General features: G+C 44.7%; 1 protein-coding gene across 1 annotated transcript; it reads left to right on the top strand.

Moving 5' to 3' along the window:
* Positions 1-42609: 42609 nt before the first annotated feature.
* On the top strand, positions 42610-98869 carry LOC141084014 (uncharacterized). The gene is made up of 6 exons (XM_073568392.1): positions 42610-42617; positions 43402-43540; positions 97081-97164; positions 97249-97459; positions 97536-97692; positions 97815-98869. The coding sequence occupies exons 1-6, from the start codon at positions 42610-42612 to the stop codon at positions 98809-98811; spliced, it is 1596 nt and encodes a 531-aa protein (XP_073424493.1). The 3' UTR covers positions 98812-98869.
* The last annotated feature ends 45310 nt before the right edge of the window (positions 98870-144179 follow it).

The raw sequence follows: 144179 nt of genomic DNA, 5'->3' as shown, positions 1-144179 counted from the left end.
TGTGCATAAAAAGCATTTTTTGTTTGTCACCTCCTCGTATAGGACTTAATGAGAAGGTGACAAACAAAAAATGCTTTTTATGCGTGAAGCATTCTGGATTCTTAAATTAAATTCCCCCTGGGCATGAACTCTAAAAATGATCTGTTCTATATTTACTGGCTATTAAAATGGGGGACCATAAAAAAATGACGTAGGGTTTTCCTATAACTAATAACCAGTGAAGGCTATGCAGACAGCTGTGGGCTGATATTAATAGAATAGGAAGGGACCATGGATACTGCCCCCCAGTCTAAAAACATCAGCTCTCAGACGCCCCATAAAAGGTGCATCTCTAAGATGTGCCAATTCTGGCACTTAGCCTTGCTCTTCCCTCTTGCCCTGTAGCAGTGGCAAGTGGGGTCTTAGTTGGGGGGTTGATGTCACCTTTGTATTATCAGGTGACATCAAGCCCCGAGGTTAGTAATGGGGAGGCGTCAATAAGATGCCCCCATTACTAACCCAATAGTCTTATCTTATAAAAACACACAGAGAAAAAAAGTCCTTTAATTGAAAGAATGACACAGACTCCTTTAATAAATCTTAATTAAACTATACCTACGACCTCACCCATTCAACCGATGCCATTGTCTGTTGCAAAAGATTTAAATAAAAACAACAATATTCTTCACCTTTCCACAGAGAAGATGATAATCCATTTGTCCCACGATGGGTCTAGCTCTGCTACATCTAGATGACAGGCTGCATGGTTGCATGATGTGACCATACAGCTTGTCATCCAGCAGAGACACTGAGCAGCATGTGCACAGTGTCACCCTGTGAATTTTTATCCCCTGTCTGAGAGCACCGCGAGCGTGAGAACGTTCTCCTGCTCGCGGTGCCATCAGACAGGTCCTGGGAGTATACAGCCAATGCACCCACTTCACCTATCTGACATCAGCACACTCCTATGTGATGTATATACTGCAATTTTAGTATCTCCTATGTGATATATACTCAGCAGAGTCTCACATGTCTCCTATGTGATGTATAGACAGCAGAGATTTGGTGTATCTTATGTTTCCCTTTGACCAGACATGTATTGAAATATGCATCTGTGGTCAGAATTCAGAACAACTTACTGCTATGATCAGTTGTTTTCAACATCGCAGAGTCAACTGTGCTCCACACTGACCAATGCAAATATGGAAAGGTAGTTCAAGTATCAACATCATCAATGTCACCTAACATGACATGCCTCACCAAGGAGAAACAGTTCACAGTAGGGATGACTTAAGTGTGCAAATGATTTTATAAATATTCAAACAGCCCTTGGTAGAAAAAGGTTCCCCAGTCCCCACCCCTTGCATCCTCTCCTTGCATGATTACCTTTGCATAGATCACGGAGAATGCTCAAAAATACTCTCCAACAGCTCAGTATAAAGCATATCTCTGAACTCTTATTTATAAAACTGAGCAGTTGCTTAAGTAAAATGGCCTTCCTTATAATTATGTATATAAAGGATAATTAAAAAATAATTACAGATAAAACAAAAACAAGAGAGAATATGTTTTACTATATGATTTTACTTAATTGGAAAATACATGGTGATTCAAAAAGGATAATGCACAATTATAGCCACAGTATTCATAACTGAGGGAACATAACCCAAATGTATTAACATAAAAAGTCAGTGTCTATCCAAGCTATACCGATACACTAGAAATGTTCAAAGTTAATTCCATCGATGTCTAGGCGATGGTCCAATTCTGGTCAGAAATGTGCAAGCATATCATTGCATATGGACTCTATTTTTTCATTGATGCGTTGTCTCAGGCCATTCAGATCCTGAGAGGATGAGGAGACAGATATCATGAGTTTTTGATGTAGCCCCACAGAACAAAATTACAGGGTGTTAGATCTGGCAATCATAGAGGCCTGCAGAGCATTGCTGATTAAACCTGGGGTAACACATAGTTAGCAAGGCCGAAAAAAGACATTTGTCCATCCAGTTCAGCCTATATTCTGTCAGAATAAATCCCCAGATCTACATCCTTCTAAAGAACCTATCAACTGTAAGATACAATATTGTTACGCTCCAGTAAGACATCCAGGCCTCTCTTGAACCCCTCAACTAAGTTCGCCATCACCACCTCCTCAGGCAAGGAAATCCAGATTCTCACTGCCCTAACAGTAAAGAATCCTCTTCTATGTTGATGGAAAAACCTTCTCTCCTCCAGACGCAGAGAATGCCCCCTTCTGAATATCACTTTCCTTGGTATAAACAGATCATCAGAGAGATATTTGTATTGTCCCCTTATATAATTATACATGGTTATTAGGTCGCCTCTCAGTCATCTTTTTTCAAGACTAAATAATCCTAATTTTGCTAATCTCTCAGGGTATTGTAGTTCCCCCATCCCCTTTATTAATTTTGTTGCCCTTCTTTGTACTCGCTCTAGTTCCATTATATCCTTCCTGAGCACTGGTGCCCAAAAATGTACACAGTACTCCATGTGCGGTCCAACCAGGGATTTGTACAGAGGCAGTATAATGCTCTCATCATGTGTGTCCAGACCTCTTTTAATGCAACCCATGATCCTGTTTGCTTTGGTAGCCGCTGCCTGGCACTGGCTGCTCCAGGTAAGTTTATCATTAATTGGGATCCCCAAGTCCTTCTCCATGTCAGATTTACGCAGTGGTTTCCCATTCAGTGTGTAATGGTGATACTGATTCCTTCTTCCCATGTGTATAACCTTACATTTATCATTGTTAAACCGCATCTGCCACCTTTCGACCCAAGTTTCAAACTTATCCAGATCCATCTGTAGCAGAATACTATCTTCTCTTGTATTGACTGCTTTACATAGCTTTGTATCATCTGCAAATATCGATATTTTACTGTGCAAACCTTCTACCAGATCATTAATAAATATGTTGAAGAGAATAGGTCCCAACATCAACCCCTGCGGCACCCCTATGGTCACAGTGACCCATGTAGAGGATTACTGGCCTATAATTTCCAGGTTCACTTTTAGAGCCCTTTTTGAATATTGGTACCACAATTATTATGCACCACTCCTGTGGAACAGACCCTGTCGCTAGAGAGTCCCTAAATATAAGAAATAATGGCTTGTCTATTACATTACTTAGTTCTCTTAGTACTCATGGGTGTATGCCATCCGGACCCGGAGATTTATCTATTTTAATCTTATTTAGCTGGTTTCGCACCTCCTCTTGGGTTAGATGGGTGACCGTTAATATAGGGTTTTCTTTGTCTCTCTGTATTTCACCTAGCATTTTATTTTCCACCGTGAATACCGTGGAGAAGAATGTGTTTAATAAATTAGCTTTTTCCTTGTCATCTACAACCATTCTTTCCTCACAATTTTTTAAGGGGTCTACACTTTCACTTTTGATTCTTTTACTGTTGATATAGTTTCCTTTTTGGCAGCTTTAATAGTTTTTTTGATAAATTATTTTTCTCCCTATAATTTTTTACAGTTTCAACGGTGCCATCCTGCTTTAGTAGATTAAATTATTTCTTTTTACTGTTAATTGCCCCTTCTTACTTCTTTGTTTAGCCACATTGGATTTTTCCTATTTCTTGACCTTTTATTCCCACAAGGTATAAACCGCTTACAGTGCCTATTTAGGATGTTCTTAAACATTTTCCATTTATTTTCTGTATTCTTATTTCTGAGGACATTGTCCCAGTCAACCAGATTAAGGGCATCTCTTAACTGGTCAAACTTTGCCTTCCTAAAGTTCAGTGTTTTTGTGACTCCCTGACAAGTCCCCCTAGCGAAAGACAAGTGAAACTGTACAATATTGTTGTTGCTTTTTTGAAGATACCTGACGACCTGCAGATTTGTTATTTTGTCAGGTCTACTAGATAGTATTAGGTCTAAAAGTGCTGCTCCTCTGGTTGGATTCTGCACCAATTGTGAAAGTTAATTTTTCTTAGTTATTAGCAGAAACCTGTTGCCTTTATGGGTTTCATAGGTCTCTGCTTCCCAGTTAATATTCGGGTATTTAAAGTCGCCAATAACAAGGACTTTATTATGGGTTGCAGCTTCATCTATCTGCCTTTAGTAGTAGACATTATATGATTTCTGTTATATTTGGGGGTTTGTAACAGACCCCAATGAGAAGTTTGTTACAATTTTTTCCTCCATGTTTTTCGACCCATATGGACTCAACATCCTCATTACCTTCACTAATATCCTCCCTTAAAGTGGAATTTAGACAAGACTTTAATGGAGACCCCTCGTCTTCTCTGATTTTTACGATCCTTTCTAAACAGACTGTAACCCTGTAAGTTAACCGCCCAGCCATAGATTTCATCTAATCATGTCTCGGTTATTCCCACTATGTCATAGTTACCTGTAGATATTTCTACTTCTAGCTCTTCCATCTTGTTTGTCATGCTTCTGGCATTTGTGAGCATGCAGTTTAGAGGATTTTGTTTTGTTCCAATCTCCTTCCTGTGGATTATTTTAGAAATTTTCTTACCTCCCTTTTAAGTATTTTGTCTTGGGTCTTTGTCGCACCTCATAGCCTGCATCAGTATATTTTCTGGCTTCATGTTCGTATCTAACATTTTTCTTTGTGTCCTGTTGTCAATTTGCTTTCTGGCCTACCTCTGGTTACTAGTGAAGGTAGTGGAGCTGGTTGTATTGACAGAGGGGTCGCGAGTGCTCTTTCCGGGCTCCCTCTGGTGGTTACTGGAGGTAATGGAGCTGATCTAATTAACAGAGGCCTGCCACCTGATAATGAGGAGGATGACTGGAGATCTGGAGTTTCTGACTGGATTTAAGACAGCCGACTCCCTCTATCCCTGCTGGTGATTTTTTCCTGCCTCCTGAGGTCTTAGTTTCCAGCTCAGTCCCTGCATGCTCAGCTAAGTGTTCTTTTGCTATTGTTCACATTTGATCTGGTTTTGTCAATTTCAGTTTTGTGTGTTCAGCCAGCTCCGACTGGGGCTGTGCTGAATTTCCATCCTTATGTTACTGCTTGTACCAGTTTGTTTTTGTCCCTTATTAGATTGGCCTCTTTTTGCTCTGCTTTCAGAATATACCAGAGTGCTAATATAGTGAGCGAAGTCTAGTGACTTCAGTATTTTTCTATCAGGCTTGTTGGGCATTTTTTGCAGGGTTTTTTGCGTGATTGCAGACAGAGTCTTTCCTTTCCTGTCTAGTTAGTGTGGGCCCCATCGTTTGCTCAGTCTATTTTCCTACCTGCGTTTGTGTTTTCATCTTGTCTCACCGACAATATATGTTTGGGGGCTATCTATTCCTTTGGGGTCTGCTCTGGGGCAGTTTAGATTTCCCCTTTCTTGCTTTAGGCTTATTTAGTTCTCCAGCTGTGTCAAGGCATCTAGGATCATTATAGGTACGCTCCACGGCTACTGCTAGTTGTGTGGATAGGATCAGGGGTCTGCAATCCACTTAGTTACCAACCTCTCTGGTTTTCTGTGGCTTAGCTTGGTCTTGCTTTGCTCCTCGGTGACCCAATCATAACAGCGTCCCCTCTAATCCTAGTTTAATGCCCTCCTGATGAGTGTAGTGAGTCTTCTGGCGAATGTGTGTTTCCCAGGTTTGTTGAGGTGTAATCCGTCTCTGGCGAGGAGTCCGTCGTACAGGCAATTCACACCATGGTCCAGGAATCCGAATCCTTGTTGTCTGCACAATCATCTTTGCTAGTTATTTGCATCAAGGATCCTGTTCCATCTCCTGGTGCCATGCCCATCTACTGGAAGGATAAAAGAAAAAAAACTACCTGTGCATCCAGTTCTTTTACTTTCTTCCCCAACTCTTCAGAGTCCTTGCAGATTGTCGGTAGGTCCTTCCTTGCCGTGTCATTGATGCCAAATTGTATCAGAAGAAATGGGTGGACGTTCTTGGAACTGATGAGCTTTGGTATCCTATCGGTCACATCCTTGATCGTCGCCCCTGGGAAGCAGCATACTTCTCTTGCGGTTATGTCCGGTCTGCAGATGGCTGTTTCTGTCCCTCTCAGTAGTGAGTCTCCCACCACCACCACTCTTCTTCGCTTTTTGGCTATACTTTTTGTTGTCACTTCTGGGTGTTGACTGTGTGCCCTTTTCTTCTTTTCTTGCTGGTAGTGCCTCATCCTTAGGTGTGCCATCTTTGTCCTCCACAAGGCCTTGGTATCGACTTCTCAGTTGTGTGGTTGGTGATGTCTCCATGGTCTTCTTGCTTCTTTTGGTCACATGCTTCCACTCGTCTGCTTTTGGAGGTTATCTGACACTTTCTTCATCTTCTGTGACCAGTAGAAATGCTTCTGTTATGTCTAGGAAGTCTTCAATTTCTTTGAGTTTCAAAGTTGCAATTCTTTTTTCCAGATCCTGCACCTTTTCATCTAACAGGGCCAGTAGTCTACACTTCTGGCAGGTGAAGTTGGATTCTTCTTCTGGTCAATTTTTGAACATGTTGCACATGTTGCAGCTCACCATGTAGGTTGTCATATTGTCACGATCCATTTTTGGATCTGTGTCAGAGTCGGGATTCTCTTTTATAAACCTTTTTCCTTTCAAGCCCTCAGGGGTTAATATGGGGTTTTGCCCCCGGTGGCCGCTGGTGTTACTACAATGCTGTGAGTTCATTTTCCCCTTCACTACTGAGGCCCGAGGAACTCCCTCTTCTGGTGAAGAAAGGTAGTGAGCCTGATTGTCAAACACCTGGGGCTGATGATGATGACTGGCTGAGTGGAGTTAATGACTGGATACAAGGCTGCCGACGCCCTTCTGGCCTGCAGGTGATTTCTCTGTGGACTTCTAGGAAACCAGTCTGATTCCTGCTCATCTAAAGCTAAGATTTCTGCTTTGCCTTTTTGCATTAGTGCTTTGTTTTCCTTGCTTTTCTGGATTCTGCCATTCCCTGCTGGGGTTAGCTGAATCTCCTTTTGCCTGTTGCTCTGTCTTCAGAATATTCCTGAGTGCTGACATAGCTTTTTGAAGCCTAGCGTCTTCAGGGCCTTTTTTACTGTCAGTTTGTTGGCTCTTATTTTCATAAGGTTTTTCACAGATTGCAGACAGCAGCCTTCCTGTCCTTTCCTATCTAAGCTAGCGTGGGCCCCATCTTTGCTCAGTCTATCTTTCTGTCTGTGTTTTGTTCTTTCTTCTTGCTTCACCATCATTATATGTGGGGGGCTGCCTTTTGCTTTGGGGTCTGCTCTGGGGCAGTTTAGATTTCCCTTTCTGTCTTTAGGCTATGTAGTCCTCCGGCTGTGATCGAGGGGCCTAGGGCATCGTAGGAGCCCCCCACGGCTACTGCTAGTTGTGTTGATAGGTTCAGGGGTCTGCAATCCGATAGCTGCCAACTTCTCTGGTTTTCTGGACTTAGCTAGCATTTCTATTTTTGCCTCCTACGGTGACTCAATCATAACAGAATCACCCGCCATACCGCAGATTCTAGGGTACTCAATAGCAGGAAAGAATTGTATAAAAAAAAGTGTGTATATTTTTTCCTCTATATCTCTGAGGCCGTAGGGGGAATTTTTTTTTCTCTCAATGGAGATAAAGCAATTGTCTGATCGTGTGGAGCAGCTCGCTGCGGAAGTGCGGGGAATTTCCGCCTACCTTGCTCATTCACATGCTGCTGAACCAAAGATCCCTACACCTGATGTATTTTTTGGGGATCGGTCTAAATTTTTGAATTTCAAAAATAATTGTAAATTATTTTTTGCCTTGAAGCCTAACTCGTCAGGGAGCTCCGCGCAGCAGGTTAAAATTGTCATCTCTTTGCTGCGTGGCGATCCCCAGGATTGGGCGTTTTCTTTGAAACCAGATGATCCTATTCTGACTAATGTGAACGCATTTTTTCAGGCCTTGGGGTTGTTGTATGACGAACCTAATGCCATTGATCAGGCTGAAAAGACCCTGCTGGCATTGAACCAGGGTCGTGATTCTGCAGAATTGTACTGTCAAAAATTCCGAAAGTGGGCAGTACTTACTACCTGGAATGATAATGCCTTGGCTGCTCTCTTTCGGAAGGGGTTGTCAGAAGCCATAAAAGATACTATGGTGGGATTTCCTGTTCCCTCTGGTCTTGACGATTCTATGTCTTTAGCCATTCAGGTTGATCGGCGTTTACGCGAACGCAGAGCTGCACGAGAGGTGTTGCCACCTGTTGAACAGATGTCTGAACCTATGCAATGTGATAGAGTTTTTTCCAGAGAGCAGCGTCAGGAGTTCAGAAGGCGTAATAAGTTGTGTTTTTTCTGTGGAGATGCCTTGCATATTATTTCTGTCTGTCCTAAACGCGAGAAACGCTTTGCACACACATTTTCTGTTGGTGGTGTTCAACCTAAGTTTCTTCTGGCTATTACTCTGATCTGCTCCCTGTCCACATTTTCCGCCAAGGCTTTTGTGGATTCGGGAGCAGCTCTAAACCTAATGGACTTGGATTTTGCTAAACGTTGTGGATTTCCGATGACACCTCTGCAGACGCCTATCCCTTTGAGGGGGATTGATGCTACTCCTTTGGCTAAAAATAAACCTCAGTTTTGGACCCAGGTGGTAATGCGGGTCGCCCCAGACCATCAAGAAAATTGCAGGTTTTTGGTGTTACATAATCTGCATTATACTATTGTTCTGGGGTTTCCCTGGTTACAAATTCATAATCCAGTTTTGGATTGGAAATCTGTGTCTGTGGTGAGTTGGGGTTGTCGGTGTGCCTTTAGTGAGGCTCCGGTGTTTTCCACCTCTCCTCAGTCGCATGATGTTCCTGATTATTTGGCGGACTTTTATGATGTATTTAGTGAGAATGAGTCTGCGTCTCTGCCTCCTCATAGGAGTTATGACTGTGCTATTGAACTGAGCCCGGGGTGTAAATTTCCCAAGGGTCGGCTCTTCAATTTATCTATACCCGAGCACGAGGCTATGCGATCCTATATTAAGGAGGCGTTGGAGAAGGGTCATATTAGACCATCCTCGTCACCCTTAGGTGCTGGTTTTTTTTTTGTAGCCAAAAAGGATGGATCATTAAGACCTTGTATTGATTATCGTGCTCTCAACAAAATTACTGTTAAATATCAGTATCCGTTACCCCTGATTTCTGATCTATTCTCCAGAGTTAAAGGTGCTTGCTGGTTTACCAAGCTTGACCTTAGGGGGGCAAATAATCTTATTCGCATTAAGCATGGGGATGAATGGAAGACGGTGTTTAATACTCCGGAGGGACATTTTGAGTACCTGGTGATGCCTTTTGGGCTCACTAATGCCCCTTCTGTCTTCCAGTGCTTCATGAACGATATTTTCCGAGATTTTGTCGATAAATTTTTGATTATCTATCTGGATGATATTTTGATCTTCTCCAAGGATTGGGATTCTCATGTGGAACATATTCGGACTGTGTTCCGGATCTTGAGGGAGAATTCCCTGTATGTCAAAGGATCTAAATGCCTTTTTGGAGTACAGAGGATTTCTTTTTTGGGATTTATTTTGTCCCGTCAACTATTGAAATGGACCTGGCCAAGGTACAGGCCATTTACGATTGGGTTCAGCCCACTTCTTTGAAGGCCCTCCAGAAGTTTTTGGGTTTTGCTAATTTTTATCGGAAATTTATAGCAAAATTTTCTAGTATTGCCAAGCCATTGACTGATTTGACTAAGAAGGGTGCTGATGTGTTAAATTGGTCTCCGGAGGCTGTTTCTTCCTTTCAGGAGCTGAAGCGAAGATTCACCTCCGCCCCGGTTTTGCGGCAACCTGATGTCTCACTTCCATTCCAGGTAGAGGTGGATGCTTCTGAGATTGGTGCAGGAGCTGTTTTGTCCCAAAAGGATCCTGTAACATCTAAAATGAATCCCTGTGCTTTCTTTTCCCGAAAGTTCTCTCCATCTGAACGTAACTATGATGTGGGGAATAGGGAACTGTTAGCCATGAAATGGGCATTTGAGGAGTGGAGACATTGGTTGGAGGGAGCTAAGCATCAAGTCGTGGTCCTCACTGACCACAAGAATTTGATTTACCTTGAGTCGGCTAAGCGCTTGAACCCTAGACAGGCTAGGTGGGCCTTGTTCTTTACACGTTTTGATTTTGTGGTTTCTTTTCTTCCTGGAACTAAGAATGTCAAGGCTGACGCCCTCTCTAGGAGCTTCTTTGCTGATTCTCCTGTGGTGACCAAGCCTACTACCATCTTAGGCGAAGGGGTAGTTCTTTCTGCCATCTCGCCCGATTTGAGACGTGCTCTGGAAGAGTTCCAGGAGGACAAACCTGAGCATTGTCCCAGTGGAAAGTTGTATGTTCCTGACCAGTGGAAGAAGAGAGTGATGTCTGAAGTTCATTGCTCTGCTTTGGCTGGTCATCCAGGTATTTTTGGTACTAGAGATCTGGTGAGTCGGTCTTTTTGGTGGCCCTCCTTGTCTCGTGATGTCAGGAATTTTGTGCAGTCCTGTGGGACGTGCTCCCGGTCTAAATCGTGTTCTCGCTCTAGTGGGTTGTTGATGCCTTTGCCTGTCCCCAAGAGGCCATGGACCCATATTTCAATGGATTTCATCTCTGATATGCCTGTCTCACAAATGATGACTGTTATTTGGGTGATTTGTGATAGGTTCTCTAAGATGGTTCATCTTCTACCACTCCCTAAGTTGCCGTCTTCCTCTGAATTGGTGCCCCTGTTTTTACAACAGGTGGTTCGCTTGCATGGGATTCCTGAGAACATTGTATCTGACAGAGGAGTCCAGTTTGTGTCTAGATTTTGGAGAACTTTCTGTTCCAAGCTGGGAATTCAGTTGTCCTTCTCCTCTGCTTTTCACCCTCAGACCAATGGACAGACAGAGAGAACAAACCAGACCTTGGAGTCATATTTGAGATGTTTTATTTCTGCTGATCAGGATGATTGGGTTTCATTTTTGCCCTTGGCCGAATTTGCTTTAAATAATAGAGCTAGTTCTGCCACTTTGATGTCTCCTTTTTTTTGTAACTTTGGGTTTCATCCTCGATTTTCTTCAGGGCAGGTGGAGCCCTCTGCCTGCCCAGGGGTTGACACTGTGGTGGAGAGAATGCACCAGATCTGGGACCAAGTGGTGGATAAGTTATCTCTCTCCCAGAAAAAGGCCCAGCGGTTTTCCAACCGACATAAGACCATTGGTCCCCAATTTAAGGTTGGTGATATGGTGTGGTTATCATCAAAAAATATTGCTATGAAGGTGGCTTCTCCTAAGTTTAAGCCTAGATTTATTGGACCTTACAAGATTTTGGAGATTATTAATCCGGTCTCTTTTCGTTTGGCTCTTCCTGTCACATTTAAAATCCATAATGTGTTCCATAAATCTTTGTTGAAGAGGTTTGTTGAACCTGTTGTTCTGGGGGTTGCACCTCCAGACCCTGTATTGGTTGAAGGTAACATGGAATATGAGGTAGAGAAAGTACTGGATTCCCGTCTGGCTAGACGGAGACTCCAGTATTTGGTTAAGTGGAAGGGTTATGGTCAGGAGGATAATTCCTGGGTCTCTGCCTCTGATATTCATGCCAAAAGATTGGTGCGTGCCTTTCATCGGGCTCACCCTGATCGCCCTGGTGGCGTGGTTGAGGGTTCGGTGACCCATCCTCAAGGGGGAGGTACTGTTGTGAGTTCATTTTCCCCTTCACTACTGAGGCCCGAGGAACTCCCTCTTCTGGTGAAGAAAGGTAGTGAGCCTGATTGTCAAACACCTGGGGCTGATGATGATGACTGGCTGAGTGGAGTTAATGACTGGATATAAGGCTGCCGACGCCCTTCTGGCCTGCGGGTGATTTCTCTGTGGACTTCTAGGAAACCAGTCTGATTCCTGCTCATCTAAAGCTAAGATTTCTGCTTTGCCTTTTTGCATTAGTGTTTTGTTTTCCTTGCTTTTCTGGATTCTGCCATTCCCTGCTGGGGTTAGCAGAATCTCCTTTTGCCTGTTGCGCTGTCTTCAGAATATTCCTGAGTGCTGACATAGCTTTTTTGAAGCCTAGCATCTTCAGGGCCTTTTTTACTGTCAGTTGGTTGGCTCTTATTTTCATAGGGTTTTTCACGGATTGCAGACAGCAGCCTTCCTGTCCTTTCCTATCTAAGCTAGCGTGGGCCCCATCTTTGCTCAGTCTATCTTTCTGTCTGTGTTTTGTTCTTTCTTCTTGCTTCACCATCATTATATGTGGGGGGCTGCCTTTTGCTTTGGGGTCTGCTCTGGGGCAGTTTAGATTTCCCTTTCTGTCTTTAGGCTATGTAGTCCTCCGGCTGTGATCGAGGGGCCTAGGGCATCGTAGGAGCCCCCCACGGCTACTGCTAGTTGTGTTGATAGGTTCAGGGGTCTGCAATCCGATAGCTGCCAACTTCTCTGGTTTTCTGGACTTAGCTAGCATTTCTATTTTTGCCTCCTACGGTGACTCAATCATAACACTACAAGTTTAATTAGTCAGCAGGTGGTGACCCCCCACTCCTTCCTATAAAAGGTCATCAGGTGCTGTAGCTCACTGTTGGTAATACTGGTCATTTGCTAACCAACCTTGGTGAAGACTGGACCTACCTACCTACCTACCTGGTGCAGAGGGGGTTCAGCTTATCTGGAGCAGTGGAGTTGCTGCTGGATGCTGATTGGGTACCTTATTCTGCTGCTTGGAGCATTGGCAGCAGATAAAGCTAAGTTTTGGATTTTAGTTGCTTTAACCCGTGGTGTCTGTTTTATCTTTTCCTTTCTTGTTATTGGTGCTGATATAGAAGAATTAATGGTTTGCTTTTATATCCCTTTAAATGCCTTTAAGACTTCAATTGTCTTTTGCCTTATTATTGCTAGAATTATTCTTATGTAGACTAGTAGTCTCTGTCTTCAAGGAAACTATACTTGTTATCATATTTGTTCTCAACAACGTGTTCTGGGTATATTGTAAACAAGGTACGACCCTGAGGTGATGGTGGGGGCCAAATGAGCTCCATAGAGTCACATATTGTTGTAAATGGTATAAAAACATGTCTTATATTTCATTACGTCAGATAAAGTGATTTGACCACGGCTTGTGTGTTGAAGTCTCTTTGTCTCCAAGCGCTTGCAACAGAAATGGCGAAAAACCTCACAATTCGGACTCACTGGTGATCTGGACAGCTGACGCTTGGTCAGAACAAAAGCAGATACGACAGTTTTGGCACCCAACGTGGGGCCATGGAAACAAGTCTATTCGGAATCCGTATGTGGGAGCTTCCTGGAGGGTTGAAAATGCAGAATCCAGGCTGCAGCAGGTGAGAACATTTATTCTTACATTGATTCTGCATCTGCAACCTTTCTAAGGATGTCTACATATCTCTGGGTAAGACTGTAACAGCACGGTTCAAAAGAACCCACATCACCAGTGAGTGGTGAGTATGTCTGTATGAGAGTTGAATAATAGAGTAATAAGATAATAATTGTCATCTGTATTATCTGTTAAACTGTTCTGGCAATATACTAATTTACTAACTGGTTGTGTATTGGTGTACTGTGTAGCACAAAGTCTGGGATAGACTCTGTGCAGTGGTTATTTTGGAATGTCAGTAAATTTGTATGAGGCTGTGGTTTTTGGTTGCTCTGGTTTTCAATGTTTCTTGTGTAAGAAGTGGGCTATGGTGTTCTCGGAGTGTCAGTGGACACTGCTGTTGGTTAAAGTGTCAATCAAATCCAAAGTGCAAGATAGTCAGGCTGTGTGAATCCTTGTATATATGTCTATGAGAACCTCTGAATAAGATGAGAGATGAGTAATTTAGTATAAAAAAATCCGTGAATGAGCACGTATAAATGAATCATCACACATCATTTTTGTGTCAAGAGATTTGTTACCTTTCTAGTTGTGGTGGAATCCCGGACAGATGCGTTATAGATATTTCAAATCTACATCTGAGACTGAATGAATTGAGTAATGATATAGCTCGTGTTATATGTGGCATTACATTGTAAAGTTTCCTGAATGCATTTGGCCAGAAAAAGGGCAAGGCATGCTTAATCTCATTATACAGTTATCTGCTCTTACAGTGAAATCCCGTGATTTTGAGGTTTTTTTTGTAGAAATTGATTTTGATAAGTCTAAAGAACTACGGAATGCTGATGGGAGGGGGGAAGGATGGCGCTGCGCAGTTTTTCTTCTCCCTTCGCTCTTATCTCTGCTGAGTGTGAGCTGTGCTCAAAATTCTCTGTAATTCTATCCGTAAGGTACGCGCTGAAAGATTTGTGCATTTTAAAGCAACAGTACTTAATTGAAGTTGGAAGTTAAAAGTAAAATATGGTGCCTAACTTAGAAGGGAATTGTAAGTGATTGTTTGGTCATTAATGTGTTTGAACCTGCTTCTAGTTGTATGATTGATTTGTATAGCAAATTGTGTATCAACAGAGGAGGTAGCCGACTGTACGGCTGATAAAGTAGGTCAGAGGCCTATCACACCTGGGCCTTCTTACTTTAGTCAGCGGGTTTTTTGTTGTGGGTGAGAGGCGAGGGTGAGGAGCCCTCTGGATATACCTGGGCAGGCTCACTCTGACTTGCTATGTGTGGGCTGTAAGACAGAGGTCCAGACACACAGAAGGGCATTTCAGAAGAAAGGTGAGCTGTCTAAGTTGAAGTAGCCTTCCCACAATCCATGGAGCTGGGCTAGAAGGAAAAAGGCCTATTCCTATCTAGTCAGCTGATCTAGCGGGTGAGAGGCAGAGAGCCTTCCCGTTACATCCTGTAGGTCTACCGGGTGAGAGGCAAGGAGCCTTCCCGCTACACCTTGGCAGGCTCTCTCTGACTTGCTAAGTGTGGCCTGTAAGATAGAGGTCCAGGCACACTGGGAGGGCATTTCAGAAGAAAGGTGAGCTGTCTGCAGAAAAAGGTTGAAGCCATGGCAACTTTTTCTGTGTACAGTCAGTGCCCCCAATGAGATCCAAGACAGCTATGCAAATCGTAAAAGACAGAGAAGAAAGGAAGCAGTAAAACAGGTTGGACCAATATTTAAAAAAAGGCAAAAATACCAGAGTGTGAATGTTTGGATGAACAAAAAGGCACAGACAAGGGAAGAAAATAGCAAGTGAATAAATGATGCTTGAGAATGAATGTGCAGCAGTGTGGAAGGTGTATTATGAATGTTTTGATTGACAAAGTGTAACCAGAGACCCAGACAAAACAGATGGACTTGTAAACACTGTGATCAGACTCAGACAAACCCAGACTGAATAGCTACTTGTGTGACCTGTGCTACTGACCTAAGCGAGTTGCACTAGATCCTGTCCAGACAAGATTATAAGAAGCTGACATAATAGTGTGGATAGAGGGTAGTGGGGACATTGACCTTTGAGGAGTAAGCTGACAGTAGACATCAGACGACCAACCCCATCAGGACCTAGAAGTGCGACTAGAATAAGAAAGATGCAGGTGTATTATCCCTGGAGCCCCTCTGACCAGCTAGCTTTGCTGAAGCAGCTGCCTGACCCTGAAGACCAACCATTCCCGTTTTACAGACACATAAAGGAAGTATCGCAGACATATAAGTGTACCTGGGCAGACCTAGAGAGGTTGGTGAGTTTAAAGGCAGGTGACGCACTAGGACATATAATTAAGACACACACAGATGTGACAAAGAATCAGGCTTGGGGCATGGATGATAAATCTGCACGGTCTGGGGAGACGTACTGTGAGTCACTAAGACAATGGGCTACAGTGGAACAATCAGAGCAGTCCGTATTCCTGACTAATGTGACACAGCAAAAAGGAGTGAGGGTAGAGATGTACTTTGGACAGTTACAGCTGAAATGGGCAGACATGGGGTGCATTTGCATAAACCCACTTGATGTTAGAATACTGGTGAATGCATTCATTGACGGTATGAACAAAGACTTACGAGACGCAGTACAGACAGCCAGACCTGAATGGAGATATGTAGATCCGAAAAGACCTCCTTAAGGTAGCTAAAGAAGTGGAGACGTAATAAGGGACCTAAGGACCTAGAAACAGTGAGGTGCTGGAATTGCGGTACTTACAAAACTTATTGTTAGTGACAATACCCCTATGAATTTACTGGGAACAGATGTGCTGAGTGCGATCCCGGCCACCATACAGTACTCTCCTGAGGGTATTACAGTCACAAGTCCCCTCTCAGATAAACATTTGTGTAAGATTGCGGCAATGGTGTATATGACAAAAGCGATGAAACTAACACCTGACACCAAAATGCCTGAGGATGAAGAAATGGGACAGGTGCCAGACACTGTTTGGGCAAGGGGAAAAACTGATGTGGGTCGGCTGCCCATTCCCCCTGTCATGATTGCCATTAAAGAAGGAAAGAAAAAAAGGAACCACTCCTCCTTGTTTAAAGCAATACCCCTTGACCCTAGCCAAATCAATTGCCCCGAGCAGAGATATTAGAGAGTATGTTAAGGCAGGGGTTCTGGTGCAAAGAAACCCCCCCTGGACTGCAAAGATCTTCCCCCTGCGACACCACTTTGTATCCCATTAGGAAAAAAAAGGACTCAAGGGTTTGCTGACACTTACAGAAAGGTTCATGACTTAAGGGCTATTAATGATGATACAGTGAGTGTGACCTCAATCGTCCCTAACACACACACAATACTGTCACAGATCCCAGTAATGTCAAAATGTTTCACAGTCATTGATTTAGCAGGTGCATTCTTCTCTGTACCCCTGCACCCTGACTGTCAGTATCTTTCTCCTTTACCCATAAAGGTGAACAATATTGTTTTACAGTCCTCCCACAAAGGGGGAAAGAAATCCCCTGCCATCTATTCAGCAGCAATGGCAGGGATCCTTGAGTAGTGGCAATCATCTCATCCGCTGATTGTATTATTACAGTACGTGGATGACCCTAAGGGTTGCAAGGTCTCACGTGACAAATTACAGTATTACAAACAAAAGGTGACATTTGTTGGGACATTATATTGCCGAAGGTACCAGACACCTGACAGGAAACAGGCAATTCAAGATCTCCCTCTACCCAGGTCACATCAGCATCTATGCACTTTCCTAGGCTTTGTGACCAACAGTAGGCCTTGGTTAAGGTCCGCTTCACAAATATTCCAACCACTTTATGGCTGCTTGTCATCAGACCCGGGACCTCACACAAAATTGATTGTGTCTGTGCGGTAGGAGCAGTTGCACTCTTCTCATGCTCTTCTTATAAAGGACATGGAAGGACAGAAACCGAAGGACTGTTGGATCTGTACACACAGCCCAGTATCTGCGAGGACTATGCCGTACTTAGCCTTACCTCTGGAGCCATGGGAGGTATTAACTCCACACTGCATACACAATGAGACTTGGACTCAATCTAGGTGTGCCCTGTGATATATCTGCCTCATTAGCTATAGTCGAATGGGCCGCTAACCCCTGGTTTCAGTTTAATATAACGTGGCCTAAAGGTACAAATGTGGTGGCGGGAATATGACTCAGATGTCGGTAATATGGTTGCCAGGAGGAGGACTGAAATCCCTCACTCAGACCCTATTCCCAATGATGGACTGTAGTTCAGTCTTCAACACACTGGAGCAAATACCTGTGGTGAGGACAATAATTGCTTCCGCATATACACTCATGATCAAACACAGGTTAATGATACGGTGTACCAAGATGGTGTTGAAGGCTGTAAATCATCTACGGGTAAAATAATAAGGAAAGAAAGGGGCAAATGTACATCTGGTGTAAGTGGAAAACAAATGAATAATACTTGGTGTGCCCATAAGCCTACAGTATGTCAGGACTTTTGAGTTTATACCAATGTATACAGACCCCTGGTCACGTTTGTGTTCTCCCTGACGGAGTATTCTTGGTTTGCAGACATCGTGCCTACAGGTGAGTGAGCCCGGACATAAGAGGGGTCTGCACTCTTGCTAAACTGACACCAGCCACTTTCATAGTTCCTCATAGTAAAATAGACACTGCAACAGTCCCAATTCACACCTCGTATAGAAGGGCTGCAGACAATAAGCCAAATGGTAGGCCGCATCTAGTAGAAATGGGGATAACACATAAAATATTCAGTAGTATGCTAATATTCCCCTTCATAACACAACTGTGGGATAAATTAGTGGAAGCTACCGACTACCTGGACAATCAGATTTTCCAGATTCTTGAAGTTCTTAAGGAAACTAATACAATACAGAGACAATTAATCGTAGTTACTAACCAACATACTATAGTACTAGTTTACCTGACCGCAAAAGAAGGAGGAATGTGTCAGATAATTGGTCCCACCTGTTGTAATTATATCGACCCTGCTGGCAATCTCCAGATCAGGGCCAGTATAGACAAAATAGGTGAACTCAGAGACCAATGGTTAAAACAACACAGTGCAAACAGAGACTCCTGGTGGGGTAAGGCCTCTTTCACACTTCAGTTTTTTTGCATCAGTTCAAATCCGCCAAAAAGGCAGACAAGCAGATCCGTTCTCAACTGATGTGAACGGATGGCACAGGATCCGTTTTCAGACGGATCCTGAAAATGAGGAAATGTAAAGGAAATGCTGGCCGGAAAAGGAGAGAGAGAGAGAGAGAGAGAGAGAGATTGATTTTTTTTGGTCCGGCACCCAGAAAGAATTTCGGGTTAAATTAGTGTCTGGAGGATCCGCCAGAAAAAAAAAACGTTGCAAGCTCCGTTTTCAAATCTTTGAGGATGGTGACGGACAGGAACTTTTGGCGGATCCTCAAAAAAACGGATGCAACGGACAGCAATCCGTCACAATCCACCAGTAATGGAAGTCAATGGGGAAAAAAACAGATCCTCAAAAGAAAATTGAGGATCGATTTTTTTCAAAACTTGGCGGATTGTGACTGATTGTAAAAAACTTAAGTGTGAAAGAGGCCTAACACATTCTCTTTCCTAAATCAAATTAGGTTAATGGCATTGCAGGATGGATTTTTTTTGGCATTATATAGACTTGTATGCAAATTTTGTTGTTTTGCTTATTATTTTATATAGCCGTAAAAGCGCTAATATATGTATTACTTAAGCTACTGAATAATGTATGTGTGAAAAAAGAATCTAAGGCTGAACCTTCTGTAGTGTATCATAGACCCCAGGTAGCCATTGCTGATGGGGAAAGTGAGTGTCCACACTGAGGGTGGATGGGCGAAGCAGGTAGGAAGCCCCCTTATGGGTACTAGACCCATGAGACAGTAGCTCCTTTGTGGACATCAGCTGACCCTGTGGCAAAGGTTATACCATTTACAAAAGGGGGAAATTGATATAGAAGAATTAATGGTTTGCTTTTATATCCCTTTAAATGCCTTTAAGACTTCAATTGCCTTTTGCCTTATTATTGCTAGAATTATTCTTATGTAGACTAGTAGTCTCTGTCTTCAAGGAAACTATACTTGTTATCATATTTGTTCTCAACAACGTGTTCTGGGTATATTGTAAACAAGGTACGACCCTGAGGTGATGGGGGGGCCAAATGAGCTCCATAGAGTCACATATTGTTGTAAATGGTATAAAAACATGTCTTATATTTCATTACGTCAGATAAAGTGATTTGACCACGGCTTGTGTGTTGAAGTCTCTTTGTCTCCAACCGCTTGCAACAGAAAGGGCGAAAAACCTCACAATTCGGACTCACTGGTGATCTGGACAGCTGACGCTTGGTCAGAAGAAAAGCAGCTTCGACAGTGCAGTTCACTTTATTCCCTGTCTGACCTCCTGGGGAGGGGGTTGGGGGTTTGGCTCAGGGCTAAACAGGAGACAGGGACAGGTCGGGAACTTGGGCCTCACTACCATCAAGTGTACCCCCAAGTTAAGGAGAGTCAGGGCACCCCCTTAGCCTGAGGGGCAGTTCAGGGGCCCAGGTTCCACGTCTCCTGTTTCCCCACTACTGCCCCGTAACACATATCTGCCATGTTGCTCCTAGATCCTACTGACTTGCTTTTTGTCTTCCTTCTTGTGTAATCTACTCAATCAGCCAAGCTTTCTGGCAAAAATGTCCTAGACACATCACTGAAACAGTGGAGTCTATAATCGAGGATATGCTGGCACGTGTCTGTACAGAACTGCGCTTCTGCTTAGGACATCTGCCATGTCACCAAAGGAAAAAAAAATTGAAAATTCGGAGTGTGTAGATAAAACGTGGATAGATACTGTATTGTGTATTTCATGTTAATAGATTTGTGCTATGTTCTCTGGGTTTAGGAATACTGATGCAAAATTTTAGCAGGATCCTTTTTGAATCACCTTTTGTGCAGGTAATTCATTTTCGTCAGAGCTGAATTCATTATATAATAGAGTTTTCCAAATGTGTGAAGTTTTTACTGTGGATTTGCCATGGATTTTACTTTGCAAGAGATTATGAAATAAATTGCCCCATCATTGACTTAGTACATATCCACTTGGGTTTAGACGGCCATCGATGTACCGCCTTTGTTCATTGCAGTCTATGGAGTTAATTCTGCATCACCTCTACATTTTAATTGCCAATATGCCGCCTTTATTTTATCAGGGACCAGCCAATTCTGTTCACAAAATGAGTGTAAATCCTAGAAGTTAATCTGCAGATATAGCATTTAAGGCAGTAATGGGAAATAAGTGACTGTCTGGGTATTAATGTATAGTATATCACATAATATCTAAAACCTGCTTCAACCAGTTGGGATTACAAATAATGGGATCTAATACAATCTTCCTCTCTCCCCAGCCATTTGTCTTTAATAGCTCCTGAAGTCATGTCCACATGGAAATATCACCGCAGCTTGTGTTGCATCAATCCCCTAACTCTTATATATGCCGTAATGATGGCGCTGGTATATTTGTGGCATCAGAAATTAAATGTACACACACATATATTTATTATGAAGTGTCACTTCCACTTAATCATAGTTCAAAAGAACCTAAAGAGCAGAAAGATGACTGACATTGGCATTATGAAGTTGAACTCTCAATATCTTTTAGGTAAATATTTTAAAATATAAGTAGGGATGGGCGAATCTACTCGTTAGGACTCGTTACTCTGCGAGTAGTAGGGGACTCGCAGGAGTCGGTACTCTGCGAGTTTCCAAGCGATTACTCGCACAGTAACGAGTCCAATGCAAATCAATGGCAATCCTAGTTTTTTCAGAGTTTAATACAAGCAATCCTAGTTTCTTAGCGATTTTGTGTCCCCCTGCTGACACAAAATCGCTAAGAAACTAGAATTGCTTGTATTAAACTCTGAAAAAAAAAAAATAGGAGTCTTAGCGATTTTGTGTCCCCCTGCTGACTAGTGTTGAGCTTTCCGATTGGCTGCCGAAATGACGTCATCATGATGCGCTGTCTGTGCGCATCATGATGCGCCGTCAGTTCGGGCCTTCGGGGGGGCTGTGCCGACTGTCCGGGGGTCTGTACCGGCCTGCCGGTGGTCTGTGCCGGCCTGCCGGTGGTCTGTGCAGGCTCCGGTGGTCTGTGCCGGCCTGCCGGGGGGCTGTGCCGGCCTGCCGGTGGTCTATGCAGGCTCCGGTGGTCTGTGCCGGCCTGCCGGTGGTCTGTGCCGGCCTGCCGGTGGTCTGTGCAGGCTCCGGGGGGCTGTGCCGGCCTGCCGGGGGGCTGTGCAGGCTCCGGTGGTCTGTGCAGGCATCGTCCGATGGGACTACAAGTCCCATCGGGCGATGCCTGCTACCATGACAGTGATTGACACATTAGCCAATGATGGGACAGTAGTAGTCCCATCATCCGGTTAATGTGTTGAATGTAAAAAAAAAAAAAAAAAAAAAAAAAATTACATGCTACATACATGCTACATACATACAACATGCATACTACATATATACTACATGCAACATACATACTACATACTACATGCATACTACATACATACTACATACATACAACATATACTACATGTAACATACATACTACATATATACTACATGCTACATACATGCAACATACATGCTACATACTACATGCATACTACATACATACTACATACATACAACATATATACTACATATATACTATATATACTACATGTAACATACATACTACATATATACTACATGCAACATACATACTACATACATGCTACATGCATACTACATACATGCACTACATGCATGCAACATGCATACTACATATATACTGCATATATACTACATGCATGCAACATACATATATACTACATACAATACATACATATAGACATACAGTACATATAACATAGAGTACATACTTACCGTCACTTGTCACTTTGATCCCCGAAGCCATTGTCACCTGAGGGTTAAATATCAAAATAAAAAAACACCAATATACTTACCCCGATCCGCAGAAGTCCACGAGGGTCCCACGTCCATCTTGCGTGGAGAACAGCAGCATCAGCTGATGCTACCGTTCTCTACCAGCTCCAGGAATACAATGACGGAAGGTAGGTATCCTTCCGCACTGTATTCCTCCACCACTGTAAAAAAAAAAAAAAAGTCCCTAGTCTCACTTTATGCCATTGCTGCGTGGGAAATTCCCACGCAGCAATGGCATAAAGTGAGACTAGGGACTTTTTTTTTTTACAGTGGTGGAGGAATACAGTGCGGAAGGATACCTACCTTCCGTCATTGTATTCCTGGAGCTGGTAGAGAACGGTAGCATCAGCTGATGCTGCTGTTCTCCACGCAAGATGGACGTGGGACCCTCGTGGACTTCTGCGGATCGGGGTAAGTATATTGGTGTTTTTTATTTTGATATTTAACCCTCAGGTGACAATGGCTTCGGGGATCAAAGTGACAAGTGACGGTAAGTATGTACTCTATGTTATATGTACTGTATGTCTATATGTATGTATTGTATGTAGTATATATGTATGTTGTATGCATGTAGTATATATGCAGTATATATGTAGTATGCATCTTGCATGCATGTGGTATGTATGTAGCATGTATGTAGTATGTATGTAGCATGTATGTAGTATGTATGTTACATGTAGTATATATGTTGTATGTATGTAGTATGTATGTAGTATGCATGTAGTATGTAGCATGTATGTTGCATGTATGTAGCATGTAGTATATATGTAGTATGTATGTTACATGTAGTATATATAGTATATATGTAGTATATATGTTGTATGTATGTAGTATGTATGTAGTATGCATATAGTATGTAGTATGTATGTAGTATGTATGTTGCATGTATGTAGTATGTATGTTGCATGTATGTAGTATGTATGTTGCATGTATGTAGTATGTATGTTGCATGTATGTAGTATATATAGTATATATGTAGTATACACTCACTGGCCACTTTATTAGGTACACCTGTCCAACTGTGTGTTAAGACTTAATTTCTAATCAGCCAATCACATGGCGGCAACTCAGTGCATTTAGGCATGTAGACATGGTCAAGACAATCTCCTGCAGTTCAAACCGAGCATCAGTATGGGGAAGAAAGGTGATTTGAGTGCCTTTGAACGTGGCATGATTGTTGGTGCCAGAAGGGCTGGTCTGAGAATTTCAGAAACTGCTGATCTACTGGGATTTTCACGCACAACCATCTCTAGGGTTTACAGAGAATGGTCCGAAAAAGAAAAAAAATCCAGTGAGCGGCAGTTCTGTGGCCGGAAATGCCATGTTGATGCCAGAGGTCAGAGGAGAATGGGCAGACTGGTTCGAGCTGATAGAAAGGCAACAGTGACTCAAATTGCCACCCGTTACAACCAAGGTAGGCAGAAGAGCATCTCTGAACGCACAGTGCGTCGAACTTTGAGGCAGATGGGCTACAGCAGCAGAAGACCACACTGGGTACCACTCCTCTCAGCTAAGAACAGGAAACTGAGGCTACAATTTGCACAAGCTCATCGAAATTGGACAGTAGAAGATTGGAAAAACGTTGCCTGGTCTGATGAGTCTCGATTTCTGCTGCGACATTCGGATGGTAGGGTCAGAATTTGGCGTAAACAACATGAAAGCATGGATCCATCCTGCCTTGTATCAACGGTTCAGGCTGGTGGTGGTGGTGTCATGGTGTGGGGAATTTTTTCTGGGCACTCTTTGGGCCCCTTGGTACCAATTGAGCATCGTTGCAACGCCACAGCCTACCTGAGTATTGTTGCTGACCATGTCCATCCCTTTATGACCACAATGTACCCAACATCTGATGGCTACTTTCAGCAGGATAATGCGCCATGTCATAAAGCTCGAATCATCTCAGATTGGTTTCTTGAACATGACAATGAGTTTACTGTACTCAAATGGCCTCCTCAGTCACCAGATCTCAATCCAATAGAGCATCTTTGGGATGTGGTGGAACGGGAGATTCGCATCAGGGATGTGCAGCCGACAAATCTGCGCCAACTGTGTGATGCCATCATGTCAATATGGTCCAAAATCTCTGAGGAATGCTTCCAGCACCTTGTTGAATCTCTGCCACGAAGAATTGAGGCAGTTCTGAAGGCAAAAGGGGGTCCAACCCCTTACTAGCATGGTGTACCTAATAAAGTGGCCAGTGAGTGTATATGTTGTATGTATGTAGCATGTATGTAGCATGTATGTAGCATGTATGTAGCATGTATGTAGTATGTATGTTGCATGTATGTAGCATGTATGTAGCATGTTGCATGTATGTAGCATGTAGAGTGTATGTATGTTACATGTAGTATATGTAGTATATATGTTGTATGTAGTATGTATGTAGTATGCATGTAGTATGCAGCATGTATGTAGTATGTATGTTGCATGTATGTAGCATGTAGTATATATGTAGTATGTATGTTACATGTAGTATATATAGTATATATGTAGTATGCATGTTGCATGCATGTAGTATATATGTTGTATGTTGCATGCATGTAGTATGTATGTAGTATGTATGTAGCATGTATGTAGTATGTAGCATGTATGTAGTATGCATGTAGTATGTAGCATGTATGTAGTATGTATGTTGCATGTAGTATATATGTAGTATGTATGTTGCATGTAGTATATATGTAGTATGCATGTTGTATGTATGTAGCATGTATGTAGCATGTAATTTTTTTATTTTTTTATTTTTTTTACATTCAACACATTAGCCAGATGATGGGACTACTACTGTCCCATCATTGGCTAATGTGTCAATCACTGTCATGGTAGCAGGCATAGCCCGATGGGACTTGTAGTCCCATCGGACGATGCCTGCACAGACCACCGGAGCCTGCACAGACCACCGGCAGGCCGGCACAGCCCCCGGCAGGCCGGCACAGCCCACCGGCAGGCCAGCACAGACCACCGGCAGGCCGGTACAGACCACCGGCAGGCCGGTACAGACCCCCGGACAGTCGGCACAGCCCCCCCGAAGGCCCGAACTGACGGCGCATCATGATGCGCACAGACAGCGCATCATGATGACGTCATTTCGGCAGCCAATCGGAAAGCTCAACACTAGTCAGCAGGGGGACACAAAATCGCTAAGAAACTAGAATTGCTTGTAGTAATATCTCTCTCTCTCTCTCTCCCCAGCACAGGAATCGCTGCAATACTCGCATCCCCATTCATTAACATTGGACTCGCTAGACTTGCAACGAATAGCGAGTTTCCGACTCGGACTCGTTACAGTCTAGCGATTCCGAGTATTTCAGGATTCGCCCATCCCTAAATATAAGTAAAATAATTACTATTTTTTTTCAACAGATTGTACCAGTAGTTAAAGGGAATCTGTCACCCCATTTTAGCCCTATCACCTGCCGGCACCGCCATCAGGGGCTTTTCTACAGCATTCTGTAATGCTGTAGCTAAGCCCGTGATGTAACCTGAAAGATAAGAAAAAAGAGTTAGATTATACTCACCCCGGCATTCGGACCGGTCCGATGGGTGTCGCCGTCCGATCCGACGCCTCCCATCTTCATATGATGATGTCCTCCTCCTTCTCCCTCGGTTCCTGCGCAGGCATACTTACTCTGCCCTATTGTGGGCAGCGCAGAGTACTGCAATGCGCAGGTGGCGGAGCTCTCTGACCTTTCCCGATGCCTGCGCACTGCAGTAAGTTACTCTGCCCTCAACAGGACAGAGAAAGTACACGAACGCAAGAACTGAGGGAGAAGCAAGGAGGAGGACTGCATCATATGAAGATGGGAGGCGCCGGACCGGACCGCGAGACCCACCGCACCCGCCCCCTGGTGAGTATAATCTAACTTGTTTTTCTTATTTTTCAGGTTTCATCGGGGGCTTTTCTACAGCATTACAGAATGCTGTAGACAAGCCCCTGATGGCTGTGGCCGCAGCTGATAGGCCGAAAATTAGGTGACAGATTCCCTTTAAATAATAGTTAGCGATTTGGCTCATTTTATACTCAGCCGTTAACTCCTAATTAAACACTCACGCTTTGTCTTAGACTTTAGTTTTTTACTTTTTTTTACATAACATGTGACCTTTTGATTATTTTTTCCTTTTTAAGAGGTCATAAACAAAATTTAGCAATTCTGGCAATGTTTTCAATATTTGTTATGGTGTTTACTGTGTCACACAGGTAGCATGATAGTTTCTGTAACAGTAACACCAAGTATTTTTACCCTACTATTTTTTACATTTTGGTTAGGAAAAAGGTGCTTTTCCTTTTTAAAAATTAGTGATCTTATTTTACTGTTCCCTTTTAGTTCCATTATGGGATTTGACCACGTGTTACCAGTATTTGACTGCTCCAACAACACAAAACATCCAGCCTGTCTTGGATAGTGTTGCAGTGATGCTGATGGGTGACAGAGGAAGCCTTCTCCCTCTTATTAACTGCTTGAATGCTGCAGTAACAATTAACAACAGCATCTAAGGTAATTAATCGGCCTCTGTTGCAGCAGAGTGTCAGTTGTGTGTTACAAATGAGACTTGCATTTGAACTTTGCACTAATGCTATCAATGCACTGTACATGTAAGGTGCTTCACGTACAGGCCCACCCACCAGCACCCTAAATATGGCACAGAGAGGTAACTATTAAGCAGAATTTAAAAGAGGTTTAAGGTTTATTGCATAGATGATGTGTCAATGAACAGAGTCAAACAGCATTGCTCCGTTCACTGCATAGTGGCCATTCCCGGGTACTGCAGCCCAGCTATTAACTTCATTAGGAGCTGCAATATCCGTGAATGACCATTTGACCATTACACATTGGACAGGGGTGTGATGTTCAGCTTTGTTCACTGTTTATATACTGATGTAAAAGCAGAAAACAGCTGATCAGTAAGAGACCCCCGCCAATTTGACACAGAAGACCTGTCCTAAAGGTAGCTCATCAATACCATCAATATCATAAGCCTGCAAAATCCTGTTTGTGCTGGTATTCCCTTTAGACACTTGCACATTTAAATACATTCCACGAAGTATTTAAAGTTTAAGTTACATTTTAAGTAGTTTTCATGGTTTGTACTGTCTCTGTAACATCTTGCATTACTGTAGACAGCTAATCTTATTCATTATGAATAGAAATTGATCAAACAGAATTCTTATCAAATCCCACGCAGGCGTCATACAGATTAGTAGCATCAGACTCTGGGGCTTTATTTCTTTTCTTGTTTTAAGATAATAATGATGCTTGCTTAGAAAAGCAAATCAGTATTTATCTCAAGTGGACGCCATTCACAAACTCAAGTACACAAGTTTTTAGAAGCGTGCACATGCAGAGGATGATTATAGGGGATTCTGGCTTTTTGGGGATGTGAGCATCAGCCAGGGCCATATTCATGGCCCGCATAGATGTCTGCTCCAGCGTTCCCTGGCCACCCACATCACATACACACAGCTCCACTGACTCACTTGCCTGGTTCTCAGGGTCCTCTCTGAGCCACAGGATAACTTGTTCTTTTGACTTGGCATTTAAAGAGACTTGGTTAACCTATTTTTTCTCTCTACAGGGTTAATCTCTTATTTTACTATCTGTGTTTTTAAGGGTTAAATATATTGCATTTAAATCTTGAGGTGTAACTATATTCACAAGGGGTTAATTAAGGGTCGGAGTTCATACAGTAATTAAGGGTTTATAAGCGGCAGCTGGTTGGGGTTCAACTCCTTTTGGAAGTGCATTGAGCAGCAGGGTGGTGTGCTGGTAAAAGTGGAAAAAAAAAAAACTCTTTTAAATCTTCTGCCTGAGCGAGTGTGAACGAGCTGAGTGTGACCTGAGCGTAAGTGCGAACTGTGTTAAGTGTGTGACTTGAGATTCACTGACTTTGGATTCAGGGAGTTTCCAACGGAGGTGTTACTGAATTGCTGTTATATTTTATTAATACTTTTTATTTATTTTTGCTTATCTTATTGTCTGGTGCAATCTCCATTAGGATGCTATTGCCAATGCCATCCAGTGCACGTCTTGCCGCATGTATGAAATCCTTGAACAGCCGGTCGAGGGTGCATAATGCTGTGCGAGATGTGAGCACGTTGTGCATTTGGAAGCCCAGATACTGGATCTAAATGTGCAGCTGCAACACTGAGATCCATAGACAATATGGAAAGGAGTCTTCTGCTCACTGAGCAGACGCTCAATGGGATAGATGAAGGGGGATGCTAGGTTGGAGCTGCAGGACAATGAAGCAGCTAGCTGGGTGACAGTTAGAAGGCGGGGTAGAGGGAAGAGCACCAGGGAGGCTAGTCCTGATCTGGCACACCCCAATAAGTTTGCTAAGTTGGCAGATGAGGGGAGTGTTAGTGCAGGAGTAGCACTGCTGCAGCAAGGCATGTCCTCTGAAAGCTGGAGGAGTGTCTGCTTCAGTAAGGGGGGAAATAGGAGAGCAGGGCAGGCCAGACAGGTTCTGGTAGTGGAAGACTCAATTAGGGGAACAGATAGGGCAATCTGTCACAAAGACAGGGATCGTCGAACGGTGTGCTGCCTACCTGGCGCTCGAGTCCGACATATTGCTGATCGGGTTGACAGATTACTGGGAGGGGCTGGTGAGGATCCAGCGGTCATGGTGCACATTGGCACAAATGACAAAGTTAGAGGTAGGTGGAAGGTCCTTAAAGATGATTTCAGGGAATTAGGCTGTAAGCTTGAAGCAAGGACCTCCAAGGTGGTATTTTCGGAAATACTTCCTGTACCACGTGCCATGCCAGAGAGGCAACGGGAGATTAGGGAGGTTAATAAGTGGCTCAGGAATTGGTGTAGGAAGGAGGGGTTTGGGTTCCTGCAGAACTGGGCCGACTTCTCAGTTGGCTACAGGTTCTACGCTAGGGACGGGCTGCACGTCAATGGGGAGGGTGCAGCTGTGCTGGGGGAGAAAATGGCTAGAAGATTGGAGGAGTGTTTAAACTAGGGACGGGGGGGAGGGTATTCCTTTTATAGGAGGGGAAGACAGTGCAGATAGAGACCTGGGCACAAATAATGAAATTGGGGGTGGGGTGGCATGGGGGGTGGGGTTAGAACAGTTTATAATTTAAGAAAGAATAGAGGTACAGAGAGATACATAAAGTGCATGTATAATAATGCCAGAAGACTCGCCAACAAAATGGAGAAATTGTAGTTAATGTTGTTGGAACATAATTATGACATGGTGGGGATATCTGAGACATGGCTGGACGAGAGCCATGACTGGGCGGTTAATTTACAGGGCTATAGTCTGTTCAGAAATGACCGTACAATTAAGCGAGGGGGAGGAGTATGTTTAAATGTAAATTCATCCTTAAAACCCATCCTGCGTGATAATATATATGAATCTAATGAAAATGTAGATTCCCTGTGGGTAGAAATAAGGGGAGGGGGAAAAAATAATAAATTACTGATAGGGGTTTGTTATAAGTCTCCAAAAATAATGGAAGCAACAGAGAATATCCTCATAAAGCAAATAGATGAAGCTGCGACTCAAGGAGAAGTCATTATTATGGGGGACTTCAACTACCCTGAAATACATTGGGGAACCGAAACCTGCAGTTCCAGCAAAGGTAATAGGTTTTTGACAACTATGAGAGACAATTACCTTTCACAACTGGTTCAGGACCCAACAAGAGGGGGGGCACTGCTAGACCTAATATTAACCAACAGGCCAGACCGCATATCAAATGTAAGGGTTGAGGGTCACTTGGGTAATAGTGATCACAAATTAATAAGTTTTCATGTATCCTTTAATAAACTGTGTAGTAGAGGGGTTACAAGGACACTAAACTTCAGGAAGGCAAATTTCCAATGGATGAGAGATGATCTTGGTGCAATTAATTGGGACGATATCCTGAGACATAAAAATACACAAAGGAAATGGAAGACGTTTATTAGCATCCTGAATAGGACCTGTGCACAATATATACCGTATGGGAATAAACATGCTAGAAATAGGAGGAAACCACTATGCCTAAATAGAGCTGTAAGGGGCGCAATAAGAGATAAAAATAAAGCATTTAGAGAATTAAAGCAAGTAGGTAGTGATGAGGCATTAAATAAATACAGAAAATTAAATAAATTCTGTAAAAAGCAAATCAAAACAGCAAAGATTGAGACAGAGAGACTCATTGCCAGAGGAAGTAAAAATAATCCCAAAATATTATTTAACTACATAAATAGTAAGAAACTAAAAAATGATAGTGTTGGCCCCCTTAAAAATAGTCTGGGTGAAATGGTGGATGAGGATGAGGAAAAATCCAATATGCTAAATGACTTTTTTTTAACAGTATTTACACAAGAAAATCCCATGACAGATAACATGATCAGGGATAAAAATTCTCCATTAAATGTCACCTGCTTAACCCAGCAGGAAGTACGGCGGCATCTAAAAATCACTAAAATTGACAAATCCCCGGGCCCGGATGGGATTGACCCCCTAGTACTGCAGGAATTAAGCACAGTCATAGATAGACCATTATTTTTAATCTTTAAAGATTCCATAATAACAGGGTCTGTACCACAGGACTGGCGTATGGCAAATGTGGTGCCAATATTCAAAAAGGGGACAAAAACTGAACTTGGAAATTATAGGCCAGTAAGTTTAACCTCAACTGTGGGTAAAATCCTGGAGGGTTTTCTAAGAGATACTATACTGGAGTATCTGGAGAAGAATGACCTTATGACCCAATATCAACATGGGTTTACAAGGGACCGTTCCTGTCAGACTAATCTGATAAGCTTTTATGAAGAGGTAAGTTCCGGACTGGACCAAGGGAATGCAGTAGACGTGGTGAACATGGATTTTTCAAAAGCTTTTGATACGGTGCCACACAAAAGGTTGATACATAAAATGAGAACAATGGGGATAGGCGAAAATATGTGTAGGTGGGTTAAGAGCTGGCTCAGGGATAGGAAACAAAGGGTGGTTATTAATGGAGCACACTCGGACTGGGTCACGGTTAGCAGTGGGGTACCACTGGGGTCAGTTTTGGGCCCGCTTCTTTTTAACATATTTATTAATGACCTTGTAGGGGGCATAGACAGTAGAATTTCAGTATTTGCAAATGACACTAAACTCTGCAGGGTAATCAATACAGAGGAGGACAATTTTATATTACAGCAGGATTTATGTAAACTAGAAGCTTGGGCTGATAAATGGCCAATGAGCTTTAATGGGGATAAATGTAAGGTCATGCACTTGGGTAGAACGAACAAGATGTATAATTATGTGCTTAATTGTAAATCACTGGGCAAAACAGTCACTGAAAAAGACCTGGGTGTATGGGTGGACGACAAACTCACATTTAGTGGCCAGTGTCAGGCAGCTGCTGCAAGGGCAAATAAAATAATGGGATGCATTAAAAGAGGCATAGATGCTCATGAGGAGAACATAATTTTACCTCTATATAATTCACTAGTGCAACCACACTTTGAATACTGTGTACAGTTCTGGTCTCTGGTGTATAAGAAAGACATAGCTGAACTGGAGCGGGTGCTGAGAAGAGCGACCAAGGTTATTAGGGAACTAGGGGGTCTGCAATACCAAGACAGGTTATTACACTAGGGGTTATTTAGTTTGGAGAATCGAAGGCTTAGGGGTGATCTTATTACAATGTATAAATATATGCGGAGACAATACCAAGACCTTTCTAATGATCTTTTTACTCTTAGACCTGTGACGGGGACAAGGGGGCATCCTCTACGTCTGGAGGAAAGAAGGTTTAAGCATACTCACAGACGCGGATTCTTTACTGTAAGAGCAGTGAGACTATGGAACTCTCTGTCATATGATGTTGTAATGAGTGATTCCCTACTAAAATTTAAGAAGGGACTGGATGCCTTTCTTGAAAAGTATAATATTACAGGGTATATACACTAGTTTCCTTAATATTGCGTTGATCCAGGGAGCTAGTCTGATTGCCGTATGTGGAGTCGGGAAGGAATTTTTTTCCCCAATGTGAAGTTTACTGTTTGCCACATGGGTTTTTTTTGCCTTCCTCTGCATCAACATGTTAGGGCAAGTTAGGATAGGATATGGGTTGAACTAGATGGACTTAAAGTCTCCCTTCAACCTTAATAACTATGTTACAATGTTACTATGTTACTAGAGTCCAATTTCAACTTTAAACGCAGAACTTTACTTGTTTTCATTCGCAGCATGTCTATATCAGTTACAGCATTTGCATAGGGCTCTACACATTTCACATCCTTCACTTTCACTGTACTCTTTCCTAGGTCCTCCAGTACATTACGGGGTCGTACCGTCTCATACGGTAACGCAGCATCCTCCCTGTTCAGTTTCACTACGTTCAGGAGTTCCCTTGTCCGTTTCACACCAGATATGAGGGAATCTGCCCAAGTAGTAAGCTGCCACATCCTAGAAAGACCTGCGTCCCTGTACTGCTGTGACATAGGGTCTGTCCTGGGTTCTAAAGCATGACCGGACCCTATGGGCTCCCTGTACCTACCCCGTATATTCAGGAAATGCTCCTGGCTTAACCACAGTGGATCCTCCTATGTTAACTATTTACAATGCTACATCCCTATCCTAATCCTACTAAAACTATAAGGCCCCCCTCTAGTGGCCCAATAAGAACACTGCACTTTCCCTACATAAATACTATAAACGTCTTTACAGTGCTAAAGGACATAACATTATTTACACATAACGAGTCGTGCAGTATATCAGATAGACAAATGTACATCTATACAGTAAGTGGAAATAAATAATGAACAACCTTAGTAACCCTTTACAGGGACATGAAGCATGGCACATCTTTGTCCATTAGCACAAAATCTTCCATTTTTGCCTGAACTTACATTTCAAAGAAATGTAATGTACATATTTTAATGGAGTTATTCATTATGGGTATATCTGATAGCATAAATATTAGTGACCCAAAAATGTTGAGACTTCTGCCATTCTCCAAATAAACTTATTTTGGAAGAAATAAATAATTTGAGATATTTCTTGTAAATAAACGAGCCACCATACTGCCTCCTGTGAATCATCTCCTACTCACAGACTTGGAAATGTCTCTATCTATGTGGTAAGTCTTATCTATCTTATCTTATCAGCATATTCAGCAAACTATCATTCTGGGTGCACACATTTATTTGATTACGGACAGTGTTTTAAGTGACTCTAATATGTTATACATGAATTGAAGACCGCTTTATTTGCTCTGGGTCCATTTTGGGCCATAAAATTGCTAAATTGGTCTGTCAACATACCTTTCATGTGCCTCTTGTATATGTATTGTAAGGTAGCGCTTGTTATTCAAGTAGGGGATACTCACTAGGCAGCCGATAAATCAGGTCTGGTACAGGTTTCTCAACATAACGCAGTCCATTCGGTTTATTATGCAGCATAAACCAGCAACAGAAAGTCCATATCGCAACAGCATAATGTCCATGCCAGAGCTCTGCTCTGTTAATCCTGTGGTCAGACAGGCTTAGTTATGTCTGGTACGCAGGCTCTCCAGCCTCACAGTTATTTCCTGTGTCCGGGTTACCTCACAGCTGCTTCTCAGTCCTGACGTTCATTCCCTCTCCTGGGAAATCTGACACATGCAGCCATGATACACACGTGCACTCAAGAAGGCATACACATCTTCCTGCAGTTGGTCTGATGAGACCTTCCATATGGACCAACCGGGTCTAAGCATTCACTCATGTGACCTACCCTGGTCACCTTATATGGTCTGTAGCCACATCCACCGGATCACATGGCTATGACCTCATCACAGGTCCTACAACCAGTCATACACATGCTTTACTATGGACGTTTTAGACACACGCCCCTGGGTGGATTTGTAGGTGATTGGTCCCACCTGTCTCACCAATCACCTGAAGGCTTCTCCCTAACACATTGGAACAGAACATCAGCAGTAGCACTGCTGATCAGCACATAATAAAGCCTTCATCCCAAGGCCACCCACCTTGGGATACATAACGGTCCTTTAGCACCCTACTCCTGCTACCACACTGGATATGGCTATACACCCCCGTCCTGGGACACCCACACAGCGCCCCTTAGCGGACACAGTGGTCACTACACCACAGTATTATGACACTTCCTATGAATGTTAACCGGGCTTTTGATACCTGCATTTATGTATCTATTGACCTTCACATAATTGTCAGCTTGGTGTAATTGTGTTCACAAGGGTCCTTATATTGACCTCTGGTGGTTTCATATGGGCCTTTTTTAGGCTTTTTTAATTGTTTTTATGCTGTTTGTCTATTTAGTGTTTTTTTCATATTAAAATTTATACCTGACATTATTTGTCTTGATTGACAGCTATTGTGGGTGATCATGACTTTTATACACACTGCTTTCTCTTTGACACTTCTGTATTCATCACCCACTCATGGTTTTGGCTTACAGATACTGAGGTAAAATACTGACCAAATACTGACCATGTGAACACAGATGCACTGCAGGCTCCTGTACAGCTGACAAGGACATCACTCGCGCACACACACACTTCTACGGCCGAGATCACACATGCGAGAAACTTGGAGGAGTCACGCATGTTAATATCCGGCACTGCCGCCGGCACTCGGATCGGAGCATGCGGCTTCATGTATTGCTATGCGGCCGCACGCTCCGATCCGAGTTTCGGCAGCAGTGCCGGTTATTAACATGCGTGACTCCTCCAAGTTTCTCGCATGTGTGATCTCGGCCTATGGCCGGATTCACACTAGCAAGGAATACAGACCGCTGTTAATCTATGAGGCAGCTTCCGTCACCATTTTTTTATTATACGTGCGAGTGAAATCACAGCATGCTGCAATTTGCTGCGTGTATCGGCCGAGACTCGCCAATGCAAGTCTATGGGTGCGAAAAAAAACAGATATCACATGGATGCACCGGTGTCCATTGAAAAGTCAGCATTTCATGTGCGGTGTACAGTAAAATCCCACTGACAGGTTAGAAAAGAATAGATATATTTTTATATAGCGCTAACATATTCCGCAGCGCTTTACAGTTAACACACATTATCATCACTGTCCCCGATGGGGCTCACAATCTAAAATCCCTATCAGTATGTCTTTGGAATGTGGGAGGAAACCGGATAACCCGGAGGAAACCCACGCAATCACGGGAAGAACATGCACACGAGGTAAAAATTGTTGGTACCCCTCGTTTAACCCCTTTCTGCCATCTGACGTACTATCCCATCCATGTGACCTGGGACTACCCATGGACGGGATAATACGTCATAGCGATCAGAGGAACTCCAGGGGGGCTCCCTGCGTGCTTCCCAGAGACCCCCGAAGCAGCGCAATGTGCTGCGCTGCTCTGAGGGTCTCTTCCCTGCAGGCCCCCGGATCCAATAAGGCCGTGGAGGCCTTCGGGGCCTGCTGGGAGGAGGCTTCGTCGGCCTGCTGGGAGGCGGCTGAGCAGTGCCTGCTCAGAGCAGGCACTGAGAAAGCCTGCAGTACTACCTGTCAGATCGCTGATCTGATAGAGCGCTGTGCAAACTGTCAGATCAGCGATGTGACACAGTACAGTAATGTCCCCACCTGCTGGGAGGCGGCTGAGCAGTGCCTGCTCAGAGCAGGCACTGAGAAAGCCTGCAGCACTACCTGTCAGATCGCTGATCTGATAGAGCGCTGTGCAAACTGTCAGATCAGCGATGTGACACAGTACAGTAATGTCCCCACCTGGGACAATAAAATAAAGTGAAAAAAAAAGTGTAAAAATGAGTTGTAAAAAAATCCTAACTAAGGCTAGTTTCACACTAGCGTATTTTCCATGCAGCGCACGGCACCGCTAAGCCTCGCCCCCTGCCGGCTCCCTGCCAGCCCCATCCGGTCATCGCCGCCTACTATCGCACACGGCCGCATGCGATCTGCGCACCGTATCTCTAGCATAGGGTGCGCAGACCGTGCGCTAGTAGGATTTTAGCATGTGCTGTGCACTTTTGAAGATGCGCCCGTGTGCGCCGAACGCACCATGTTGCATTTTGGCGCACTCGGCACACCTTCAAAAGTCCTACTAGCGCATGGCCAGCGCACGGTCTGCGCACCCTTTGCTAAAGATAGGGTGCGCAGATCACATGCGGCCGTGTGCGATACTAGGCGGCGTTGACCGGATCGGGTGGGCAGGGAGCCGGCAGGGGGCGGGGCTTAGCGGCGCCGTGCGCTGCATGGAAAATACGCTAGTGTGAAACTAGCCTAAATAATAAAAAAAATCCCTAATAAATTATTTTTTTTTTTAAATAAAAAGAAAACGAAAACAATAAAAATACACATATTTAGCATCGCCATGTCCGTAACAACCCGCCCTATCAAACTGTCCCACTAGTTAACCCCTTTAAAAAAATTAAAAAGTTATAGCTCGCAGAATAAAGCGATGCAAAAATAATTGTTTTTTATTCAAAATTGTTTTTATTGCATAAAAGCGCCAAAACACAAAAAACGACAAATGAGGTATCGCCGTAATTGTACTGACCCGAAGAATAAAACCGCTTTATCAATTTTTTGCCACATGCGGAACGGTGTAAACACACCCCAAAAAGAAATTCATGAAATACTGGTTTTTGTTCATTCTGCATCCCAAAAATCAGAATAAAAAGCGATCAAAAAATGTCACGTGCCTGAATATGGTACCAATAAATACGTCAACTCATCCCACAAAAAATAAGACCTCACATGACTTGGTGGGCCAAAATATGGAAAAATTATAGCTCTCAAAATGTGGTGATGCAAAAACTATTTTTACAATAAAAAGCGTCTTTTAGCGTGTGACAGCTGCCAAACATAAACACCCGCCATAAATAGTAAATCAAAGCCCCCGTTATCTCCCCCTTAGTTAGGGAAAAATAATAAAATAAAAAAATGTATTTATTTCCATTTTTCCATTAGGGTTGGGGTTAGGGTTAGGGCTGAGATTAGGGTTAGGGGTGTGTTGGGGTTAGGGTTGGAGTTAGAATTTGGGGGTTTCCACTGTTTAGGCACATCAGGAGCTCTCCAAATGCAACATGGTGTCTGATCTCAATTCCAGCCAATTCTGCATTGAAAAAGTGAAACGGTGCTCCTTCCCTTCCAAGCTCTGCCATGCGCCCAAACAGTGGTTTACCCCCACATATGAGGTATCAGCCTACTCAGGACAAATTGCACAACAACTTTTGGGTCCAATTTCTCCTGTTGCCCTTGGGAAAATAAAAAATTGGGGGCAAAAATATCATTTTTGTGGGAAAAAAATATGATTTTTTTTATGGCTCTACGTTATAAACTTCTGTGAAGCACTTGGGGGTTCAAAGCGCTCACCACACATCTAGATAAGTTTCTTGGGGGTCTAGTCTCCAAAATGGGGTCACTTGTGGGGGGTTTCAACAGTTTAGGCACATCAGGGGCTCTCCAAACGCAACATGACACCCACAGACCATTCCATCAAAGTCTGCATTCCAAAACGTCACTACTTCCCTTCCCAGCCCCGACGTGTGCAAATATAGTAGTTTTCTCCCACATATGGGGCATCATCGTACTCAGGACAATATTTGTTGTGCAATTTCTCCTGAGTACACTGATACACCATGTCTGGAGGAAGACTAATCCTTAGGTGCACGGCAGTGCTCAGAAGAGAAGGAGTATCATTTGAGATTTTGAATGTCAAATTGTCTGGAATTGAGATCGGATGCCATGTCGCATTTGCAAAGCCCCTAATGTACCTACAGTGGAAACCCCCCACTAGTGACACCATTTTGGAAACTAAACCCCCCCAAGGAGCTTATCTAGATGTGTGGTGAGCACTTTGAACCCCCAAGTGCTTCACAGAAGTTTATAATGTAGCCATGAAAATAAAAAAAATCATATTTTTTTCCACAAAAATGTTCTTTTTGCCCCCAAATTTTTATTTTCACAAGGGTAACAGGAGAAATAGGACCCCAAAAGTTGTTGTGCAATTTGTGCTGAGTACGCTGATACCCGATATGTGGGGTGGAACTCCGTGGCCCTGGGCGCCCATGTAAAACGGGTTGAGTTGGGAATAAAGTTTATAGATGCGTGATTTGTGACGCCACCTGTGGTGTTCGGCAAGGGAGGTGTTAAGCCAACGCTGCATGCAGAGCCTCTGGGACTGATGATGTAGTGCAGCTATGATATTGTAGCCCTCCACGGGCAGGGCTGTAGTCCCAGGGCAGTGTAGATAAAGGGTTAGGAAGAAGGTGCAGTGTTTGGCACAGAGATGTAGCAGTGCGGAGGATGTTGCAGGAAGGAGGCAACAACACAACAGGGTGCAGTTTCTTTACCTTTACTTGGCAAACGCAGTCCAGGGTCCTGATTACAGATGGCACAGGAGCAGGCTAGCCTGGAAGCAACTCAGGGATCTCTCTATCAGATGGATTGTGTAGTCTCCTTCCGAGCGCTGGCTTGAGGTATATCCAGTACTATGTTACACTGAAGTTCCTCCTTCTTATCTTCTCTCAGAACTACCTTGTATGGCAGACAGCTGTAGCCCTCTATCTCTCTTGGCTCACCAGTCGCTGTTGTGCCTCCGAGTCTTAGGTGGGAATAGAGCATTTACAGCTTCCTATTCCTCTGGTTTCTGTTGCAGGACCTTCAGTATCCATACAACCGTGGAGACCAGGCTCCAGATCATGCGTTCTCACCGGGAGGGAGCCCTCTATCCTCAGCTCAACCTCCAGCTTCTCTCCACGTGTCTACACTCGTTGCCCTCCTCACACTAACTGACTATTTCCCTTCCTGGCCCTCAGAGCACGCTCCTCCCCCAATCCTGGTTCAGAGCTACCTCTGCTGGCCTGAAGTGGGAACGTGTTGCATGTAAATGATTAACTGCTAGAGAGACCCTTCCTTGTTTCCAAGCATGACATCACCCTCCCCGGAGGAAGGCAATGCCATTGTGGCGGCCATACTCCAGGGGGCGCCACAGAACCACTGTTTGGGCACATGGCAGTGACAGTTCAAATGAATGACGTGCACAGTCCGTCATGGTGCAGGAAGTTATACCCGGCCATGACTCACTGTGCACGTAAAGGGGAAAAGATTAATTTACGGGGGAAAAATGGCATGGGTTCCCCCTATAATTAATAGCCAGTGACTTTACAGAAGCTGACAAATTAATTACCGGCTATTCTTCTATCTCTCTATGAGATATAAAGATTATATATATAATATGTGTGTGTGTGTCACTGACATAAATACATCTATTCTATGTGTATATACCTATCCTATCTATTCTATTCTAACCTGTCACTGTGATTATACTGTATGCGGCAGATCATTTGTCGACTTTTAATTTTATTTATCTATATCTATATATCTAGCAATCTAATATATATATATATATATATAATTATTTTTTTTTTTAGAATATTTAGTTTTAAAATGATGTGTCAATGACAGAGAACTACTGTATGTAAAAGCTCATGTTAAAATCGTATTGCATAGGGATTGCATACGAATGTCATATGGATACTACCATTGCAAACGGATTACATACGGATCACCATATGAAGAATACTCCTGCGATTCTCGGCCAAGAAAATCAGACTGATTTTTCATACGGCAAGTGTGACGCCAGCCTAAGAAAGACAAAACCTCACTTTTATATGCCTAAATATGGTAGTCAGGGCTGAGGTTTATTAACCTTTTGGGTCGATTGACAGCACTGTAATTTTTCAGAAATAAAACAAGTAATCAAAAATACAAATTGTGCATATATATATATATATATATATATATATAAATATATATACACACACACATACTCCTCAGGAAAAGTTTAGTTCACCGTCCTTCAAATTTGCTATCTACGTATCTATCTATCTACAGTATTATCTATCATCTATCTATCATCTATCTACCTATCTATCTATAGCATTATCTATCTATCATCTATTTCTCTTTCTATCGTCTATCTATTTATCAATCATCTATCATCTATCTATTATCTATTATATATGATCTATGTATCTGTCTATTATCTATCTATTATCTATCTCTATCATCTCTCTCACGGTGACATCACAGTAAAACCGATGTCACAAGTGATGTGATAACATCATCACATTCTATATTCCATTGTTGCGGCCTAAGGGAAATCACTGCCTTACAGACTCCCAAGGGTGAGGCAGCCCCTTTTGTTTTTCGTGACAAACGAAACAAAAATTTATTCGAAAATGGATAAAGACAGAAGAAGAGCCCAAAGAGATCAGGTTCTGCGAAAGAGAGGAATAAATGAAGAGCAGGTACCATTGTTCGCTTTAGGGCGAAAAGACTCTATATTACAGGACATGGAGACTGACGCCTCAGAAATGGCGTCCAAATGACATGAGATCCTTACAGAGAAAAGGAATATGGAGACCCTCATGGAGTCTCACTCTGCAGCCTCCGCTGAGCTTCAGAGGGCCATTCTTATCTCCTTGAAAAAAATCGGAGATCTGGTCCCTGAAATACAGAAGAGGAACAAAGATGCCATTCTCAATAAGCGGAGAAACATCAGCACAGAGTTAGAGCTGGAAGAGGTTCTCCCAGAAACACTGAGACATGTCACATACTCCAGATCTGAAAGTCTGGAGGCACCGAACCTACAAAGAGCGACAGCCCAGAAGCGGATCAGGAACAGCAGAGACTGGGTTGTCAATGTAGGAGATGTCTCATCTATGCCAAAACCATTATAAATGGAAATGGTGCATTACGGAGGTCCAGGACATCATCTGAGAACATCTCCATCCCAGAGAACAAACAGCTGAGTGATTCTCCACCAAACACCTCACCAGATAAAGAGGAACCAGGTAAGATGGAAATTGCTCTGTATAAATAAGACTGGGGTGATGGGAATTATACTCCTAATATTATGTACAGGCCTCACTTATCAAAAGTGCAGAAAAACTGTCCTTGTTGTCCATAGCAACCAATCACAATGCGGCTTCATTGTTCTATAGAATGTTAAGAAATGGAATCTATTCTGTGATTCATTGCTATCGGCAACAGGATCGCTTTTGATAAATGAGAGGCCAAATATTAGACATTTCCGGCTCATTTACATAAAGCTGTATAAAATTCTAATATTTGCTCTGGAGCTATATTTGTTAAGCCCTTCTTGACAGGGTAACCCTTGATTGTGTTTCCTCCCTCCTTTGAAAACCCATAACTATTTATTGCTTAACTTTTCTGCATTTAGCCATATGTGGACTTGTGTTTTTTAGTGGACAGAGCTGTAGTTTTGTACACTATTCAATGTTCTGGAAAATGGGGAAAATGATTCAAAATGTGGTAAAATTATGGAAAAAAGTTATTTAGTCACTGATTTTTTTTTTTTTTACTGTGTTAATGGAGTGGTAAAAATGACCTTCCAAAATGTTTCCAATGTCAGTTACAACTAGGGCAATAATGAACATATATCTGTTTTTTTTTTCAATTAAGTGGTGAAAGGAATTAAGGAATTTTATAAAAAAAAAAGTGTAGTGTCCCCATATTGTGAAACATTGTATCTTTTTGATTTTGATAGCTCGATGGAGCTGTGTGAGGACTTGTTTTCTGTGTGTCGAGTTCTAGCTTTTATTGATCCCTCTCCTGGGTAGACCGGACATTGTGATATCTTTATATTGCATTTTTTAGGTGGATACGGCGCCCTCAAAAAACACAATTCTGATGTTTCAATTTTCTTTTTCTCACTTCAGTGTTTACTGTTTGGGTTAATTGATATTATGTTTTTGTACATCGGATTTATACAGATGCGGTGGTACTAGATATACAAATTAATATTTTTATTAATGGTATTAATAAGGAGGCTAATAATTTTTTTACTTTTCTTTAGTCTCCTTAGGGGACTTGAACCTGTGATTTTCTGATCGCTTGTACTATATACTGTGATAGAACTGTATATAGCTAAATTAATGTTCTCATATGAAATTAAGCCAGGCTGGTCTTAACAGAAGGAGGAATCTGAAAGACAGGGGCTTTCAGCGGGACCAGGTAGTCATTTCAAACAATTGACCCCCTGCAGCTGTGTCCTGGGGGGAGGGGTAATGGCTGCTGGTGCACATAATACACCATTGACTTCATTTAAATGCCACTGTCAGCTTTGAAATGGTTAAACAGCAGTAATCGGAGAACGCTCTGGTGGCTGCAGTTATGGGCATGTGGCAGCTATGTAATACAGCAGGCATTGGCACGATGCATGCTCAGCTCCTGAGCCCGCTCCATACATCTGCTGCACAACATGACAACCATTTCCATTATGAATTTGCTAAAGGGTTAATAATAAATCTTGTATCATCTCAGCAGATGGAATGGATAAGATGTCCCACGACACAATGGACATGCCGGCACAAGACCTTGGAGATGCCAGTGTACAGATTTCTCCACAAAGAGGACTGGTCCACACAGACCAACCTATGATCCTTTACAGTCTTGAGTTCCTGAAAGATCTTGGAAAAGGAAACTATGGAAAAGTAAGTGCCAATTTATATTTATCCGTGTTCCTCAATGTATCCTGCACAGATACATAGGAGGGATGGACTTATTCATTACAGGATGTTCATATGTAATGATACTTGGGATAAATTAGTGACATATTACATAGTAATAGATGGGAGTTTGGTCTGATCTGTTCTGATTCTTCTCCAGGTCAGCTTGGCATCAGATCCGGTCAATGAAGGACTGCTGGCCATTAAAATCATGGACAAGAGATCTTGTGAGGATATAATCTCTACAGAGGTAGAAGTCCTGAGAATGGCTGCCGGGTGCCCCTACCTAATGTCTATGCGGGCGTTTATGGAGACACCTACGGAATATGCAATAGCCATGGACTATATGGCCGGAGGAGACCTGAATCACCACATGAAAGATTCAATGCTGTTTAACACAAAGACAGCAAGGTAAATGTCTTATACTGAATGTTAATCTGCTGCCCGCACATTGTTGTCCTAGAGCAATGGAGAATGACAACAAGAGCAAATAATGAGGTGAAAAGGACACGTGTGTGATCTCATGTTCTCTGTATGATTGTGTATGTAACTACTGATCCACCCTTTACTTTCTTCTCCACAGACTCTTTGCGGCAGAGATGGTGTGCGGACTCCAATTCCTGCATGAACACGGCGTCATACATAGGTAATCATTTCACCTCCATAAATCTGGCACCTGTGACTCTCTGTTGTCTCCTTACATATCTATTGTAGAAAGTTCTTTTCATTAAAATTTCTCACAATCAGTGTCTTCTCCTTCTCCCTGCAGTGACCTGAAGCCAGAGAACATCCTCATCCAAGACACCGGACACATCAAAATCTCCGACTTTGGCGCATCAGCCATGAATGTGTCTGAGGGTGACATAGTGGAGTACGTTGTTGGCACTCAGGGTTACATGGCGCCTGAGGTAAGGAACATCTCTGTGTGATTGGTGCCGATAGCAGGATTGAAGGATAATCTGATCTCAATGTATCCTGCTCACCTCTAATCACAGACCGGTCCTAATAGTATGTGTGTAATTCCCCTTCCTGGTATATTCAGCTTCTCTCCAATCTCATGTTCCCACAGATAATGAATGAAGAAGGATACAACCATCTGGCAGACTCCTTTTCCTTTGGAGTCATCCTATATATGATGAGCGTGGGGATCTGGCCATTTTACAGCAAAGGCTCAATGGATGAATACGACCAGTCTCTGCATGAGCACATCCCTTATTTTCCACCATGGATATGCATTAATACCACTGACATCATAAAAGGGGTGAGTAGTATCAGATGGATAAAGATTACGATGGATTACAAGAATGGATAGAAGATAAGATGTGGACAGTCCATAGACATTGTGTAATAACGTATCAGTAATAATATATAATCTAATGACTAATGGTCTCTTTCGATATTTAGCTTCTCTGCAAAACTCCATCTACCCGATTGGCCATAACGTCATCCATAAGGTCCCACCCGTTCTTCCACTCCATAGACTGGAGCGATGTGGAGTGCGGCAGATCCGACCCACCATTCCCATATTACTATGTAAGTATAAACACCTACAGACATCCATAATGTTATCACTACCCAGTATCGCACTTACCCACTATATCCCTTATTGTTATATCCCTCAGTACACTGTATATACTGAATGTGAAGAGTTGATTCTCAGACGTGTATATTTCTCTTCTTACAGCAGGACTATTAGGCTGATAACAATCAGCCCCATTCCAGTAACATCCAGGAATGAAGATTTACATTAATAAGATGAGACATCGAAACTAGACTTTCTCATTCACTGAACTGTGACAAACTTACCGAGCTTCCACCACATAACATCTAAGTAGATTTGAGCACCAAACATCCAGGGATTTATTCCGATCGCCATACTTGGGGTCAGGAAGGAATTTTTTTCCCGTGATATGAGGATAATCCAACGACGAGTCCTCAGGGTTATTTTTCGCCTTCCTCTGGATCAACATAGCAAATAATTAAAGGCTGAAATTGAAGGCCTTCTTTCAGCTATACTTACTATGTCACCAACTGGAAGACTCATCTACAATGTGGTGGAAAGGAGAAGACTACCGGATATGGACAGATAGAAGGCAGCGGCTGCTCCTTCACCTACTAGATATGGACTGAAAGAAGGAAGCGGATGCTCCTTCTCCTACTTGGCCATGTACAGACAGAAGGCAGCGGCTGCTCCTTCACCTACAAGGCCATGGACAGATGGAGGGAAGCGGATGCTCTTCACCTTCCTGCCCATGGTCAGGCAAAAGGCCATATGGTTAATCGCGATGCTGTAGGAATCCAGGAAAACTCCAACTACTCAGATCACATGTCACACATTCCTGCTCTTCTCCTCTCTGTCATGTGTGATCCAGACCTGGATGTCCAAAAATGGCAAAAGTGCAAACCAAAGCCTGAGGAGCGGAATCATCATCATCTGCTCCTTTCTACAGAAGGTGACAGTATTTATACACTTTCTTTTATCATCATTGCAAATTAATAACAACTTTATTGCATAAAAAATTATAAACCATCTATATTGCTTTTGGTTAGATGCTTCTCATATACAGAAATGTATTTCAGTATTTTTATAAATATCTTGATCAGGGTCAGGACAAGTTATTTTGGTGTCTTAGGCAGATAGAGCCAATGGTGCCCCCAGCAAACGAAAGGGTTACAAGCTTTGGTACCAAGTTGTTATTCGACATATGTTATTTTATGCCTATTTGTGGGTTCTATAAATTTTTTTCCGTACCTGTACAAGGTTGTTTATTCCCCACTCCCTTCCCTCCCTTCCTACCTTCATTTCCTCACCCTGTTTATTTCTAGAAAAACAATAACATTATTTGAAAACAAGCTATGGTAACATGACCCCTAACGCAGCACCTCTCCCCTCTGATTGGTCAACCTCTGATGACCACTTCTGCTACAATTATTACTTTTTTCAGAAAAAATATCAGCAAAAGTAAAAAATAAAACTATTGTATATTAGGGGTGAGGCTTACCAGGAGCACAATTTCAAAATTATATGCAGAATCATTCATTGTTTGTGGATTATTTAAACATTACAATTGAAAAGAAAAAGAATGGTCATGGAAACTAATATAGCTTAATTATAATGTGAGCTGGTTGGTTTCAATTAAGGCCATTTGACAGATGCAACTTGGAAGAAAACGGATAGTGGGGAGTGCATTGTATATTGCACCTACATAGTCCTCCACACATTATAATACACTCCCCATAGTCCTCCATGTCATATAATGCACTCCCCATAGTTCTCCATACAGAATAATGCACTCCATATAGTCCTCCAAAAAGTAGTATACTCCTTACAGTCTTCCATATAGTATAATGCACTCCCCATACTGCTCCATTTAGTATAAAGCACCCCAAAATCCTCCACATAGTATAATGCACTCCCCTAGTCCTCAATATAATGGACCCCGTAGTCCTACATATAGTATAATGCACCCCTAGCCATCTATATAGTATAATGCACTCTACATAGTCCTCCATATAAACACAACATAATCTATTTTGGAAGGTGCCATAACGGTAAGAAGTGAAGAAAACCAGAAGTATGGTTTTCCTCACTTCTTATTGTTCTGGCACTTTCCATAATAGACTATGTTGTGTTTAGTATCCTGAAGTGTACTTAGCCTTCATAAATTTAGGACTATGGAAATAAATAGTCCTCCATATAGTATAATGCACTCCCCATAGTCCTATCTATAGTACAATGAACCCCATAGTCATCCATATAGGATAATATACATCGTATTCCTCCATATAGTATAATGGACACCATAGAACTCCATATAGTATAATGCACTCCCCATAGGCCTCCACGTGGCATAATGCACATCATATCCCGCCATATGGTATAATGAATCGCAAAACCCTCTGCATAGTATAAAGCACCCCCCATAGTCCTCCATAAAGTATCATGCACTCCTCATAGTACTCTGCATAGTATAATGCATGCCATAGTCCTCCAAATGGCATAATGCACATCATATCCCTCCATATAGTATAATAGACCCCCTAGTACTCCATATAATATAATACACTCCCAATAGTCTTCCATATAGTCTAATGCACCCTATAGTCATCCATACAGAATAATGCAGTCCCCATACTTCTCCATATAGCATAGTGCATGCCATAGTCCTCAGTGTAGTACAATGCACCCCTCATAGTCTTCCGTATAGTTTAATACATCCCCTGTTAGGCATCAGGTTCCTGCAGCTGCACAGTGGGAATCCAGAGCCTTGCATCCAGTGGTCTCCCATTCTCCCTCGACCGCTAAAAAAGCCTGCACAGCAATCTCGGCGACCCAGACGCTCTTCTCAGACCAGCTCCGTAGGACTGGTTGTTGCTGCCACCTCTGGGTCAGCAATAGCAGCGCAGGCTGTCCTACAGCAAGCCACTCCAGAGGCTAAGTCCTCTCGTCCCTCTACTGGGCATGCTCACGAGATGATCTCCCATTGGAGATCGGGAGTCACGTGCTCAGGTCCTTCTCCTGATCTGATTGGTCCATCTCAGAGATCTGGAAGGTCCCGGCAGCGCACGGCTATAAAAGGCCCGCATGGCCGCTTGGCCATGCGCTAGTATAGACTCTTCTTGCTAGATGTGTGAATGGTGATGGATGTATGATTCTGGTGACTGACTTATTAAGATTCCCTTCCCTCTGATATTACGCATGAGAATAGGGAACCATAGAAAGAGTCAGCACCAGTCAGTGGCAAACCTTAGGCCACTGTGCACACCGCACCTCTACACTAGCATCCGGTGGTGTCACGTCTCTCATGGCACTATCGCATAGCGGCTGTGTCTGTTGCCACGCTGCATTCAGCAGCACTTACCGGCGTCCGCAGTAGAGACACCGCATGCACAGTAGGTCTAGACGGACACCGTCCCCTGTCTTGGACCCTGTCCTGTGACCTGATACCGTGCGTGTAATTTCGCTGAGACCTGTGAGTCTAACAGTTTCGGTGTTTATGTTTATGTTGCAGCGCTTCTGTGAGTTGACAGAGTCCGCTCGCGCACATCAGGTGACGTTGAACCCATGCGCATTATACCGCCATATAGCGCATCTGCCATTGTCTAGCAGCGGTTTTAACACCTACTGGACCCCGGGCGGCGAACGCACTTTCTATTATTTAATATTTAGTGCGTTTCGCCATCCCTAACATCCCCTTTGTCATCCATATAGGATAATGCACTCCCCATACTCTATTTAGTATACATCACCTCATAATCCTTCACATAGTATAATTTACTCCCCATAGTCCTCAATATAATGGACCCTGTAGTCCTCCATATAGTATAATGCATCCCTAGCCCTCTATCTAGTATAATGCACTCTACATAGTCCTCCATATAAACACAACATAATCTATTATGGAAGATGCCATAATGATAAGGATGATTTTCCTCACATCTTATCTGTCACGTCCGCCATGTCTGCCATGTCTGTTTGTCTCAAGAACTCCTGGAGCGATGTGCATGCGCATGTTTTGTCTGCTGTCCTGCATGTTCGCTAGAGCTGTGTGCAGACTCACCTCATGTCTGAGCTGCAGGATCCCTGCGTTTCTGCTCTGCCTTCTGTGATCTTCTCGTCATGTCTGGAGTCCTTGATCATGTGATGTTTCTTAAGATCCTGCACTGTCTGGTTCTGCAATCATCTCGTCATGTCTAGAATCCCAGATCATGTGTTCTTCCTAGGATCCTGCACTGGTTGGTTCGGTGATCATCTCGTCATGTCTGAAACCCTGATCATGTGACGTTTCCTAAGATCCTGCACTGTCTGGTTCTGCTATCATCTCGTCATGTCTAGAATCCGGAAGTTCTCCCCTGGTCCTGACCTGGAGGAGGAGGTGCTATGCCCTATATCATGCCGCCTCTTCTTATGCTCAGGGCCTGATTATTGTGTTGCTTCCCTGCAAGGCTCTGGGTCTGTGGGGTTGCTCCCTCTATTCTGTACCCTTGCGCTTTGCTCTGTAGTGCGTCTCTGCACACGCTCCGTGCTCGTATTCCGCCTCTTGTCTTGTGCCATGTCTTGTGTTGTCTCTCGTGCCATGTTTGTCTTTGCCTTGCTTTGCCTTGTAGTCCTTCTGCTGTTCTTTGTCTTAGTCTGTTTTGCTATGTCTCGCCTTAGCTATGCTTTGACTTGTAGTCCTTCCTTTGTTCTCTGCCTCGCCTGTTTTGCCATGTCTTGCTTTGACTTGTAGTCCTCCCTGTGTTCTCTGCCTTGCTATTCCTTGCTTTGTGTTCCTCCCTATGGTCTCAGTCTTTGCTTGCTCTGCCTCGCTCTCTCCTATGGTGCTCTGTAGTGCTCCCTGGCACACGCACCATTTCTCCTCTCCTTAGTGCTCGTTTCTTTGTCTAGTCCCAAGGTCTTCCCTTGGCCCGGCTCTGGACTTCTGCCTACGCTCCGCTGCTAGACTCTGTCCTCGCTCTGACCTGGCTCTGTTTCTGCTTGTGTTCCTTGCCTTGTTCCCTGCCTTGTACTTGCATTGAACCCCGGCGTGGGTTCCCCTTGGCCGTCTCCTGTGCCGTGGTAAGTGCCACGTGTTTGTGTACAGCCGTGTGCACTGGCCAGTGTGGCGTGCCCCCTGCGTGGCTCCTAGCACGCACCCTGCCTTGAACCCTGGCGTGGCTCCTAGCACGCACCCTGCCTTGAACCCTGGCATGGCTCCTAGCACGCACCCTGCCCTGAACCTGGCGTGGCTCCTAGCACGAAGGTTCCTTTGCCCCCTCCTGTGCCTTAGTCGTGCCTCGTGCTGGCGTTACAGCCGTGTGCATTGGCCAGTGAGGTGTGCGTCCCTGCGTGGCTCCTAGCACGCAGCCCTTCCTTGTGCCTGGCGTGGCTTCTAGCACGCACCCTGCCTTGAACCTTGGCGTGTCTCTACACGCACCCTGTCTTGTGCCTTTGCGTGTCTCAACACGCACTCTGTCTTGTACCTTGGCGTGTCTCTACACGCACTCTGTCTTGTACCTTGTACCTTGGCGTGTCTCTACACGCACTCTGTCTTGTACCTTGGCGTGTCTCTACACGCACTCTGTCTTATCCTATGCTTTGGCGTGGCTCTACACATGCACCCTGTCTCGTTTGTGAACCCTGGCGTGTCCCCTACACACGCACCTTGCTTTGAACCCTGGCGTGTCCCCTACACACGCACCTAGCCTTGGACCTTGGCGTGTCCCCTACACACGCACCTAGCCTTGGACCTTGGCGTGTTCCCTAAACACGCACCCTGCTTGGATATCTGTCGTGCCTCCTTGCCTGAACCCTGGTTTGCCTGCCGGATGCCTGGAACCTGCCGACCGTTGCCAGAGGTCCGGAACCAGATGACTGCGGCCTGATGTCCGGAGCTGACGTCCGCAGCCTGATCCCTGGACCCTGTCGGTTTGCCAGCAGTCCGGAGTCCGATGCCATCATGCCATTACCTGTGCCTAGGCGTGCCATCTGGCACGTACCATGTTATGGACCTTGGCATGCCCACGCGCGCACCTTGCACGTTTTGCTTGTTTTCTCTGTATGTGATCTTGTGTTATTCTAATGAAGATACCTTGCACCTACGTCTAGTCTCGTCTTGCTTCCTGCTCGTCCTTGTCGTCAGACACTCGTCTAGTGTCCCCTGAGCCGGCCGTCTGGTCCCAGCAGTCGTGGTGGCTCACCCCCTTGGTCTTGCCCCTGACACTCCCTGTATAGGGGGTGGATTCTCACAAGGTCAGCTCGCCCTCGGTGGGTGGGTGCCACGACCCAGAGGGTCCACTCAAAAAATGGGCTCAGCAGGAGCTGAGTCCGTCATAGTTAATCAGGCCATGGACTCCGCTGGTACCTCGGCTACCCGTCTGATGACCCGTCTGTTATAGAATCTGATCTGCTCTGTCTCCTGGACTCTCCTGAATATGGCGGTACCCCGGCCACTCTTCTGATGTAAATCAGACCTGGCCCTTGACCTCTGGACTCATTTGGAAATGATGGCAGCCAGAGTAAGAAGACTTGCTTGTCTAACCGCAGTCCTGCCCACTGGATCTTCATGTCTCGTTAGTGGCTCCTGTGTCTTGACCGGTGCAGGTGTCCGTTTCAGATGTCGGATCAACATTGTTGGAGTGGTTTGTACTAAACTCTGGTTTCTGCCGAAGAAAATTTTTTTTTTTTTCTTCTTTCCAGCCCCGGTGAGAGGGGGCTTAAAGAGGGGGGTACTGTCACGTCCGCCATGTCTGCCATGTCTGTTTGTCTCAAGAACTCCTGGAGCGATGTGCATGCGCATGTTTTGTCTGCTGTCCTGCATGTTCGCTAGAGCTGTGTGCAGACTCACCTCATGTCTGAGCTGCAGGATCCCTGCGTTTCTGCTCTGCCTTCTGTGAACTTCTCGTCATGTCTGGAGTCCTTGATCATGTGATGTTTCTTAAGATCCTGCACTGTCTGGTTCTGCAATCATCTCGTCATGTCTAGAATCCCGGATCATGTGTTCTTCCTAGGATCCTGCACTGGTTGGTTCGGTGATCATCTCGTCATGTCTGAAACCCTGATCATGTGACGTTTCCTAAGATCCTGCACTGTCTGGTTCTGCTATCATCTCGTCATGTCTAGAATCCGGAAGTTCTCCCCTGGTCCTGACCTGGAGGAGGAGGTGCTATGCCCTATATCATGCCGCCTCTTCCTATGCTCAGGGCCTGATTATTGTGTTGCTTCCCTGCAAGGCTCTGGGTCTGTGGGGTTGCTCCCTCTATTCTGTACCCTTGCGCTTTGCTCTGTAGTGCGTCTCTGCACACGCTCCGTGCTCATATTCCGCCTCTTGTCTTGTGCCATGTCTTGTGTTGTCTCTCGTGCCATGTTTGTCTTTGCCTTGCTTTGCCTTGTAGTCCTTCTGCTGTTCTTTGTCTTAGTCTGTTTTGCTATGTCTCGCCTTAGCTATGCTTTGACTTGTAGTCCTTCCTTTGTTCTCTGCCTCGCCTGTTTTGCCATGTCTTGCTTTGACTTGTAGTCCTCCCTGTGTTCTCTGCCTTGCTATTCCTTGCTTTGTGTTCCTCCCTATGGTCTCAGTCTTTGCTTGCTCTGCCTCGCTCTCTCCTATGGTGCTCTGTAGTGCTCCCTGGCACACGCACCATTTCTCCTTTCCTTAGTGCTCGTTTCTTTGTCTAGTCCCAAGGTCTTCCCTTGGCCCGGCTCTGGGCTTCTGCCTACGCTCCGCTGCTAGACTCTGTCCTCGCTCTGACCTGGCTCTGTTTCTGCTTGTGTTCCTTGCCTTGTTCCCTGCCTTGTACTTGCATTGAACCCCGGCGTGGGTTCCCCTTGGCCGTCTCCTGTGCCGTGGTAAGTGCCACGTGTTTGTGTACAGCCGTGTGCACTGGCCAGTGTGGCGTGCCCCCTGCGTGGCTCCTAGCACGCACCCTGCCTTGAACCCTGGCGTGGCTCCTAGCACGCACCCTGCCTTGAACCCTGGCGTGGCTCCTAGCACGCACCTTGCCTTGAACCCTGGCGTGGCTCCTAGCACGCACCCTGCCCTGAACCTGGCGTGGCTCCTAGCACGAAGGTTCCTTTGCCCCCTCCTGTGCCTTAGTCGTGCCTCGTGCTGGCGTTACAGCCGTGTGCATTGGCCAGTGAGGTGTGCGTCCCTGCGTGGCTCCTAGCACGCAGCCCTTCCTTGTGCCTGGCGTGGCTTCTAGCACGCACCCTGCCTTGAACCTTGGCGTGTCTCTACACGCACCCTGTCTTGTGCCTTTGTGTGTCTCAACACGCACTCTGTCTTGTACCTTGGCGTGTCTCTACACGCACTCTGTCTTGTACCTTGTACCTTGGCGTGTCTCTACACGCACTCTGTCTTGTACCTTGGCGTGTCTCTACACGCACTCTGTCTTATCCTATGCTTTGGCGTGGCTCTACACATGCACCCTGTCTCGTTTGTGAACCCTGGTGTGTCCCCTACACACGCACCTTGCTTTGAACCCTGGCGTGTCCCCTACACACGCACCTAGCCTTGGACCTTGGCGTGTCCCCTACACACGCACCTAGCCTTGGACCTTGGCGTGTTCCCTAAACACGCACCCTGCTTGGATATCTGTCGTGCCTCCTTGCCTGAACCCTGGTTTGCCTGCCGGATGCCCGCAACCTGCCGACCATTGCCAGAGGTCCGGAACCAGATGACTGCGGCCTGATGTCCGGAGCTGACGTCCGCAGCCTGATCCCTGGACCCTGTCGGTTTGCCAGCAGTCCGGAGTCCGATGCCATCATGCCATTACCTGTGCCTAGGCGTGCCATCTGGCACGTACCATGTTATGGACCTTGGCATGCCCACGCGCGCACCTTGCACGTTTTGCTTGTTTTCTCTGTATGTGATCTTGTGTTATTCTAATGAAGATACCTTGCACCTACGTCTAGTCTCGTCTTGCTTCCTGCTCGTCCTTGTCGTCAGACACTCGTCTAGTGTCCCCTGAGCCGGCCGTCTGGTCCCAGCAGTCGTGGTGGCTCACCCCCTTGGTCTTGCCCCTGACACTCCCTGTATAGGGGGTGGATTCTCACAAGGTCAGCTCGCCCTCGGTGGGTGGGTGCCACGACCCAGAGGGTCCACTCAAAAAATGGGCTCAGCAGGAGCTGAGTCCGTCACAGTATCGTTATGGCACCTTACAATGCACCCCATAATCCTCTATATAGGATAATGTACAGCATATCCCTCCATATAGTATAATGGACCGCATAGTACTCCATATAGTATAATGCACTCTCCATAGGCCTCCATGTAGAATAATGCACACCATATCCCTCCATATAGTATAATGCACTCCCCATAGTCCTCCATAAAGTACATGCCCTCCTCATCTGCATAGCATAATGCATGCCATAGTCCTCAATATAGCATAATGCACATCATACGCCTCTATATAGTATAATAGACCCCTTAGTCCTCCATATAGTATAATGCACTCCCCATAGTCCTCCATATAGCATAGTGCACGCCATAGATCTCAATGTAGTACAATGTCCCCTCATAGTCTTCCACATAGTTTAATACATCCCCTTAGTCCTCTAAATAGTATAATGCACCCCATAGTCATCATATAGTGTAACACACTCCCAATAGTCCTCCATCTAGAATAATGCACCCAGTTGTCCTCCATATGGCATAATGCACTCCCCATAGTCCTCTGTATAATATAGTACCCCCATAGTCCTCCATATAGCATACTGCACCCCATATCCCTCCATATAGTATAATAGGCACCATAGTACTCCATATATTATAACGCACTCCCCCTAGTCTTCCATGTATTACCATGCAACTCACAGTCATCCATATAGTATAATGCACTCTCCATATACTGTAGCATAATGCACTGCATAGTCCTCAAAATAGTATAATGCACTCCCCATAGTCCTCCATATAGTGTAATGCATTCCCCATAGACCTTGATATAGTATAATGCACTCCCATAGTCCTCTATATAGTATAATGCAGCCTCCATAGTCATGCACACTGTATAATTTACTCCATAGTTCTCCATATAGTATAATGCACTATCTTTAGTTCTTCATGAAATTTAATGCTTTTCTAATAGTCATCCCAATGGTATAATGCACTCGCCATAGTCTTTTATATAGTATAATGCACTCCCCATAGTCCTCCATACAGTAAGAATAATACACTCCCAATAGTCCTTTATATAGTATAATGCACTCCCCATAGTCCTCCATATAGTATAATACACCCCCAAAGTCCTCCATACAGTATTCTGGTCACCACAATGTTCTCACTAATTTTTAAAAAAAAGATATTACACTAACCTCTCCTCCTTGTTCCTCCGCTGCTCCGATCTCTGCAGTGACCGCTCTGACGAAGCCACACATCTCAATGCAGCGGGTGCTATGTGGTGACGTTATAGTGCCTGCTGCTTCTAGATGTCAGACGCAAAAGGAGAATGATAAACAGGGTTATTCCCATCTTTATAAATGTGTATTATCGGAAAGTGCATGTAAATACAAGCAATTTTACAATTTTCTTCTTACTAAAAGTTTCAGCCATCCTTGAAATACTAACTTTTCTATTGTTTACTGTTTGTTGTCTTTGAGACCGACCACAACTGCTAGACAGGAAGCTGTTGCTTCCTAATCCTGGCCAGCTTCAACATAATGCCGGCAAGCTAGACAGCAGCAGTGGTTGGTCTCCTAGGCAACGATGTGTAATATCAGATATATTGTATTCAGATAATATCCATCTATGAAGATTTAAATAATCCTTTAAATAGGTTTGATATATGATGTAGAGTTGGATCAGCTTGATATTGACTGCAGGTGAGACAGCGAGGTGCAAGCAAATCACATCCTGACAGTCGGCACGGAAAAGGAATTAGTCTTGACTGCCACTAAGTTTGTGTATAAAGCACAGATAAATACTTTGGAACCCTATGATCCTAAGGTGTCTATAAGCAGAGCATGATGAGATACAGTGTGGGGAAAAAAGGATTTAGTCAGCCACCAGTTGTGCAAGCTCACCCTCTTAAAAAAAAGATGAGAGAGGCCTGCAACTGACATCATAGGTAGACCACAACTATGAGAGTCAAAATATGAAAACAAATCCAGATCGCCTTGTCTGATTTGGCAAGATTTATTTGCAAATTATGGTGGAAAATAAGTATTTGGTCACTAACAAAAGTTCATCTCAATATTTTGTTACATATTTTGTTATGTAACTTTTGATGGCAATGACAGAGGTCAAACGTTTTCTGTAAGTGTTCACAAGGTTGGTACACACTGTTCGTGGTATTGTAACAAGGGCAACCAGTGGGGTAGTTGTGGCCGATTTATTTAAAGACACAGTACTTAGACAGAGTCCACTGAGCAAACGTTCAGCGAGCACGCCCACTGGCATGCACATAGGTAGACGGGAACAACACAGCTTTTTCCCCACAGGTTACTTTCTCCTCTGGTCACAGCAGTCCAGGCAAATAAGATACAGTATGACAAAAAGACACGTCACTCCGAAGATAGATGAGGGATGCTCAGAACAGGATACCAGTCCCAATATACCATATAGGAAAAAAAAAAACGGCACTCCCAAATGCAAAAAATAGAAGTTCCTTTTTATTATTCACAGCTTAGTAATCTACATGATGTACATTCAATATATACGTAACGTTTCGGTCTCTATTATGGACCTTCTTCAGACTGAATGTGACACAACAAAAAGAAAAAATAAAACAAAAAATTACATAAACTTCAATTAAAAATATTACATAACTGGTTTCAAAATACCTATAAACAACAGATATAGTCAATGAAGACCAGAGCTGCACAGAAAAACAGGTTCTACAGGAATAAATCTTGTGTGCATCAGATTATCTGGTAGTCACAAAAATAGGAATAATAATCATATACACAATTTAAAGAGATAAAGTATCCCATATGGAACAGCAAAAAGATATCATATAACGTGATATAGAGAGATACAGATATAGATGGAACTACCAATACACGGGTTACTAAAGAAATACTCAATATAGCTATCAAATCGTCAATTAGCTAGTATCATAGACAAAGGCTGGTGATAAAATGACCCGAAGACTGACATCAGAGATCTATAATACAAAATACCTAGAAAAAATCCAGGAAAAAAGAAAAAAAGAGACAAAAAGAGAAAAAAAAGGGGGGAAAAGAGGTATACAGTGGCTCCAAATACAAAAAAGGAGACACAAACATAGGCAAGAAAAAGATAAAAAGTAAAAAATAAAAAATAACATAATAAAGCAAAAATGCCTAATGACATGGCAGATGTCTTACAAGTAAAATAATCTTGTTAAGGCTCAAAGATGACCAAATGAGTCACAGTAGTGTGGATTAGTCTGAACAGGCTGCACTGTTAAGAAACCACAAACAACAAGGTCCAATTAACATCCATGAATGCAGAAAAAGTGCAATGGAGTAAAGCAGTAATGCTTACCATGTGGTGCTGTGGGAATCGCCGCGTGCAGGAAACAATGCGCTGTCAGTTGTGTGCTGCCATATTAAGAAGTGCGCTACTGGCGGCCATGTGCCGTTGGGATTAAATAACCGACGGGGGTGCGCGCTAATGCGCACGAGTATGAGCTGACAGGTGGGGATAAGCCGGGAGTGAAGAGTGAAACGCTCAGTGGAGCGCAAACCGGAAGTGCGTCATGAAAGCTGGCCGCGACCGGAAGTAGTGGAACACAGTACAGATGCGGCGGTGAATTCAATGGTGTCTCAATCCTTCTAAGCGGCTTGTCTCTCAGTGCAGTGACACTAGGTGGAGAGAAAAAAATGCACGTTACAAGGCGACTTATATGTAGCGTAATGTACAATGTTAATAAAAGAAAAAAGGGGGGAAAAAAAAACCTAACACTATGAATAGGCAGTTTACTATCTTGCTAAAAAAGAGGAGGTGGGGGGATTAGAAATAAAAATAAAAATAAAAAAAGAATAAGGGACCATATAAAGAAAAAAACACTTGTGGAAGAAATATAAATAAAGAAATTCATAAAACTAGGGGAAAAGAGGAATACTTCATGGAAAACAGACAAATGAATAGCGAGAAAAAAAAATAAAAATAAAAATAAAAATGGAAAAAAATGGGATAAAAAGGGGGAATATAAAGCAAAAAAATTAAATAGAAAACAAATTATTATAAACACCATACCCCTCCAATTGCGATAGTTCGGACGAGAGGAGCCGGTAAAGCCCTGCCATCTATAAACTCTTTTTTGCAGGTAATCTTGTGTATCACGAATAAACTTCTGGCGTTTGCGCTTCTCAGTCTCTTGTCTGAAGGTTTCTAGACTCTCCTTTGTACGGCTTTTAATACTATCGAATTCTTCCTTAGGTAATCTTCCAAGATTACCTGCAAAAAAGAGTTTATAGATGGCAGGGCTCTACCGGCTCCTCTCGTCCGAACTATCGCAATTACAGATTTACAGACGGCTCCTCGGCCTCAAGCTCGGACAACGAGAGAACAGGCACAGGCAGATCTTTTTTAGGCCAAGACAGGAGATACAATCTAAGAAGAGGACGAGGAGGGGGGGCCAGTGCAACAGACACCAATCGCCACATAATGAGCACGAGACAGGTAACATAACAAATCTGGTTGTGAATATTTCTTCTAAATCTCTGGATCCCTCGCAAATAGCTTTACTACAAAAAGGATTGTCTTTCTGTCCCACATATAAATTTAACACCTTCCAGTTAGATTTAGATCTACAAAGATTCTATAGGAACCTGAGGTTAAAGGCTCATTTTGGTACACAGTTACCCACTCCATCTAGGGAATCAGAACATGTTAAAACACCGGTAAATATTACTGATTTGGGCGTTAGACTACAGAGTACCTTCAATCCACCTAAGACGAGTCCACCGGTCGAAACTTTTATTTCCCTGATAGAGAAGGAAGTTTCATTATATACTAAACAGATCACGAGAGGTGAATTGAGTCTCCGCTCCAATTTAAATCAGGTAGAACGGGATGCCTTACAAGCCCTAATCCATGATCAGGACATAATTATTAAACCAGCGGATAAGGGTGGAGCCACGGTCGTTATGGACCGCTCATCTTATCGCAATGAGATTCTATCACAACTTATGAATAGGGAGGTCTATTTACCACTACCCCATAATCCCACAAGATCTATTCGGGAGAAAATTGAGGAGACATTGACACGGGCATTGGGGGAAGGTACGATTGATAAGAGAACGAGAGAATTTCTAACTAAGATAGAGCCGATTATTCCCGTTTTCTATACACTCCCGAAAATACACAAAAGGCTTTATAATCCCCCAGGTAGACCGATAGTCGCATCAACTGACTCCATATTATCCCCATTGTCCCAACTTCTGGAGAGAACACTTACTCCACTAGTTAAGGACACTCCCTCTTTTATTTTGGACACTGGGGCATTTCTGGAGATTATAAAGGGTTTTGGTCAATTACCAGAAGGCACCTTACTGGTGACCTTTGATGTTAACAGCTTGTATACTTCTATTCGACATGAGAAGGGAATGAGGGCAACTAAACTCCTATTAGAGAGGTCTACAATTGAGCCCAATGCCATTAGTTTTTTGATGGATTTGCTGAGAATGGTATTGACAGAAATTTTTTTTCTTTTTGAAGATTCTTTTTATCTCCAGATACAGGGGACAGCTATGGGGTCACACATGGCCCCCCCTTATGCTAACTGTTTCATGGCCCAGTTTGAGTCTGAATTCATATACCCACATATTGACTACAAATCTCATTGTTTACTTTGGCGCAGGTACATCGATGATGTATTCTGCCTTTGGCATGGATCACTTGACTCGTTAGAGGAATTTCATATATACCTCAATAACATTTGGCCCGAATTGACCTTTACCCTGAATAGTCATAAAACTAAGATTAGTTTTCTAGACACCGTGATTATACAAGACACCTCTGGTAATCTGTCTATAGATTTGTTTACTAAGGAAACAGACCGGAACAACTTGTTGCTATACCAAAGCTGTCATCCAGTGGCAGTGAAAAAGTCAATCCCCATTTCACAATTCGATAGAGTTAAAAGGATTGTTAGTGACCCCCTAATACGTTCTACACGATTAAGCAATATGGAAGAGAAATTTGTGGAGAGGGGTTATCACCGCCGTTTGCTTAAGAAATGTCGGGATGACAACCGTTCCTGCAATAAATTGAGTATGGGTTCTAGAATTCCCTTCGTCCATACTTTCCATCCTTTCATGTACAGATTGCACAAGAAAATCCGTAAACATTGGCCCATACTTCGGGATAGTTTCCCGAAGATACCCGATTTTCAGGTCCATTTTCTCCTATGTTTTAGGAGACCCAATAATCTGAGAGGTAAGATTGTTAGAGCAGATATTGGCTCTGCATTAAAAATTCCTAGACAAAGTTTTCTCCAAACACAGAAAAGATTGACCTTCCCGTGTCTACAATGTGCACAATGTGCTAACGTTTAAAAAGGTTCCTCTATTTCACATCCTCAGACAGATATAGACATCCCTATTAAGGGGTTCTACACCTGCGACTCTAAATTTGTGGTTTATGCGATTAAGTGCCCTTGTGGCAAAGTGTATGTAGGGGAAACGACACAGAGCGTGAAAGATAGGATCTCGCATTATAAGTCTGACATACGCTGTGGACGCCATCATTTACCCATACCTTTTCATTTCCACACTGCGGGTCACACTATAGCCCAATTAAGGTTTCTTGTCCTCGAACAAGTTCCAGCACATAGAAGAGGGGGTAATCAGGTAAAATCACTAACGCTCAGAGAGGCCTTTTGGATTCATTCGTTGCAAACTTTGGAACCCAAAGGGTTAAATAGAGAATACGATGTTATGAGTTTATTTTAAGGTTGATATCATGAGATCTCTTCTTAACCCTCTCCTTTTTCTCATTTTTTCCCTTTTTTTTCCTTTTTTTTCATTCTTTACAGCAGCAGCAATCTCGTTAGAGAGTATCTTTGGAGGGGTATGGTGTTTATAATAATTTGTTTTCTATTTAATTTTTTTGCTTTATATTCCCCCTTTTTATCCCATTTTTTTGCATTTTTATTTTTATTTTTATATTTTTTTCTCGCTATTCATTTGTCTGTTTTCCATGAAGTATTCCTCTTTTCCCCTAGTTTTATGAATTTCTTTATTTATATTTCTTCCACAAGTGTTTTTTTCTTTATATGGTCCCTTATTCTTTTTTTATTTTTATTTTTATTTCTAATCCCCTCCCCCCCTCCTCTTTTTTAGCAAGATAGTAAACTGCCTATTCATAGTGTTAGGTTTTTTTTTCCCCCCTTTTTTTCTTTTATTAACATTGTACATTACGCTAAATATAAGTCGCCTTGTAACGTGCATTTTTTTCTCTCCACCTAGTGTCACTGCACTGAGAGACAAGCCGCTTAGAAGGATTGAGACACCATTGAATTCACCGCCGCATCTGTACTGTGTTCCACTACTTCCGGTCGTGGCCAGCTTTCATGACGCACTTCCGGTTTGCGCTCCACTGAGCATTTCACTCCTCACTCCCGGCTTATCCCCACCTGTCAGCTCATACTCGTGCGCATTAGTGCGCACCCCCGTTGGGTATTTAATCCCAACGGCACATGGCCGCCAGTAGCGCACTTCTTAATATGGCAGCACACAACTGACAGCGCATTGTTTCCTGCACGCGGCGATTCCCACAGCACCACATGGTAAGCATTACTGCTTTACTCCATTGCACTTTTTCTGCATTCATGGATGTTAATTGGACCTTGTTGTTTGTGGTTTCTTAACAGTGCAGCCTGTTCAGACTAATCCACACTACTGTGACTCATTTGGTCATCTTTGAGCCTTAACAAGATTATTTTACTTGTAAGACATCCGCCATGTCATTAGGCATTTTTGCTTTATTATGTTATTTTTTATTTTTTATTTTTTACTTTTTATCTTTTTCTTGCCTATGTTTGTGTCTCCTTTTTTCAAAATGCCTCAGTAAATAATTGTATTTGGAGCCACTGTATACCTTCTTTTCCCCCCCTTTTTTTTCTCTTTTTGTCTCTTTTTTTCTTTTTTCCTGGATTTTTTCTAGGTATTTTGTATTATAGATCTCTGATGTCAGTCTTCGGGTCATTTTATCACCAGCCTTTGTCTATGATACTAGCTAATTGACGATTTGATAGCTATATTGAGTATTTCTTTAGTAACCCGTGTATTGGTAGTTCCATCTATATCTGTATCTCTCTATATCATGTTATATGATATATTTTTGCTGTTCCATATGGGATACTTTATCTCTTTAAATTGTGTATATGATTATTATGTGTTCCTATTTTTGTGACTACCAGATAATCTGATGCACACAAGATTTATTCCTGTAGAACCTGTTTTTCTGTGCAGCTCTGGTCTTCATTGACTATATCTGTTGTTTATAGGTATTTTGAAACCAGTTAAGTAATATTTTTAATTGAAGTTTATGTAATTTTTTCTTTTATTTTTTCTTTTTGTTGTGTCACATTTAGTCTGAAGAAGGTCCATAATAGAGACCAAAACGTTACGTATATATTGAATGTACATCATGTGGATTACTAAGCTGTGAATAATAAAAAGGAACTTCTATTTTTTGCATTTGGGAGTGCCGTTTTTTTTTCCTATCAGGCAAATAAGAGTCCGGAAGGCAGCCATTGTCCAACAGGGAAATTAACTTTTTATTGAACAGTGATGAAGAAGTAAGGCACGAGTACAACACTGGTTTTCCTATTCTCTCCCTGTCACGCTTTCCAACCACATCCACAGCAGCTGCAGCAGTCTGAGGTTAGAGGAACTCCACACGCTGGGGAGAACCCCTTCAGAAGCAGGGGCCCTTCCAGAGCCCTGGGTCCCATGTTGCAATCTTTAGCCCTTATGTCTTCGGGACCTCTCCTGAGTCCCTGGAGTCCTTGGAGCAACAGACCTCTCCCGTCTGGGGGGTCTGGCAGTGCCCCGACTATAAAACACGTCTGCCCTTGCCAACATATCCGGGGAGTTCTGAGGAAGCAGCAGCTTCCTCTCTCCTCCTGGCTGAAAGTCCAGCCTCTCTGCTGCTGCTGGGCCAGCCCCTATTTTTAACTCAATGAATACAAGGTTGCCGCGCTGACAACGCTGTGTGGCCTGGAATACTTAATAACAAATGCACAATCTGCCAAATTAATGCAAATTGGGGTACTCATTGGTGAGCGTGCTCTGCACTGTTTGTTTGGGCATCCGTGGGCCCTTGCCTTTCTCACCGCTTTTTTTGATCATTTGGTTCAGATGCTGCTCTAGCTGGATGTGCTACTTGGTCTGGGTGCATGGTTCCATTGCCTAGGTTCAGGTTGTATTGGGCGCTACAAAATCTCCTTTTTTTCCCTGCACTCTAGATCTGCACCTTTGACTCTGCATACAGCAGTGGGTTTTCCCCACTGCCTTTTTTTTTCAGCCTTGTAATATATGCAGCATTTGTCCATATATATTTAATCGAACTTGTGGCATCCTTGATTCCATTAACTCAGTTATTTTCTTATGATTATAGGGTTATTTGTTTGTATTCCTCTTTGGTCCTCTTAGCGGTGGGTCTGGGCAGGGGTCTTTGTAACCCTATTGTGGGTCTCTGTATTTGTCTTATGGCCTTTGGGCATTTTTAATGATTTTTAATGTTTCAGTGTGTTGTGCAGTGTTATAATAAAAAATTAATTTTCTCACTTTACTTCAGTCTGGTGATCCCTGGTTTGTACATGCTCTTTCCCTCTCCTTTTTGTGCAGTTTGTTTTTGCATGTATGGGTGATCCCGAGCAGTGGTGCCCTCCAGCTCCTTGTTTACACTCTGCCCTGTTTATGTTCTGTTCCTCCGTGGAGGCCAGTGGATGGAATTATAAAGGCTGGATTGACTGCAGCAAGAGTCCTCCCGTTTGCATAAGGAAAAACCCCCTGGGTAGCGAGCCACAGCTAACAGCGGGCAGCCTCGGCCGATGTCGCCGCCGTGTAGTAGAATGGCGAGCCGGGGGCATGGTGAGGTAGGCGCGTGTGGTGAAGTGGTGACGTCACCGGTCCGCAATGACGGATGTGTGCAGGGGCCAACCCGACGCGTTTCGGGGGAACTGTCCCCCTTTCTCAAGGTCTGGACACTGCACTGCCGCTGTATTTTACACATACATATTTATTTTTTCATCTAGTATACAAAGGGTTCACATCAGCATGCAGTTTATATCAAATTATCTGATCAGGGATCTTCCTCCTAGTAATAAGACCGCAGACATGTGCACCTTGTTTGCTAAATTAGCATGGAGATGTGGGGAGTTAAAAGGAGACAGCGGCAGTGCAATGTCCAGACCTTGAGAAAGGGGGACGGTTCCCCCAAAATGCGTCGAAATTGGCCCCTGCACACGTCCGTCATTGCGGACCGGTGACGTCACCGCTTCACCATACGCCCCTCGTTCACCATGCCCCCGGCTCGCCACACTTTTACACGGCGGCGTGTATTCATTTTGTGTCTTTTGCTTGTCAGAGATCACACTGTATCTGCTTGTTTTGCCAGCGGCTTTCAACCTAGCTGTGTATGATTTTAGCGCCGGTGTGACATTTTCATTTCATTTACCTATTTTTAACTGTTGCTTTCCTTACGCTAACAACAGTAATAGATATGGAAAATTACTGACATAGCACAAGGTTATAGGCCAAACACAGCACAGCATATAACATCAGGAAGAATGCAAACATCGCATAAACACATATCAAACATTACATTACATGCTTCACATTACAATACAAATACAGCATAATGGCACATAAACACACACAGGTACCTAACATATGAACATGAAGTGAACGGGTGCCACACGGAAGGAGGAGAGGGAAAAACTGAGGTGAGGGAACCTGCCTCCCCCTTACAATATGTTGGCCCATTCCTCCATGCAGATCTCCTCTACAGCAGTGATGATTTGGGCGTGTCGCTGGGCAACACAGACTTTCAAATCCCTCCAAATGTTTTATATGGGGTTGGGATCTGGAGACTGGCTAGGCTACTCCAGGACCTTCATATGCTTCTTACCCACTCCTTTGTTGCCCTGACAGTGTGCTTGAGATGATTATCATGCTGAAAGATCCATCCACGTTTCATCTTCAATGCCCTTGCTTATGGAAGGAGGATTGCCCTCAAAATCTCACGATAAATGGCCCCATTCATTCTTTCATGTACACAGATCAGTTGTCCTGGTTCCTTTGCAGAGAAACAGCCCCAAAGCATGATGTTGCCACCCCCATGCTTCACAGTAGATATGGTGTTCTTTGGGTGCAACTCAGCATTCTGTCTCCTCCAAACATGATGAGTTTTGTTTCTACCAAACAGTTCTACTTTAGTTTCATCAGACCACATGACATTCTCAAAGTACTCTTGTGGATAATATAAATGCTCTCTAGCAAACTTCAGATGGGCCCGGACATGTACTGGCTTAAACAGGGGGACATGTCTGGCACTGCAGGATCTGAGTCCCTGGTGGCGTAGTGTGTTACTGATCATAGCCTTTGTTATGGTGGTCCCAGCTCTATGCAGGTCATTTACTAGGTCCCCCGTGTGGTTCTGGGATTTTTGTTCACTGTTCTTGTGATCTTTTTGACCCCATGGGGTGAGATCTTGCGTGGAGCCTCAGATTTAGGAAGATTATCAGTGGTCTTGTAAGTCTTCCATTTTCTTCTTATTGCTCCCACAGCTGATTTTATCACACCAAGCTGCTTACCTGTTACAATTTTGTTTCTGGTGTCCTTCGACAGCTCTTTGGTCTTCACCATAGTGTAGTTTGGAGTGTGACTGTTTGAGGTTGTGGACAGGTGTCATTTGTACTTATAACAAGTTCAAACAGGTGCCATTACTACAGGTAAATAGTGGATGACAGAGGAGCCTCTTAAAGAAGAAGTTACAAGTCTGTGAGAGCCAGAAATCTTGCATGTTTTTAGATGACCAAATACTTATTTTCCACCATAATTTGCAAAATAAATCGTGCCAAATCAGTCAAGGTGATTTTCTGGATTTGTTTTCTCATTTAGACTCTCATAATTGTGGTCTACCTATGATGTCAATTACAGGCCTCTCTCATCTTTTTAAGTGGGAGAGCTTGCACAATTGGTGGCTGACTAAATACTTTTTTCCTCACTGTAGGTGTGATTGGGGGTGGGAAGTATGATTCGAGCAAGTCTGATATGGAAGTAACAATACATGTGGGAATGCAAGATATATCTCTAGCAGTTGTGCAAAAGAATGGAGAACATCAATCATATACAGTGCGCAACCTACATGAGTACACCACCTTTGAAAAGTAAATTTTAATCGATATCTCACTGAACACAAGAACAATATCTAAAATTCTTGGAACAATTTTTTAAACCATAACATGAAAGTAAGATTAATAATATAAATCTTCAGTTTTACTCAAATTAGTTGATGCAAACATAAATACACTCCACATCAAAATCTACTACATCTAGTTTTTGAACATACTACCCAAGCCCATTTCCCTAAACACAGGAAGGGCAACACTTCACAGAATAATCAAACATATTGATCATATAACCACTAAGCTAACAATACGACCAAGAAGTGACTACTCAAAAAGACATACAAAATAAAAAATTTTATTGAAATAATCAATAATTAAAAAATAAATAAATATTGGTGCCTCAAACCAGACAAAAAGAACAAAAGAGTACAGCAAAGTTAGTTCAGGAAAACAAGGTCTAGTCATAGAGAAATGTATCTCAATAAAAGCTCAACGTGATGAACAATTCACATCTATATGGTTTTCATACACTTACTGCATTTTTTAATGTTAAACACCCTCATGCAATCCAATACTGGAGAGTACTCCTAAAATAAAATGCATGTATATAGAAAAAGTGCCACATACATGCAGACTCATACAGAAAAAGACTATTTGTGCAAAAACAGACCAAATCTGGCTGCAATTTTAACCTTATTCTTTCAATGGAGTCCTGCTCCTAATGGTATTGCACATGTCCAGACAAAAAAATTACCCATGTATATTGCACAGATTTAAACACATATTGCACATATCCAGACAAAAAAGTGACCCATGTATATTATACAAATTCAAGCACATAGACCCATGAATAATGCATATTACCTGAATGGTGTTCCCCACAAATATAATGTCAAGTGACACGCTGAACTCTCGGACCCCGACGCACGTTTCACACCGCAAGTGCTTCTTCCTGGGGGCGTGTCTATGGATGGGCTACGTAGGAGTTATATCCTGACTCAACCAATCAAAATCCATTGGGCGGGACTAAGGTTTATATACCATGTCAGGACTGCGCATGAGGCTCTGAATCATCCCGGCAACCAGAGAAAGCGTACATGGCATAAGCCAAACAGAATTCTGCGGAAGTGACCAAGCTGTCAGACTTAAATAAAAACTGCACATGCACCCCTAAATCACCATGGCGAACAGACTCAAATATATGAAGCGCAAGCGCAGGGCATTAAATCAAAGAAACCACTTAGATATCAGCTGCACATGTGGTTCAATCCAGCCCAGGCTTGTTGCCAATATTAGCGAAAATATATAAGTATATAATGAAAAACCTCAAAAGATTTACATAACCTGCAAAATCCAATGAATCAGGAGCCAAGAATAACACTCATATAGTTTTATAAATTTGTCTGTACTCTTTTGTTCTTTTTGTCTGGTTTGAGGCACCAACATTTATTTATTTTTTAATTATGGATTATTTCAATAAAAAAATTATTATTTTAAATGTCTTTTTGAATAGACACTTCTTGGTCGTATTGTTAGCTTAGTGGCTATATGGTCAATATGTTTGATACATCTAGTTTTTGTATGACCTCCATGATTGTAAGGACAGAACTATGTGTTGTAGGCATGGAATGAACAAGTTGGCGACATATTGCAACATCTATCTTTTTCCATTCTTCAAGAACGACTTTGTTACAGAGAATGGAGAATGGATGCTGGATGGAGAGTGGTATTCAACTTGCATCGGCAGAATTTCCACAGGTGTTCGGTTGGGTTCAGATCAGGAGACACTAGCCCACTGAATCACATTCACCCTGTTATTATTCAGAAACGCAAAATATGTGTGCTTTGGATCATTGTGATGCTAGAAAAGTGCACATCTACCAAGGGTCCATAGTGATGATGGCATCACTGATGTTAGCACAGAAAAATTATGTGAGGCTACATGAATGCTGCTGGTGTCGAGGAGTTACCTTTAATTAATGGCAGCAGGAAATAACAAATGTATTGCTCCATATTGAAAGAGAATATGCTATCACCACTCAGTGCCTTTAGTAGACGAACAGGGTCAATGTAATTGTAGGGGTGTGTCTTTCTACATCAAATAGACCCCTGCAGACCTTGCATCACAACACAGAACCAGACCCCAATCAGAGGACAATAAAACTTTCACACACCTTATCTATGAACTATTCCAATATTTATGGCCACAACTGTTTATCCATCTCCCATAATGATAGTTCTGCTTCACGTCACTTGTCTTATCCATTGCATTATTCTGTGCTGTGTTGTGCATAAATATGTGATTCTTCAGATTTTGTATTAGTCTTTGCCTGATTAATAGACCTGAGTAGTCTTGAAAGCTTGCAATTTGTTACCATCTTTTCAGTTAAAATGTATCAACCACTGAGGACTCTCAAATCTAAATATTTTTGTAGAGGTATCAACTAGGGATGAGCGAGCATATTCGTGGGTATTCGGTACTCGGCAAGTAATGCAGTACTCGCGGTACTCGGTACATCGTGAGTATTTCACTACTCGCCTAGCACTATTCTGTTACCCAGCAGTTGCCAATCACAGTAATGCCGCACCTTTCTTGGTTATGGGCGGTATTACTATGATTGGCTGGCCGCCCAGCGTCCTATGAGTCATCATAGCTTGGCACTAAGCTCTGCTTCCACCATTTTCTGGACATTGCATGCAGAACACAGCTAGTGTACGGAGAGTGTGAGCAGCTGCTAGGGACAGTTGTGTTTTTTGGTGCCAATCATCCAGAAATCCTCTGTGAAACCAAAAAGCTCTTTCTAGACCTGAATGTATAAGGTCAGGGACTGAGTAGTGACCATTTTCCCAGCTTTTTTTGAGGTCACATTTACCCCTGCAAGGCAGTTTTTTTATGCTGTTGCTGTCTTGTGTGGTGTCTGGGCTGCGTATTCTTGCCTTAAACCTCAGGGCAGTTTTTTTGTGCAGTTGCAGTGCTGTGTTCACAGCGAATAGTACGCACGCACGGTACAGCACAACTGACACGCAGCCAGCACCGCTGTCTTGTGTGGTGTCTGGGTTGCGGATTCTTGCCTTAAACCTCAGGGCAGTTTTTTTGTGCAGTTGCGGTCCTGTGTTCACAGCGAATAGTACGCATGCACGGTACTGCACAACTGACACGCAGCCAGCACCGCTGTCTTGTGTGGTGTCTGGGCTGCGTATTCTTGCCTTAAACCTCAGGGCAATTTTTTAGTGGCAGCACCGCTGTCTTGTGTGGTTACTGGGGTGCGTAATCTCACCTTAAACTTCAGGTCAATTTTTTCTGCTGCTGTGGTGCTGTTTGTAAAACACAAAGCAGCACTAGGCTGTAGTGCTACCTTCCACAGAGCACTAACTGCTCCTTGTTCCCCAATATCTGCATCTGATCATCTGCAACTATAGCAGAAAAATCCAAAATTCCTAAAAAGGCTGTTGTGAAGGGACAGGGACGTGGACGTGGGGTCGTTGGTGCCCAACAAGGCACAGAGTCTGGGAGATCGAAGAAGGTTGATGCATCTAGGTTCCTGGCGAAATTTCCCGGTCTGGAACATAAACGGGTCTGGAAGTCAGAATAACAAGAGCAGATACTGTCTTGGATGGCTGATAAGGCCTCAACGAAATGTTCTAGCAGCACCCAATCGTCCATGACAAAGCAGTATACTGTCCATACAGGTAACGCTGGGTCATCCTATTCTCAACCTGTTCCTAGTTCATCACCCAGTCAGGAGTCACAGAAAACATTTGACCCCAACCTTGGTCACTCCGAGGATATGTTTGATCCATTTCCTTGCATTGCCTCTGGCCTCTCACTGCACGACATTGAAGAGGAACATGAGGGGGTATCATCTGTTAAAGATGGCCAAATATTTGAAACCCCATGTCCAGAAGAAAGCCACTTTCATCCACATGATATACCGGGTGAAGAGGTGGAGGCTCATGGTGATGACACACAGTTGCCATCTGGCCAGTTGCCTATATCAACACGGAAGGAGGATGAAATGGACAACGAGGTGGTCGATGATGAGACCACCGATCCGACCTGGGCCGTTGGCACGCATAGCCAGCACAGCAGCACAGAGGATGAAGGTGGATACGTAGCACCAACAAAGGCACCAAGGGCTACTGGTTTGAGCAGAGTGCGAACTGTGTCAACTGTTGCCAAGAGCAATCCCTCTGTGCCCCAAGTCAAGGCAAGGGTGCGTTCAGCCGTTGTCTGGAAAAATTTTTCCGATAGTCCTTCTGAACCAAATGTTGCCATCTGTAGCATCTGGCATAGGAAGCTGAGCAGAGGCCAGGGCAAAGGCAACCAAAGCACCACCAGTATGCGGAAACACATGGCAGCCAAGCACCCTAGTCGGTGGGCTGAACAACAGGGTACCAAATCAGTGTCTGTGACTGCGGGTCAAACCACTGCCATGTCGCCTGTTATATGTCATTTCCAATCTGCTGGGCAGGAAGCAGGTGATCATCATACCTCTTGCTCACAAGCTGTGGTTGCACAGACATAGGCCACAACAAGCTCATCCACTTGATTGTCCCAGGAAAGCATCCAATTGTCCGTGCCCCAGATGTATGAAAGGACGCGTAAATACCAAGCCACACACCCACAAGCACAAATACTGAACGTGCACATTGCCAAGTTGCTAGCCGTGTAGATGTTGCCGTTTAGGCTTGTGGGGACACAGTCTTTCCGTGATCTTTTGGCTGTGGCTGCCCCACGATACTCGGCTCCAAGCCGGCGCTATTTTTCCCGGGGTGCCGTCCCTGCGTTACACCAGCACGCCTTAAATAATCTAAAGCGTGCTCTCACCAGTGCCGTAACTGGGAAGGTCCATCTTACAACAGACACGTGGACTAGTACTTGTGGCCAGGGACGATACATCACTGTCACGGCATACTGGCTCTACCTGGTGGAGGGTAGAACAAAGTCTCAAACTGGACCATCAACACATATTCTACTCACGCCACGAATAGCGGGCCCAACCTCAATCAGGGTTTCCGCCTCATCATATACGTCCAGTCTCCCCTCTTCCTCCTCCTCCCTCCTCATCATCCTATGCTGAATTACCCTCCACATCACTCCCAAGTTGGGAGCTGTGCAACAGCGCATCGGCAAAGCGGTAAAACGCTCTGCTGAATCTGATCTGCTTAGGTGAAACACCACACACTGCAGCAGAGCTGTGGCAAGGAATAAAACAACAGACCAATCAGTGGCTCTCCCCTCTGCAACTCCAACCTGGTCTGGTTGTCTGTGACAATGGGCGTAACCTGGTGGCGGCTTTAAAGCTCGGGAACCTGGTACACGTGCCATGCATGGCTCACATGCTGAACCTGGTGGTGCAGAAATTTATAAAAACATACCCTGACTTGCCGTACCTAATTGAGAAGGTGCTCCGTATTTGCGCCCATTTCCACCACTCCTCCACCGCTGTTGCCGGTCTTGCAGTGCTTCAAAAGCAATTTAATTTGCCAAACCAGAGACTCATTTGCGACCTGCCAACACGGTGCAACTCAACATATCATGTGTTGGCAAGGGTAAGTGAGCAGCAGAGGGCACTTTCGGAATACCAGCTTAAACATGCCTGTCACACTGAGACTCAGCCAAGACACATAACAACTGTCGAATAGGTGTGGATCGCTGATATTTGTTCGGTGCGTGATAACTTTGAGTACTGCACCAAGCTTGTGAGCGGTGATCAGGCTATTATCAGCATAACCATCCCTATGCTATGTCTGCTGAAAAATTCGCTGCAGAATTAAAAAATGGAATCATTGCAAGCCCAGCAGCTGGGTATGGAGCAAGATTTCACAACGGGTGATCCTACCCAGCCCAGCCAATATCATCAGGTAACATTGGGGGATGAAGATGATGATGAAAATGAGGAGGGAGAGGACTTCTATTTCAGTGGTACCTAGGGGACACCTCATGCTACAGAGGGGAATCCCAACCCCAGCTTCATGTCTGTCCAGTATGGGTCAGCTGAAGAGGAGGTGGAGGAGGAGAGACAGTGTGAAGAGAGGATGGGTATTGTTCCTCCTTCAGGGGTCACAGAACATTTGCCTCTTTGCAGCTTGGCACACATGGCACACTTCATATCTGACTGTCTGTGCCAAGACCCTCGAGTAATCCATATTTTCAATAGCAACCTATAGTGGTTGGCCATCTTTCTAGACCCACGATACAAGGACAAATTTCCTTCGCTACTGTTGCAGTCACCAAGGGGTTTCACAATGGAATCCTTCAAGAAGGCTGTTGTCGATCATTTGATGGCAACAGCACCCTCAGACACCACTGCTAGCAGAGATACCTGCTCTGTTCAACAGCATGTATTAATGGGGAGAGATACGCCAAGCAGGACCAAAAGAGGTGGTGGTAAAATGTCCACAAACTGGGCCATCTTCAATAAACCGGCTCGTCACCAAGGACTAACTGGATCAGTAGCAATATCAAGGAGGGAGAAGTTGAACGAGATGAACGACTATCTAAGTGACCATACCTGCATCCTTCCTGACGCTTCTGTACCGTTTAATTACTGGGTATCCAAGCTACATAGTTGGCCCGCCCACTCCTTCTATGCCTTGGAGGTGCTGGCCTGCCCTGCCGCTAGTGTGATGTCAGAGCGTGTTTTCAGTGCCGCTGGGGCACAGATACACGCACACGGTTGACAACTGAGAATGCAGACAGGCTGACTCTGATAAAATTTAACAAGGACTCGATTTCGCAACAGGATTTAAGTCCTCCAGATGACAGTATTCCAACCTAAAGTCACCCAACACGTTTGTTTTTTTTAAATTGGTGATCACATCCATCCCTTCCCATACAAGCCCCTTTTCTTCTTACACATGTTTTCAAAACCTGCTTCTGACATATGTACCTCATGGTCGATAAGCTAAAAACAATGTTACATTAATTAATATTTCCCATCGGAGGCACTTGTGATGAGAGTGAGACCCTTCTTTCTTCATCAACCACGTTATCATGCCCCTTGGGCTAATTTTTGGAGACACTATGGCTATGTGTTATGAATGAGTCACCGAAGGAGGAAAAAACAAAAATACAAGCTAAGTCCAGAAAACCGGAGAGGTTGGTAGCTATCGGATTGCAGACCCCTGATCCTATTCACCACAACTAACAGTAGCCGTGAGGGGTTCCTACGGTGCCCTAGACCCCTCGTTCACAGCCGGAGAACTAAATAAGCCTAAAGAAAGAAAGGGGAAATCTAAACTGCCCCAGAGCAGACCCCAAAGCAATAGACAGCCCCCAACATGTATTGTGGGTGAAAAGCAGATGAAAACACAAACACAGACAGAAAGACAGGTTGAGCAAACGATGGGGCCCAACTAACTAAATAGGAAAGGACAGAAAAGATGCTGGCTGCAATCCGCAAAAAACCCTACAAAAAATGTCCCAACCGTCTGATAGGGAAAAAGGCCCTGAAGTCGCTAGACTTCAAAATCACTATATCAGCACTCAGGTATATTCTGAAAACAGAGCAAAGAGATAAACTGATCAGAGACAAAAATGGAGCTCAGCCCGTCCCAACAAAGGCAGGCTGAACACAAAACACGAAGCAAACAGACAAAATCTCATGGAAAAATAAGAGAGCAAAAACTTAGCTTTCAGTAGACAGGACTAACTGGTTGCAAGAGCTCAGAGCAGAAAGGATCACCAGCACCCCTGTAGGGCGTCGGCTGCCTTTTATCCACTCAGTGATTCCGGGTGTCCAATCAGGCTCCACCTGTTCAGATGACAGGTTATTCTCAACCCAATCAATTTCACTACCTCTCTTTACCAGCAGAGGGAGTTCATCAGACATCAACGGTGAAGGGGAAAATGAACTCACAACAGCTATGCCTGAACACTGGGCACTGCCACCTCTATGCTAGTAGTCCTAGCTTTATCATAATTGTTTGGCCCTTCAGACCTGTCTTGCTTCCTTCATCAACCATGGTATCATGCCCCTTGGGCTAATTTTTGGAGACACTATGGCTATACCAGAACACTGGGCACTGCCACCTCTATGCTAGTAGTCCTAGCTTCATCATAATTGTTTTGCCCTTCAGACCTGTCTTGCTTCCTTCATCAACCATGGTATCATGCCTCTTGGGCTAATTTTTGAAGACACTATGGCTATGCCTGAACACTGGGCACTGCCACCTCTATGCTAGTAGTCCTAGCTTCATCATAATTGTTTGGCCCTTCAGACCTGTCTTGCTTCCTTCATCAACCATGGTATCATGCCCCTTGGGCTAATTTTTGGAGACACTATGGCTATGCCTGGACACTGGGCACAGCCACTTCTATGCTAGTAGTCCTAGCTTCATCATAATTGTTTGGCCCTTCAGACCTGTCTTGCTTCCTTCATCAACCATGGTATCATGCCCCTTGGGCTAATTTTTGGAGACACTATGGCTATGCCTGGACACTGGGCACTGCCACCTCTTTGCTAGTAGTCCTAGCTTCATCATAATTGTTTGGCCCTTCAGACCTGTCTTGCTTCCTTCATCAACCATGGTATCATGCCCCTTGGGCTAATTTTTGGAGACACTATGGCTATGCCTGGAAACTGGGCACTGCCACCTCTATGCTAGTAGTCCTGGCTTCATCATAATTGTTTGGCCCTTCAGACCTGTCTTGCTTCCTTCATCAACCATGGTATCATGCCCCTTGGGCTAATTTTTGGAGACACTATGGCTATGCCTGGACACTGGGCACAGCCACTTCTATGCTAGTAGTCCTAGCTTCATCATAATTGTTTGCCCCTTCAGACCTGTCTTGCTTCCTTCATCAACTATGATACAGCCCCTTGGGCTAATTTTTGGAGACACTATGGCTATGCCTGGAAAATGGGCACTGCCACCTCTATGCTAGTAGTCCTGGCTTCATCATAATTGTTTGGCCCTTCAGACTTGTCTTGCTTCCTTCATCAACCATGGCATCATGCCCCTTGGGCTAATTTTTGGAGACACTATGGCTATGCCTGGACACTGGGCACAGCCTCCTCTATGCTAGTAGTACTGGCATTATCATAATTGTTTGGCCCTTCAGACCCGCCTTGCTTCCTTCATCAACCATGATACAGCTCCTAGGGCTAGTGTTTTGAAGACACTATATCTATGCCTACACATTGGACAGTTGCACAACAAGGACAGTAGTCCAAGCTTTATAATTGTGAATCCCTTGTGATGATGATGGGTGGCTTCTTCCTGCATTAACCATAACACCGTCCCTAGGGCAGATTGCTCTCCTTACACCACTTACACACTTAGCTGTCAGAAGATCGCTTCCATCATCACTTACAGCACTTCTGATATATCACTGGCACTGCATAAGTGGCATACGAGTCCCACTCTTCCGGCAAAAAATCCACAGGACTTCAAATAGTGTTTGTACATTCTAGTGAAGCAGTGGTGTAAAAACAATTGTGCAGCCCCTGACCAGGTGCCCCAATGTTATATACATTTGTTTAGCCTTTTCCTCAGCCCCAGACCGCTTTGTTGTAGGGTCCAGCAGACAATTACTCGCATTTTCCATTGACTATCATTGGACTCGCTATTCGTACTGAATACCCGAGTATTAACGTATACTCGGTACGAGTATAGCGAGTCCGAATACTTCAGTACTCGCTCATCCCTAGTATCAACCACTGAAACACTCAAATCTAAATATTTTGTAGAGGTGTGCAGCAAGCAAAACAACACTACTAAACTGCAACAGTAACAACAGAAGATTAGAAATTGACATTCAATAGTCTAGTGTGGAGTAAGAAACAGTACAGGGAATACACAGAGGCGTATCTGGGTAGGGAACAGCCAGAGCATGTGCACGGGAGCAGCTGGCAGTGGGGCGGAGTCAGGTTTGCTGGGTCTCCCCCAGTGGCAGCATTCAGCCGCCCCCGGCCTGGGAGTCGGCCGTTTTCTGTGCCGCTGTCAAACTGACAGCCAGCACAGAGGAGCTGCAGCGCACCGGCTCCCAAGAATCAATTGTACTCATGTCTTACAGATGCAAGTACAAATCACGCTCTGACCGCAGGGTCAGAGTGACGCCAGCAGCGTGATCAGGTCATGTGATCACGCTGCTGACTCACTCCCCCGCTCTGCAGAGGCGCACATTGGTGGTAAGTGCTCCAGTGGAGCTGAAGGCACTGAAAATTAAGTGCAAGGGGGGAGATTTGGAGTGGGGATGGAGAGATTTAATGTGTAGGGGGAGATTTAGAGTGTGGATGGGGGGATTTAATGCGTGCGGGGAAACTTGAAGTGGGGATGGGGATATTTAATGTGTAGGGGGAGATTTGGAGTAGGGATGGGGGACTTAATTTGTGGGGAGAGATTTGGAGTGGGGATGGGGATTTAATGTGTGGAGGGAGATTTGGAGTGGGGATGGGGCGATTTAAATAGGGGGAGATTTGGAGTGGGGATGGAGGATTTAATGTGTGGGGGGAGATTTGGAGTGGGGATGGGGATTTAATGTGTGGGGGGAGATTTGGAGTGGGGATGGTGTGATTTAAATGGGGGGAGATTTGGAGTGGGGATGGAGAATTTAATGTGTGGGGAGAGATTTGGAGTGGGGATGGGGATTTAATGTGTGGGGGGAGATTTGGAGTGGGGATGGGGCGATTTAAATGGGGGGAAATTTGGAGTGGGGATGGAGGATTTAATGTGTGGGTGGATTTAAGGACACAAAATGAGGAGCAAAGGGGGAGATGCATGCAGGGCATGTATGAAGAAACAAACAGTTTGGGGGCATGTATGAGGAAACTGTATGGGGAGTGGGGGGCATGTATGAGGGGATGGGTGCAGACACAATATGGTGAGTGGGGGGATGAGTGCAGACAGTATGGGGAGTGAACAGGAGAATGTATGCAGATACAGTATGAGTACCGATGAGAAAAACATATATGTGGAGTGAGGGTGATGGGTATGTGCGCAGACACAGTATGGGGAGTCGGGGGTATGTATGAGCAGGCAGTATAGAGAGTGAGGGGATGAATATATGAGGAGACAGTATGGTGAATAGGGGATGTGAAAGGAGACATTATAGTAACAATAATTTTATTTCTATAGCACCAACATATCCAGCAGCACTTTACACTATAGAGGACTTGTACAGACAATAGACATTACAGCATAACAAACACAGATCAAAACAGATACCAAGAGGAATGAGGGCCCTGCTCGCAAGCTTACAATCTATGAGGAAAAAGGGGAGACACGAAAGGTGGATGGCAAGAATTGCTTTCATTGTTTGGACCAGCCATAGTGTAAGAATCGGGTGTTCATGTAATGCTGCATGAACTGGTTATCGACCTAAGTATATAATAGTACAGACACAGAGGGCTATTAAATGCATAAGGCATGTGAGAACAGGATGTGAGGAGCCTGATTATGGTAAAAATTTTGAATGGGTCACACAGGGATAGTTAGGTTAATGCATTGAGGCGGTAGGCCAGTCTGAACAAATGTGTTTTTAAAGCACGCTTAAAACTGTGGGGATTGGGGATTAATCGTATTAACCTGGGTAGTGCATTACAAAGAACTGGTGCAGCATGTAAAGTCTTGAAGACGGGAGTGGGAGGTTTTTATTATTGAGGATGTTAACCTCAGCAATGGAGGGCACAGGTAGGGTGATACACTGAGACAAAGGAGGAGATGTAGAGTGGTGCTGAGTCATGGAGTGCTTTGTGGGTGAGGGTAATAAGTTTGTATTGGATTCTGGAGTGGATGGGTAACCAGTGCAATGGCTGGCACAAGGTAGAGGCATCGGTATAACGATTCGTGAGGAATCCTGGCTGCAGCATTCAAGACAGATTGGAGAGGGAGAGTTTGGTAAGAGGGAGACCGATTAGTAGAGAGTTACAATAGTCAGACAAGAATGAATAAGAGAAACAGTAAGAGTTTTTGCAGAGTTTAAAGTAAGAAAAGGTCGAATTCTAGAAATGTTTTTGAGGTGCAGATAAGAAGAGCGAGCCAGTGAAAGGATATGGGGGTGAATGAAAGCTCGGAATAAAGTATAATCCCAAGACAGCGGGCATGTTGCTGGGGAGCAATGGTGGAACCACACACGGAAATGGCAATGTCGGGCGTAGGTAGGTTAGTAGAGGGAGGAAACACGAGTTCAGTTTTTGACAGGTTCAGATTCAGATAAAGGGATGACATGATGTTAGAGAGAGTGGTAAGACAATTCACTGGTGTTTTCTAAAAAGGCAGATGTGATATCAGGAGAAGAAGTGTATAATTGGGTGTTACCAGCGTAGAGATGGTACTGGAAACCAAATCTACTGATTGTTTGTCCAATAGGGGCAGTATACAAAGAGAAGAGGAGGGGGCCTAGGACTGATCCTTGAGGAACCCCAACAGTAAGGGGAAGATGAGAGGCAGAAGAACCAGTAAAAGATACTGTGAAATATCGGTCCGAGAGATAGGAGAACCAGGAGAGAACGGTGTCCTTGAGGATGATGGAGTGGAGCATAGTGAGGAGGAGATGATGATCCACATTGTCGAATGCTGTGGAGAGACCCAAGAGAATTAGCATGGAGTTGTGTCCAATAGATTTAGCTGTTAGTAGATCATTTGAGACTTCAGTGAGGGCAGTTCCAGTAGAGTGTAAAGAGCGAAAACCAGATTGTAGAGGGTCGAGAAGAGAGTTATCTGAGAGATATTGGATAAGACAAGTGTGGACCAGGCATTTCAGAAGTTTAGAGATAAAGGGAAGATTAGAGACAGGTCTATATTTAGCGGCACAGTTTTGGTCAAGGGATGGCTTTTTAAGTAATGGATGTATGATGGCATGCTTAAATGAGGAGGGAAAGATATCATAAGAGAGAGAGAGGTTGAATATTTTTGTTAGGTGAGTGGTAACAGCAGGGGAAAGGGACTGGAGGAGATGTGACAGAATGGGGTCACTGGTGCAAGTGGTAGGGCAGGTAGGAGCCTGATTACTTCTTCTGTGACTGGTTCAAAATCAGAGAGTGAGCTAGATACAGTGGGGGATGGAGGACAGTGCATGGAATGAGGAGATTGGGAGATAATTTCCTGTAGGATATGGTCAATTCTTTCTTTGAAATAATTGGCCAGATCGTCAATGCGGAGATCCGTGGTTGGGGCCTGCACTCTTGGGTTGAGTAGGGAATGAAAAGTGTCAAAGAGACGTTTCAGGTTATTTGATAGTGAGGTGATGAGAGTGTTGAAATAGCTTTGTTTGGAGAGGTGAAGGGTAGTGTTGTATGTTTTAAGCATAAACTTATAATGGATGAAATCTTCGGGTAGATTGGATTTTCTCCACAGATGTTTGGCGCACCTGGAGCACCGCTGCAGGAAACGTGTTTGCAGCATCTGCTATGGCTGTCGCCGTCTGTGCCTAGTTGTTCTATGCATAGGAGGTGCAGTTTCATCCAGGGCACTTTGAAGTGTTTCATTGTAATGCTTCAGTACAGAATCGGGACATGAGAGGGAAGAGATAGGGGCCAGTGATGACTGCAAGTTCTTCATAAGTTTCTGGGTGTTAATGGCCTGTATGTTTCTATAAGTGTGGAAAGTGGGCATGACCTGAGTGGGATGGCAGTTCTTAATAGAGAATGAAAGAAGGTTGTGGTCAGAGAGCGGCAGAGGGGAGTTTGTGAAATCATCCACTGAGCAGAGCCGGGAGAAGACCAAGTCGAGGGAGTTTCCATCTTCATGCATAGGAGAGTTATTAAGCTGCGAAAGGCCGAAGGAGGAGGTTAGAGATAAAAGGTGAGTAGCAGATGGGGAGAGGGGAAAAGCAATGGGAATGTTGAAATCACCCATGATGAGGGTGGGGATGTCACAGGAGAGAAAATATGGAAGCCAGGTGACAAAGTGATCCAGGAACTGATGGGAGGGGCCCAGAGGACGATACACCACTGCCACTCGCATGGAGAAGGGGATGTAATGTCTGACAGCATGGACCTCAAAAAAATGGAAGAAAAGTGAAGGTACTTGAGGGATAACCTGAAAGGTACATTTGGGTGATAGAAGCAGACCAACGCCTACACCTGCTGTGCTGCCCGATCTTGGGTTATGAGAGAAGTGTGGTCCACCATATGAGAGAGCAGCAGCAGCGGTGGTGTCTGACTGCTGGATCCAGGTTTCAGTGAGGGCCAGAAGGTTAAGAGAATCAGAAATGAAGAAGTCATGGATGAAGGGGAATTTACTGCACACTGAGCGAGAATTCCAAAGGGCACAATTAAAGAGACAGAAGGCATGCAGAGAATATTAATAAGATTAGAGGGGTTTCTGAGTGTAGCAGTTGGGGGGTTTGACTTGCTATAACATGGGGGGCTGGGGTTGGGGGAGATATCTCCTGTGACTAGGAGAAAGAGGATAGAAAGTGTGAGCAGATGGTTAAGCGATTTGTGAGAGCGTCTCATGTGTTGGATGGTGCGATTGAATGGATCTGTGCTGTTTAGCAATGTGAAAAGAAGAGCTTGAGTGCTATACATAGGAGAAGAAAGGACAGAGGGGCTGATATGGATGGAGTGTAAAGAGTTAATGCAAGTGTGGTGGATGTGAGTGAATGCAGCAGCCAGGATATAAATTATACAAATGCATATGGTAAAAATTTGTTGTAATCCAAGTGTACTGGCAATAGATTTGTTTATTTGTCTTACCTGTATCCTGCCCTGTCTAACTGCCATTGCATAACTGCCAGTACTTTGATCAAATGTACTTCGATTAAAAGTACATAAATGCACCCCTACACAAATGCTTCCCCATTCTATGTCTGAATATATAGGAGGCTAGTTCTAAGATCTCTCACTTTTTTCTCTCTTTAGTATTCAAACTAAGTTGGGACAGCAGGACACAATAAATGTAGTGAACAGATAAGCAAGTGTCCAGGCCTACATGGATCATAAACCACTTTGAAAAAGTTACTTGACCTCACAGCATACGGGGAGAAGCAGAGTAAGTTGAAATAACTATATACCATTTCATATGCTTGCTAAGATGAATAGCTATGGCTACAGTATGAGGAGGGGGGGAATAGTGTGAGGAGACAGTATGGGGAGAAAAGTGAATGGGCACAGAATAGATACTGAGTAGAGCGGGCATAGCATGGGGGGGACAGTGTAAGGGTACAGCCAGGAGGGAACAGTATACCAAGGAGGGGGAGTATAATGAGAGGGTACAACATAGAGATTGGTCCCTATAGGGAAAACGCAGTGTGAGAGGAAAGTGTGAATAGGGGTCTCAGTATGGAAAGGAGAGGTCAGTGTAAAGAGTATATACCATAAGAGGGACTTAGGAAGCCTTTGCAGGTGTTTTTTGTTATTTATTCTAATTTACTGAGATAATGACGTTTGAGTTTTCATTGGCTGTAAGCCATAATCATCAAATATAACAGAAATAAACACTTGAAATACATCACTCTGTTTGTAATGACTCTATATAATATATGCTTTTCACTTTTTGTATTGGAGAAATGAAATAAATTAACTTTTTGATTACATTCTGATGTTCTAATTTAGTGAAAAGCACTTGTAGATAAAAAGGGATTGGCTAGCAAATAATCACAATCTTGGCCAGTGATCTAAGGCAGCATCTTACTCTTATGAGTGTTGAGATACTATGGATACGAGGTGTATGAGTCCGTATATTGTTTCAGCAGGTAGTGAGTTGTGCCCACGAGTTATGAGTGGAGGGCGAGCAGCTGGAAAATGTGAAGATACTGTAAATATATGACAGACTCCCAGGATGTTGCCAAATTTCCAATGTTTTCATAAATGAATTAAAATTTTATAGACTTAAATTTACCACAAAAGTGTCATGAAATAACAGTCTCAGAATCACTGGGATTAGAAGAAGCATTTCAGAGTTATTACCACATATGTGACACATCGGATTTTCAATAAAACTTGGATTTTTTTTTTCTAATTTTCATCCGTGTGACATTTGTGTGTGATTTATTTTCGTACATCTGCATTAACAAATGTTTATGATCACTTACAGGTTTCTAGGTTTATAATTAAAATCTATCTGTAATGCCGGGATCACACTTGTGAGAAACTCGCACGAGTCTCGCACCTCAATACCCGGCACTGCCGCCGCCACTCGGGACCGGAGCATGCAGCTGCATGTATTTCTGAGAAACTAGTGCATGCTGTGAATTCTCTCACAGTTGAGCAGAAAGAACCATTGTCAATTGGATAACTTGAGTCAGTGTGCTGTCCAAGTTATGTGCTAGTACTTAGTCCACATACACACGTTCAGTATTTGGTCAGTTTCTTACCTCAGTATGTGTAAGCCAAAACCAGGAGTGGAACAATCAAAGAAAAAGTATAATAGAAAAATGTCATCACTTCTGTATTTATCACCCACTCATGGTTTTGGCTTACAGATACTGAGGTAAAATACTGACCATGTGAACACAGACACACTGCAGGCTACTGTACAGCAGGCAAGGACATCACTCGCACACACACACACCTATACTGCCGGGATCACACATGCGAGAAACTTGGAAGAGTCTTGCATGTTAATACCCGGCACTGCCGCCAACACTCGGATCGGCTCCATGTATTGCTATGCGGCCGCACGCTCCGATCCGTGTGTACTGTATACATTATATACCGTATTTTTCAGATTATAAGGCTACTTTCACACTTGCTTTTTTTTGCAGCGCGTTTTTCCTGCAAAAAAACGCATGGAAAAAACGCATACAAATGCTGCGTTTTTTTCAAGCATTTTTATGCGCATGCATGAAAAAAACACAGCGTTTTTATGCGTTTGTATGCGTTTTTAGTGCGTTTTTACCGCGTTTGCGTTTTTTTCCAACATGAATCATAGAATCATAGAATCATAGAATCGTAGAGTTGGAAGTTTTTTCTAATATCTAATCTGTGTCTCCTCCCATTCAGTTTCATCCCATTGCTTCTAGTCTTTCCTTGTGCAAATGAGAATAAAGTTGATCCTTCTACAATGTGACAGCCCTTTAGATATTTGTAGACAGCTATTAAGTCTCCTCTCAGTCTTCTCTTTTGCAAACTAAACATTCCCAAATCCTGCAACCTTTCCTCATAAGACAGGGTTTGCAGACCGGTCACCATTCTGGTCGCTCTTTTCTGAACTTGCTCCAGTTTGTTGATGTCTTTTTTAAAATGTGGTGCCCAAAACTGGACACAATATTCCAGATGAGGTCTGACCAAAGAGGAGTAGAGGGAAATAATGACTTCACGTGATCTAGACTGTATGCTTCTGTTAATACATCCTAGAATTGCATTTGCCTTTTTTGCTGCTGCATCACACTGTTGACTCATATTCAGTCTGTGATCTATTAGTATACCCAAGTCTTTTTCACATGTGCTGTCACTTAGTTGGCCTCACCAAAAAAATCAAGATAGGGTTAGGATTAACAATAACCCAAACCATGACTTTACTAACCCTAACCCTAACCCTTAACCAAACCATACTAACCCTAACCCTTAACCAAACCATACTAACCCTAACATTAACCCTAACCCTTAACCAAACCATACTAACCCTAACCCTTAACCAAACCCTACCAACCCTAACCCAAACCCTATCCCTAAACCCTAACTCTAAACCCTAACCCTTAACCAAACCATACTAACCCTAACCCAATCCCTAACCCTAACCCTAAACCCCCTTAACTAACCCTAACTCTAACCCAAACCCCTAATTTCCATTGTCTAACCAATGGTCAACAAAAAAACGCATGCGCAAAAAAACGCATACATGAGCATGCCAATGCGCACATATGCGCACCCATAGACTTACAATGTGTGTCTTGCTGTAAAAAAACGCATTGCGCGCATGCATTTTTTGAGGCAAGTCAGACGCCCAAAAAATGCAACAGGATGCATTTTGTGCGCCCGAGCGCACACCACAAAAAAACGCATGCGCGTAAAAGCGCATACAAACGCATGTGTATGCACACATAAGCGCATCCCATGCAAAATATAGGGGGGAAAAGCGCATGCGTTTTTTAGCGCTAAAATACAGCGCAAAAAAACGCAAGTGTGAAACCAGCCTAAGACACACTTTTGTACTTTTGTTCCCCCAAATTTGGGGGGAAAGGGGGGGTGCGTCTTATAATGCGAATCTGTGTGCTGCTGTGCTATGGAGTGGGGGGGCAGCTCTGGCATGGTGTCAGGGGGCTGGGGTGCACTGGCTGCGGGCTGCAGAGACAGCGGGTGGTCAGTGCTCCCGCTCATTATTCTCAAGTAATATTCACTGCACCTGCTGTCCATCACCTCGCTGCTGAAGCAGTGCCGAGCTGGTGGACAGGGGAGCGGTGCACATTACATGTGCCTGCACTCTCCCCCCCGCCCCACCACTATATTCACCTTCCGATGATGGCTCCTGCTCCCAAATCCCCCCATGGCTTTCCTGTGTCTGCTGACATCCTCCTCCTGCAGGGCGCGTGGCAGCAGCTGCTCATTCAGACAGTTCATCGCTTCAGGACCTTCCATGATGTGACCAATAGGACCTGCGGTCACGTGACTCCCAATGTGCACTGCGAGTCACGTGACCGCAGGTCCTAATGGTCACATCATGGAAGGTCCTGTAGCTACAAGGAGCTGCCTGAATGAGCAGCAGCTGCGTGCGCCCTTGCAGGAGAGGATGTCAGCACAGACACAGGAAGAGCCACAGGGGAGCTGGGAGCAAGAGCCATCATCAGAAGGTGAGTTAATTGTTTATTATTTTATCATGTGCTTGCCAGCAGGGGGGAAATCTAGGGGCGGGGGTCATGTGTGACAGCAGAGGGAATATAGGGACGGGGGGGACAATGGGCAGCACGGTGGCTCAGTGGTTAGCGCTGCAGCCTTGCAGCGCTGGGGTCCTGGGTTCGAATCCTACCAAGGACAACATCTGCAAGGAGTTTGTATGTTCTCCCCGTGTTTGCGTGGGTTTCCTCCGGGCACTCCGGTTTCCTCCCACACTCCAAAAACATACTGATAGGGAATTTAGATTGTGAGCCCCATCGGGGACAGTGATGAAAATGTGTGCAAACTGTGAAGCGCTGCGGAATATGTTAGCGCTATATAAAAATAAAGATTATTATTATTATTATTATTATTATTATGTGTGCCAGCAAGGGGGAATATAGGGATGGGGGGACAATGTGTGCCAGCAGGGGGGAATATAGGGACAGGGGGGCCATGTGAATGCCAGCAGGGGGGAATATAGGGATGCAGGGGCCGAGTGCGTACCAGCAGGGAGACATATAGAGAGAGGGGGGCCATTTGTGTGCCAGCAGGGGGGCATATAGAGAGAGGGGTCATGCGAGTGCCAGCAGGGGGGCATATAGTGACCGGAGGGCCAAATCCAGGATGGGATGGGAGGGCTATGTGCCAGCACAAGGGGGCAATGTGCCAGGATGTGGGTTATATAGATACCAGGATGAGGGACATATACGGTATATGATTTGAAAGACGGACACTGGCATTATAAGACACACCTCCATGTAACGTAAAAAAACATTTTTTCTCTTTTTCTTCACCAAATTTGGAGATGCTTCTTATAATCAGGTGCGTTTTATAAAGCAAAAAATATGACTCTAGAGATATTGAATAAAGGGGCGCTGATGTACATAGGTTTGCAGATGTACATAGGTTTATAAGTGCTGCGAATCTAGATGCCAACCACAGGGAAATCAAAAAGCATGTAAATGATTATAGCAGGCTTGTGCTAAAAAAACAAGGATTGGGAGGAAAAGCTGTTTACTAATCATAAGACAATGAGAACACAAATAATATATAGAGTCTAGCAATGGTAACAATTAATTACAATTAGCCCTGTAATAGAAGTGGAAGCTAGAACAATTTCTGGAAGAAAAATGGTGATTAATGTGGTCAATAAGAAATCCACAGGTACTAGTAGATATTGCAACTTGCCCAATAAGAATCTGTAAAAAGTTTATGAATAATTGGGTGAATAAAGGCAATAAATCGTTAGCCAAGACAATTCAGTCCAATATGAACAGGTGAAATTCTCCTAGAGGCTGCAAGATTAAGCGGCAGGAAGTATAACCTGCACAAGAGGATTTAATTCTTTAGTAATCATATAAAGATAGGTGATAAGTCCCTGCATGAAAGGTTGGTACAAATAAGTCCTTAAGGCCCCGTCACACTAAGCGACTTACCAGCGATCGCGACACCGATATCAAGGTGTCAGGATCGCTAGTAAGTCGCAATGTGATCGCTGGTGAGCTGTCACACAGATAGCTTCACCAGCGATCAGCACAGCGACGCCGAGCGCGCGGCATCGCTGGCCATCCCTGTAAAAAATAGAATCAAAATAAAAAATATAGTTATTCTCACCTTCCGACGTCCCATTCAGCCATCCTGCCTCTCTCCACGCTCCGGTCCCAGTGATCCTTTGCGAGAATGACCGCGAGATGTCACGGTCTCGAGGGATAACAAAGTCTTGCGGTCATTCGTGCAAAGGATCACTGGGACCGGCGCGTGGAGAGAGGCAGGATGGCTGAACGGGACGTCGGAAGGTGAGAATAACTATATTTTTTATTTTGATTCTATTTTTTACACCTGATCGCTGGTCTCCCGCCTATCACACACAGCGATGCATGCTGGCCAGCGGGAGACCAGCGACCAAAGAAATGTCCAGAGGTTTCTTCCAGTGATCAGCGATACCGGCAGGGGGGCCGCTCGCTGATCGCTGTCACACACAGCGATCTCGCTGGTGAGATCGCTGTTACGTCACAAAAGTTGTGACTCAGCAGCGATCTCTCTACCGAGATCGCTTAGGCTACTTTCACACATCAGTTTTTGTGCATCAGGCGCGATGCGGCGAAAAGTGTGAAAACCGGATCCGGCGCCTGTTGCCACCGGATCCGGTTTTTTCCCCATAGAGTTTCATTATTGCCGCATTGCGCCGGATGCCTATGCGGCGTATCCGGTTTTTGCTGGATCCGGCAAAAACAGCCGGTCCGGCGTCTGGAAAAAACTTTACATGTAACGTTTTTTGTCTGCGGTAAAAAACCGGAAGACGCCGGATCCGGCGACATACGGTTTTTTTATAATGGTAGTCTATGTTCGCCGGATCCGGCGGCATCCGGTTTTTGCCTGATTCCGGCGCCGGATCCGGTTTTTGCACTGAGCATGCTCCAAAAAGTATCAAATTTGGGGAAAAACACCTGCCAATCTCCACCCACCCTATAGGAAAGGTAGAGAGAGGGCATTAATCACCCTTAATACAGAGGAGAAAGAGCTACTGGAGACACACAGCCACTGGATTCTGCCACATATACACCAGCCAGACAGACATCCAGCAACCAACTGGATTTTTGACAGCCATCCACTATTGGACCTCCAGCGAGCAGGAGTTTGAGTGTGAGTATAAAAATTTTCTTGCAAGCATAGGTTTTCGTTTTGTCTGTGTGACTGCCGATACCTGCGCACCCATCCCCGTCACAGCCAGCGACTGTCTTGCCGCCTTCCCAGATAAACTTGTCACCACCATGACCCCCACAACCGCCACTGGAACCCTCTGCCGCAGAACCCCCATCACTGCTGTCACTGCTAGCCACCACGCTGGAGTCCCATGCTGTACCTGCTGCTGCCTGCCCAGCATGTATATGTATATATACACACACACACATGTATGTTGTTCATACATTGTACTATTGTTTTTAAAAAGTTTCAGGTGTGGTCATCAGTGTGGGGGGGATTCTAATTATGAAGGACAGTGTGAAGTAGTTTGCGTGGGTGGGTGGGTGAATTTATGTGTAAATACTGTAGGGGGAGGTACTGTATATACTCGTGTATATGCCAAGATGTTAGGCCCATTTTTGGTGCTAAAAGTCCCCCTCTTGGCTTATACACGGGTCATCTCCCTGTGGGTCAGAGGGGGAGCAGGGGTGTCACAGATCATCCTGCTGTCATATCTGTAGCCTTGCTTGCTTCTCCACTGTCTCCCTTCCTGTCTTCAGTGGTAACGTTACCATTCCTGAATCTGTGCGTTGCAAGCATAGTGATATCCACCTTTCCTGGGTCCATTGCTGCTCACTGCGGTCTCTGCTGCATCCTCAGTGGGTGCGTTGATGTGAGAAGTGCGTGTCCCCCTCTGCTGGATGAACAGTCACTGACACAAGAAGTGGCAGACAGGGGCGATGGACCCACAATAGGTTTTTTTTTTTTTTGGCATATGGGGGCATATTCTATGGAACAGCATATGGGGCCATAGTGTATGGGTTACACACTGGGCTTATGTGTTCCCAATTTTTGGGCCGGTGAGGCTTATACACGAGTATATACATAGTAATTTTGAGATGGTTTGTTGTCCAAGCTGCATTTTATAGCGTGGTGAGAGTGGAATTCAAAAAATCTTATTTTTTACTATTTTTGTTGTTTTGTTTGATTGTAAAAATAAATGTTGCACACAGCACAAATCTAAACTACATCGTGCTTTTTTCATGCAGGAACTTGCCCAGGACACTACTGCAAAATCCTAATTTGCAACCCATATTGTAAGTATACAGGCCTGAAAGCTTTGAATATGGTTAGTGTTGTAGGTAACAATTGTTTTCATTACAGAATTTCAGCCGGACATGTCTTCTTCTGGGAGCCCTCCCTCACATCGCCAGCGAAATGAGGTATTTTTTTTTTTTTATTATTGCCAGAACATTCTTGGTACACATAACCCTATATATGCATTCTTGTTTAATAGGAAGCTGAACCAGAGGGTCTCTCAGAAGGAGACGGGCGTAGCGGAGAAATGCCTGGAGTGGGCTCCCCGCATGTAAGTATCTTTGCATTAATTGCACTAAAACATGTTCTTACTAGAGTTGAGCGACTTTTGGTTTTTTAGGGTCGCGTTTCGTTTCGTGAAACCCGACTTTTTCCAAAAGTCGGGTCGAGCAAGATCGTCCGATTATAGGGAAAAGTCGGGGTCGTCCCGAAACACGAAACCCAATGTAAGTCAATGGGGAATAAAAGTCGGCAGTGAGAGGAGGACAGGAAACACACCTACAGTGCCCATTTGAATGCCAAAAGCATCAATTCTTCTTACTTAAGCTTGTCAACCTTAATTAACTTCATAATACAAGTTACGCACTGAAAAATGGGGGTTATTTGGCTAAAGTTGTGGGGGGGGAGGGCTGGCTGCAGGTTTTCATGTGCCCTGGGCGAAAGAGCGCCCCTTTAACACATACCACAACTCATCATGCTCCGATACGGCAGATAAATAGCGGTATAGTACAATGAAAAATACCTCACTTTTTACATCTCATGACGAGGCCCATCTATTTCTCCATACAGAATCATTGGTCCCATATAATGTTTGAAACAGTATATGATGAGCTCCACATAATGCTACAGTATATGTTGGTCCCCATGGATGAAGCTCCACTGTCTTATGGGCCCAAATAATACTCCAAACATAATGGGCCCCATTTGTAATGCTCTAGTGTATAATGGGCCCTGTAAATGCTGCTCCAGTGTCTGATGTCCACCTTTGGAATGTTCCAGTGTATGGTGGGCCCCATCTATCATTCTCCAGAGTATAGTGCTCCCCAAAAATTGCTGTCCCAACATTGAAAACAATCAAATAAGTCTCCTCGCTAGGGAATCCCTGTACTTGTCTGGACAGGTGCTGTAGCTTGCTTAACAGCTCGCCAGCCGTTCTCACGCCCAGTATGGATTGCACGTGATTGCACAAAGGTTAGAAAGGGTACCGTATCCCTGGATAACATGTATGGATAGCGTACACATTCAAAATATATGTCTCAGGAGGCAGGCTCAGACGGTGTCAGGCACAGTATGGATTGCACGTGATTGCACAAAGGTTAGAAAGGGTACCGTATCCCCGGATAACATGTATGGATAGCGTACACATTCAAAATATATGTCTCAGGAGGCAGGCTCAGACGGTGTTAGGCCCAGTATGGATTGCACGTGATTCCACAAAGGTTAGAAAGGGTACCGTATCCCTGGATAACATGTATGGATAGCGTACACATTCAAAATATATGTCTCAGGAGGCAGGCTCAGACGGTGTCAGGCACAGTATGGATTGCACGTGATTGCACAAAGGTTAGAAAGGGTACCGTATCCCCGGATAACATGTATGGATAGCGTACACATTCAAAATATATGTCTCAGGAGGCAGGCTCAGACGGTGTTAGGCCCAGTATGGATTGCACGTGATTGCACAAAGGTTAGAAAGGGTACCGTATCCCCGGATAACATGTATGGATAGCGTACACATTCAAAATATATGTATCAGGAGGCAGGCTCAGACGGTGTTAGGCCCAGTATGGATTGCACGTGATTGCACAAAGGTTAGAAAGGGTACCGTATCCCCGGATAACATGTATGGATAGCGTACACATTCAAAATATATGTCTCAGGAGGCAGGCTCAGATGGTGTTAGGCCCAGTATGGATTGCACGTGATTGCACAAAGGTTAGAAAGGGTACCGTATCCCTGGATAACATGTATGGATAGCATACACATTCAAAATATATGTCTCAGGAGGCAGGCTCAGACGGTGTCAGGCCCAGTATGGATTGCACGTGATTGCACAAAGGTTAGAAAGGGTACCGTATCCCTGGATAACATGTATGGATAGCGTACACATTCAAAATATATGTCTCAGGAGGCAGGCTCAGACGGTGTTAGGCCCAGTATGGATTGCACGTGATTGCACAAAGGTTAGAAAGGGTACGGTATCCCTGGATAACATGTATGGATAGCGTACACATTCAAAATATATGTCTCAGGAGGCAGGCTCAGACGGTGTCAGGCACAGTATGGATTGCACGTGATTGCACAAAGGTTAGAAAGGGTACCGTATCCCCGGATAACATGTATGGATAGCGTACACATTCAAAATATATGTCTCAGGAGGCAGGCTCAGACGGTGTTAGGCCCAGTATGGATTGCACGTGATTGCACAAAGGTTAGAAAGGGTACCGTATCCCCGGATAACATGTATGGATAGCGTACACATTCAAAATATATGTCTCAGGAGGCAGGCTCAGACAGTGTCAGGCACAGTATGGATTTGACGGCCCAGATTACACAGCGGAGGAGCAGGGAGAGGTAAAGATTGCAAATGCTGGGGCCCTGCCCAAGCAAGGGGGGCCCACTCGTGGGGGTCGGTACTGGCACTGGGCCCCTCATAGTACAGCGGTGTGTCTGACGGCGGGTGTGCACCACCACCGTCAGAGACACTTGATTGCACTATGAGGGACCCTGTGCCAGTGCCCGCGCCCAAGAGTCGGCCTACCCACCTGTCCAGGGCAACGGCACTCGCACGGTGTCGTGCGGTAGGTGGTGACCCCGGCCATGGGGGGGGAGGCAGCACAGTTAGGGAGTTTTAGAAAGTGGCATATGTTGATGTTGGACATTCAGCTGATGCAAAAGGCGAAATAGGTGAAGTACCAGGAAGAGGTGGACCAAAGCAAGCCATTTTTCTGTAACCCTATGTGTCATCAGGGGAAGGTGGGACAAAATCCTTGGAAACCCATGCGTGGTTCATTTTAATGAAGGTTAGATCATCCACATTTTGGGTTGACAGACGGGTCCTTTTTTCTGTCAGGATTGATCCAGCTGCACTGAAGACTCTTTCCGATAGCACACTTGCAGCTGGGCAAGCGAGCTCCTGTAAGGCATATTGGGCCAATTCAGGCCAGGTGTCCAGTTTAGCGGCCCAATAGTCAAAGGAGAATGACCTGTGTGGGAGAACATCGATATGGGAGGAAAAGTAGTTTGTAACCATAGTTGACAACTGCTGTCTCCTGTCACTTTCCATCGATGCAGTATTACCAGTTGTGTGAGCGGTATTTGAAAAATCAGTCCACAACATTGTCATGAAACCCCTGTCTCCAACGCCACTTCTGCTGTGTGCACCACGAACACCTCTGCCAAGCTGCCCCCGGCCCGTACGGCTCGTGTGAGAACCATCACCGCTGCTGTGTGCTGGGAATGCCTCAAGCAACTGATTTACCAGAGTTGCTTGTTTATTAGCCAATATTAGGTCAAGGTTCTCCTGTGGCATGATGTTTTGTAATTTGCCTTTATAGCGTGGATCCAGGATGCTGGCCAACCAGTAGTCGTCATCATTCATCATTTTGGCAATGCGGGGGTCCCTTTTTAGGATCCGCAAGGCATAATCTGACATGTGGGCCAATGTTCCCGGTGTCAATGATGCACTGCGAGTGCTGGGTGGAGGAGCACTTTCTGGCAAATCCACATCCCTCCAGTCACGCACAAACCCTGTACCAGACCTTGCCACGCCAACATTTTCACTTGCCCCACGAGATGCATCCTCCTCCCCTAAGTAATCATCCCCATCATCCTCCTCCTCTTCTTCCTCCACCTCGTCCAGGAGAGGTCCCTGAGCAGACAATGGCTGAATGTCATCAAGGATTCCCTCCTCCTCTTCCTCCTCATCAACATTGGCTGCAGAAGCCTGCTCCTTAAGGTGCGTCAAAGTTTGCATGAGCAGACGCATAAGTGGGATGCTCATGCTTAGGATGGCGTCGTCTGCACTTACCAGCCGTGTGCATTCCTCAAAACACTGAAGGACTTTACAGAGGTCTTTCAGCTTCGATCACTGCACGCCTGTCAACTCCATGTCTGCTCTCAAAGTGCCTGGCCGTGTATCCTCCCACAAATGCATTATGGCCTGCCTCTGCTCGCACAGCCGCTCCACCATGTGCAGGGTGGAGTTCCACCTTGTTGCAATGTCGATAATGAGGCGGTGGTTGGGAAGGTGGAGCAATCGCTGCAGCTTCTGCATACGAACGGAGTGTACAGGCGACCGGCGGATGTGCGCGCACAGTCTTCGCACCTTCTGGAGCAGGGCTGTTAACTCCGGATAATTTTTGAGGAAGCACTGCACCACCAGGTTCAAGGTGTGAGCCAAGCAAGGTATGTGGCTGAGTTTTGAAAGGGCTATGGCTGCCACAAAATTACGGCCGTTATCACTAACTACCTTGCCTGCCTCAAGATGTACACTGCCCAGCCATGACTCAGTTTGTCGCTTCAAGTACTCGGCCAGCACCTCGGCGGTGTGTCTGTCGCCCAAACACATCATCTGCAACACAGCCTGCTGACGCTTTCCACTAGCTGCTCGATAGGGGGACACATCGTGTGCAACAGTGGCAGCTGCAGATGGAGTGCTCGTACGACTGCGCTCTGTGGACGAGCTTTCGCTTCTGGAGGAGGAGGAGGAGGAGGAGGGTCGAACGCCTACAGCCAACTGTTTCCTATACCGTGGGCTAGGCAGCACTGTCCCACCACCGCTGTCCCCTGTGGACCCTGCATCCACCACATTAACCCAGTGCGCAGTGATGGACACGTAACGGCCCTGGCCATGCCGACTGGACCATGCATCAGTTGTGAGGTGCACCTTTCCGCTCACTGACTGCTTGAGTGCATGGACAATGCGGTCTTTCACATGATGGTGGAGGGCTGGGATGGCTCTGCGAGAGAAGAAGTGGCGACTGGGTAGGTCATAGCGTGGTACTGCATAGGCCATGAGTTCGCGGAAAGCTGTGCTTTCCACCAACCGAAAGGGCATCATCTCAAACGAGATTAGTTTGGCAATGTGGGCGTTCAAACCCAGTGTACGCGGATGAGAGACTGAGTACTTTCTTGACCTACTCATAGTGTCTGGGAGGGTGAGCTGGACTTGAGAGCTGCATATGGTGGAAGTAGCGGTGGACAGGGCGGACTGAGAGAGGGTTGATGATGGTGATGGAGTTGGTGTTCTTTCTGATGGCCTAGAATCAGTCTTTCGTTGATATAACAGTGGGATTCCCTGACTGCTGTGGTCTTGCCTCAACATTTGCTGCTGTGCTAACCGGTGGGCTTACAGTGGGGGAAACAATGTAGCGTTGCTGACTACCTTCGTTGTGATCAGTTGTACATGTGGCACTTGAGGTTTGGTGTTGTGTCCACGCTTGCAAGTGCATGCGGGTTAAATGTCTAAGCATGCAACTGGTATTCAAATTTTTCAGATTTTCCCCTCGGCTAAAGGTCTTTGCGCACTTCTTACAGATAACCTTGGCCTGATCATGAGGATTTTGTTCAAAAAAGTGCCACACTGCACTCTTCCTACTTTGGCAGACATTTTGCGGCCTAGCACGCTGTGATCTTTTGACCCTCTGGACAAGCTGTCCAGCAACTCTTTTGATGTTTGGAACCTGTCTTTGGAGTGCTCCGGGCCTGCCAGATAACAGCTGTTGCGATGTCGATGTCTGCTGTGGATGCTCCTCATCTGAGCTATTGGAAGCAGCACCCTCTTCCCCCAATGGATGCCAATCTGGGTCAACAACTGGGTCATCCATCACCTCCTCTTCTATTTCATGTGCACCTTTCTCTGTGTCACCGTGTATGGTGGTATAGTGTGCGGGAAGGGGCACCTGAGTCTCATCAGGGTCAAAATCTGGCTCTGTACACTGCGAGGACAATGTAGTGCTCTGAGTGAATGTACCAGCAGAATCATCCATCAGCGGCTGTGCATCAGTGCACTCCATGTCAGATTCATCTTGGCCTGGGTAATTCACCATTTCACTTGATAATCCAGGCATGGTATGTGAAAACAGCTCCATGGAGTAATCAGTAGTATGGCCTGCATCATCCTTCAATCTTGGTTGGGGTGAAGGACACAAGGAAAGGTGTGGTTCATGAACATGAGCCTTCAATGACGACTCAGTGCTTTTACTTTTTACAACTGAAGAAGAGGAGGCGATAGAGCTGGAGGCTGAGTCAGCAATGTAAGACAAAACTTTTTCCTGATGCTCTGCCTTTAAAAGCGGTTTGCCAACTCCTAGAAAACTAAGCGTTCGAGGCCTTATGTAGCCAGACAATGATGCAGGGTCAGCACCTCCTGCATTCGGTCCTATTTTGCTCTTGCCACTACCATCAGATCCACCACCAACACCATCATTACCAGCTGCCAACCCCCGCCCAATTCCACGGCCTCTTCCACCAGCCTTCCTCATTTTTGGTAGAAATGTAGACAAAATCCAACAAACTATATAGTAATGTAAAACAAGGTACAAGGTGTCTATAGGACAGGGGAGATTTAGAATTTCTGCACACACTTGTGGACAGTGGACACTTTTGGATTGTGTGAGGCCCACTGATATCTGAGCGCAATGTGACAGGCTCGATGGCACAGCTGCCTGTGACCAAAGTGACGAGAGGATAATGGAGATTTTGAATCTCTGCGCACAGTTTTGGACACTGGACACTTGTGGATTGTGTGAGGCCCACTGATATCTGAGCGCTATGTGACAGGCTCAATGGCACAGCTGCCTGTGACCAAAGTGACGAGAGGATAATGGAGATTTTGAATCTCTGCGCACACTTTTGGACACTGGACACTTGTGGATTGTGTGAGGCCCACTGATATCTGAGCACTATGTGACACGCTCGATGGCACAGCTGCCTGTGACCAAAGTGACGAGAGGATAATGGAGATTTTGAATCTCTGCGCACACTTTTGGACACTGGACACTTGTGGATTGTGTGAGGCCCACTGATATCTGAGCGCTATGTGACAGGCTCGATGGCACAGCTGTGACCAAAGTGACGAGAGGATAATGGAGATTTTGAATCTCTGCGCACACTTTTGGACACTGGACACTTGTGGATTGTGTGAGGCCCACTGATATCTGAGCGCTATGTGACACGCTCGATGGCACAGCTGCCTGTGACCAAAGTGACGAGAGGATAATGGAGATTTTGACTCTCTGCGCACACTTTTGGACACTGGACACTTGTGGATTGTGTGAGGCCCACTGATATCTGAGCGCTATGTGACACGCTCGATGGCACAGCTGCCTGTGACCAAAGTGACGAGAGGATAATGGAGATTTTGAATCTCTGCGCACACTTTTGGACACTGGACACTTGTGGATTGTGTGAGGCCCACTGATATCTGAGCGCTATGTGACACGCTCGATGGCACAGCTGCCTGTGACCAAAGTGACGAGAGGATAATGGAGATTTTGAATCTCTGCGCACACTTTTGGACACTGGACACTTGTGGATTGTGTGAGGCCCACTGATATCTGACCGCTATGTGACAGGCTCGATGGCACAGCTGTGACCAAAGTGACGAGAGGATAATGGAGATTTTGAATCTCTGCGCACACTTTTGGACACTGGACACTTGTGGATTGTGTGAGGCCCACTGATATCTGAGCGCTATGTGACAGGCTCGATGTCACAGCTGCCTGTGACAAAAGTGACGAGAGGATAATGGAGATTTTGAATCTCTGCGCACACTTTTGGACACTGGACACTTGTGGATTGTGTGAGGCCCACTGATATCTGAGCGCTATGTGACACGCTCGATGGCACAGCTGCCTGTGACCAAAGTGACGAGAGGATAATGGAGATTTTGAATCTCTGCGCACACTTTTGGACACTGGACACTTGTGGATTGTGTGAGGCCCACTGATATCTGAGCGCTATGTGACAGGCTCGATGGCACAGCTGTGACCAAAGTGACGAGAGGATAATGGAGATTTTGAATCTCTGCGCACACTTTTGGACACTGGACACTTGTGGATTGTGTGAGGCCCACTGATATCTGAGCGCTATGTGACAGGCTCGATGGCACAGCTGCCTGTGACAAAAGTGACGAGAGGATAATGGAGATTTTGAATCTCTGCGCACACTTTTGGACACTGGACACTTGTGGATTGTGTGAGGCCCACTGATATCTGAGCGCTATGTGACACGCTCGATGGCACAGCTGCCTGTGACCAAAGTGACGAGAGGATAATGGAGATTTTGAATCTCTGCGCACACTTTTGGACACTGGACACTTGTGGATTGTGTGAGGCCCACTGATATCTGAGTGCTATGTGACACGCTCGATGGCACAGCTGCCTGTGACCAAAGTGACGAGAGGATAATGGAGATTTTGAATCTCTGCGCACACTTTTGGACACTGGACACTTGTGGATTGTGTGAGGCCCACTGATATCTGAGCGCTATGTGACAGGCTCGATGGCACAGCTTTGACAAAAGTGACTAGAGGATAAGGGAGATTGGATTGCTTTTAAAAAAGCAGTTTGCGGAGCAGTGGGTAAACAGCAATGCCAGCGTGTCAGGAAGCCTTAAAAGGCAGCCCAACAACCAACACCACTGATACACCACAATATAGCCTCCCCTTGCACTGCACACACAGTGACTTGTGTGTTGTGCAGGCCAAATCGCTAGCAGCAGAAGCAGTTTTTTTGTCTTCTTCCCTGCCTAACGCTCTCCCTACAGAATCAGCAGCAACCTCTCCCTATACTAAGATCGGCAGAAGTAAGATGGCGGTCGGCGTGCACGCCCTTTTATACCCCCTTTGACGCCCACCAAAGCAAGCCAATCACTTACATGCCCTTCTGAAAGATGGTGGTGACCCGTGCCTAGGTCATCACGTTGCCCACAGTGTCCGTGGATCCTGATTGGCTGAAAAAGAGCGCAAAACAAACTTTTGAAACGCGACTTTGGCGTGTAAGTCGCCGACCTCGTGGCCGACCTCATCCTAGGGTCGGGTTTCGTTTCATGAAACCCGACTTTGCCAAAAGTCGGCGACTTTTGAATTTTTTCGACCCGTTTCGCTCAACTCTAGTTCTTACACATCACTGGACCTAAAAACAAGATCAACATAACAGTATTTAATTTTCCTTTTTTTCTTTTTTTTTTCATTATAGGCTTCTGAATCTGTGGCTCGTCCGAGAATTCCTCAAAGTGCCTCCCAGAGTCGTCGGCAACCACGCCGGGGCGGTCGCCATAGAGTAAGGATTTTTTTTTTTAGGACTTTTATAAGGTTTGTACATAATGCTGTGATTGTTATGTTTACCTTTTTTATCTTTAAACAGGCTTCACAGCGTGCTCACGATTCCGACAGTGAGGATGTGGCTATTGATGTGGACCTCTTGATTGATATGGTGAGAGATCGTGAGCCGCTCTGGAATATGGCGGACCGCTTCCATGCAGATGCTAGTGTTACTAGACGACTCTGGGAGGAAGTGTGCCATGCTGTGGTATCTAACTGGGAGGAACTCCATTCTCGGGCACAGAAAGAACAGCGTAAGTATTCACATTTCAGTAATGTTTCCGGATGTATTGTGCTTGATCCTAATCATTTTGTGTTTTCAATTTTCAGGGGAAAGAGTTCAGTTGCGGTGGCGGTCAATGCGGGATCGCTTCAAGAAGGAGTTCAACAAAGAGATGCAGGCTCCCAGCGGATCAAGAGGACGCAGGAGCCGCTGTAAGTATTCTGAGGCCCTGTCATTCCTGAGATCAACTATGGTGACAAGAAGGTAAACATTCCTACCAGAAGTGACTAAATAAAAAATGGTCAAATGTGTAATCTTTTTTTTGGCAGCCAGGGCTAATGAATATCATGATATTAATGTCTATTTTTTTCTACTTTTTTCAACAGCACCTTCAGCAGCACGCGGGAGCCTGCATTGAACCCTTCTGGAGCGATCCCCCAGGAGGCCGTCACCATGGACCACAACATACCCAACCCCTCTGCACCCTCCCTGCCTTCCCTTGTGTGTGATCCCTCAGCCCCATCCACCTCTGCTGGAGCATCTGTGCAGGCTTCATTACATGAAGCTGCTGTTGATGAGGTAGGCTTTCCTTTACCTCACCCCTCTGACACAGCTGCCCTCTATAGAACACCTTTGAGTTCTGGGCGGCTGCGTCAGCGGGGTCAGGAAAAGCAGTTGGCTGCAGAGTTTATGAATCTACATGCATCCTTTCAAAACACTATGAAAGTCATGACCCAGCAAATGTCTGCTGGGTTCAATCTTGTTACTAGAGAGGTGCTTGATTTAGGCACGCGTGTTGAAAGGATGCATCTAGATGCAAATAAAGCGCCGCATCATTCTTTTTTCAAAGCTGTGATTGAGCGGCTGGACAACCTAACTCCTGAACAGCAGCTACATGTAATGCAAGCCTGCCAGGTGGCCTTAGCACAGGTGACATCAGCAGCCCCTCCATCAGGCCCAGTAGTTGCTCCAGGCCCGGTCCTTCCTACCCCTCCTGTACCATACCATTTTAACCAGTACCAACCTCCTGCCCCTTTCCAGTCTGCTTCCCCGTACCAGTTCCCAACTGCATCCGTGCCTCCACTCCCTTCCCAACCTACACTCCCTTCCCAACCTACACTCCCTTCCCAATACATCCAGTCTCCTTCCACAACCCAAATTCAAGCGTCCTTCACCCACAGTTTAGTTTCCCCCCCGTCTATTGTTTTCTCCACCCCTTCATCAGCTTTATCCAACCCTTCACCTTCTTTCTCCATTCCTATACCTTGTCCTTTGCTATCTGACCCCTCACAAACTACATCCTCCCACAACACCCCTGTTGAAGTGGTCCAAACTGAGAGCCCCTCCAATACTATTTCCGCTACACATTACACCAATCTTTAATGTGTTTTGTTGTTACCAATAAAAAAGTTTTATTACAAAAATATAAAAGAAAAAATTCCAGCTAAAGCTGATAAAAATAAAAAAAATTTTTCAGTCTATCAAATGTTTTTGTTTGTTTTACTGTTAATAAAACATGTCGATGTATAAAACTCAATGAGTGTGTGTGTGTGAGTGATTGTGCGAGAGTAGGTGTGTGAGTATGTGAATGTATGGGAGTGTGTGTACAAGAACATGTATGAGTAACGTACGTGTGTGGCGGTGGGGGGAGGCCTGCTGGTGGGCAGTACTGTGGAAGGTCCTTGGATACCGCTTTATAGCCCCTATATTATTTTCTACACACCACACTACATGATTTAGTAGAAAGTTTTTTACTAAATGATAATTTTTGTTCAATTTTAAAAGAGCTTTGTCAGGAATTTAAAAAATGGGAATATTTTGGTACAAAAAATAGGTAGTAAAACAATATAGAATACTGATACAAAGGTACTAATACTTTACCAAAATTGAAGCTAACAAGGTACAGTAACTTAAACCACAGAAATGGTTTGGTACAACAAGGTTAAAAATTGGTTTTAACATCTCAAACCATGTCATCCTGCCATTCAACTCTACCTTCAGGTGACATAAAGTACTCGGCAAATGTGTCCCTCATTCTGGACACTGCTAGAGTACTTCGCACATTAACACTGCGATAATCATGCAATGTGGTTTCAACATCATTGTCTTCGATGGCAATCTGTTCCTTACTAATAACCAAATTGTGTAGCACAACACATGCTTTTACCACCTCATCCACATTTTCTGTTTTCAAGTTAATTGCGGTCAACAGTACTCTCCATTTAGCGGTAAGAATTCCAAACGAACACTCCACCATCCGTGTGCTCGTGTCAGGCGATAGTTGAACACTCTTTTTGTTGGTGTCAAGTCTCTGCTTGCATACGGCTTCAGCAGGTGTTCTGACAGTTGAAACGCTTCATCACCTACGCAGACAAATGGCAGTGGTGGCCCAGAAGTTTGAGGAAGCGGTCTTGGAGGTGGGAATTGGAATGTGTTTCCGTACAAATTACGTCCCATTGCTGAAATTTTAAAAACTTGTGAGTCATTGGAGCGTCCATAGGCCCCAATATCCACCGCAATGAATTTGTACTTGGCGTCTGCAATCGCCATCAGGACTATTGAGAAATATTTTTTATAATTAAAAAACTCAGATCCCGATCCTGCTGGTTTAGTGATCCTGATGTGCTTGCCATCAACTGCACCCAGGCAATTCGGAAACTGACAGATGCTGTAAAATTGGTCAGCTATTTCGAGCCACCTCTCTGTTGTGGGCTGTGGGATAAACTCTTCATGTATACTGTCCCACAATGCGCGGCATGTGTACTTGATGATACCTGATAATGTTGAAATCCCAATCCTATACTGGTACTGTAGCGACGAAAGCGATTCGCCTGTTGCAAGGAATCTGTGGGAAAAGTTAAAAAAATAACTGCAACAACAGGAGGAGACACATTTCCAGTATACTGAAGTCTGCTTTGAAGGACAAAGAATAACAATTGCTTACCGGAGAGTGACCATCAAACGCTCCGGTGGTGAGATGGAGAAGCGGCAGTAGGTGTCACGTCTCCGGATCAGTTCTCCAACCCTGTCCAGCAAAAAATCAAAAGTTTCCACTTTCATCCTCGTATAATGAAAAAACTTCTCTGGATTTCCTCGCAACGACAGATATAACGTTGCAAACACTCCCAGTGTCAGCCTCTGTGCAGTTATAGGGTGAATCCAGAAACGACGTCGGCGCAGACGCATGATACGCTGCCTTTGTCGCTCCTTCGCCATGACAATTGCTGCCAAAGAATTGGCCTCAAAAGTGAAATCAATGTAAGCCTGAGCGATGTTGCCAATAATGGCTTCCATCTTGCTCCAAAACAACAACCTCTCAACAGGGTGTATACCAAGGTATATATAGGATTTTCTGTAAATGCCAGTAGCCAATGGTGGCTTTTGGGCGTTTTTTTAAAAACCGGATCCGGCAAAAAAACGGACAAAACGGATGGAAAAACTGATAAAAACTGATGCACCGGTTCCGGTTTTTTGCCGGATCCGGCATAATCCGTTGACCGGATCCGGTAAAAAACCGGAACCGGTGCATCAGTTTTTTCACATGTTATGCCGGATCCGGCAATGCGGCACGGCGCCGCATCGCGCCTGATGCACAAAAACTGATGTGTGAAAGTAGCCTTAGTATGACGGGGCCTTTAGAAGTCCTTAATCTATAGTCAATGCAAGGCGTGTATCTGCGTTCAATTAAAAAGTTCAATGTATGTAACCGTGGAGAGAGCTGCCTAGGGCCGGTGACAGCTACTCCAAGTAGATTCTCCTGCAATAGTAATTAATTGATACCTGGATCAACATGTTCGGGCAGGTTAGGATAGGATATGGGTTGAACTAGATTAACTTAAAGTCTTCCTTCAACCTTAATAACTATGTTATCTTTTCTAGACTCTATATATTATTTGTGTTCTCGTTGTCTTATGATAAGTAAACAGCTTTTCCTCCCAATCCTTGTTTTTTTTCAGCGCGAGTCTACTGTCTATAATCATATATATAAACTCCATATGTGCACCTGAGAGTAGTCACTGCAGACTCACTATATACACATACTCCTACACAAATATATACTATACAATTACATGCATTGTGCATGTCTGCATTGTGATTGCTATAAGTGTGTGCTAGAAGTGTGAAGATTAATTTAAGAATTAAAACCAGAAGGATGTATACAGACTGTGCCCTGCTACCTGCCACCATCGCACTCTAACAAGCATCTCTATTCTTCCGACAGGTATGTCCATCCACCCAGCTCTCCTGCTCTCCTGCTGTCTGTCTATGAAGGACACACAGTGCGTCACCCAGCTTTGCACATAGACTTGCCTCTGCACCTAGCATTCACATGGTATGTCCATCCACCCAGCTCTCCTGCTCTCCTGCTGTCTGTCTATGAAGGACACACAGTGCGTCACCCAGCTTTGCACATAGACTTGCCTCTGCACCTAGCATTCACATGGTATGTCCATCCACCCAGCTCTCCTGCTCTCCTGCTGTCTGTCTATGAAGGACACACAGTGCGTCACCCAGCTTTGCACATAGACTTGCCTCTGCACCTAGCATTCACATGGTATGTCCATCCACCCAGCTCTCCTGCTCTCCTGCTGTCTGTCTATGAAGGACACACAGTGCGTCACCCAGCTTTGCACATAGACTTGCCTCTGCACCTAGCATTCACATGGTATGTCCATCCACCCAGCTCTCCTGCTCTCCTGCTGTCTGTCTATGAAGGACACACAGTGCGTCACCCAGCTTTGCACATAGACTTGCCTCTGCACCTAGCATTCACATGGTATGCCTTTCAGCTAACCCCAGCTTACCCCAGTGTTATTTATGACCTTGTTTACTCTGGCTTGATCATATACATCTGGTCCACTCTTAATTGTCTGGCCAAGATGAGCAGAGACCACTCCTCTCTGCTTCACACCTGACTGCACTTAGTTGTACATATATTGCAGAGCACAAGTCTGCATAGACTTCAGTCTGCATTGTGATTGCTATAAGTGTGTGCTAGAAGTGTGAAGATTAATTTAAGAATTAAAACCAGAATTGGAACTGAAGGGAACTGGACACAGTCACTGTAAACAATGTTTCTGTTTGTTTTCACTTTCACCCCAATAATCCTTCACTTTCTGCTAATTCCCCTAATCCCTACTCCTAGTAAGGAACTGTTCATCTCTTGTTCAATCCTCCCCATCCACCTCACCTCCGCCTCAAAACTGTTCCTTAACATACAATCCTCTGTCTCCAAACACAGACAGCCCCCTCATGCCCTCTCCTGCTCCCACCTGCTAACACTTTCTCTGCTCCTTCTCACTGCTGGTGATATCTCTCCAAATCCTGGTCCTCCTCACCACATTCCCACAGTCATTTCTACCTCCCATCCACGCTCTATCACAACCTTCCGTAACCTCTCCAACCTTATACCCATTCACCCAGCCCCCGCTTCCCCAGTCCCACTAACAGGAGCTCTGTGGAACGCTCGCTCTGTCTGCAACAAGCTTTCCTACATCCATGATCTTTTCGTTACTACCAAACTCTCCTTCCTCGCCATCACCGAAACCTGGCTCACCCCTTCTGACACAGCCTCTCCTGCTGCACTTTCGTATGGCGGCTTCCACCTTTCTCACACCCCCCGCCCCAGCAGCAAACATGGTGGAGGAGTTGGTTTTCTCCTGTCAGATACCTGCTCCTTCACCCCAATCCCACTGCCACCCTCTGTTACCCTCCCTTCCTTTGAGGTGCACTCTGTGCGCATCTACTCCCCCTCCAACCTCCAACTGGCTGTCATCTACCGCCCCCCAGGGCCAGCCACCACCTTCTTTGACCACTTCACCACCTGGTTACTTCATTTCCTTTCCGCGGACATCCCTACTATCATCATGGGCGACTTCAACATCCCCATTGACACTTCCCTCTCAGCTGCCACTAAACTTCTATCTCTCACTTCCTCCTTCGGCCTCACTCAATGGTCTTCTACAGCCACCCACAAAGATGGCCACACACTGGACCTCATCTTCACCCGCCTCTGCTCCCTATCTAACCTCTCTAACTCACCTCTTCCTCTCTCTGACCACAACCTGCTCACATTCTCCTCCCTCTTCACTCCATGTCTACAATCCCCACCCCACAAACTTTCACACCCTCGCAGGAATCTTAAACACCTTGACCTACACTCATTCTCCGAATCCCTCCTCCCTCTTACAGATATAAGTTCCTTACACAATGCGGATGACGCTGCCGCTCTATATAACACCACAATAGCTGTAGCTTTGGAATCCGCTGCCCCACTTACACATACCAAAACTCGCAAAATCAACAGACAGCCCTGGCACACCAGCCTGACCAAAGAGCTGAGGCGAGCTTCCAGGGCTGCTGAGCGCAGATGGAAAAGATCCCACTCCAACGAGCATTTCATCGCATTCAAACAGTCCCTCACTACTTTCAAGACCACACTCGCCACAGCTAAACAAACCTACTTCTCATCTCTCATATCCTCCCTGTCTCACAACCCTAAACAGTTATTCAACACCTTCAATTCTCTCCTCCGCCCCCCAGCACCTCCTCCCTCCCCACTCATCTCAGCTGAAGACTTTGCCTCATTTTTCAAGCAGAAAATTGATAACATCAGGGACAGTTTTGGTCAACAACCCCCAGAGCCCTTCCTCCCGACTTCCCAGCCCTCCACCTTCAAAACCAACTTCTCCACCATTACAGAAGATCGACTCTCCACTCTACTCTCAAGATCACATCTCACCACCTGTGCACTCGACCCGATCCCATCCCACTTCATCCCAAACCTCACCACAGTCTTCATCCCAACCCTAACCCATCTCTTCAACCTATCACTAACAACTGGTGTTTTCCCCTCAAGCTTTAAACATGCCTCCATCACACCTATCCTCAAAAAGCCCTCTCTTGACCCATCCTCTGTATCTAGCTATCGCCCTATATCACTTCTCCCATACGCCTCCAAGCTACTGGAACAACACGTCTACCTTGAACTGTCCTCCCATCTCTCTTCTTGCTCCCTCTTCGACCGCTTACAATCTGGCTTCCGGTCACACCACTCCACTGAAACTGCCCTTACTAAGGTCACCAATGACCTCTTAACTGCCAAGAGCAAGCGACACTACTCTGTCCTCCTCCTCCTGGACCTGTCGGCTGCCTTTGACACAGTGGACCATTCCCTATTATTACAGACCCTCTCATCCCTCGGCATCACAGACTTGGCCCTCTCCTGGATCTCATCATACCTAACAGACCGGACATTCAGCGTCTCCCACTCACACACCACCTCCTCACCTCGCCCCCTATCTGTCGGAGTCCCACAAGGTTCAGTCCTAGGGCCCCTGCTGTTCTCTATTTACACCTTTGGCCTGGGACAGCTCATAGAATCTCATGGCTTTCAGTATCATCTTTATGCTGATGACACACAGATCTACATCTCTGGACCAGATATCACCTCCCTACTAACCAGAATCCCTCAATGTCTGTCCACTATTTCATCCTTCTTCTCCACTAGATATCTGAAACTCAACATGGACAAAACAGAATTCATCATCTTTCCCCCATCTCACGTGACCCCCCCTACGAACCTATCAATTACAGTAAATGACTGCCCACTCTCCCCAGTCCCACAAGCTCGCTGCCTCGGAGTAATCCTTGATGCTGATCTCTCCTTCAAACCACATATCCAAACCCTTTCCACTTCCTGCCGACTTCAACTCAAAAATATTTCACGCATCCGTTCATTCCTCACCCAAGAATCTGCAAAAACCCTAGTCCATGCCCTCATCATCTCTCGCCTTGACTACTGCAACCTCATGCTCTGCGGCCTCCCCTCAAACACTCTCGCACCCCTCCAATCTATTCTAAACTCTGCTGCCCGACTAATCCACCTGTCCCCCCGCTATTCCCCAGCTTCTCCCCTCTGTCAATCCCTTCACTGGCTCCCAATTGCCCAGAGACTCCATTACAAAACCCTAACCATGACATACAAAGCCATCCACAACTTGTCTCCTCCATACATCTGTGACCTCGTCTCCCGGTACTTTCCTGCACGCAACCTCCGATCCTCACAAGATCTCCTTCTCTACTCCCCTCTTATCTCCTCTTCCCACAATCGCATACAAGATTTCTCTCGCGCATCTCCCCTACTCTGGAACTCTCTACCACAACATATCAGACTCTCACCTACCATCGAAACCTTCAAAAAGAGCCTGAAGACCCACCTCTTCCGACAAGCCTATAACCTGCAGTAACCACCGATCGACCAAACCGCTGCACGACCAGCTCTACCCTCGCCTACTGTATTATCACCCATCCCTTGAAGATTGTGAGCCCTCGCGGGCAGGGTCCTCTCTCCTCCTGTACCAGTTATGACTTGTATTGTTTAAGACTATTGTACTTGTTTTTATGTATACCCCCCTCACATGTAAAGCGCCATGGAATAAATGGCGCTATAACAATAAATAATAATAATAATAATAATGCATCCTCATACATATACACACTTACTACATACAAGTACATTACAGATATGTATGCTTACTATGTGCATGCAGGTGTGTTCCCTGTACACATGTCAGAGCTGTAGGTAGGCTTACTTTCAACCAGGTAAATGGCTTGCTTGCTACCTTGTGTCTAAATTTCCTTTCAGGGACTAGTTATTTCCCTCCTAGCACAAAGCACCTTGGGCATCTGACACAGTAGACCTTTCCTATTTATGCCCCTGTCTATCTACAATACATACAGTAAGAGCATATTTGCACACTCTCTACAGTTCGTGTCAGTTAGTACATAGTAAACTCGTCACTCATTGGTTTAGTATGTACATACTGACCTATAAGAGTTTGTAGACTGTCAAAGTCGGGCACCACAAAACATAAAGCTAGTGTGCCAATATAGATGGTGTAAGGAAGACTAAGCAATATAGTACACAGGAAGATAAACTGTACAAACATGTCACATCTAGGGATGAGCGAGTAGTGAAATACCCGGACTCTCTGTACTCGTTACTGTTACCCTGGCTGGTCTGGTGAGGATAATCTCCAGGAGTGGACCCTCTGGATCGTGGCACCGAGGGGCCCCGGGCGAGCTGCCAGGTGGAGCCGACCCCTATACAGGGATCATTAGGAGCAGGCCCAGGGGTTCGGGTACCACGATAGCCGGTACCGAGAGGGGCGGCTCGGAATGGACTGGAGTAGGAGAACGAGACTGTAGGAGATAGGACCAGAGTGGGGTCATGGGACTGGAGTATAGACAGCAGGACGGAACAGGATAACTGGAGATAGGACCAGAGTAGGACTGCAGGGCTGGAGCTTAGATAGCAGGACGGAGCAGGAACACGGGAGTACAGGACTGTGAGACGGCGGCAGGAACCACGGAGTACAGGACTGAGAGACTGCGGCAGGAAAACGAGGAAGCAGGACCTAGTGTGCTAGCAAACACAACGATCAGGCACCTCCCTCAAAGGAAGACGGCCTGATATGCCCCTGTCTGAACTGCCATTGGTCCGGTGGTGCTTCCAGGTCAGGGCATTGCCGGAGCATAAGTGACAGGAGGGAGGCGCGGCCACGGCCTATGGCGCAAGCGCATTGCATGCAGAGACACGGTCGACCGCGAACCTGTCAGAAGGGACCGCCGTGGATGTCGGACGGCGGAGGGCTGTGGTGTGGAAGCGGAGGTCGGGTGAGTATACAGTGGCGGCGTGACAGTACCCCCTCCCCTAAGCCGCCCTCCCCTGAGGTGAGCAAAAAATCTCTTGAGGATACGGGGAGCATTGATATTCTCCCGCGGTTCCCAGGATCTCTCCTGAGGACCAAAGCCCTTCCAATCAATAAGAAAAAGGGTCCTACCTCTAACCTTTTTCATGGCGATGATGTCCTCCACCTCAAAGATATTATCGGCACCAACCGGCTGAGAAACAGGATCAGACACGGAGTGGAAGCGGTTCAGTACCACAGGTTTCAGGAGAGAGACGTGGAAGGTGTTCGGGACCCAGAGCAAAGCAGGCAACCTCAATTTGTAGGCGACTTCATTAACACTTCCAAGAATTTCAAACGGACCAATGTAGCATGGACCCAACTTGTAAGAGGGCAGTTTCAAGCAGATAAGCTTGGATGAGAGCCAGACTCTGTCCCGATTTGATACTGTTAGGCGTCGGGTTCCTGTTGCTACACAGCGGGAATCCCGAGCCCTGCTCCTGGCAGTCTCCCATTCCTCCCCAGCCGCAGAGGAGGTTGCTCAGCAAACTCGTCGGTCCCGGCGCCCTGCCCAGACCATCTCCGTGGGTTTGCTTGCTGCTGCCATCTCTGGCACAGCTATGGCAATGCAGCCTGCTCAGCAGCGAGATTCTCCAGGGACTAAGTCGACATGTCGGGCCACTGAGCATGCCCGTGGAGTGATCTCCCATTGGAGATCGAAGGTCATTGTGCTCAGGTCCTGCTCCTGTTCGGATTGGCCCATTCGAGAAGCCGGGAAGGTCCCGGACGCTCGCGGCTATAAAAGGTTTGCATGGCCGCTTGGCCATGCACTAGGATACACTGTATTTTCAGCAACGCCATGCAATCAGAGGGCCTAGAGGAACTCTAACCCCGTGTCCTTGGGGCAGAGTTCTGTGGCCGCTGTCTGTGCGCTTTTTGGCCGGGCTCTGTGAGCTAAACAGGCTCCAGTATTTGCGTTCAGCGGCTGTGCGGCTCTGTGAGTCAACAGAGTTCGCTCCTGTTCACACTGGGTGACGTAACCCACGTGTGACTGTTTTCATGCCGCTCTATTCTTCCGCCATTACCTAGCAGCAGTGTACCACCTCTGCACGGTGGACCCCGGGCTGCGAACGCACCTACTATTATTTTTAATTTGGTGCGTTCCGCCAGCCCTAACAGATACGGTGAGGGATCCAATCTCTTTTTGTTGGCATAATTTTTCTTCCCATCAGCAGCCCTCTTGAGTGATGTGTTGGTCTCAGCCCAGATCTTGGAAAATTCAGCGGACGTTGGCTGCGGGTACCTCAGAGGCAGGGGTTACCGGAAGGGGAATACCAGGATGTCTACCAAACACAATGAAAAACGGAGACTTGGCAGAGGACTCGCCAGTGTGTTGTTATAGGCAAATTCTGCCCAGGGAAGTAGGTCAACCCAGTCGTTCTGGTGGGCGTTGGAGAAATGGCGTAGGTACCCAGTCAACGTCTGGTTGGTACGCTCCACCTGTCCGTTGGACTGTGGATGGTAGGCAGAGGAGAAGTCGAGGGAAACGTTCATGAGCTTACAAAGTGCCCGCCAGAACTTGGAGGTGAACTGAACCCCCCGGTCAGACACAATACATTGCGGTAGTCCATGGAGTCTGAAGATCTGGTGGATAAAAACTTTGGCCAACTCAGAAGTCGAGGGCAGACCGGACAGAGGGATGAAATGGGCCATCTTGGAGAAATGGTCCATCACCACCAGGATGACTGTACAGCCAGAAGAATGGGGTAGGTCGGTGATGATATCCATGGCTATGTGTTCCCACGGAACCGCAGGGACAGGCAAAGGGAGCAATAAACCAGATGGAAGTCGTCGTGGCACTTTGCTCTTAGCACAGGAGGGACAAGAGGCCACAAAATCAAGCACATCTTGGCGAAGTGTAGGCCACCAGTAGTGACGCATGATAAGGGCAAGCATCTTCTTGGTTCCGGCATGACCGGCCAATCTGGAAGAGTGTCCCCATAGAAGGACCTTTCGCTTGAGATTTTCAAGCACAAGTGTCTTGCCGGGGGGTGGAGAAAGCCAGTTCACTGGAGCCACCGTGATGATTTTAGTGGGCTCAATAATGTGCGATGGTTCCTCCACTGTTTCGATTGGCTGGAAGACCCTGGATAGGGTGTCGGCTTTGGTGTTGTTGTTGCCGGGGCAAAAGCGGAGCTCGAAGTCAAATCGGGCAAAAAATAAGGACCATCTGGCCTGCTGAGGATTGAGTCTCTGGGCAGACTGGAGATAGGTCAAGTTCTTGTGGCCAGAGAAGATTACAAAAGGATGAACAGCCCCCTCCAGGAGATTACGCCATTCTTCCAGGGCCAATTTTATGGCCAACAGCTCACGGTCGCCGATTGAGTAGTTGCACTCGGATGGAAAGAAGGCCTTCGAAAAGAAGTCACAGGGATGCAGACAGCCGGGGGCGGATCTTTGGGACAGTACTGCCCCGGAACACCTGTTGAAGAAGCGTCCACCTCGAGTACAAAGGGTTGGTTGCTTTCAGGATGGTGCAACACCGGAGCCGTGGAGAAAGCCCATTTTAGGGTCTAAAAGGCCTTCCTCCGCCTCAGTAGTCCAAGAATTGGGAGCTGTCCCCTTACGAGTGAGGGCGGAAATTGGTTTGGTTAAAGCGGAAAAGTGAGAAATGAATTGCCTGTAATAATTGGCAAATCCGAGAAACCATTGTATCGCTCTTACTCTAACGGGGCGAGGCCATTTGAGAATGGCAGTTAGTTTCTCGGGATCTATCCTTAATTCAGTGTCTGAGATTATGTATCCCAGAAACGGCAGAGAGGTTTGCTCAAACAGACATTTCTCAATCTTGGCATACAGGCGATTCTCCCTGTAACACCAGGCGAACACTCTTTCTGTGGGATGCGAGATCCGGAGAGAAGACGAGAATGTCATCAAAGTACACGACCACAAAGGAGTACAAGAGGTCCCGGAAGATCTCGTTGACGAACTCTTCAAACACCGCAGGAGCATTGCAGAGACCAAAGGGCATGATCAGGTACTCGTAATGGCCGTCTCGAGTGTTGAAAGCCGTCTTCCACTTGTCACCTGCGCAGATATGGACCAGATTATAAGCTCCCCTAAGGTCTAGCTTGGAGAAGACCCAAGCCCCTCTGAGGCGGTCAAACAGCTCTGGAATGAGTGGAAGAGGATACCTGTTCTTGATGGTGATCTCATTCAAGCCCCTATAGTCAATGCACGGCCGTAGAGATCCGTCCTTTTTCTTGACGAAGAAAAACCCGGCTCCCGCAGGTGAAGTGGACTTCCGTATAAAACCTTTGGCGAGGTTCTCCCGGTCATTCTCGGACATGGCTAAGGTCTCTGCGGGAGACAGAGGGTAGATTCTGCCCCTAGGAGGGGTCGAACCAGGGACTAGTTCAATTGGGCAGTCAAAAGATGGGTGTGGAGGAAGGACCTCCGCCTCCTTCTTATCAAAGACATTGGCGTAGGAACTGTAGGCTGAAGGAAGGCCCGCAAGGTCAGGAGGTGGCCGAGGAGCGGCCGCAAGATGGACTGGAGTCAGGCAGCGAGCTTGGCACAGGTGGCCCCAGCGGAGTACCTCCCATGAAGACCAGTCTAAGACAGGCTGATGAGTCCTTAACCAAGGGAGACCAAGTAGAATCGCATGGGAGAACTTGGGCAAAACGTAAAGGCTATCTTCTCTCGATGTAAGGCCCCGACTTGTAACTCCACTTCCTCAGTGACCAAGGTGACAGTCTCCTGTAGTGGTTTGCCATCCACTGCGGCAATCAGGCAAGGATTACATAGGGTAACCACGGGAATTTGGCACTTGTCCACCTCTTCACGCTGGATGAGGTTACCTGCCGAGCCTGAATCCACATAGGCCACCTTGGACCCACGACTCTGCCCTGAAACCACAAGAACAGAAATGGTAAGAGGTTGAGAGGAATCATTAGCACCTAGGGAGGCCTCTCTTACCTGACCTAGGTGGAGGAGTTTCCCGGTTTCTCAGGACAGGTGCAGACAAAATTAGACAAACCCCCGCAATAGAGGCATAAGCCTTGAGCCTGTCTCTCCCTCCGACGCAACTTGGCCAACTTGAGGCGATCCACCTGCATGGGTTCAACCGAGGAGGGAGAAAGGGACCCGGCAGGACGGGGACTAGCGGACCAGTTGGAAAGGGAAGGCAGTTTAGTAGACCTCCTGTCTCTCACTGATTCCCGGGCGCGCTCCTGGAAGCGCAGGTCGATGTGGGTGGCCAGTGAGATAAGGTCCTCTAGGGTGGTCGGGGTATCCCGACCCACGAGTTCATCCTTTATTCTACTCGAAAGACCAAGCTAGAATGCCCCCACCAATGCCGCGCTATTCGATCCCAGTTCAGAGGAGAGAGTGCGAAAGCGGATCGCATACTGCCCGACTGTGAGGGAACCCTGATGAAGGTTAAAAAGAGATTCGGTAAGGGAGGCTAATCGACCCAGCTCAACGAAAGCCCTGCGAAAAGTATCCAAAAAGACCGGAAGACTCGAGACAATGGGATCGTCCCATTCCCAGAGGGGGTTCAGCCAGGACAGGGCCTCTCCCTCCAGGTGGGACATAATGAAGGCCACTTTGGCCCAGTCAGAGGGATATTTCTGATGCAACCATTCAAAATGGAGGCTACACTGATTTAAGAACCCCCTGCAGAGCTTGGGATCGCCACTAAACTGAGGCGGCTTGGCGAGGCAGGGCGTTGGGAGAGCTGTAGGCATGGAAGGTGGAGTCGGGGTCGTGGCGGCAGACTGAAGGACCGACAAACGGCTATCAACGGAGGCTATATAACTCAAAATATGGGCTTGAGTCTCCCGTTGCTGGCCCAGCTACTGTTGAAGATTAGCTAGTTGAGTGGCATTTCCAGGATCAGCCACCTGCAGGGACGACAAACGGGTGTCCATAGACTTCATGACAGACATGATGCATCCCTGATTCTCCCGTAAAAAGAGCAACTCCTTTTGGGTAGCAGCAGAAGTACCGGCGGAGTCCATGGCCTGATCGTACTGTAACCACGGCTGGTCGGGTGAGGATAATCTCCAAGAGTGGACCCTCTGGATCGTGGCACCGAGGGGAGCCGGGCGAGCTGCCAGGTGGAGCCGACCCCTATACAAGGATCATTAGGAGCAGGCCCAGGGGTTCGGGTACCACGATAGCCGGTACCGAGAGGGGCGGCTCAGAATGGACTGGAGTAGGAGAGCGAGACTGTAGGAGATAGGACCAGAGTGGGGTTGCGGGACTGGAGCTTAGATAGCAGGACGGAGCAGGAACACGGGAGTACAGGACTGTGAGACTGCGGCAGGAACCACGGAGTACAGGACTGAGAGACTGCGGCAGGAACACGAGGAAGCAGGACCTAGTGTGCTAGCAAACACAACGATCAGGCACCTCCCTCAAAGGAGGATGGCCTGATATGCCCCTGTCTGAACTGCCATTGGTCCGGTGGTGCTTCCGGGTCAGCGCATTGCCGGAGCATAAGTGACAGGAGGGAGGCGCGGCCGCAGCATATTGCGCATGCGCATTGCATGCAGAGATGCAGTCGGCCGCGAACCTGTCAGAAGGGACCGCCGTGGATGTCGGACGGCGGAGGGCTGCAGCACGGGAGCGGAGGCCGGGTGAGTATACAGTGGCGGCGTGACAGTTACGAGTAGCTCCTAATACTCGGGTACTCTTAACGAGTAGTGAGTCTAATGTAAGTCTATGGGAAATGCGAGTAATGGGCAGAGAATGTGTGTGGGTGGAGACTATGTGTGCATGGAGAATGTGTGCGGGGGTCTGTGGGGCTGTGTGTGTGTATGTAGGGCTGTGCCGGGCTCTGCCGGTGCTGTGCGTGGCCTGTGCGGGCTGTGCCAGTGCTGTGCGGGGCCTGCGTGGGCTGTGTAGGCTCTTTGCGGCGTCTGTGTGGGCTGTGCCGGTGCTGTGCGGGGCTTGTGCAGGCTGTGCTGGCTCTGTGCCGGGCCTGTGTGGTGGCTATGCGGGCATCGTCCGATGGGACTACTACTTGTCCCATCTGGCTATGCCCGCTACAGTGACAGCATTAGTGGATGATGGGAAAGTATTCCCTTCATCCGGCTAATGTGGTGAATGTAAAAAAAAAAAAAAAGACACACAGAACATACAACACATAACATACGGTACATACACATAACATACAACACATAACAGAGTGCGTACTCACCACACACACCTAATTCCCCAAAGCCATTGATCACCTGTAAAAAAAACTAAAATAATAAAGCAACCTATACTCAAATTTCCGCCGTAATCCCATTAATAACGAGGGTCCCATGTCGATCTCCCGTGGAGAGCAACCGCATCAGCTGATGCGACCGCTCTCCAGGGGCTCCAGCAATACAGTGACGCTGCATGGCCAGCCAATCACAGTAATGCCACAACAAAGAAGGAGGCGGCTTTACTGTGATTGACTAACACATGCTGGTGGGAGATCTGATTATTGCGCGGCGAGTATTGAAATTTACTCGCTAGGATTTGAGTACCACGAGTACCTCATTACTCACAGAGTACCGAATCCTAACGAGTATACTCGCTCATCCCTAGTCACATCCAATAACCAAGGGATACCAAATAGCTCATTACAATATAGGACACATGCCCCAACTCCCCTGATGATTCTTATTTGAGGAAACACGTTGGGAGAAGTGCGTGTCTGGGGTTAACCATGATGGGATTTGAATGGTCTGGTATCCCTTGGTTCTAATTTCTCCAAGTCAGTCATCAGAAGTGGTGAGATTGTTCCTTTTTTCCCCTTCAAATATGCTAAACTGACTTCATGTTACCCAATCTGAGTTACTGTGATCACTTGCCCTATGGGTCATTTGCAGATGTCTCTTTGACCGAATGATATTTGTTGATTTTGTACACCACAGATTGGTATTATTTGCTACAATTTCTTTGGGATAATTATATCCTCTTGCTGTTTTTTTTTCTAGTAACATCTGTGTCACTATATTTCTTTGGCTGTCAGAATAAGGATACAGCTACAAAATGGTATTTCATTAATGCCGGTCTGCTATTTGTTTGCTTGTTTCTGCAAGGTGGGATGTACATGTTGATACTAAGCATTGTTTGTCCACCTCAGTGAGAGATACACAAGGTCATTAGTCAGTGATTTTTCTTACATATGGGATTGTCTAATATTGAATGTCACTGTTTTGATCCTATCGTGTATGAGATACAAACTAGATATCTCTATTTACCTCTCCTAGTCAGGTTTTTGCAAAGAGCTTATCTTTTCCTGCACTTTGGGAAGTTGTATCTGTAATAATGAGCGTTTTTTGTATTGGTAAATATTTTTATAAGCTACCTGTTTTAAAAAGTTTGTCTATTCATGGAAATCTGACAGTGGCCAATTGTTACCATGACCTCATGTTCTTGATGTTTTTTATACCACTGGCACATTTGCACTTTACTTATTGTTTATTTTTTGTGGGATATTTATTTTATTTCTATATCCAATAAAAGTTAAGTTTTATTTATTCTAAGTGGCTTTCTTCTCCGATTTATCTTGGATTTATTATTGCCCCCGCTTCTCTGACAACAAAACAATTACCCTTAAAAAAAAATCATAAACCCCAATTAAAGGAAAAATAGGCAGTGTGGTCAAAAAAACTATGAAAAATGCACATAAATGAAGACAATATTCTTAAGTTGGTGGAGATATGAAATTATATACCAAAAAAACTATCAAGAGCATAAAGTACCGTATATATGTCACGCATTCTAGGGTTATAATGACAATATTAATTATCCCTGAAAGACTGTGCCACCAGTTCAGTAAACAATCATATTATGAGTACACTATATATAACAAGAAGCAGTAAAAGTAGCCTCCTGTATTGTTGCTTTCAGATGAGGTCACTATGTAAAAAAGTCATCATGTCCACCATATGACATTATGAAAAAGAAGCCTACACTGCCAAAATACCCAACACGCGTTTCGCTTCATCTTCCTCACTGGGAAGTCCACATCACGTCTTCATCTAAAATCTGCACTATGGTTTCATGTTATATGTGGATATTAATGTAGATTTGACAAATATGACATTTAGACTTTTTAGCAACAGATTACAGCAGGTAATCTGCGGGTTTGATAACCTGTAAGCTTCACATTCTGGGCAGAAAACTCTGTTCACTTACATTGTTTTTAGACTGCTGTACAGTGCAAAATCCTCACGGAAAATCTACAGCAAATTCACTTAGTGTGAAAATGTTTTTGTGATGATTTTGCTGAGCCTAGTTTTTGTCGCTATTTTTTGTGGAAAAGTTCGATTGGGGTACATGCTGCCCATTAGACCTCACAGCAGCTGTAACTTTTGCTTTACTATAGTTTAGCAATTTTCGTGAAGTTTAACTTCTTTCTTGCTTTGATATTTCCCATCAGACTTCAATTTCAGCTCCCAGTGCAGCCAACATTACATTTCTAAAAATAGGAAAAAATTGTACTATTCATATTGAGGATTTCTCACTTTTGCAGCTATAGTTCAGCTTTGCTCTGTCACTGTATAATGAAATACTCTAAATAGCATCCAATACAGTACTTTAGATTTGGTGTTTCCAAAGGCATATTAATTTTAGATGGAAATACTCACATAACAGATGTAATTTAGGAAAGTTAATTGTTGTCTCATTACACTCAGTAAAATTGTCTCATTAAGATAAATAAATGAGTCTCAATTAGGATGAAGACATATTATTTTCACAATTGTACAATATTTTTTAGGACAGAAATGTACACATATATATCACTTGTCTGGAGCACAGAATGAGAATTACAAATAAAAAATTGTTAATGATTTATTTGGATTCATAAAAGTAAAACTGTGTCACTGAAGCCTGTTTTATAGAACACTCCTAACTGTATAATAAGGTGCTAACTTCACAGTTATATTAATTCTGTACGCCAGAGCTACATGGCGGTGTGTTCTATGGACCTGTGGCACCCTGAACAACATCATATTATCTGCTGCTTTAATTAATGCATTTAGGGTGGCATAATACAGTTTTTTAGAACAAATGAAGCCAGATTTCCATAGTGTTTAACCTAGATTTTTCAATGTGATTATGTTTGTTAGAAATAATACATTTATAAATCTGCTCTATTGTGATACCATAATTAGAGTGATAGATTGGAAGGATAAGGTGGTAAGTTTTGGTCTGCAAGGAAGCACCACTTTATTATGACACTGCGACTGCTGCATGTAGGATAATAGCGCAGCTCGTGCCCACAGTGGACATCCTGACACTGGCTAGAATCAGACATAATCCAGCAGTAGTGAAAGCTGTGGGTATGTGCCCGATAAAACAGTTAAAGGCCCACCAGCTGGAAAAATAGGGCCAATGGCCCAAGCACCGTGCCCTTCCGAGAATCTGACAAGGGCCGTACTAAATGACACCAGGGGCTGTTTACGGGCCAGAGTTTAGCAACCTTTCACCTACTAGGAAAGACGTGATCCTGTGTTATCTTTTTATTGTAATACTGCCTGCGATGATACTGAGATGAGAAATAATGTCTGCTGAAGAGAAAGTATAAGACGATTATGACTTTTGGTGTTCAGGGTGAAAACCGCAAGATTTCATGATTATTACAAAATATAGATAATAATGACATGGAGATTTGGAAAAGAAGTACTACAAGAAAATCCACCAGAGTAGCAGAAAGACTAGTAAAAGAAGAGACGCAATTATTCATAAGGAGATATCAAATATTCACCTATTGTATATGGCATTTTCTGTGTTTTATATGTTTATTTTGTTTTGGACCTAGTTCCAAAATTGCATTTATATGTTTATTTTAGAAAGTAAAAGCTCTTCATCTATTTTCTCTTTTCCCATCTACAACCAGTGCCATCCTTAACCCTTTCACGCGAGCGCCTGTTTTTGCCTTCGTGACCGTGCCAATTTTTTCAATTCTGACAAGTGTCACTTAATGAGGTCATAACTCTAGAACGCTTCAATGGATCCTGCTGATTCTGATAATGTTTTCTCGTGACATATTGCACTTCATGATAGTGGTAAAATTTATTTGATAAGACTTGCGATTATTTGTTAAAAAAATGGAAAATTGGTGAAAATTTTGAAAATTTTGTAATTTTCAAACTTTTAATTTTTATGCCCTTAAATCAGAGAGTCATATCGCACAAAATAGTTAATAAATAACATTTCCCACATGTCTACTTTACATCTGCACAATTTTGGAAACAATTTTTTTTGTTAGGAAGTTATAAGGGTTAAAAGTTGACCAGCGATTTCTCATTTTTACAACAAAATTTACAAAACCATTTTTTTAGTGACCACCTCACATTTGAAGTGAGTTTGGGAGGTCAATATGACAGAAAATACCCAAAAGTGACACCATTATGAAAACTGCACCCCTCAATGTACTCAAAACCACATTCAAGAAGTTTATTAACCCTTCAGGTGCTTCACATGAATGAATGGAATGTGGAAGGAAAAAATAAACATTTAACTTATTTTCACAAACATTTTACTTCAGAACCAATTTTTTTTATTTTCACAAGTGTAAAAAGAGAAAATGAACCACAACATTTTTTGTGGAATTTCTCCCGAATATGTTGATACCCCCTTTGTGGGGTAAACCACTGTTTGGGTAAACGGTAGAGCTCAGAAAGGAAGGAGTGCCATTCGACTTTTTCAATGCAGAATTGAGATCGGATGCCATGTCTCATTTGGAGAGCCCTTGATGTACCTAAACAGTGGAAACCCCCCCACAAGTGACCCCATTTTGGAAATTAGACCCCCCAAGAAACTTATCTAGATGTGTGGTGAGCACTTTGAACCCCCAAGTGCTTCATAGAAGCTTATAACGTAGAGCCATGAAAATAAAAAATCATATTTTTTCCACAAAAACGATATTTTTCGCCCCAAAATTTTATTTTCCCAAGGTTAACAGGAGAAATTAGACCACCAAAGTTGTTGTGCAATTTGTCCTGAGTATGCCTATACCCCGTATGTGGGGGTAAACCACTGTTTGGGCACATGGCAGAGCTCAGAAAGGAAGGAGTGCCGTTTGACTTTTTCAATGCAGAATTGGCTGGAATTGAGATCGGACGCCATGTCGCATTTGAAGAGCCCCTGATGTACCTAAACAGTGGAAACCCCCAACAAGTGACCACATTTTGGAAACCAAACCCCTTCAGGAACTTATCTAGATGTGTGGTGAGCATTTTGAACCCCCAAGTGCTTCACAGAAGTTTATAACGTAGAGCCATGAAAATAAAAAAATCATTTTTTTCCACAAAAATGATCTTTTAACCCTCAATTTTTTATTTTCACAAGGGTAACAGGAGAAATTGGACCCCAAAAGTTGTTGTCCAATTTGTCCTGAGTATGCTGGTACCCCATATGTGGGAGAAAACTACTGTTTGGGCACACGGTGGGGCTCGAAAGGAAAGTAGTGACGTTCTGGAATGCAGACTTTGATGGAATGGTCTGCGGGCATCATGTTGCGTTTGCAGAGCCCCTAATGTGTCTAAACAGTGGAAACCCCCAATTCTAATTCCAACCCTAACACCAACACACCCCTAACCCTAATCCCAACCCTAACCCTGGCCCCAACTCTAACCCTAATTTTAGCCTCAATCCTAGCCCAAGCTTTAGCCTCAATCCTAAGCCTAACCCTAACTTTAGTCTAACTCCAACTTTAACAATAACCCTAACTTTAGCCTAACAATAACCCTAACTTTAGCCTAACAGTAACCCTAACAGTAAAACTAACCCTAACTATCAGTAACCCTAACTTTAGCCTAACAGCAACCCTAACAGTAACCATAACTTTAGCCTAACCCTAACAGTAACCCTAACTATAGCACTAACCCTAACCCTAACTATAGCACTAAACCTAGCCCTAACCCTAACCCTAGCCCTAACCCTAATTCTAGCCTTAACCCTAGCCCTAACCCTAATCCTAGCCCTAACCCTAGCCCTAATCCTAGCCCTAATCCTAGCCTGCGTACCTGCCTTTTTTTACTTTTTTTGTGACAAGATTGCTGCCTGGCACAGCTGTTGTCAGCAGCGCTTGTCACACTGTTTCTCCTCTGATCTCACACTGACAGATCAGAGGAGAGGCAGCATTACTGTGTGACAAGATCGCTGCCTGGCGCAGCTGTGCCAGGCCGCGATCTTGTCACACCGTAATGCTGTTTCTCCTCTGATCTCCTGTCAGTGCAAGATCAGAGGAGAAGTGGCGTTACTATGAGTCAGATCGCCAGGAATAACAATCTTTCCCAGCGAGCTCTCTCATTGGCTGCTGTGACGCTGATGTCATCAGGACCTGAACCAATCAGGTATTGACGAGATCAGGGGTCGCAGCAAGCATTGTGCGCCAGGATCCCCACATTATAAGGTATGTGGGGGTCCCGGGGGGGCACAAAAACGCCGACAGTAGATAAACATCAGCGCTGCACAAAGCCCAGCAAGCGCTGACTTACAGTATATCTACCATTGGCAGTCTGGAAGTGGTTAAAAAAGCACTCCTCTTATCAAAGTTTTTATCCTCTTAATATATTGCAATCCTCATATTACATAGCACTGTGTACTTACAATTGCTCATTTTGCCTTTCTACCAAGTCCATTCTTCTGTTTACTATTAGGTTAGGTCTATGACATTGCTTGATTTAAAAACTGACTAAATAAATCCTTCTAAAATCTATGTAGAAACTGAAAGTCTGCTGGACCCTGCATGAGTCATCGTTAGAATTACAATTCTACATCATTGCAAAGTCATTGACTTTGGTAGGAGCAAGGTCAGGAGTTGAAGAGAGGATAGAGCTGGGCTGCCAGTGACTTTGCAGTGATGTAAAATTATAGTTCTAACGATGACTCATATTGGGAGAAAGGAATTCCTCTTTCTACATAGAGTTTAGAAGGATTCAGCTAGTTAGTTTTTAATCATGTGATGTCATAGACATAATGGAAAACAGAAGAATTAACTGGGTAGAAAGAAAAATGAGCAATTGTAAGAGCACAGTGCTGCATAATATGATGACTGCAATATGTTAAGAGGATAAAAATTTTGATGGGAGCACTTCTCTAACCATGTTTAACCTATGCACACTTGGCAGTAAGTAAATATAATAATGGCGTGCATCCTTCTCATCTGCAGTATATTTATGTTCATACCGGTTTCAAATTAGAAAAGCCAGTTTGCTGTATCTTATTTTATGACTATAGATTTGTGTGCTCATAGAATTGTGCATTCTCCAGGGACCAAAAGTTCCATATTTCTCATTCCCGATGTACATAATACTGTATTTTGTACCTAATGCCTATTAAAGCATGACATAACATTGATATTGGGGCTTTATGACTGTATAATCCTGGAATGAATTAGGTTCAGAACTAACAATTAGTACCCACAGTGAATAATGGCATCGGCATAAACCTTGCACATGATTTGCAGAGGGACACTTTCTAAATAGCTGTTTACTTAACCGAGAATATTAATAAATGATGTCTGGCTCCAGCCTTGACAGTAGGAAGCAGATCAATTTGAAACAATACTGCCATATAAATATGAAAGCTAATTTACCACACCTGCTCTCGTGCTAGTCAACAGTCAACTCAAAAAGCTTTGTTAAATTAACATCAAATCTAATTTAGGCTGTCAGCTCCTGAATCCTGCTCTATTGACTAGTATATAATTAAAGTCACTTTGCATCTCAGAGGGTCAATGACACGTGTTCTGCTCAGCTGCCTGATGCCTTCTGAATGAAGGCCAGTGTTTTCCAATGAAATGTTACATTGTTCTTTCATAAGAAAAGGAGAACATATAAGTAAATATACATACAATGTGTCAATCCGTCAGATACAATATATTTAATATTCTGTCTTTGACCCCTACAAATAATTGCTTGGGTGTCGTCATGTGTAGGCAGGCTTGGACTGGGCCACAGGAGAACAGGAGAATCCTCTGATGGGACCCTGTGAAAGAGTGGGCTACGACCCTCTTATAGCAGCAGTGCTTGGCACAATATACTTGAATCACTATGTACAGACAAAGGCAGCATGTTATTCATTTAACAATCTACCCAGTTCATTGTTATATAAGTTTGTGATTTAGGATAATGTCACATTTGTATGAAGCTGAAAAGTGGGGCCCTGGAGTTCGTTACTGGTGGGCCCTTGGCACCCCAGTCCAACACTGTGTGCAGGTAATGATTGAATTTGTAAGTTTGATCACATGCAGTACACAGTGTGAGGCAGTGAGCCTGTTACAGCTAGGGGGCTCTGTATATGCTCCTCAGGATATGCCTGGAGGCATAACTGTGATGGTGAGACAGTGACCGGCACTATTGTAAATGGTTGGTATGTGTCGCAGAAGATGTCCTCTGCGCTGTAAGCCTGAAATGTTGTTGCTCTGGGACTTGTAGTTCCACAAGTGTTTATTTACTTATAAGGTGGGCTTACAGGGTTAGTCAGAGAGCTGGGCGGGACTGGCTAACCACACATGCATCGCCCACTTATGGGGGTGGTTACAGCTACACCTGGGCCTTTTCGTGTGCTGTTAAGTTGCTATAAATTCAGAAGCAATACACAGGGATGTCTAGACCTTGGGCTGTCTTTTGCAAGGATGTCTTTTATAAGGATAACTATAGAAATATGCCAGAAATGAGCCAGAAGTGACCAGAAGGTACGCCTAATCTCTGTTAAAATATACAACATTTCTTTCTGTTAGCTCCACACTTTCTCTTACCATGCTGAAATATGCTCTAATGGTTTTGCCTCCATTACTCCTGACTTTTCTTCACTATCCACAGACCCCAGCACCCTCTAACCAAGTAATAATCTTTCCTTCTCTCTTGCCCCCCCACCTGACCTCATCTGCTGACCTGCTCCTCAACGTCAGATCTCTCCTAATAACCCACAAAACAAATTGCCCACTCTCCTCCTCCCACCTGCTCTGCCTCCCTCTGCTTCTCCTCACTGCTGGTGACATATGTCCCAACCTTGGACCCCCACAGCCCATACCTCCCATTATTACCCCCTTCTATCTTTCCCAAACCACCACAAACACCAGAAATCTTTCCCACCTCAAATACTTGCCATTGACGCCCACCACTCAGCTCCCTCTCTCTGGATCACTCTGTAATGCCCGCTCCATCTGCAATAAACTCCATGTGATTCACGACCTCTTTACCTCCCGGAATTTTTCCTTCCTTGGCCTCACTGAAACATGGCTGACACCCACCGACACTGCCTCCCCCGCTGCACTATGCTATGGCGGCCTCCACTTCACCCACAATCCTCGCCTTGGCAACAGACATGGTGGAGGAGTGGGCCTTCTCCTTTCTTCCAATTGCACCTTCAACCCAATCCCACCTCTTCCCTCCCTTGTCCTCCCCTTTTTTGAAGTCCACTCTGTCCGCATCTACTCTCCCTACAACTTCCACGTGGCTGTCATATACCGACCTCCAGGCTCAACCACTGCCTTCATTGACCAATTCTTTAGCTGGCTCCTTCACTTTCTCTCTGCTGACATTCCCACCATCATCATGGGTGACTTCAACATCCCCATTGACACCCACCAGTAGGCAGCCTCAAAACTCCTGTCGCTCACTTCATCTTTTGGACTTACTCAGTGGTCCTCCTCAGCCACCCACACAGATGGACACACATTAGACCTGGTCTTCACCCGTCTCTGCTCCCTATCTAACTTCGCAACCTCCCCTCTCCCTCTATCTGACCACCATCTACTCTCTTTCTCATCACTGTCCTCCTCACCTGTCACCCATGTCCAGCAACATGCGCACCCCCACAGAAACCTTGCACATCTACACACTCACATACTCTCTGACTCTATTCTACCACTGTCCTCCATATCTTCACTCTACGACACAGACACTGCAGCTAATTTCTACAATGCCACTCTTTCATCAGCCATCGACTTGGTCACCCCTGTCATGCACAACAGAATGCGACGAATCAATAGACAACCCTGGCAGAATAACACCACTAAAAAGCTTCAGCAAGCATCCAGAATTGCTGCACAGCACTGGAAGAAAATGCATTCCCAAGACGACTTCACTGCAGTCAAACAAGCAACACTTATATTCAAATCTGCCCTCACCTCTGCTAAACAGGCCTACTTTACATCCCTTGTATCTTCCTCATCCCACAACCCCAAACAGTTGTTCAATACTTTTAACTCCCTCCTCCGCCCACCACTGCCCCCTCCAACTAACCTAATCTCTGCTGAGGACTTCGCCGCGCTCTTCAAAAATAAGATCGACCAAACAAGGCAAGTCTTTATTATTCAACCACCACACCCCTTTGTATACCAGACCAATGCCCAAACCCCATAACCTCCTTATTCAACATCACTGAAGGGGAGCTTGCTCATCTTCTCTCCAAATCACACCTCACCACTTGTGCACTTGACCCCATACCATCCCACCTCCTCCCCAACCTCGCCACCACTCTTATCCCATCCCTAACCCACCTCTTCAACCTATCACTTACTTCCGGTACCTTCCCTTCTGCTTTCAAACATGCCACAATCACGCCTATCCTTAAAAAGCCAACTCTCGACCCAACAGCCATGTCCAGCTATCGCCCAATATCGCTGTTCCCATTCGCTTCTAAACTCCTGGAACAGCATGTCCACGCTGACCTTTCCTCCCACCTCTCATCTAACTTGCTCTTTGACAATCTACAATCTGGTTTCAGTCCCCATCATTCCACTGAGACAGCCCTGACCAAAATTACCAATGACCTACTTACAGCCAAAGCTAACGGACAATACTCTATACTCCTCCTTCTAGACCTGTCCTCTGCTTTCGACACAGTTGACCACTGCCTCCTACTACAGATCCTCCCCTTCTTTGGCATCAAAGACCTTGCCCTATCCTGGATCTCCTCATACCTTTCCAACTGCACATTCAGCGTCTCCCACTCCCACACTACCTCCTCATCCCACCCTCTCTCTGTTGGAGTCCCCCAAGGCTCTGTTCTAGGACCCCTACTCTTCTCAATCTATACACTTGGCCTTGGGCAACTCATAAAGTCCTATGAATTCCAGTACCACCTTTATGCCGATGATACTCAGATCTACCTCTCTGGCCCAGACGTCTCCTCTCTGCTGTCCAGAATCCCAGAGGGTCTATCAGCCATATCCTCCTTCTCCTCTCGCTTCCTCAAACTCAATGTAGACAAATCTGAACTGATCATCTTTTCCCCATCTCACAGATCTTCCTTACCCGACTTATCTATAACAATTGACGACATCACGCTTTCCCCCGTACCGGAGGTCCGCTGCCTCGGAGTAACCCTTGACTCTGCCCTGTCCTTCAAATCGCACATCCAAGCTCTCTCCACCTCCTGTCGCCTCCAGCTCAAAAATATTTCCAGAATCCGTCCCTTCCTCAGCCCTCATTCTACTAAAATGCTTGTACATGCCCTCATCATCTCTCGCCTCGAATATTGCCACATCCTTTTCTGTGGCCTCCCTGCTAACAACCTCGCACCTCTCCAGTCCATCCTTAACTCTGCCGCCCGACTAATTCATCTCTCTTCTTGCTACTCCTCCGCTTCTCTCCTCTGCAAATCTCTTCACTGGCTCCCATTCCCTCAGCGTATCCAAATCAAATTACTAATACTGACCTATAAGGCCTATAACCTGTCTCCCCCATATGTCTCTCAACTAATCTCCCGATACCTTCTCTCACGTATTCTCCGGTCCTCTAGAGACCTCCTTCTCTCCTCCACACTTATTCGCTCCTCACCCAACCACCTCCAAGACCTCTCCCGAATAGCCCCCATCCTCTGGAATTCTTTGCCCCAACACATCCGACTATCAACGACAATCGGATCCTTCAGACGGAACCCGAAAACCTATCTCTTCAGGAAAGCTCACAGCCTGCAATGATGCCTCCTCACCACTACTGGAGCTACCGCCTCACCATCACTGGAGCTGCTACAACCCCCCAACCTACTGTCTCCTTCCCCACCATCCTGTAGAATGTAAGCCCAAAAGGGAAGGGTCCTCTCTCCCCTCTCTATCAGTCTGTGATTGTTAGTTTGTTTACTGTGAGTGATATCAGTAATTTGTATGTAACCCCTTCTCCTGTACAGCACCATGGAATCAATGGTGCTAAATAAATAAATAATAATAATAAATGTGACCAGGGTTTGGGTCGCATGGTCTGTGTTCTAAGGCCCTGAAAGGTCTATGTGTTGGAAGATCCCAGGAGGGGACGGACTTCCTGAAGAGAACAGGGTGAGACCATGGACTGGCAGAGTCTGTGTCGGCACTGCGTTGGGGAAGCTACCATCTGTCTGAGGGTCTAGAACTTTCAGGTGGCCTGGTAAGCATTGTCCTGACGGTGGTCACAGTTCGGCAGCTCCCTGAGAACCAGGACTGACAAGGATCAGTGTGTGGAGCAGGAGCTCCTGTAAGGTAGCTCCAGACAAGGGGGGTTATGGAACGACAGACAAGTATCTGCCATTTTAACAAACTGTTGGTGCTTGTTGGGTTCTGTGAACATTGATGAACTGTTCGGCATACGGTCACCCACGGTAACTGGACGAAGAGAGAAGTCCGGCGTGTTTAGTGACTGTGAGTTGAAGCTGTATATGAAGTGATGTAATGAACTGTTCGTGGTGCGGTTTATGAGTCTAAATAAACCGAAATAGACCGTTTAAGCAAGAAACCGTTCCTGTGTGACTGAATCCCATTGCCAAGCGAGTCTCCCACAACACCTGCAGTAAGCGCTGTCTTACAACAGTCTAACACATTCTGAACCCTGTGACAACCCCTTTGGAATCTTCTGTAACAGGTTTTACAGCTTTATCTTTCTTTATTTCTATGTCGATTTCTATGAGACTGATGTACTTTAAAAATCCAGATGGATGTCAGAGATGTGAAATGTCAGAGTGACCATATAAACCTGATACTAAAATGAGTATTATATGAGTCCAGCTCTAGCATTAGTTATAAAATGCTTGTTTCAATATCTGGTAAGAAAACTACAAAATAGGGTAAAATTGCCATGGATTTTAACAGTAAGCATACCAGACTCATCAAGTCAAAATTCTGCTTCTATGAATTTTGTACTGTGAAATCTGGTGACAAATCTTTTTTAACGTATACATGTATACTGGAATCTTCCGTTACCCTAAAGGCCTCTGTGAAATGATCAAAAAAAAACCTCACCACGTTCTGACTATTATAAATTAAACTCCATGCTAATCTTTCTCTGCCTACTTTACAATTTTGATAATGTTAACCACAAGGTATTCCAGATTCTAGTCTCACAAGACAAAGTTTTGTTCTATCTTGAATCACCTCTCATCTGTTTGACAGGACATTTACGCCCACGCCTAATTAAAATTTTGCTCCATACACCAATTGAAAAGAAAAGTTTGTTAGGTTGAAGTCCACCAGATTTAATACATTTTGCGAATTTTAGAATGGGTCTCAATCAGAAAATATTGGCCACTAAGTATTAATAATATCATAATTTGAGCTAAATCTTTATTGTATTCACTTCAATTTTGCCAATTTTGCCACACACACAATTTCCTTGAAAAAGCTAAAAAGGCGAAACGTGCGTCGGACTCCAGGAATTCTGTGAACAGATGATTAAATGGGTATGTGCTCATGTTATATGTGATTACCAGCATGGGGATTTTTTCCTCTATATGGCACTCTGCACTTTACAGACCATTATGGGTCTAGGTGGATATACAGTGGGGAAAAAAAGTATTTAGTCAGTCAGCAATAGTACAAGTTCCACCACTTAAAAAGATGAGAGGCGTCTGTAATTTACATCATAGGTAGACCTCAACTATGGGAGACAAACTGAGAAAAAAAAATCCAGAAAATCACATTGTCTGTTTTTTTTTCATTTTATTTGCATATTATGGTGGAAAATAAGTATTTGGTCAGAAACAAGCAATCAAGATTTCTGGCTCTCACAGACCTGTAACTTCTTCATTAAGAGTCTCCCACTCATTACCTGTAGTAATGGCACCTGTTTAAACTTGTTATCAGTATAAAAAGACACCTGTGCACACCCTCAAACAGTCTGACTCCAAACTCCACTATGGTGAAGACCAAAGAGCTGTCAAAGGACACCAGAAACAAAATTGTAGCCCTGCACCAGGCTGGGAAAACTGAATCTGCAATAGCCAACCAGCTTGGAGTGAAGAAATCAACTGTGGGAGCAATAATTAGAAAATGGAATACAAGACCACTGATAATCTCCCTCGATCTGGTGCTCCACGCAAAATCCCACCCCGTGGGGTCAGAATGATCACAAGAACGGTGAGCAAAAATCCCAGAACCACGCGGGGGGACCTAGTGAATGAACTGCAGAGAGCTGGGACCAATGTAACAAGGCCTACCATAAGTAACACACTATGCCACCATGGACTCAGATCCTGCAGTGCCAGACGTGTCCCACTGCTTAAGCCTGTACATGTCTGGGCCCGTCTGAAGTTTGCTAGAGAGCATTTGGATGATCCAGAGGAGTTTTGGGAGAATGTCCTATGGTCTGATGAAACCAAACTGGAACTGTTTGGTAGAAACTCAACTTGTCGTGTTTGGAGGAAAAAGAATACTGAGTTGCATCCATCAAACACCATACCTACTGTAAAGCATGGTGGTGGAAGCATCATGCTTTGGGGCTGTTTCTCTGCAAAGGGGCCAGGACGACTGATCCGGGTACATGAAAGAATGAATGGGGCCATGTATCGTGAGATTTTGAGTGCAAACCTCCTTCCATCAGCAAGGGCATTGAAGATGAAACGTGGCTGGGTCTTTCAACATGACAATGATCCAAAGCACACCGCCAGGGCAACGAAGGAGTGGCTTCGTAAGAAGCATTTCAAGGTCCTGGAGTGGCCTAGCCAGTCTCCAGATCTCAACCCTATAGAAAACCTTTGGAGGGAGTTGAAAGTCCGTGTTGCCAAGCGAAAAGCCAAAAACATCACTGCTCTAGAGGAGATCTGCATGGAGGAATGGGCCAACATACCGACAACAGTGTGTGGCAACCTTGTGAAGACTTACAGAAAACGTTTGACCTCTGTCATTGCCAACAAAGGATATATCACAAAGTATTGAGATGAAATTTTGTTTCTGACCAAATACTTATTTTCCACCATAATATGCAAATAAAATGAAAAAAAAAACCAGACAATGTGATTTTCTGGATTTTTGTTTCCTCAGTTTGTCTCCCATAGTTGAGGTCTACCTATGATGTAAATTACAGACGCCTCTCATCTTTTTAAGTGGTGGAACTTGCACTATTGCTGACTGACTAAATACTTTTTTTCCCCACTGTATGCTTACATGCTGATATATTTTTGCACTTTACCATTACCTGTATCTATTCTTTTATTCCTGTATTTGTATGTATTTCACTTGGGTATACATTCCTTCCTCTTACTTGTATTTTGTTTCTCTGTTTATCTATGATATGAATTTACTTAATAAAAATTATTTTTTATTTATGATATATCTCTCTTTGTGAGTGGTGTGTCCAGGATACTTTGTACCCACTTCTTGGTCTATGTATTTCACACGCCCCTGTACTTTATGCATGCTGGGAAGTCCTTTATGGTGAAGGTTCCCTTATCGCATTAGTATGTTTTTGGACATTTTTGTGGTTGTATATTTAGCCAATGTAACACTTTAACAATAAATAGTTTTAACCCCTTAACCCCGGAGCTTTTTTCGGTTTTGCTTTTTCATTTTTCGTTCCCCTCCTTCCCAGAGCCATAACTTTTTTATTTTTGTGAGGGCTTACTTTTTGTGGGACGAGTTGTACTTTTGAACGACACCATTGGTTTTACCATGTCGTGTACTAGAAAACGGGAAAAAAATTCCAAGTGCAGTGAAATTGCAAAAAAAAGTGAAATCCCACACTTGTTTTTTGTTTGGCTTTTTTGCTAGGTTCACTAAATGCTAAAAGTGACCTGCCATGATGATTCTCCAGATCATTACGAGTTCCTAGACACCAAACATGTCTAGGTTCTTTTCTAAGTTGTGAAAATAAATTCCAACCTTTGCTTTAAAAAACAATTGTGTCATTTTCTGATACCCATAGCGTCACCATTTTTCGTAATCTCGGGTTGGGTGAGAGCTTATTTTTTACGTGTCAGGCTGACATTTTTAATGATACCATTTTGGTGCAGAAACGATCTTTTGATCGCCCGTTATTGCATTTTAATGCAATGTTGCGGCGACCAAAAAAACGTAATTCTGGTGTTTTGACTTTTTTGCTCACTACGCCGCTCAGCGATCCGATTAATCCTTTTTTTTATTGATAGATCGGGTGATTCTGAACGCGGCAATACCAAATATGTGTATGTTTGATTTTATTTTTATTGTTTTATTTTGAATGGAGCGAAAGGGGGTGATTTGAAATTTGATATTTTTTTTATATTTTTAAATACATCTTTTTTTTTTTACTTTTTCCATGCTTCAATAGTCTCCATAGTATACTAGAAGCTTCCATAGGCCGATCAGCTCTGCTACATAGAGGCGATGGTTAGATCACCTCTATGTAGTAGAATTGCTGACTTGTCATGACCACTGGGTGGCGCTCACAGCAATTCCTCACTGACAACCATAGAAGTCTCCAGGAGACCTTGGGTTGTCCTGACGACACACCGGTGACCCGTGATCACGTGACGCGGGTCACCGGTGTGCATATTTCCGGCGTGATTGCCGGAAGCACCATTTAAATGCCGCTATCAGCGTTTCACAGCGGCATTTAACTAGCTAATAGCCGCGGGTGGATCGTGACTCCACCCGGGGCTATAGTGGGCACATGTCAGCTGTTCAAAACATCTGACATGTCCCGGGAAAGATGTGGGCTCCAGCGGTGAGCTGGAGGGAGTCTGACATCGGCGTACTATTATGTCTGATGTCGGAAAGGGGTTATGAGTAGATTTAAATTTAGGAGTAGATCAAAATTGACAGGAATCAAATTTGTGACAATTTTTAGGAATTTTCTGAACCAAGTGAATTTGAATAATTTAAGATTTTCTTCATGCAAATTTCCTAAAATGGTCAAATCTTACACATTGCTGAAGATTGCATCAGCCACAGAAGGCTCACATGACTTCTAGTGCTGCTGGATGAGCTTCCCTATAATACTTTGCAGGTATCAAAGCACATGTTATACTATAGCCAATCAAGAAGTATCAACATATAAAAGCAGAGGCAGGGAATGCAGCAGCTATTTTGTGTTGAATCCATTAGTAGTAGTGTCACGGTTCCACACCTCAATGTGTCTGGGATGCAATTACTGACAGCTCAGCCGTTCCATCTAGTACAGGGGCATGCTGAAGCTGTCAGTACTTTGATGGAAAGCTCAGTCATCCAATCTGGTGCAGGGGCGTGCTGAGCTGTCATTGTGTTGATTGGATGGCCGAGCTGTCAATCTGAGACTGGGAGGCACTGGCTATATCAAGGTTACTTAACTGGGCTGTTTCTCCCCAGCCTCTGCCAGCTGTACATTCAGCTACAGTGTGGTTTGTATTTCTGTACCTTGCGTTCTGTTTGAAGATCTTTTGTTGCCTGACCTTGGACCTCGTTTTGACCAACCATCTGTTTAACTCCTTCTGCTCTGATATGTTATCCTCCTGGTATGCTGACCTTGGAACATTAACTGACTATGCCTTTATCTCTTCCTTCTATTTATGACATTCCTTCCTGGCTTTTGTCCTCAGACTCCTGCCTATTCCGTCTCATGGTTTGGCTGTGAGAACTGACTCAGCGCACAAAGAGGACATCAACTCACAGTTTAGCCATAGAAATAGTGAGAGAAAGCCATAAAAATCTGATCAAATTGCACAGTGTGTTTTAGTACAGAAGTGTAGCAGATTGATGAGTGAAGAAAATATAATAATAATGCAGATATTCAATTGATATGGAGATAAAGGTAAGATAGTTGCCAATGACTGATCTGTGCTGAATTTGAATAATACATTGTTTTGCATTCATGTAGAAGCATACCACCTATACTGGTGAAATAATAAAAGAAACAAACCGCTTTATTCATTTTTTGCACAATGTCTTTATTAGTAAAATTTATATGACATACTATGCTACAGTCTGTTGCTGCCGCTTTTCTTTTTGGCAATGCACCTTGCATTTCTTGGTCAGTCCTTTTTAGAAAAGGGAAAACTGAGATAACAAAAAAAAGAGAGAAAAAAGTACAGACTATTAATTGTGTGATCGTCTACCTTTGCAAAGCACAATTTTTTTTTCAAAACCCTTTTTGTTAGTCAAATTTGATTATAAGATGCACTTTTTTCTCCCAAATTTGGGGGGAAAAGGGGGTTGTGTATTGTAATTTGAATATACCTTACTGGCTACGTTGGAGCGGGGTCCCAGGATCACTGCTGGTGGAGGCAAGAGTGGGGTAATGCTGCGGGACTCAGGCTGGGAGAAGAGGATGTTCAGAGATGTGACACTGCGAGTATTCGGTGGTACGTCGGCTCCGCTGACATTTTGCTAAAGCCCTGAGACTTGCACTTCCATGGTTTACATTGCAGTGGACTCTGGGAAATTGGCCGCCAGGGGTTGCTCATGCACATATGGATCTCGGCCCTGAGATCTCCATCTGTGCATGCACCGCCCCCGGCGGCTATTTTCTCGGAGTTGGGATTAATAAACACAGATTATGCTATAAAAGGTGTCAGAATTTTTTCAAGCATTTTCTTGGAGTCCGCCACAATATAAGCCATGGAAGTGTGAGGGCTCCGAGCATTCACAAAACGTCGACAGAGCCCTTGCACCACCTAACGCTCACAGCGTTGCACCTCCGAACAGACCTTCCTCCCAGCCTTGGTTCTGAAGCATTGCCCCATTCCTGCCTCCGCCAGCAGTGACCCTAGGACACCGTTCCACATCAGCCGCCATCCCCTGATAAGCAATAACACGCACAGATGATAAGAAGCACCATCATTTTATTGAAAAAGATTTTTTCTATTTTACTCAACAAAATTTTTTCTGTGCATAATATATTCCGGTGCGTCTTATAATCCGCAAAATGCGGTATTTACACATCAGACCAGTACTGCATCCTGTTACTGCTTCAGTTTTGCTCATTTCTTGGTTGGTCATTTTTTGGATACTGGGAATAATGTAAAAGAAAACAAAATACAAGTAAAAAAAAATACAGACATTTACATGTGTGACTCCCTGCCTTTCAACGTGTTTTTGTCAGAAACTCATGATTTTCTGCACACTCATTTTATTAGTAAAATTAGATGTATATACATGCCACACCAATACTGCAACATCTTACTTCTGCTTCTTTTTGGGCATGTATCTCAACATTTCTTGGTCACTGGTCAGTCATTTTTGGGAAGGTTAATTGTGATGAAAATACAAAGGAAAGGTAAAAAAAATGCAAACATTTAACTGTGTACTGTCTCACAAAGTGTGCATGTCACAAAGAACTGATACCCATTTTATTGGTCAAATCTGTCATACATACACGCCATGCCAATACTGTCGTCACTGCTGTTTGTGGAGCAAGCTTAGCATTTTTTGTTCAGTTATTTTTGGCAAGAAGAGAATTTTGGTCAAAGTAATTCCAAAAGTTAATTCTAACTTAGAATATATTGTATGGTAAAAGACAAAGTGGCACTGACATTAAACAGTGATGAGAATGTGGGAGCCACAAAAACACCAGCATTTTGTGAAGAACTATAAAATGCAGATCAGAATTATCCTCATGTGCCTCTGGCGTGAAAGCGGAGATTTTCATGAACTATAAAGCACATTACTCTTCTCAGTTACAGCAGGATGATGTTACCTCTGACAGTAACACAGTCAGTTTGAGTCAGAGTTTTACATATTCCTACAGTCATGATAATTTCAATTGCATACTTTTAATCCTGTTTATGACATTTCTCTTTTTTTCTGAACTAGTTCCATTATCCATAGGAATATAAGTGCTAAGGAAAATCTTTTACATCAACTTCTTCAAATAGATGTTTTGGATTAGAAGAGTGAGAGTTTGGATTTGGATGAGATGGGGAGGAGGTTGATGACATGACTAAAATGCATAGCTGTATTGATGGTGGTAGTTATAGCACAAGCAGCCATTGTGGTAGGGGTACTGTCAGTTGTAGCCAATATGTTTGTGGTACTCGGAATCAGTACAAATCTAGAGGGTGGATTTGAGGGGTTGGTTAAGGCTACTTTCACACATCAGGTTTTCGGCGTCAGGCGCGATCCGGCGTCGTGCCGGAGCGCCGGATCCGGCAAATATTTCATAAAACCGGATGTGACGGATCCGTTTTTCTGCCGGATCTGTCTTGTTCTTGACAGACAAAACCGGATCCGTCTCATCCGGTTCATCCGTTTTTCGATCCGTTTTTCGACGGATTATGCCGGATCCGGTTTTTTGGCTACTGGAAAACTATATATAGAGTGTTCCTACAGCCCTTCCTTGACAGGTTGTAGAGGAGAAAGTGCAGGTTGGAGAGAAGAGCAAGTTACTGGCGAAGATGGATGTTGTCATTGGAAATATTTTGAAGAATTTGGCGGATTTTACAGCGGAGGCGAATCGTTTGAGGCTGATTGTTCTGGAGAAGGAGAGAGCGAGACAGCAGCGCATCAGGCATCGTAGACGACGTTTGTGGATCCACCCCATCACAGCCAAGAGAATGACGCGTGGGGTCTATTCTACACTCTGCATGGACCTTCGACGAAACCCGGATAAATTTTTTGGATATGTTCGGATGAAAATGGAGAATATTGATTACTTGGTGGAGCGCATTGCACACCTCATAAGAAAAGCAGACACCTATTGTCGCTTCTCTGTTTCACCCACAGAGCGTCTGATGGTGACTTTAAGGTAAGCCACATTTATTGGATATGCTCGCATCAGAGCACACTTTCACTGCAATCTTGTTGGTGGTAGTTTGTATCTCCAAGTGTTATAGCTGAGTTTTGGTATGTAATGCTGTGATTTAAAACTAATTGTTTTTTAATTCCCCACAGATTTCTTGCAACTGGAGAATCCCTTTCGTCACTGCATTTCCAGTACAGACTCGGGATTTCCACCATATCTGGAATAGTGAAGTACACATGCCGTGCACTGTGGGACTCCTTAGCTGAAGAGTTTTTACCAGAGCCCACAACAGAGAGGTGGATTGAAATTTCAGAAAAGTTTCAACAGATATGTCAGTTTCCCAACTGCTTGGGCGCTGTGGACGGGAAACATATCCGCATTGTAAAGCCAGCCGGATCGGGATATTTTTCAATTGTCCTCATGGCCATCGCTGACGCGGAATACAAATTTATTGCTGTTGATATTGGGGCCTATGGCCGCTTCAATGACTCTCAAGTTTTCAAACTGTCTGCCATGGGGCGTAAACTGTATGGAAACACCTTCCAGTTCCCACCCCCTAGACCGCTGCCGCAAACATCTGGTCCACCTATGCCATTTGTCTGTGTAGGGGATGAAGCCTTCCAGCTGTCAGAACACCTTTTGAAACCGTACGGTAGCAGAGGATTGTCAAGAACAAAACGCATTTTTAATTACCGCCTCACAAGAGCAAGAAGAATGGTTGAATGTACCTTTGGTATTCTGACAGCCAAATGGCGGGTCCTATTGACTGCGATCAACCTCAAGACAGAAACTGTGGACGAGGTGATCAAAGCTTGCGTGGTACTCCACAATTTTGTTATCTGCAAGGAACCCATTTCCATTGAGGACACCTCTGAAGAAACCACCTTGCAAGATTACCATGACATTACCACTAGAAGTTCTGTGACGGTTTCAGTAATGAGGGACAATTTTGCACTATACTTTATGTCACCTCAAGGCAGAGTACACTGGCAGGATGACAGAGTGTGAAAGATTTGTGCCCTTAACCAAAATTGTGTACCTTCTGTACCAACAGTATATACCTTTGCCAACCAAAGTTGGCTATCTTGTCATGGTCTTACTATTTTTAGCTTTAGGCCACAGGTGTGTACCTGGTTGTGTTTTATGCAAAGTATTTCACCTTTTAACAAAAGTTGTGTACATTGTTAGGAAATCACCAACAATAAACACAACTTTTTAGGTGAAATACTTTGCTTCAAACACAACCAGGAACACAACTGTGGCAAAAAGCTAAAATTTACCCACAGTTATATACCTAGTTTTGAATACCATTTTACCTTTTAAATACCCTGTATTTAACCTTTTTGGACGCAGAAAGAAATGACAGACAACCAGTGTAAAATAATTTAACTTTTATTGAAAAATGTTTTTTTTAGTAAACTGTTTTTAAATTTTAATAAACTTTTTAATAAAGCTTTGAAACCATAAAACTGGTCATTTTTATTAAAATACACACATATTATAAATCTGTGTAGTGTGGGGTGGAAATACTGCTGGAGGGGCTGCGGGACACTTCGACACTGGGAGTGTGGAGAGAGGACTGGGATCGTGGTGGGGAAGGAACAGTTAGAGGTGAAGGTGTGGAAAAAGCTACAGAATGGGTGGACATGTGGGAGGCAGAAGAGGTGGTGGGCGGTGGAGTGGAGGGTTGGGCAGGGACTGTAGGAGCAGATGATGTTGATGGCAAGTTGTATGGGGAAGGAGTTTGGTATGGGGCAGGTTGCTGGAAGTGGGGAGATGTCTGGTACTGGGGAGGTTGCTGGTACTGGGGAGGTTGCTGGTACTGGGGAGGTTGCTGGTACTGGGGAGGTGGATGGTATGTAATAGGAGGGGGAGGATGGAAAGTGGCTGGAGGGGGTGCAGGTGGAGGAACTACTGGGGTGGGAAGAGGAGGTTGGGAGGTAACGTGCTGGAGAGCACCGTGGCATGAATGCATTACATGCATCTGCTGGGTAGGAGATAGCGTTTCCATGCGCTCCACAACAGACCTGAAAAAGGTGTGGTTTGGCGAAGATCTTGCTTCTGAATGCATGGTTTGCAGAAGTGTCTTCACCTCCAGAATGCTGGAGTTGATCTGCTGAAAGTCTGCGGAGATTTGCTCTGACAAGACTTTTAGACAGTTCTGGAAAGATGCATTCAGATGCAAGAACTCTGGCGCATTAGTCTTTTCCTGACCCCTCTGCCGCTGCCGCCCAGTACCCGCAGGTGTACTAGAGGTGGCAGGGGCAGAAGGGTGGGGTAAAGGGAAAGCGATCTCCTCACCAGCAGCTTCATGTAATGTAGGCGGCCACGATGCTCCTGTGCTGGTGGATGGGACAGAGGGGTCGAATGTGTGGGAAGGCTGTGAAGGTGCAGATGTACCGGGGCGGTCGAAGTGTCCCTCGGTGCCGGTCTCCTCAGGGATCGCCTCAGAAGGGTCCAACCGTGCAGGCTCCCGAGTGCTGCTCACCGTGCTGTGGAATAAAGAGAAAAAAAAACAATTAAAAAAGTGACATGGCATGGCCCTGGCTGAAAAAAAATTGTTACATCTAAACATTTTTTTTTCACATGTGGTGTGTAATATTTACCTTCTGGTGACCATTGTATCCCGGAGGAACGACAGGGCTTGTGCGTACTTGTACTTGCTCCTGCGTCCTCCAGATCCACTCGGGGCCCGCATCTCTTTATTGAACTCCTTCTTGAAACGATCCCTCACAGACCGCCACCGCTTCACAATTCTGTCCCCTGAAACGAGAAAGGAGTGGTTAGTATACAACATCAGTGTTTCCCAAACTCCAGTCCTCATGGTCCCCAGGGGTCATGTTTTCAGGATTTCCATAGTAAATAGAAATCCTGAACACATGATCCGTGGGGACCACGAGGACTGTTGTTCAGGAAACACTGGTTTACATCAAGCAACCGGTACTGTATATACTTACGCTCTTTAATCTGGGCCCGAGCATCGAGGTCCTCCCAGCGGTCCACAAGGAGCGAACAGATTTCCTCCCAGAGTCGTCGGGTAACGATCAGGTCAGCGTGGCGGCGGTCAGCCATATTCCAGAGCGGCTCCCTTTCTCTGACGAGATCGATGAGGTGGTCCACATCGATTCCTCCATCCTCACCATCAGAGTCGGGAGCACGCTGTGAAGGCTGTTAAAGAAAAAGACAAAAATAACATAATTAGCCTCCACAAAAGAAATGAAATAAAAAGTGCAAAAAAACAAAGCAAAAATATTTATACTTACACGCTGGTGACCGCCGCGTTGCTGTCGCCGACGACCCTGGGAGGCACTGCGAGGACCTCTTGGCCGAGCACCAGATTGGGCAGACTAGAGAAGAAAACAAAAAATGTTATGTTTTTGGATGTAGGCATTTGTTTGCTGTGTGTGGTCTGCAGAACATTGTTTTCTATGTGTTGTGTGTAGTGTGATGTTGTGTTTCTGCGTTTGATGCCAAATATACCAATTGTGAGCCCACTCCAGGTGTCTGTCCACCCCTTCCTTCTTCTTCTGGGAGCTCCTCTTCATCTTGTGATTCCTGTTTTGAAATAAAAGGCAATGAATAGACATATATTACAGAGATGATGGATTTTGGAAATAAAAACTTACCGTCAAACGCTGACAATGCGAGGGAGGGCTCCCAGAAGAAGATGTGCTGTCCTGTTGATGGCCAGACTCCATGGCTGTGGGTATTGCTGCTGCTGTTGCTGCTGCCAGTGATGCCATTTCTGCTGCTGCTGCTGCTGCTGCATCTCTTGGGCGGCTGTTGAATAAAGAGATATTCCATGGCCCTAGTTTGGAGGAATGGGGGATTTGATAATTACCGTCTCTCATCTGCTGCTGGACTCCCCTCCTCAGCATGTTCCATTTGTTGCTCCATTTGGCGTGGTGGTGGTGCTGATGGTGCTGCAGTTGTCTCCTGCCTTCTCCTGCGCCTGGTTGCTGTCTTGGGTGGCATGTTGGGTGTGGCTGAGGGTCCCATTGTCTTGCTTTTATATATGTGTCTTGTGGGCAGAGCTACTGAGCATGCTCAGACCAAAAAAACCGGATCCGGCTGTCGCCGGATCCGGCGCATTGCGGCGCTCATAGGCTTTCATTGTGTGAAAAAGCCGGACGCGCCGGATCCGGCGTGTCCAGCTTTTTCGCCGGAGACAAAAAACGTTACAGTAGCCGTTTTTTCCAGACGCCGGATTGAGACACATTGCCGGATCCGGCGAAAACCGGATAAAACGCATGGCCATCCGGCGCGATCCGGCACAAATGCAAGTCAATGGGGGGGAAACCGGATCCGGCATTGCATTTCGCCGGATCCGGTTTTTGTCAAAAGCGCCGGATCGCGCCTGACGGCGAAAACCTTATGTGTGAAAGAGGCCTAAGAACTAACGTATTTTCCACACTGAGTTAACTAACAACTCAGAAATTATGATAAGGATGATTGTGTGGTGGAAAGATCCTGGGAACCAGATCGGGGTGAAGAAGAGGTGAAATCATAGAACCAAGAGGGTGTTAGCATTGCTGATAAAGAGTGGAGCCAACATGTGGCTGAAAAATCTTCCAAGGGCAGACTTTCTTCTTCTGCGGTTAGCTTTAGAACAGATACTCCAACTGTTTTTGGTAGGTATTGATAAGCAACACCTAAAAGGTCTGTTAAAGATGGTGGCAAAACCGATGTGTTGTCATCTGGGATGCGAGAATTCATTTCTATGTTGCCAGCAAACCAATCTTTTGCAATTTGCAGGCTCTGCAGCTATAAAATAAGTCATGAATGTCTACAAATCGATGAAGAACCTTTGCTCTACATTAACATATTTGTGAGCAGGTTGCGGGATGCAGTCACGGACAGGAGGCAGAGCAAGGGTTAACAGATTTATTAACAGAGGTATACTCCACGCAGGGAGATAATGGGTTAAGCAGGGGTAAGGGAGGTGGTATAAGTACAGTATGGGTACAAAATGAGGTATAAGGTAAAGCAACTGGTCATGAAAGGATTAACTTATCAGTCCGCAGGCTTCCTGGTTGCAGAGCTGTAGGTTCCAACGGTGGCGCCAATGCGAGTGGCGTGTGATGTCTCCGGTGTGGTCCTGAATAAGTTGGGGATCTGGTTCATGGTGATGGCGATGAGTCCTCGTTGCCCTAAGCGGGGTCCTTGATCCACGGTTCGACGTACGGGATGCAGAGCAGTCTGTGTTATTGCCGGAGTGTGACTCAGCTCGGCAGTAGTATGCAGGTGAGGAAATGCACAGTTCAAAATGAGTCACCTGGTCTGTCTTAGGTGGCACGCGCGCAGCAACCACCGGCCCGGAGCGTCTGCAGCTTTCAGTCACGGGGGGACAACAGGCACACGGCAGATTGCTGTCCACAGTCAGTGTCCCTGGACGCAGGGAATCTACAACGCGGGCCTGCGCTATCACGATGTTCGAAGGACGGAGCACCAACCTTCCCTTGCTGCGGGCTCTGTCTTCCCACCAAGTCTCCTCTCCCGCGCACAGCGCTTTTTATCAAAGACACACCCCCAACTGATGAGTGCAAAGTTCGGTCTGGGTCAGAAAGCTTTCCCCCAGGCAACAATGGTGACAGCCCCGAAAGTTGCGGAACCAGCGCAAGAGAGGTACCCCCGGTCTGGTCCATCTTCTTACATATTAAGCATCATTGCATGATTAATTGGAAAAGCACATTTTTCAGCAAGAGAAGGAAGGCTCAAGATGCCCTTCTTTTTCTACTTATGATTGTCTTTTTAATAGCCAAGATTTATAAACAAGTAGTGCCTGGTTGTTATCATCATAATTATCATATACTATTTTCTGTTCTTCTTCCTCTGTTGAATAATCAGTTATCCATAAGTGAGTCCAGGAAACTTAAATTTGCATCAGTTTGTCCTTTTGTGGGGAAACTCAACTATCTGGAAACACAATATTCAAGTTCATATCACGTGGATTATACTGCCTTTTGCAAAGTGATGGCATCTGCTCAGCCTTGGTGGAGAAAATCTAACCACCATAGTTTCATAAAAATAGCTACCCTTGCTTTGACAGAGACAACAGAGTGTTCTTTGAAATTGTTGTTGGTAAATAAGGTGCACTCTACTGTTGATATATCGAGGACATGACTGAAACATTTCCGTTTTTTGACGTCAGTCAAAATCCGCCAGTTTATGAAAAAAACGGATCTGCCCCTTTTTTTGCAGATCCATTTTTTCCCCCATAGACTTGCATTAGTGGCGGATGTTGACTGACGGTCGTCCGTTGAGAATTTTAGCAATTCCCGAGCGGAACTGACGGACCCTGAAACGTTTTTTTGGATTGACGGTCCGCTATTTTTAAGTGCACATGCCCGAAAGCCTTGCTCCGGGAAACATTTTAACCATGAAATACCGTCCTGGGATCGGCGAAAAATTCTTTCTCTGTCCTTTTCCAGGCCGCGGTCGCTTTAAATTACGCCACTTTGCATCTTACGCGGATCCGTCCTAAAAAGTGGTCCGCTGACATCCGTATGTCACTAAACGGAGATGGATCAGTTGTTTTTTTTACCTTTGGCGGATTTCAGCTGGCTGCCAACAACGGAAATGTGAAACAGGCCTTAAGCTGTGTAGGTGAAGCGAAAATTCATTTTTTAAAAAAAGAGTTTGATACAAACTTGAAACATAAAATAAAACTACTGTTACATACTACTACATTGTGGAATGAGTACTTTTCCAGCAGCAGTGCGATGAACTAGAAACATCCATCTACTTTTACTCCTCAAGCTCAATTGGTGCAATTTTATCCAGGGACTTTACATGAGTTTCATGGTCCACAGACTCAATATTTTAACAGCAGAAATGATCTCCTGCAATTAGGCCAGATGGTGACGTGTGTGTATGTGTGTGTGTGTGTGTGTGTGTGTGTGTGCGTGCGTTTACACAGATGAGCAACAGGGTAACAATGTTTTGAACTTTTGACTTTTGGGCTCCATACCTCACCATCCACTACTGCTTTGAACGTGAGGCTACCATAATTTTCTAGACAATCATCTTGGCTATCTCACACATAAATTTGACTTTTATTATTTTGTTAGTATTTTGTAAATCCACCTTTGGCTTTCAATGCTGCCTGAATCCTTCTGGGCATGCTCTCAATCAGATTAAAGTATGTCTCAACCAAAATCAGATTGCATGTCTCTTCTACACGTTCCCAAAGTTGATGCGTATCGGTCGATTAATTTGAGTATGTATACAGTTTGTCCTTCAACTCTACCCACAAGTGTTTGATTGGGTTGAGGTCTGGGGACTGTGGGAGCCAATTCAGCACCTCTACTTCATTGTCTCTGAACAATTTCTTCATCAATGTCATTTCTTCATCAATGTCAACATATGATATCATATCAGAGGAGAGAAAAATAAATAGGAAATCAGACTTTTTTTGTAGTCGCCGTTATTCCATGACATTGATCGCAACACTGGGGTCGGTAAATACCGACCCGATTCATGTTCTCCAGGGTCTCGGCTATCCCTGATAGCCGAGACCCCAGAGATTTTCCAAAGCTGGGGGGGTGCTATAACCTTATTTCTTAGTGCCGTTAAAAAGCAGCGCTGAGGAATAAGTACCCTTAACTGCTGCCATTAAAAGGCGTATCGGTGGTCGGTAAGGGGATAAACCATGCCTGACAAATTCAACTCCTCTCTCTGTTTTTACATTTCAATTCTGTATTTTTTCATGAACTCATATTAACATTTTTGTCTGACTAGTCACTATTTTTTCAGACACAAAAAACTTTTTCCACTAAATAATTTGATAAAATTTCCTTTTTTTCCAAAAATGTTTTATGATTTCACATTTGCCTTGCACTGGTGGCCTAGCACCTTGTATTGTTCACTGTTCATTGGAAGTAAAACTGAACTTTGGGATCCTAAAAACACCGCATAAAACACAGCAGAACAAGCAGCAAAAAAAAGCCAGCAAAACCTTCTTTTTGTCTTCAGCTATTTTAATGCCAAGAGATCAGGTTTTGACTGCAGAAAAAAAAAGCAGAAAAAAATTAACGTGTGAACATAGGCTTATTGTTTGAAAAATACGGTAGATGTGTCCATTCCCAGTAAGGGATCATTCAAATGTCTGTTTTTCACATGCAAATTCTATCTGGGGGGTTTTCACAGCTGGAACTCATACTTCGTACAGGTTTTGGATCTGTTCACATGTCCGCTTTTTCTTGTGGACTAATTGGTCAGTGAAAAAACAGCAATACAAGTTTGTGAGTCCATGAAAAAAATCAAACAGTCCTTGGATGCCATCTGAATGCTGACTGTTTTCCACAAACAGATAGGAGAAAGTAGAAGACCTAATTTTTTTCTCATTCAGGAAAAACTGATAAAACTCTTTGGACCATTTTTCTCATACTTGAAAAAAAACAGACATCTGAATGAGCTATTTTTCTTTGCATTTTTCCAAATCGATGATGAGTGCTATGAAATGTTTCATTTTTTTGTGCAAAAAAAGATGTGCTTTATCACATGCTAAGCTTTTTAGTTCAGTTTACACCACAAAGTATTATAACTGATTAAAGGGAAGCTGTCATATAAAAAAAAAAACACTGCAAATAGGGGGTTAGTATGGAAATTTGGGATTAATCTGCATGTTAATAGCATTCTGATGTTTCCCGGCACCCACTTGCAGCCGACTGTAATTCTGAGCCGGTTGTCAGTAAGTGCTGGAGGTGCAATTACAGCCACAGCTCACTATGGACTGAGCGGTGACTGAGACTGCATCGGCACCAACCCTATGACTGAAAGCTCGAGGAAGACGGGAGGAATAAAGTTTATTTCCTCATAGCAGTGTGGCGCTCAGTACTGGCACGTGGCAGCTTCAGAAAACTATTATCTTGCAGATTAACCCCATATCTGCAGGTAAACACCATTTCTTTGACATGACAGGTTCCCTTTAACAAATGTAGTTGTGAGTGTTTCCAACTTCAATTTAATCTCTTCTCTCTGTAAGGCCGGGATAACACAAGAGTTTGTTGCCTCATGCAAGAGAATCGGGCCAATTATGTATATGACACTCAGCTCAAACTCTGTCAGAGATTGAGACGAGTGTCTGTGCACTGTACTCTGATTCTCTTGAATGAAACAATTGTAGAAGAGTAATTTCTCCATCTCCTCCATTGCTGGCATTCGTTGTAATCGGACTGCCCTCAGATGACATCTGAGTACAGTTCGATGTCTTACACACACCTATAGACGTGTATGGGTGCGTGCGATCCAATTTTCGGAAGAACTTGCAGCATGCTGAGATTATTTTCTCATGCCGATTTGGCATGAGAAAACAATTACAGATCTAAGCTGCCCTACAGAATAACACTGGTCCGGGTGCTATCCGGTCAACCATCGCATAGCACTTGGCCGCGTTATATGCTTGTGTGAGCGAGTCATAAGTCAGACTAAAGGCGCAGCCCTCTCCATCTTGGATCTATCTATACCTATGGCATTGACCATTTTCAAATACACTGGGTTTTATTTATCAAAATTGTCGAAATTACTGTTTTTGTTGGCTATAGCAACCAATCAGCGCTCAGCTTTCATTTTTTAAACTGCACTAGTAAAATAAAAGGTTATCTGTAACTGGTTTCTATGAGAAAAAAAAGACACTTTTTCCTTTAGACAGTTTTAATAAATGAGCTTCAGTGTGTTAGAAAATGGTTCCACGTTTATAAACCTGCTCCATTATGTTTAAACAATACGCAAGTTTTTTCTCTTCCAACCTCCTACTATCTTGTGTATCTGAGTGTCTGTGGAGAAAATCCAACCTACACGAAGATTTCATCCATTATAAGTTTATGCTTAGAACATACAACACTGCCCTTCACCTCTCCAAACAAACCTATTTCAACACCCTCATTACCTCACTGTCCAAGAACCCGAAACGTCTCTTTGATACTTTTCATTCCCTACTCAACCCAAAAGTGAAGGCCCCAACCACGGATCTTCGAGCCGATGATCTGGCCAATTACTTCAAACAAAAAATTGACCATATCCGAGAGCAAATTATCTCCCAATCCCCTCATACCATGCATTTTCCTTCCTCCCCCAGTGCAGCTAGCTCACTCTCTGATTTTAAACCAGTCACAGAAGAAGAAGTAATCAGGCTCCTTGCATCTTCTCGCCCAACCACTTGCACCAGTGACCTAAT

The sequence above is a fragment of the Dendrobates tinctorius genome, unplaced genomic scaffold (assembly GCF_039654945.1).
Source record: "Dendrobates tinctorius isolate UK_male_01 unplaced genomic scaffold, ASM3965494v1 ptg000022l, whole genome shotgun sequence".
NCBI classification, from domain to species: domain Eukaryota; kingdom Metazoa; phylum Chordata; class Amphibia; order Anura; family Dendrobatidae; genus Dendrobates; species Dendrobates tinctorius.
Note: the sequence above shows the minus strand (reverse complement) of the source record. Positions and strands in the feature narration are given on the sequence as shown.

Bases quoted from the DNA above. Each gene is read 5' to 3' on its own strand.
- LOC141084014 (XM_073568392.1), top strand. The intron at 97,165-97,248 runs GTAAGGATTTTT...ATCTTTAAACAG, and splicing joins GCCGGGGCGGTCGCCATAGA to GCTTCACAGCGTGCTCACGA. The intron at 97,460-97,535 runs GTAAGTATTCAC...TTCAATTTTCAG, and splicing joins TCGGGCACAGAAAGAACAGC to GGGAAAGAGTTCAGTTGCGG.